The sequence below is a fragment of the Candoia aspera genome, chromosome 1, assembly GCF_035149785.1.
Source record: "Candoia aspera isolate rCanAsp1 chromosome 1, rCanAsp1.hap2, whole genome shotgun sequence".
NCBI lineage: Eukaryota > Metazoa > Chordata > Lepidosauria > Squamata > Boidae > Candoia > Candoia aspera.
Window position 1 is genome coordinate 157661530 of NC_086153.1, and position 144179 is coordinate 157805708.

A 144179-nucleotide genomic window follows, 5' to 3' on the forward strand; every position below is an offset into this window, starting at 1 on the left:
TTATTTGAAACTGATTCCCAGCCTTCTCTCCTTTTTTAATAAAACCAGAAATTTAGTTTTTTTAAAAAAATAAGAAATAAAATCACTATTCAGTTGCACTGTTCATTCAGTTGACAAAGTTTATTATGCTGAGGTTGTTTTTTGTTTTGAGATAAATTGCCAATTAGTTTGTTCAAGTACCAAGTATAACCTACTGAAATACTGTAAGAAAATGTACATGCATAGTTTGGGTTGTATGCCTACAGTACTTGCAGATAATACAAAATTGGGAGTGACAGCTAATAACCTTGAAAACAGAAATAAAATTCAGCCAATGTGATCGGTGGGAGAAATATCTGAAGAAAACAGAATGAAGTCCAGAGTCTTCACTCAGGAAAATGTACGGGCATAGGACTGTAAATCCCTAAATTTGTAACTGTGTTTGTAAAAGTGGACTGCAAAATGAATATGCATTGAGAGTATGTGTTAATAGTATGATGTAGTGATATGATATAGTGGCAAAAAGGCAAGTGCAAATCACAGGAAGTATCCCACTGGGTCTTACCTGACATCAAGTATTGTACAGTATGTAGTTCTAGGCATCACATTTTAAGAAGGATGCAGAGAAAGTGGAGCAGGTTCAGAAAAGGCCAACAAGCTTGATTACAGGACTAAAAAGAAGTCCTATGAAGAGAGACTAAAATGGTTGGGTTTGTTCAGCCTTGAGAACAACAGATTTGATAGCACTCTTCAAATATCTGAAAGGATATTATATAGAAGATGTATTCTCTCTTACCTCCAGAGTGCAGGACACTGAATAATGGATTTAAGCTACAAGAAAGCAAATTCTAATTAAACATTAGAATAAAATTCCTAACAAGAGTAATTCAACAATGGAAACAATTTCCCAGGGAAGTGTGGGAACTTCTTCAAGTAGAGATTAAACAACTATCTGTTGGGGATGTTTTAATTTGGATTCCTGTTTGGACTCAGCGGCTGAAACAGCCCATTTACTGAATGGTATTATTGGGAAAGTTGTATCTGATGGTGTTTCTCCACTGATGGAGCAATATCTACTTGTGGAAGCAATTCTACAATTTCTCCATCCCTCCTGGCTAGTTCTATTATCAGGGAATCCTCTGGAGTGATTGGGGTGGGGGCTGGCGGAGAAGAGCAGGACTCCACTAGTTTTATCTCTGGATGTTGTCCATTCAAATAGGAACTGAATTGAGAGCTTTGCAGCTTACTAGTGTCCTGATTACCAACCAGAGAGTTTATATCCTTTTTAGGATTTTACTCCATATTTCAAAATGTTAATAGACTTAAAATTAACACTTCCATTATCTTTATGCAGACTATTTGATGGTGGCTGCCCTCCCATCACTAGACAATTCTATCCTATTTTCATTTATTTATTTATTATTTAAATTTATATCACCGCCCATCTCCCCCAATGGAGGACTCTGGGTGGTTTACAATAAAAGTAACTTAGGTTTATATGTTTTTATATAAACCTAAGTTACAATCTAAAACCATAAATAAGATAATGAATATAAAATCCAAGAGAAGACGGAATCACAATCAATAGGGGGTGCTATGGCGCCAACCACCCCCAGGTGGAGCTGTTACCCTCCCCATCCCAGGCAAGGCAGCAGAACCAGGTCTTCCATTTCTTCCGGAAGGTTGGGAGCGAGGAAACCCATCTCAACTCCGGGGGCAAGATATTCCAAAGAGTGGGCGCCACCGCCAAGAAGGCCCGCCAATTCCTTTGCTGATGGGGTCCGTACCATGCCCTCTCTGCCTGACCGGGTGGAGCGGGTCGATGTTATGGGGATGAGATGGTCCCTCAGGTAGCCTGGTCCCATGCCACGTAGGGCTTTAAAGGTGATAACCAACACCTTGAATTGGACCCGGAAGCAAACTGGAACCCAGTGCAGCTTGCGCAGCAGCGGTGTCACATGTGCCGATCTTGGGGCACCAATAACTGCTCGCGCGGCTGCATTTTGGACCAGTTGAAGCTTCCGGATACTCTTCAAGAGTAGCCCCATGTAGAGTGCATTGCAATAGTCTATGTGGGAGATGACAAGGGCATGAGTGACTGTTCGGAGGGCATCTTGATCCAGCAATGGGAGGAGCTGGTGCATCACCCGAAGATGTGCAAAGGCCCTCCTGGCCGTGACTTTCACCTGCTTCCAATGATACCACATCGTTGGTTGAATATTTTTCAATCAAATGCTGTAAGACCAAACATTGATCAATGGTACCTCTACCTTCTCATCTCCAATTGTCAGTGGACCTTGATTCTTTTAAAGTTCAGACAAACAATCAAAACAGGATTTTAGTTTACTCTTTTGAACAGCAATAATTTTACATGCAAACAGGTCTCCCATTAAGTAACTTAAAATTTAAAAACCGGAAGAATAAAATGTACAGTAAATTCCAAAGGCTGTTCTGCACATGCTAAAACAAGACAAACTAGTTGACTGATTTAACAGCATTCATGATGAAAGGTGTTTCTCTTTGTCTTAACTTGCAGTTGAATATGTAAGCAAATTTCTATTGAAAGGCACTGGGATGGAGGTGCACAGATTATCCAGAAGTCTGATTTGGAATTATCTAGTGATAAACTATTTTAGGTTAGAAAAGAAGTAAGTACCAAAATGTTTCATATTTCTTGTCTCATTGAATTGGTAAACCTTGCTCCTGCTGTTACTAAAGCACACTATAAAATCTTGAAATACACATTCCACATATTTTGTTATTACTCATGTTAAACATGTTATTGTTACTTAAGTTTGAAAAGAAATTGATTTTACATTTCCCAGAATACAGCTAACATTCTTTGACTGATTCTTTAAACAAAGCTTTTTCTCTCTCCCTTTTTCTGAGCTAGCTATAGAACTTACATATATGTATCTGATCTTTCGATGCTAGGAAGCTGGGGTGGGGGGAGGGTAGTGGTGGGGGAGAGAGAATTGAGTAGCAAAAATAACCCATTCCCCAGGTGATTGCAAGAGCTCTGAAGTCAGTTACTTAAAATCAAACCCTGAGTTGTCAGTCTTCTAATGAGGAAAGGGATGTGAACACACTTCCCCCCCCCCACTGCACCTCAGTCACTTGGACTCTTGCATACAGCCTACTCTTCTTGGAGCAGGATAGGCTAGAAAATGTGTGTTACACTTGCACTCAAGAATTGTTCAGCTGTGGTTCAAAGTGCAGAACAGTACTGCTGGGCACCATCATTCCTTAGAAGCTTATGAAGTGTTGAGTAGGCCTTCTCCCATTACATTCTCCACTGACAAGTCTGAGATGATAGTGATTCATTTCCTTTCTCTACTCCATTGACTAAAGCATAAAGACACCTTTGAGTCAACTTCTGTACCTGCATCGACACATCCATACAATTTTCTTGGCAACAGTACTACAGTCACTTCTTTAGTTAAAAACTGTTTTACTTCCCAGTCTTGTCTACAGCTCTGGAATTATCAGCCATTTGAGGTAGGCAACATCAGGAAACCGGAGCATCAGGGGGTTCAGAAATACTCTTTATTGTTGTAGGGTATAATAACAGAATGTTGAAAACCTTCCGAGTTTTTCTACTACATCTTATACCAAACAAAAACAAAGGTTTCTTTTGAGTTTCTTTTTCTTGCTTTTTATATTTCCTAAGGCTGTAATCTTTTCTGAACCATCTCCTCCCTTAATAGTTTATTCATCCCTCCCCCCTTCCCAGAGCCAGGTTTACATTCCATCACAGAAATTCTGTGGTGGTTTCCCATCCAAATATTAATCAGGCCTGACCCTGTTTAGGGTCAGAAAAGGTTGGCCAGCTGCTGTCACCTTTTGCGACTAATCCCATTGGATATGATAACAGTAGCCTCCTTTGAGTCAAATTCAGGTCCTGGGGGTTTCATGAGCACATCCATGATTTTTTCTCATTAATATGTAAAAAAGAAACTTTTTTTCCCAACTTTCTAGAATAGTTTACAACCTTGGTATTTTCTGATGATCTTCCACCCAAATATCAACTATATCCAGCACTGCTTAGCTTTTTCAGATAAGCATAGACCATGGTCATCTAGGTGTTGCCATTCCCACTGAATAGTAATTTTCAAATGGTTTCTATTTTACTTGATTTGTGCTTTATTACCTAGAAATGTATTATTTGAATTTATTTTGAAAAACTAAAAGGTTTTACAACAATCAGTACACATATCAGTACACACATATAAATTATGCTTTATTTCCTAGTCCTGGAAGAACAGATAAATCAGCTTAGCTTTTACTAAGACTTTTGCTTTATTTCCCATTTGTAAGGATCAGATCAAATCAAGTCAAACATTACTATGGTTTTAAACTAGATCACAGTCAAAACCTGGTTATTAAAATTACACACACACACACAAGAGTAATATAATAAAACAAATTAACATATTTCAACTCTCACTTCAGATACCTTATTTAAACCAGTGCTATAGAATTATAGTCATATGGTAATTCCTTATTGCTAACAAAATTTAGCAATTAAAAATAGAACTTTAGCATCCCTGTCAGGTAAAAGGAACTGATCATAAAATTTCTCCAAATGTCCTGGATTTTTTAAAAATAAAGATTGAATTAACCTAAGGTAAGAATCAGAGTGAAATTGACAGAGAGGAGAATATATTCAATTGACTCAGTCTCACCTGGTACACACAGGCAGAACCTTGGGGACACTGTAACCTTACCAGTCTTCCAAAAAAGCCTATGACAGAGCATTAAATTGGGCTTTGGAGATGCCCATCAATATTTAGGATGGATGGATGAATACAGAAGAACTGCTAGGATAAATCTTTAGAAATCTGTGAGCATCAATATATAATACAGATTCAAACTAAGTCATTTTGTAATACTGTGTCCTAGCTCCTCTGTTTAATGATCTTCTTAGCCTTATCTAGTCCTTGATATTTGATACTCAAGTGAAAGGCCATATGAATGCAATTTGCTTGAAATGCTCTTCCATCATGTAGATCTAAAATTGTCGGCATTAGTGGCAGCAACCCAACTGAGGTCAGGATATGCCTTAGTGAGGTTGTCAGCATAACTAGTCAGAATGTTTGGCAGCCTGGCCCCTAGTTTTAGTAATGCATGCGGAACACATCTAGGGAACTGAAAAAGAGATCTTAAGAAACGTGGTGGAACTTTTTCAGAGGAGGCATAGTTCATATGAGGTCCTAAGTATGTCCTATATAATAACTGAGCAATGATTTCACAACAAACAATTTAACAGCTGCTGGAATATAATTCCCTCCTTGTTTATGATGGAAGACAGGTGCATATATTTGCAAATTATACACATACACACACACATAGACACACAAACAATTTTCCAAGGTAGTAGTCATAAAATAAAATATTAGTTTCCTGAGTTCATGATATCTTTTAATTAATCTCAGCTTCAGGCAAAAGGAAAAAACCTTATGTGACATTTTAACATGGGATAGCATTCCTTTTGTTTTATTAAATGCCTCTCTCTTGAATTTGGAAAAGTGCTGACTCGATTTTTAAGAAATAGGTGGTATAGTAATATAACATTTACTCAAAACATTTAAAAGAAACACAGCAACCTTTGCTAAAAATAAATCTGAGCCTGTATATTAGCAACAAAGAATTATATTGCTTGTGCACTTTAGTTTTAAAATGGCAGATATTTTAGAATAGAATTTGCAAGCACTCAAGCATTTACCTGCTTTGCTGGAAAAAGGTACTTATGGCTTTTTGATGGTCAGAGGATAAAATTAGTTTAGTTAGATGGAGTCCTGAACCATGAGTTATCATAAAAAATGATTAATGCATTGCTAAGGCAGCAAGTGACAGCCAACTCCAGAGGAGCATTGTAAAGGGCAACAAGTTAAAAATCAATATAAAATAACACATAGCAATGATATATAGATCTAGTATATTTAGCTCTTGCAGTAAAGTTTATTTCTGTGAAAGAAAGATATTCACTATATGTTGGCTTGCAAGGTCATCTGAAGTTTAGAGATCCTAGCTTACACAGAATAGCTTGAGCATGCTTGGGGTGAAATGGGTTTTGGTTGTACCTATGGCATACTGACCAAAAAATACCTTGTGGTAACTTTTGGTACAACTCAAGCTGGTAATCTAATCTTGCTAAAAACATTAGGTAAAAGCACCATTGATTTTACAATGTTGATTAGTATCTATCAGTCTAGATCTAGAGACAGTCATGGCATATGAAAAACTGTAACTTGGAATGTAAGAGCAGTGTATGGTAAAATATGAATTAATAAAGAAATGAAAGAAACATACTGTAGATATGCCTTGTATATGTGAAACTGAAAGGGGAAGGATGTAACAGATCTGAACAAAGATGATCTTGTCTGATCTTGTGAACTGAGGTAAATTAATACACGCAAGAAAGTGAAGGTGTAGTTTAATTTTGGACAAACAGACTAAATATACTGTATGCCAGAAAGTCTGAACTGGTGTCATCTAGGTTGTTGGTGAATATGAATGCAGGAATACGTAAGCTGGTGATAGTTGCATGTTACGCTCTTGTGAATGAAGACAACTGAAGAACTGGACGTGAGTTATGAGAAAAAAAATAGTCAACATTCAGAATGAATATGATCCAAGGAAAAAAGTAGGTGGGAAAGGGATGCATGAGTACAGAAAAAATGATGATATATATGTATGTCTTTACACCACCATTCCTACTCCTCAGTCTCTTGACAACCTTGATCCAATCATTGCTCCTTATAGCTGGCCAATAAGAAAGTGCAAAGTATAACATTCAGTGCCTTGTTGTGAACCGCAGATCCCATTATAACAAAAGTCACCTCACTTCCACACCACATAAAAGGGAAGGAAAACAGATCATACCATCCTCTCCCCACATCATGTCAAATGCAACTATCTGGCTACAAACACAAAATGGGAGTCTGGTGCATACAATATAATGTAGCCCTCAGTCACAGTGTTATACTCTAGAGCGGCCTTTCTCAACTGAGGTTCCAAGGCAGCCTAGAGTTCTGCATGAGGTCACTAGGGATCCTGTGATCATGACTGGAAAAAAAAATACATTTTTTAAAATTTCACATACTGTACTGTGAGCTGTAGATACAATAATTTTTATGCAGTGTTCCCTGAGACCTGAAAATTATTTCAAGGATTTCTCCAGGGTAAAAAGGTTGAGAAAGGGGAAAAGAGATACCACACTAACTTTTAACACATTTACACCATCAATACATTCTTATTTGGGATGGTACATTTTCCCCTTTCTTTCACATTTAACACATCTCATACCTTTAGATGAAAAGGCAGTCCTAAGTACTATAATGAAGCTACAATTCATCCAGAATGCATATGTCTATTTAACATCACTTCTTTGCAAACTCTCTTGGCTTCCTATTGGTCTCTGGGTGCAATTCAAGGTGCTTTTTGTCACCCACAAAGTCTTTCATGGCACAGGGCTGCATTATTTGCAGGACAGCCTTATCTCCAATTATGTCTGCCCATCTCATGAGATCTGAGTGGGCACACTTCAGGCCCCATCCATCAGTCAATGCCATCTAATGGAGTCAGGGAGTGTGCCTTCTCTGTCATTGTGCCTGCCCTTTGGAATAGCATACCCCTGGAGGCCTTCCATAAGACTTTAAAAATGTGGGTTTTCTCTCCAAGCACTGGATTAGCACATTGGATGAGCCCATCCATTAAATGGTTTAGGATTTCAAACATGTTATGTTTTTGGCCTCAGCTTGTGCTATTTTATGTTGTGTTGTTGTGGCTTTATATTATTTACTTTGCTGTTTTTTAATCCTACCTTAGCCTCCCAGAGTTACATTTTGCAAGTTGGATGTACATAGACACTGTTTAAATAAGGAAAATAAATACTTTGTAGAATGGAGACCCTGGAGGCCATTCAAGGGCAAGTGTAGTCCTCAAATTAAGTGGACCAACTGCCACTGCGATGACCACCCTTCTGAAGCCACCACTCCTGCAACACCAAAAGTTTGCTTTCCTTGCAGTTGCTCCAGGTTCCCAAAGACTGGCCAGAAAACCTTCTTATTCTCCAGGTATATTTCATCGTACCAAAATGGAGAGAGGGATAGTTATAGTAGCACCTGTCCTCCCAGGCTAGCTTGCTTCCCCCGGAGGAGTGCCGTTAGAGGCAGGAAACGGGATTTAAGACAAGGACGACTTCGGTCGAAGTGGCTTTGGGTCTGTTGTGACTGTACTGCAACAACAGATACCTCCCCCTCCCTCCCATGGGGAGCTACAGCCTCCTTTTTCTCATAATACTGTTTCTACAATGTGCTGCTTCTGAAATGGACTCCAGCGAAAGCAGTACTTCTCCATATGGCTTCCTCTTAGGCAGCCTAATTGACACCACCCACCTCAGAACAGCCACTTCCATTTTCTGAGCTCCCTTCCCCCTCCCCCGCCTTCCTTTCCTCAACCTTCTTCTCGCCCGTGTGACGTCACACGTTCGTTCCCTTTCGCCCCTTCGGCGTATGCAAATGTAGTCCCTGCTTGGAGGAGGAGTTGCCCGGATGTTGGGAGCACCTCCCCTTTGTTGTTGCTTGCTCGTTCGCGTCTCCTCTCCTTCGTCTCGTCTCCGCCTCCTTCTCTTTTTCTCCCCCCTCCCCTTCCCCCTCCCCCTTCTCCAGGTTGCGGGTCAGTGCGAGCCACTGCAGCAGTAAAACCGTCGGGAACCGCCACGAGCCGCTCCGGCCCTGCAGCAAATAACAGTCGAGCTCGAGCCCAGGCGCAGCTGGGCTGAGGTAGAGCCGCGAGGGAGGGAGGAAGGAAGGAAGGCGAGAGCGAGGCAAGCGAGGAAGGAAACCGTCGCGCGCTGCGGTAGCAGCAGCAGCAGCTGCGAGAGAAGAGCAGGCGACGGCGGCCGGCACTCGGCTGTGGATTTAGCTGCGGGCAAGCCCCTCAACACCCTCCCGCCACCATGGTAAGGGGCCGTCGGGGTTCTCCGCGTCCATCTTCTGCAGGCCTTGACGGAATATTCCAGGGCGGTTAAAAGGGATGAGGCGAAGGCGAGTTTCTCTTTTATTGAAAGGGAGGTCCTTCTTCGCCTCGTCTTTTCCGCCTGCGGAAACGGCAGGCGCTGCTCTCCTCCTCGTTTCGTGTCAGGCCTTCACAGAGCGCCAAGACCCTCCGCGTCAGGGGTTTCCCCTCCTCCTCTCCCCCCCTCCCCGGCCTAGCAGCCCCTTTTCCCATGGTTCCCCACAGGCGTGATGACGTCCTTTTCAAATGCTCCCCGCTCCCTTCGGAGGCGATCGCCTTTCCCCGCAGCACCCCTCCCTCCCCCGGGACCGCATGCATTTTCTCTCCTCGCTAAGAGTGGCCTCCCCCGCCTTTCCGGTAGTTCCCTTCACCCATTGGTGACCTCTTCCCTGCAGTGCCCCACCCCAGCAGAGCAAATATACTAAATGCTGCTTTTTCGCACATTAAATTTCTGCTTTTCCCACCTGCATTCCTGAAAGCACTCTTCTTTCTATTCTGAACTCCTCCTCATCTCCGTATGAAAAAATCCTGCGAATTCTCTCATCCCACGCAGCTTCTCTTGCGCATTCACGTTGCTTCCTACTGCACCCTCCTGCAAATTTTTCTACTTTGTACTCCTACTACCTGCTAAGAACTCTTTCTTCTGCTTCCCCATGAATTATTCTTATGCAGTGATAAACAATTCCGTATGCCTCATAACAGCCTCATACCTCTGTAGAGTAACTTCTGCTCTTAGGGTGCATGCTAAGAATTGTTGGCTGCATTTAACCCATAAGACTATTTTGAATAGATTGGAAGGGAAATTTCTTTGGTTGGGGAGTATCTTTTAAATTACCTTGACTGTAGTATGGAGGATGTTTAAAAAGTTATTCAAGAAGGCCAGTTTGTTGTATCAAAAAGGAGCCTTCTAAAACCATATGGTTTTACACATTTATTATGGCATAAGCTTTCTTCTTGAGATGGACTAAAGTCTACTTCATCAGAAAAATGGAAACTGCAATCCCATACACACTGGTGTGCAGTGAATCATACTGAATATAGACCATTTCTCTATATACGTATATGTATCTGTGTGTGTGTGTATATATATAATTTGTATATGTGGGGGAGAACTGTTTGTAAATTATAGGTATTGGTCTAGACTATATTTGTGGGCAGTTGAATCCTGCATAGATAAGTGTGCATAGCATCTTGTTCAGTAATTGTTTCACTGTTTATAGCCATCCTAGATGTCCCAGTACTGTACACCTATACCAATTGGTTTATTCTGCCTAAACTCCCACACAGTACAAGCTGTTTTGCTATTGTATCTTACTGTTCTTGTATTAATAATTGTCCTGGACATTCTCTCTCTCTCTCTGTCTCTGTCTCTCTCTCTCATTCTTTCTCTCTTGCTGTTCTCAGTATGTCCTAGTCAGATTTCTTCCTGTAGTGCCATCTCTTACTAGTGTGCTTGTTTTTTCATTTGTTTTGTTTTAATTTCCTCAGGGTACCAGCAATCAAGCCACCCTAATCTCATATAAAACTTATATTCTTCTAGAGGAAAAACAGATTTTCAGACTCAGTTATCTTTACAATATAATTTCCACAACTGATCATTTTTCAGTCCTAAATATGTCTTTGTTGTAGGTCAATCTTCAGTCTTTTTGTCAAGTTTGAATGCAGCAGTAAACAGAAACTGTTGTGGAAAACATGTTAATGTTAATGTTCTATGTATTGACTTGAATTTGAAAATACAAAGTTTGGAACAACTAATTTTGATTATAATATAGTGGATAAAAGAAATGAAGTAGAATGGGACTTCTTAGCTGTAAGTCATGGCAATTAAATTGCACTGCTTGCTGTTATAAATGAATCTGTTGGTTCTGCTCCTGTAGTATTTTATGTTAACACTAGGGGTATTTTCTGTTTTCTGCCATTACCAAGAATCAGTGCTTTTTTTGAAGAACACTTTTGTTAGCTTAAATAATTTGTTTATATACTGTATATAGTATGACTTTTCTTACTGCATCTTAGTTGTTTCATGTATTATCCTCTGTAAAGATTCCCAAATCTTTTTCAGCTGTTTTAAAATGGGGAAATTCCATTTATAAACCAACATTTTGAGAAATGATAGTGAATATGAAGGTTGCAATGGTAGATGTGTTTCTTGTTTATTAGAAGTATTATATCAAAGAGGGCAGGTAAAATGGAAAAAAAAGTTGCAAGCCTTTAAGTGGGCTGTGGTAAACAGTTGATACACTTTGGTTTTACTTGAACGTTAAATATATCATCTTAGGCATATTTGTCTATAAATGCTTCTTGAGAAAGCTCTTTATTGAGAAATACTTGAATTCTAAGATTTATCTTACATGCAGTGGCATTTCAAATGGCTTTGATTTTATTATGACAGTGTTAAGTCTACATAAGAGTTAAGAACCCAGAGATGAAGCTTTCAGTTTCCATGGATCTTTCCAGCAAACTTGGAAATAAGTTAGTTTATTTTTGTATTTATTAGACTCTTCAGAGGCATAAGCACATCCAGGTATTGTATGTACTTTAAGAATGGTATTTTGTCTTAACAGGATTCTAAAGCTGTTTACTATGTTAATAGAAAGGGATCGCTGCTGTTATTTAGAACTTAAAAGTGCTAGGTATTTGGTGGTAATGCAGAGTCACAACCATTTTCAATATACATCAGTGAATGGAGGCCTGGGATAGAACTAAAAAACGGGTTCCATATGGATTTATGAATTTGGCCCAGTACTATGAATTGCTTCAGCAAGTACAAAAAGATCAAACTGTATTTTTCTCTATTTTAGGTACGTGGGTGTTTTATATTTGCTTGTTTAGTGGCTTTCTAGACAATCCTTTTAAAAATCTTTTTTGTGTTAAGAGAATATGTTCATTTGCTGCACAATTTGTCTTTTCAAAGTTTGTTTTTGTTGCCAGGATACCATATGTTCCCATCACTCAGGCTATGGTATTTTGTATGTATCCAGATATTCTTCTCATGGAAAACACACATAATTATTAGGATTAACTTGTATGTAGTGTGGGTAGAATGTTGCCTTCTAAATGCTTTCTCTGATGTAACTAATAGTAAGGAACTGATTCATCATTCTCTGTTGCCCTTGCTTTCTAGTTTAGATAATTTGTAATTAAAATAAAATGTTTAAGATGCTGTGCACTTCTCAATATAGGAAGTACATTCAATTATAATTTAAACTATAATTGAATGTACTTCCTATATTGAGAAGTGCACAGCATCTTAAACATTTTCATTACAAATTATCTAAACTAGGCAAACTAAACATGGAGATTCTACTCCCCCCCCTTTTTTTTCCTGTACATGGTAATTCCACAACTGTTGTTTAAAAGGAATAGGGTGAACTCTAACATTTTGGCTGATTCTGGAGAAAGGCCCTAAACAATTCATCCCATTGTAAGTGTTGATTTTGTAAAATTACCTTTCTCAATTTTACTAAAAATATTATAATAATGGGATAATGATGATGGAATAAGGAGTTATTTTTATATTTCTGTAGGACCTTTCTACCAGTCATGAGTGATCTGCAGTAAAAGCATTACAATGTTTGTAGTTCCCTAAAAACTATAATCTAAATTGCACAATAATCCTTGATTTTATTAATACAGAATATTGTTTGTATATAGTAGCATATGTATACTTGCATTCTGGTCGGAGGAGATGGGCAGTGACAAATTTGATAAATTTAAATCTTTGAGACAATGTATACACGTTGATGGATTAAATTAGTTTCTTGCTGTTAAAATTAATCTATATATTTAGGCAAGAAATCTGCCCAGTCTCTAGTTTTGATATAGTTGGAAAATAGAAATACCTGTATTGCTGTATAAAATGAAAGCAGTATCTCTGATAATAATTTTAAGTTTTGTATCTCTTTGTCTGGAAGCATAGTTGTCAATCTAAAGTAAGAGTGGTTACTATATATATAGAAAACATCCTTACATTTGTACATGGAAGGGGGATTTTACAACATAGAAACAATGCAGTGAAATATAAAATATTGATGATGGTTGAGCCAAAAAAGCAGGATGGAGGGAATAGGACATATTTTATTTGATCCATCCAGATGTGCCAATCAATAGTAGCAATATATGGGGGGTGGGTGGGAGAGAACAAAGGATATTAGGGAAGAAAAGACAAATTATCTACTCAAGCATTTTAATATCTTAGGAATTTTTGATTGGAAGGAATGAAGTTAACTCCACCTCACTCCACATCTTCCATTCCTCACTCTTAAGACTTTTCTTAAGTGTATTTGCTGTATTTAAAATTCGGAGTCCAGATTAGAAGTCAGCTTCAAAGGTTTTTAAGGGAAAAGTGTGGGATATGATGAGGAGAAAGTGCTTGCTGAACGTAGAACCCTGTAGGCTTAGATGATGGTCGCAATAAGAATAGGAAATGGGTAGAAGCAATTTGCAAAACAATTCTTAGATTAGCCATATAAAAGATAGATAAATGAGTCCTCCCATCTATTTCTTATAAATTCTGCAAAAACTTACACAAATTTGAAAATACTAAACATTTTGGAAACTAGCAGCAATATCTCTTGTAGATAGTCTTAAGTAACTCAGTATGGTGAGTGACAAGCACAGTCACAGTTCGCTGTAACTATATCTAGTTTAATATTTGAAGCTCTTGGAAGTTTAGTATTATGGAGGACAAAAAGCAGGCTTAGATAACTTATTTAGTAACATCACTTTTATTAATTGAAGGATAATTTCTTTGTTTCATTATTTTTTTATAAGAATTTTACTAAGTTTCAAGCAAAGATAAAAGCTACAGAAAAACAAAAAACTACAAGAAAAGAGAAAAAACAAAGTGTAGAAACACAAGAGAAAATTTTTCAAAATTACAAAAAAAGGTGACTTCCGACTTTTAACAGCAAGGATATACAGCAATATACCATAATCCCTTACTCTATATTAAATCAAAATCACATTATTTCTATAAATCATTCCATTGGCACATTATAAAAAAAATCACTAAATACAGTTGCTCCCTCCCCTTATATTAAAAGATTATATATATATATATAGAGAGAGAGAGAGAGAGAGAGTATATATAAACCTCCTAATCAACTTCCCCCCAAAGATAACATTTAATTATTTCCTTTCTACTACTATTCTATACATTCCTGTCTACTATAATAAAGATGAAACTAAAAAGCATATTAAGTATCTGCTCTTATAATTAATGCTACAATTATAGCAATCTTAATCATATTAAACCCAAAACCAGGGATTATTTTTTATTATACCTTAATAATCTTAATCCACATCATTAAAGATAAATGAAATCAGCCAAATCCCAAAAGCAATCCAGTTAAATATTCTTAAACACTTGTCCCACTTCAAAATAAACCGGAGCATTTACATATCCCCACAATGCGCACAAAGCTTTTTTCTTTAAAAAAATCGAACAGCCCAACTGCCCCCCTCAAAAACCCTGACTTCTCTTCAGGACACCTCCCATTTATTTATTTTTTATTTATCTATCAAATTTATCACCGCCCATCTCCCAAAAGGGACTCTGGGCGGTACATACATAATAACCCCTTCTTTTCCATGGTGTTCCATCAGAAGATCAATTTCACTTATGGCTTGCAACTCGATCTCTCCCTTTAATTTCTTCAACTCGACTATCCGATCTTCAGCATTTCAACAGAAGTCCCGATCTCACTCTTAGAAGAGACATTTCTGTCGCTGTTAAATCTCTTGTTTTCATCCACGACATCCCCAACCAGATGATACGTTTTAGAACTCATATTTTCCACAGCGTCTTGAATGCCTTGTATAAAAGCTTGGCAGGAATCAGAATCTGTTTAAAATCTTGTTGGAAGTCAGAGAAAGTCTGTTTAAAATCCTCCATGTCTCAAGCAGTAGATTATGATGCCTCCTATGAGCTTAACCAGTGAAAGTTGAAGATATGAAAGGATTCCGGAATGTGTTTACATAAGCAAAAGTGAGATATGCAGACAGTTCTAGGGGAAAGTAGAAGCAGAAAACTAAAAGTTTAAAACAACCAATTCAACATGTAGGAAAATTTATTTATTTTATTTATTGTTCAAATTTCTATCACTGCCCATCTCCCCCAAAAAGGACTCTGGGTGGTTTACAATAAAATTAATTTAAAAACCATCAAACACATAAATTACAATGTGAACAACTGACATAATAAAAATAAAATAAATATAAAATCCAAGTAGTGCAGACTTCATTCGGTAAAGAGGGCTCTAAGACACCAGCCACCCCCAGGGAGACCTATTGCCTTTCTTATCCCAGGCGAGGCAGCAGAACCAGGTTTTCAAATCCTTCCAGAAGGCCGGGAGTGAAGGAGCCTGCCTCACCTCTGGGGGCAGAATGTTCCAAAGGGTGGGTACCACTGCAGAGAAGGCCCGCCTCCTGGACCCTGCCAAGTGGAATTCCCTTACCAACGGAGTCTGCAGCATGCCCTCTCTGCATGAGCGGGTGGGACGGGTCGATGTTATGGGGATGAGACAGTCCCTCAGATAGCCTGGTCCCATGCCTTCTAGGGCTTTAAAGGTTATAGCCAACACCTTGAATTGGACCCGGAAGCAAACTGGCACCCAGTGCAGCTCACGCAGCAGTGGTGTCACGTGCCGATCTTGGGGCACTCATAACTGCCTGCACAGCCACATTGTCATGAGTACTGATGGTGAGCAGGAGGGGGCCACTATCCAGGGGGGAAAACGCATGCGTAGTACTGAGGAATTAAGCAGCCATTCAAAGAGACACAGATCAGACCCTCCTTAACTTTCATGGTTTATCTGTCTGGGTTTTTCCCACACTTCTTCAGTTTGTTAGCATTGATGTCCTAACAGTCAGAAATCACGCTGAGACGAGGAGTAGGTCTCTAGTGTTTATTACTGCTACATTAAACAGAATCCTTACAAACTGAAGAAGCGTGGGAAAAACCCAGACAGATAAACCCTGAAAGTTAAAGCGGGTCTGATCTGTGTCTCTTTGAATGGCTGCTTAATTCCTCAGTACTACGCATGCGTTTTCCCCCCTGGATAGGGGCCCCCTCCTGCTCACCATCAGTACTCATGACACACATTCTGGACCAGCTGAAGTTTCTGGATACTCTTCAAGGGTAGTCCCATGTAGAGCGCATTGCAGCAGTCTGTATGGGAGATGACCAGGGCATGAGTGACTGTATGGAGAGCATCTTGGTCCAGGAAAGGGCGTAACTGGCGCACAATATGAGGTTGTGCAAAGGCCCTTCTGGCCATGACCACCACATACTCTTCAAGCAGGAGTTTTTAGTCCAGGAGGACCCCCAGATTCTGCACTATTCTGAGTGGGGCAGTGCAACCCCATCCAGAACTAAAGATGATAACTTCCTGGAAGCAGAGGAGCTGTCAACCCACAGCCACTCCACCTTATCAGGGTTCGGCTGAAGCCTGTTGTTCCCCATCCGGGCCCCCACAGCCCCCGGGCACTGAGATAGGGCAGACACGGCATCGCTTACCTCACCCGGGATAGAGAGATATAATTGACTATCATCAGCATACTAATGATACCTCATCCCGTGGTGACGGATGATCTCACCCAGCAGTTTCATGTAGATGTTAAATAGAAGATGAGAGAGAACTGAACCCTGCAGCACTCCACACAAGAGGGGTCAAGGGTCAGATCTCTCATCCTCTTATCACCATCGATTGGGACCAGCTCTAGAGGAAGGAGGTGAACCAGTGCAAAACTACGCCGCCCACCTCCAACTCTCTGAGCCGCCCCAAAAGGATACCATGGTTGATGGTATCGAAAGCCACTGAGAGGTCAAGAAGAGCCAGCCACTTCCTCCATCCCGCTCCTGCCAGAGATCAGCCATTAGTGCGACCAATGCAGTCTCTGTGCCATATGCCGGCCTGAAACCTGACTGAAAGGGGTCTAGATAATCTGTTTCATCCAGAACCCTCTGTAGTTGTAACACCACCACTTTCTCAACCACATTCCCCAAAAAAGGGAAGGTGGGAGACAGGATGAAAATTGTCCAACAGAGTAGGGTCCAGTGATGGTTTCTTGAGGAGGGAGTGCACCAGCGCCTCCTTGAAGACAGCCAAAAACAACCCCTCCCTCAAGGATGTATTAACCATCGCCTGGACCCAACCACATGTCACCTCCTGGGGTTGCCTTCACCAGCCAGGAGGAACATGGATCTAATTGGCAAGTTGTGGTATTTACAGTCTGGAGGATCCTGTCCACTTCCTCAGGTCCAACAGGATCAAACTGTTCCCAGATAACAGGGTAAGTTTGTTCACTCAGCATCTCCTCAGACTGAAAATGCTAATATCTTCAAAGTTAATACAAAAATAACAACCTGGAGACAATTATTTAATCTCAATCCTCCTTAATATTTGGATGGAAAGGAAGTCCAAAACTTAAAAAGAACTTTTTAAAAAATTGTTCCCAAAAATAATGATAAACACCAAGAGAACCTGCTTCTCCTTGCTGTAGAAAGCCTCTCTTAGGGTATGCGTACTTAAAAAATATAAATTGGGTGATTTAGAAATGGGGTGGCCAGTCTTTAAGGCTATAGCGCAGCTTGGAAATGGTGATGTCCTGGCCTCCTGGCTAGCTCTTACCAATCAAGCATGAATGTTGTTTGCGATCTTGTGGTTGCAAGCAGCCATCCGGGGGACAGATGGGGTGATTCCAGGTGTTTTCCTTTTTCCAGGAAAAACCTGCCTGAGCCCCAAAAAACTGCCATGTTGTCAGTTCTGCCCACTGAACCTGCAGGCACAGCTGTTCAGTCCGCCATGTCCCCACCGGAAGTCCAATTTCTTTATTCCATTATTGATTGATTAAAGCAGGGGAGGACAATCTCTGATGATGATGAAGTTGCAGTGGATAGAGTGAGAATTTTCTCTGATTCCTCCCTTGGGTTGTGATGCCAATACAGTAGTTTTGTGTGTGTGTGGGGGGTGTTCCTTGTTACTTTGTTAAATTTATTGTAGGCATGCTAAAATTAGCAAGAAACCATGCCACCAATTTTCAGCAACTAATCACAACTAAAATCAGGGACCTGAAAAACTGAGTGGGTGAGGCTCACTTTGTTTGTCCCTGCAGAGCAATCCATGTCTCAAGCTATTTGACAGTAAGGGGAACTTTCTCTAATTAATTTTATAGATATCTGTGATTGTTTTCTTTGGTGTTCAAATTTTTCTTTCAGAAGTATTATGCAAGTAATGAAATAATTTGCTAGAATGTATTGTTAAACAGTTCAGAGTATAATCACCACATACAGGTAACTCTTGCTTAATGGTAATAGGGACTGGAATTTCTGTCGCTAAGTGATGTGGTTGTAAAGCACAACATGTGACTGCATTGCTTAGTGATGGCAATTCTACAGTCCCCATTGTTGTTGTTAAGTGAGGATCACAGGTCATTAAGCAAAGACCTCCTTGCAAATTCCTAGTGGCTTCCAACAACCAAAGTCAGTGGGGAAGCTGGCAGGAAGTTGCAAGTCCCAGGCAGCTTGCAGGCAGGCAGGTAAGTGACTACTACCAGGTGAGAGGGGGTGGGTGGGTGCAGCGATGTACGTGAGTGATTTCAGGCCTGGGGGTGGCTGCTGTTATGTGGGGGAGACTTCTCAGAGCAACTTGTGACCTTCCCTGCCAGCTTCCCATTAACTATGTTTGTGGGAAGCTGGTGGGGAAGGTTGCAAAAGGTGATCACATGACCATGAGGCACTGCAACTGTTATAAGTGCGAGCTGGTTGCCAGGTGCCCAGATTGTGATCATATGACCACGGGGATGGTGCAGTGGCTGGAACGTGGAGGACTGGTTGTAAGTACCACTCATTCAGCACCATTGCAACTTTGAACGGTCAGTAAATGAGTGGTTGCTAAGCGAGGACTACCTGTAAACAAGTATAGCTATAAAAAATGAAATGCCAAACCAGAGCATATAAACAAATTCTTGGAAATACGCAAACAGTAAAAGCTTAAATACCTGGAAGAGTTGGGATGTGTTAGAGAAATCCATCTAAAAAGGAGAAGAGAGAAGTAAAGCAATCCTTTATTATGGTCTTTGACCAATATGTGTACATATACATATATACATACACACGTAAAATTTTATTTATTTAATTTTTATCCCCCCTTTATTATCTTTATAAATAACTCATGGCGGCGAACATACGTAGTACTCCTTCCTCCTATTTTCCCCACAACAGCAACCCTGCGAGGTGAGTTGGCTGAGAGAGAGCCTGGCCCAAGGTCCCCCAGCCAGCTTTATAAAATGTACATTAAAGATGGCAATTAAAATAAGTTATATGAGTTGAAAGAGGAAGAAGGGGAGGGGAAAGAGTTGTAAAGGTATCAAAGAAATGCAATTTGTTGGACAGTATTTGTTGCCTCACTCTTGTAGCAGCAGGGCAGTATTTGGCAACAGTATGGGTGATAGTGCTTTTATGCTCTACTAAAAGATGTACCATTGGTTGTCTCTCCCTGGGAATTCCTTTATGAGTGGCTATTAATACCTCATGTAAGTTCAGGTAGAAATTACAGTACAATAGGACATGCTGAACATGCTCTATGACATGGGAGTCACGGGACAAAGTTGTTTGTGGAAGGATTTTTTTAAAATTTACCATCAATAACTGCTGAGGGGAGTGTGTTAAATCTAGTCATGCTCTGCGATGTCTGTTGTTTATTAGGGATTGACAATAATCAGCTGGCTTGGTGGTAAAAGACAGTCTCCAAGACATGTAGCCTTGGTGCTAAACTAATGTTATGTTGTCATCCTGCATCTCTTAGGCTGCCAGCTTTTCTCTAGTGGATATCTTCCAGGTAGATTGGAAGTTGTGGAGTCCTTAGTGCTCTCTGAGCCTTGTTGTTTTCTTGCAGGTGTTTCATTGCCAAACTAGGCAACATCTTAGGTTTTAAATTTTAACCTTGTTTTATTGTAAGCTGCCCAGAGTCCTCCCGTGAGGGGGAGATGGGTGGAGAATAAATGTATAAATGTATAAATAAACAAATAAATCTATCTTCAGACTGAAAAGTGAGTGGGCCTTGCTCTCTGTTTATATACCGTGGTTTGTCCTGTTTGTGTTGGTCGAGGTGGTGTTCTCTCCTTGGGAGTTCCTTGATTGGCCTGTTGTTTGCCACTTGGTTGATTGACTGAGTTAATAGTTCCTTGATTAAGGTATAATGTAGTGTTTGATCGTTCATCTGGTGTTAATCCTGGTGTTAATCTTGATTGCTGGTGAGGAGGTGTTCTGGTCTTTTGGCTTTTCTATTGTCTCTTTTGAATGGTATGTTAATATTGTTTACCTCTATGTGTCTGTTGATGGCTGCTTTGTCTGAGTGCCAGGCTTCCAGGAATTCTCTAGTGTTTTTGAATTTGCCTTGGTTTAGGATGCTCATGGTTTCCCAGTTGAAACTATGGTTGAGTCTGTAATCTTATATTGTGAATCGTCATGGCTCTGAGTTCCCTGTGGCACTTGGTCCATTTTTCTGCTACTGCTTTATTAATCTAAGTTTTGCTTGTTTTTGAAATATAAATATTTATTTCATTTACTGTATGTTTGTACTGCTCTGCTTCATAATGTCTTCAAGGAACATTACAGCAGAAATAAAGATTAAAAACATCAACCCAAAGCAGTAACAATTAATAACTATTAACAATAGCAACAACCAGCAAAAGTAGATCATAAACAAAAACTTAATATTCCCCAAATGCTTTCTTCCAGAACCAGGTTTTCATCTCTTCTAGCAAACTTTGTAGGAAGGAGGTAGCTCTTATATGTGGGAGCAAGTTGTTTCACATTTAAATATCTCCAAATATTTGTTTCATTGAATTGTAGACAATCTTTATACAGAAGCCACTGTGGGACAACTAATACACAATCATATTTCTTACAATGAAGAGCAGTAAGTTACTTGAAATTAAAAGATAGGGCTATACAGATCATTTGAGAGGCGCTTGGCTTACAAAAGTGCAAGTGAAATACTGCTCCTTAATCTGTCAATCTGTTCACAATAAAGACTGATTTGATATGTTTTTAATTTGATAACAGCCTGCTTGTGATATCTGCTGAAATAATAATTTACTATGTTATATCAAATTGACTTCTCCCAGCATTTTCACATACACGTAGTCCTCACTTAACAACCACAATTGGGACTGGAATTTCAGTTGCTAAGTGAAATGGTCATTAAGCAAATCCTAACCAATTTTATGACCTTTTTGCAGCAGTCGTTAAGCAAATCACCATGGGTGTTAAGTGAACCATGTGGTTGTTAAGCAAATCACGTGGTTCCCCATTGATTTTGCTTGCCGGAAGCTGGCTGGGAAGGTAAAAAACAGCTATCATGTGACTACGGGATGCTGCATTGGTCATACATGTGAAGTGGTTGCCAAACGCCCAAATTATGATCATGTGACTGGGGGTTGTAAGTGTGAGAACTGATCACAAGTTGGTTTTTTTCAGCACTTTCGTAAGTCCGAACCATCACTAAACAAATGGTTGTTAAGTGAGGACTACCTGTAGATACAAAATAACATGGGGAGAGAGCTGTGCCTGTGGAACCCCACATAGGAGCAACTATGAGTTTGACCAATCTTCCCCCATGGCTACCGAGTGGAAGTGGAACTGCCTCTCTACTTCATCAAAAGATATATCTAATGATGCCTCCAATCTGTGTAGGCAGTTCAGAAAGATATTGTCAATTATGAAATACTGCTGAGCAGTCTAATAGCACCATGGAGAGATACATTTCTTACATCTTGGTTTCAGTTCGGGTCCACCAGAGTAATCAAAACAGCTTTATTCCTGTGCCCAAGTCTAGAAGAGTTCCAGATAAATCTGCTTCGTCTAGGATTTTCTGCAGCTGATGCTCCAATATCATCCCCAGAGGAAAAAAAGGTTAGATATAGGGTGCAAGTTGTCTAACACAGCTGGATTGAGAGAAGTCTTCTTCAAGAGAGGGCATAGTCCTTCAAGGAGGTGTCATTACACCTTCTACCAAAGAGACACTTGAGAGAGTAGAGGCTCTGTATAGCAGGAAGAATTTTGTTTTGGTTTTGGAACATGGTCCCTGGGCAGCATGACTGTACCAAAACTTGGTAAGTATTACTGAGTTTGCAAAGCAAGCTAGTAATTTGGGGAGGAGAAGCAACTTGTTTATGAAGTGGAGGTATGGAGAGTAGAGATTATCATAATTGGTGGTGGTTTGGATATTGTGTTGGGAGTTTAGGGAAATCAAAGGCTTAAGATGTAGGGTCCCCCCCACCCAAGCTGGGTGGCCTTGATAGTGATAAAGAAGTTGGAAATCAGAGGGTGAAGATAGGGATGTGTGGGAGGAAAGAATCACTAAGGCAGTATGGAGATGTGGAAGAAGAAAGGAAGGCTGAGGATGTAAGGAGGAGAGAAAGTCTATGGGATAAGGAGGTAGAGGAAGAGAGAAGCCAGTGGAAGAATGAGAGGTGGAGAAAGAGGCTGGAGACATACATGATAATAGATGAAGAGGAAGTCAGAAGCTGGAGAAATTGAAACACAAATGTAGCTGGTGGGAAGTGGATGAAGAAGAGAAGTGAAGGCAAGGGGATACCAAGTAAAGAATGGAAGGTTTGATGCAGGACAAGATGGAGAGGCAGCTGGCTTGGAGTGATAGTCACTGGTGGTTCAAATGACAATGGGAAACAGAGTTGTGGGTCTCTAAAGCTTCTGTTGGGAGGCCATGAAGGATGTTTCATAGTGATGAACAGAGGAGAATAGAATAGAATAGAATAGAATAGAATAACTTCATGTTCATTCCACTATACACCAAGTGCATAATAAAATGAAATTTTGTTGCAGTTGCAGTTGCAGTTTAGTGTCTGCACAATCAGACACTAAAATAAAAATACCATAATTACTATAAAATACACATTCTTTGCACATTCCTCATTCCACTTAAAAAAAAAACACTGAGTATTCAGGATTCTAATAGCTTGGGGGACAAAGCTATTACCCAATCTGGCTGTTCTTCATCGGATGCAGTAGAAACTTTTCCCAGAGGGTAGCAAAGAAAACAGGCCATGATGAGGATGGGAGGAGTCACTGACAATATTTTGAGCTCTGGATAGACAGCGTGTATGTGCTATATCCTGGATGAGAGGTTGTGAGATCCCAATTATCTTCTCTGCTGCCCTTACCACCCTCTTCACAGATTTCACATCCGAGGCACTACAGCCTCCAAGCCAGATGGAAATACAGTTGGTCAATACACTATAGTGCCTCTATAGAAAGTAAGGAGGATTGGAGATGGAAGATGTACTTTCCTCATCTGGCACAAAAAATGCAGACATTGCTGTGCTCATTTTACCAACAATGTGGTGTTAAGAGACCAAGTCAGACTATTTGTTGTCTGCACCCCCAGGAATCTAATGCTACTGACTGACTTCACAGCTATGTCATCAATAAAGAGTGGAGCGTGGCTAAGCGGGTTCTTCCTAAAGTCAATATTCATCTCCTTAGTTTTTTCCATCTTTAGAACCAAGTTGTTTATATTACACCACTCTACCAAACCCTTCATCTCCTCCCTATAAGCCCACTCATTGTCATCCTTGATAAGACCCACCACTATGGTATCATCGCATATTTCGCAATGGAATTGGTGGTAAACCTGGCACAACAGTCATGGGTCATCAGGGTGAACGGCAATGGGCTCAGGACACAGCCCTGTGGTGAGCCGATGCTCAAAGAAAGAGCTAGAGATATTATTTTCAACTTGCACCGACTGCGACCTCTCAGTAAGGAAGTCAAGTAGCCAATTGCACAAAGGAATACTGAAGCCCAGAGAACCCAGTTTGTCCACCAAATGATGGGGAACAATCGTATTGAATGCTGAGCTGAAATCGACAAAGAGCAGTCACACATAGCTGCTGTTCTTCTCTAGATGTGCCAAACTTGAATGAAGAACAGAGGAGATTGCATCCTCTACAGAGTGGTTCCGCTGATAAGCAAACTGAAGTGGATCAAACGTTGGAGAAAGTCTGGAGACAATATGGTCCTTTATCAACCTCTCAAAACATTTTCATCACAATCGGAGTGAGTGCTATAAGACGATAATCATTGAGACACATGATTGTAGATTTTTTAGGCACAGGTAGAATGGTTGCAAAGGGATGCGGTGGCGCTGCAGGTTAAACTGCTGAGCTTGCCGATTGGAAGGTCGGCGGTTCGAATCCACGTGACGGGGTGAGCTCCTGTTGCTAGTCCCAGCTCCTGCCAACCTAGCAGTTTGAAAACATGCAAATGTGAGTAGATGAACAGGTACCGCTTCGGCGGGCAGGTAACGGCATTCCGTTTAGTCGTGCCGGCCACATGACCACAGAAGTGTCTATGGACAAACACCGGCTCTTCGGCTTTGAAATGGAGATGAGCACCTCCCCCTAGAGTCGGATATGACTGGACTTAATATCAAGGGAAACCTTTACTTTTTACCTAGAATGGTTGCAGTCTTAAAGCATACCGGGACCACAGCTGTCAACCAACCCCGTATAGATGGAGTTGATTGACAGTTGCTGCCGGAATGTGTGTCTCTTGGGTTTGGGAGGCTGGATTCCTAGGTGCCTTGGTCTCAGGCTGCTATTGGGGGGGGGGGGTAGCTGTCTGTATGTAATAAAGTCACCCTCACCATGATCTTATTTTCAGTGAGCAAGTGGACTTGGCATGCATTACTGAAACATGGTAGAACAAAGGCAGTGATGTTGCTCTGTGAAAGATTCTGGGGATTCTGGGAAACTACTGGTGGAATGCTAGATATAAATAATCAAAATAAGAGAGGAGTTAGTAGCTTGTCTTAATGGCAGCTCAAGCCTGGCTGAAACAAGCCTGGGAAGAATTGATTCAAAATGTTCAAAGAAACTCTGCCTTAATGAACTCGCTAATAAATTGGAGCTGGAAGATCTATCACATTTTCCAAGGTTCTTTACCCTTCATCCTTGCATTCCAACACCTTATTGAAGACTTACTGATGTCTGTATAATTCTTGCTTCCTTAATTGTACCTTGCTGTGGGGTCTTGACACCCTGTCTGATATTTGCTCTCCAGGGTTTTGTGTGGTTGAACTGCAACTCCAAAAGGGGGTGGTGGCAGTTGATCCTGTGAGAGATATTGATGGTGACTAGGGGCCCTCCTTTCCAGGTAACTGGATATGATTGGCAAGTTCTTTGTCAAGATGTGGAGGGATGGAGGGAGTATGACATTCATTGACCATTGTATCCTAAAATGCACGCAGTGGTGATAGATAGGTGGCACTATTTTACAACGGTTCTGCTTTTTCCTAAGATTTTATTAAGAGGCTTCAGGGCTTGTCTCTGCCGTGTCTTTTAATATCTATATGAAATCACTGGGAGAGGTTATCCATCAATTTTAGTATGAGATACCATCAGTGTGAAGATAAATCTTTACCCTGGGCCAGGCTAGAGATTGGTGGAAGTCCTCAAGTGAAAATGGAATCCTAGCAAGATGAAGCAGAGATCAAGTGGCACAAAGTCTGCTCCTTCATTCACTCAGGACAGATTGCACCCCCCACCCCCCTCAAGCAGGTTTGTGACTTGGGTACTCTCCTAGACTTAAAGTTACTCCTTGGTCACCAGGCTTGGCTGGTAAACCACTTGCTACCCTTTTTGAATGCCCTTGTGTCACTAACTTATACTGTCACCATTTTGAAGACTGATTACTGCAGTGTATTTTATTTGGGACTGTCTTTCAAGGCTACACAGAAACTGCAGTTGCTGGAGATTGCGGTGGTTTGTATGTTGACAAGTAAGAGCAGGTTCAACCATTTAAATTACAAGAGCTTGTGTTGAATATGTGATACGAATCTTAGTGTCTGGATTTCATGGAATGGCTTTAGGATTTCTATGCTGATTGTGGTTTTATTAGATTTTATGTCAGTGAATCACTTAAAGTAACTTTGAAGTTGTCCATAGATAGTGAAAAGAAAGGTGAAAGGTCCCCTGTGCAAGCACCGAGTCATGTCTGACCCTTTGGGGGGACGCCGCTTTCGTGATGTTTTCTTGGCAGATTATAGTGGGCTGGTTTGCCATTGCCTTCCCCAGTCGTCACCTTCCCCAGCAAGCTGGGTGCTCATTTTACCGACCTTGGAAGGTTGGAAGGCTGAGTCGACCTGAGCCGGCTACCCAAGAATCCAGCTTCTGCTGGGATCGAACTCAGGTCGTGGGGAGAGTTTCGGTTGCAATGCTGCCGCCTACTACTCTGCGCCACACGAGGCTCTATTGTCCATAGATAAGCACTGTAATAAATTAATCCTTTTTGTTCAGTAAAAGAAACAGAGTAACAATACCTCTCCGAGGAAAAATCTGATATTAGATGGGAAATCCAGTGTTAGAATAATTACTTTCTGCTGCTGTTCTTCACACACAGACACGTGCAAACGCAGAGACTTCAGGCTGGTTTTCAAAAAATAACCTCTAACATAGGAAAATGATTAAATGAGTAGGAAAGTGATTCAGTGGGTAGAAATATATTTGGGTTGGGCAGAGATACTAACAAGAAGCAAGAATCTAAAGTACTCCCAGTTCCCTATTTCTGGAAGGGGACATCATAGCAATTGTTTATAAGTTGTAAGCAGTGTCTGCTTCTGCAGGAGGACTTTTTTTTTTTTTAAAGTGTGGGGTGTAAATGCCCTTCTGTACTTATTGCAAATCTTTCATCCATCAGCACTGGAAAATTCTGAGAAATGGGTTTAGACAACATTTTGTTTCTCAAAGTCTGGGTTGTGTGCAACCACTAAGGGAGTTTCAAGACAATGGATGGAGAACAAGCAGCCCTTATCAGTTTGATGCAAAAGTGTGCTGAATGCAAAACTGTAATGGTATCACAGTCCTGAATGAAACTGAGGTGTCCCCCCACCCCATTACACAATGCATTTGCCTTTCAAAGAATGAATAATCATATCTTGAGGGGACAAGGTTTCTATGCAAAACACACTCTACAGAGGGTATTTGGAAGGAGGGGGAGAGAGGAGGGGTGAGAATTGTGATTATCTCAGTACAGCTGTGTTGAGAGAGAGTGTGCACCAAAAACAACTTACAGCTTGCCAGTGATGATAAGGCAGTACTTTAAGGTAGCTGATTTAAGGCAAGAATATCTTCCTTTTTTTCCCCTGATCTCGGTGAATGAGAGTGACTTTCATCAAAATGAAAGCCAGATTCAGGTTATGTAAAAAAGTAAACAAGTTTATCCTTACTAGAGTCACTGTCATGAAATGGGTGGCTACATAAATAGTTCAAATAAATTACATTAATGTTGTAAATTTGGGGGATTATGTGTGCTGGGGGTTTTGTGTGCTTATTTCCAGTGAAATAGTTACAAAGTCATTTTTATTTATTCATTTATTTGTCATATTTCTATGGCTGCCCATCTCACAAGTGACTCTGGGCAAGCTAGAAACAATATACAAACAAGAATTAATATTATTATTAAAAACTTTAAAATTACAAAACGCACAAAACTAAAACCTAAAAAGTGTTAGGTGAAGAGCAGGTGTTGATTACACTCGAGCCATCTCAGTATTTCCCCTGGGGTCCCCAGGCCTGATGACACAATCAGGTCTTGAGGGACTTCTGGAAAGTTAAAAGGGATGAAGCCAGCCTCACTTTGGGGGGAAGAATGTTCCATAAAGCAGGGGCAACAGCAGAAAAGGCCCGCCAGCTAGGACTGCCAAGAGAAACTCCCTAGCCAATGGGACCTGCAGCATACCCTCTCTGCTGGATCTGGTATGACAGGCAGATGTAATTGGGGAGAGGCAATCCCTCAAATAACCCATTCCTATGCCATGGAGGGCTTTAAAGATCAAAACCAGCACCTTGAATTGGACCTAGAAGCAGACTGGTAGCCAATGCAGCTCATGGAGCAGAGGTGTGATGTGTGTTCTTCTAGAAACACACATAACTGCCCACACCACTGCATTCTGCACCAGCTGAAGCTTACGGATACTCTTCAGGGGCAGCCCCATGCAGAACACATTACAATAATCCAACTGGGAGGTGACTAGGGTGTGACTATGAATAGAGTCCTCAATCTAGCATACTGATGATACCTCACCCCATGGTGACAGATGAACTCACCCAGAGGCCTCATGTAGATGTTGAATAGGAGCAGAGAGAACACTGACCTCTGTGGCACCCCGCTCAGTAAGGGCTGGCTGAGGGCGGGATCTCTCTCCCCCCCCAATCACTACTGAGTTGGAATTGACCCTGGAGAAAGGCGAACCAGCACAGCACTCTGCCACCCACCCCCAATCTTCTGAGTCCATCCAGAAGGATACTATGGTCGATGGTATCAAAAGCTTCTGAGAGGTCAAGTAGGGCGAGGATGGATACACAACCCCCATCCCGCCCATGCCAGAGATCATCCAAAAGCGCAACCAATTCCATTTCCATCCCATACCTTGGTCTGAATCTTGACTGAAAAGGATCCAAGTCATTACTTACATACTGGTGGTGGTGGTGGTGATCGTACTTCCTCTTTTTAGGGGACCATGTTATAACAAAATGTGTGACCTCTGAATTAAGAGCTTTGTTCCAAGAAAGTAGAAAAGACTGCAGTGAAACTTGTCTTTTAAAACTTGATAGAAACACAGTGTGTCATTCCATCATAAGAATTTATAACTGGCATCAGGGCCTTTATACTTGTTGCTCAAAGCTGTGGGTCCAGCAAGTTACAATTCTTTTTCGTGGCACATGAGCAACAAATCTGTTGAGGCTTCCTTTATATATCTTTATTACCTATGTATATCAGTTTGAGCTACCTTGATTTATACAGGCTAGCTAACATATTTTAAGTGATTGATTCAAATGCACTTAAAGTGAGCCAAGCTAATTAAAATAGCAAATATCTTTCCAGTCATATAGTTTGCTAGTTACTACCCAGTCTTTAATTGAAGTATATGTTGAAAATTACACTGCCAAATCCTATGCTTAATTTTAGTTAGTGGGCTTAGATTCTTTATGGTAATTTCCACTTAAAAACAATATTGATGTGAAAATATCTGTTTAAAACAGTTAATCCTTTGGAGTATATTTTTAAGAGAAGTCTAGAATGCTTCACCAAAAAAACAACATTTGGTTGTAGTATATGTAGATTTAAGCAACTAATGTCTTTGATAAGATTCCTGTGAATTTTGCGGAATACTAAACCTACGATAATAAAGCATTTTAAGAAAACCAGTATTGGCATTAGGGAAATTCCTAAATTATAGTTGACTTAAAGTATTAGAAATTAAACAAATGGAAAGTTACTTTTTCTTTAAATTGATGCATTTCATATTGTATTATTTCTATTATATCAAATAATTAACAGAAGAAAAAGTATCTATTCAATATTAATAATCTTGGTAATATTTTAAAAATACTAAGGGCCTTGGAAAATGTTAGAAATTGAATGACTCCAAAAAAAGGAACTTTTCATTCAGAAAGTCTTCGTCCTCTCTCTTTAAATATATATATGTATAATTTTGGCAAGTGTATATAACAATTTTTTTGCTGCAAATCAGGTGTAGATTTCTCTTCCCATTGTTGTATTCTTTCCAGCCTAATACCTGAAAAGTCCACAGTTCCTGATGTTTTGATATATTCCAAATACTAAGAAGGTAACCAGGAAGAATATACACATTTGCAGATTTTCTGCACAAATCATCCCACAAAGAGAGCATTGTAATAAACCATGGAAAGCAGGTTTCTCTTGTCATGAAATGGATCCACCTAGTTTACCACGTAAAGCTGATAAGTGTGCCCTTCATTTTTGTGACCAGTATAATATAATTACAAATGTTACAGTCCATAACAAATCTTACCTTTTCAAAATTTAGTTCATTATGCAGTATTGGCTCTAAGTTTAGGAATTGAGGCTTTGACTTCATTTAAATTAAGACCTTCCATTTCTTGTGTGAATAACTAAAGAATAATTATTTCAAAATGATAGTGTGGGCTAGCCAAATATAGCTGTTTCCTTTATAAGTGTGTGCGAAAGGTCATTTTTAAAGCTCTGGAAAATTGTGGCTTATTTAACTTGTGTACATAGACAGTTACCTTGCATGATCTCTTAATTGTAAATGTCACTGGAAGATTTGATGAAGTAATATTTAGGAAAGCTCATGCCACAATAAATTATTAGGTAGTCAGCATAATTCATACAAATTACTATATAAGCACATAACATACTTTATAAAGAGGAACAAAGTGTAACATCTTTATTACATCTGCAGCAGCAACGCCAGGCAGGTCCAACACCAGTACCAGGCAGGTCCAGCAGCAGCAAGCAGCCGCGGCATTTTTCAGTGAGTTAAATAAAATCAGAAGTAGTTTATTCCTCCTATTTCAATTGCATAATCTATTGTGCTTATCTTCTAAGTTGCTTTATGAGAGGACTACTATTCCTATTTTAAAAATGGATAACTGAAGCTAATAAAATCTTCCATAGTGAGTCATCATGACAGCATTGGGACTTCGGACTAGATGTCCAAATTGAAGTACAGCTCTCTTCGCCTGAATATTAGCACAACATTTTAGGTGTATGAAACAAAGGAATAATTGCGCGGGCAATTATTGGTGCCCCAAGATTGGCACATGTGACACCACTGCTGCGCAAGCTGCACTGGGTGCCAGTTAGCTTCCAGGTCCAATTCAAGGTTATGACCTTTAAAGCCCAACATGGCATGGGTTCAGGTTACCCAAGGGACCGTCTCATCCACATCACATTGGCCTGTCCCACCCAGTCATGCAGAGAGGGCATGTTACGGACCCTGTCAGTAAGAGAATTTAGTTTGGCGAGGTCCAGGAAGTGGGCCTTTTCTGCAGTGGCTCCCGCCCTCTGGAACATGCTACCCCCAGAGGTGAGGCAGGACCCTTTGCTCCTGGCTTTCTGGAAGAACTTGAAGACCTGGCTCTGCTGCCTCGCCTGGGGTGGGAAGGGGAATAGTTCTTCCTGGGGGTGGCTCGCACCACAGATCCCTCCTCACTGAATTATATCTTATCGCCACTTGGATTTTATACTTATTTTAATCTTTTATTTGTATTTGGTAATTTGTGTTTGTGTATGTTTATGGTTTGTATGTTAATTTTATTGTAAACCGCTCAGAGTCCCTCTTTTCGAGGGAGATGGGTGGTGATAAAATTTGATAAATAAATAACAATAAATATATTTAAAATAATATTTCTCATATGAAATCAGATGTGTGTTAAAACTGAACAAGCACTTGCTATTAAACAAGCACTTCCCCTATACTGAATGTCACAGAGGTTTTCATAATTCATTAACTTTTTAAAATATACTCAGCTCTATTTTGAACCCTTATACTTTTCTAAGGTAGGATATACATTTAATAATATGCCTACAGTTAGGAAATTAGGAAGTTCTAGGTAATAGGACAAGAAAGTAAAGCTTGTTTCATTGTTTATTTAGTCGCTTCCGACTCTTCGTGACTTCATGGACCAGCCCATGCCAGGGCTTCCTGTCGGTCGTCAACACCCCCGGCTCCCCCAGGGACGAATCCATCACCTCTAGAATATCATCTATCCATCTTGCCCTTGGTCGGCCCCTCTTCCTTTTGCCCTCCACTCTCCCTAGCATCAGCATCTTCTCCAGGGTGTCCTGTCTTCTCATTATGTGGCCAAAGTACTTCAGTTTTGCCTTGAATATCATTGCCTCAAGTGAGCAGTCTGGCTTTATTTCCTGGAGTACGGACTGGTTTGATCTTCTTGCAGTCCAAGGCCCTCTCAGAATTCTCCTCCAACACCACAGTTCCAAACCATCGATCTTCCTTCTCTCAGCCTTCCATATGGTCCAGCTCTCGCAGCCATATGTTACTACAGGGAACACCATTGCTTTAACTATGCGGACCTTTGTTGTCAGTGTGATGTCTCTGCTCTTAACTATTTTATCGAGATTTGTCATTGCTCTTCTCCCAAGGATTAAGCGTCTTCTGATTTCCTGACTGCAATCAGCATCTGCAGTAATCTTTGCACCTAGGAATACAAAGTCTTTCACTGCTTCTACATTTTCTCCCTCTATTTGCCAGTTATCAATCAAGCTGGTTGTCATAATCTTGGTTTTTTTGAGGTTTAGCTGCAAGCCAGCTTTTGCACTTTCTTCTTTCACCTTCATCATAAGGCTCCTCAGTTCCTCTTCGCTTTCAGCCATCGAAGTGGTATCATCTGCATATCTGAGATTGTTAATGTTTCTTCCAGCGATTTTAACTCCAGCCTTGGATTCCTCAAGCCCAGCATGTTGCATGATGTGTTCTGCGTACAAGTTGAATAGGTTGGGTGAGAGTATACAGCCCTGCCGTACTCCTTTCCCAATCTTAAACCAGTCCGTTGTTCCGTGGTCTGTTCTTACTGTTGCTACTTGGTCGTTATACAGATTCTTCAGGAGGCATACAAGATGACTTGGTATCCCCATACCACTAAGAACTTGCCACAATTTGTTCTGGTCCACACAGTCAAAGGCTTTAGAATAGTCTATAAAACAGAAATAGATGTTTTTCTGAAACTCCCTGGCTTTTTCCATTATCCATCAGATATTGGCAATTTGGTCCCTAGTTCCTCTGCCTTTTCTAAACCCAGCGTGTACATCTGGCAATTCTCGCTCCATGAACTGCTGAAGTCTACCTTGCAGGATCTTGAGCATTACCTTACTGGCATGTGAAATGAGTGCCACTGTTCGATAGTTTGAACATTCTTTAGTGTTTCCCTTTTTTGATATGGGGATATAAGTTGATTTTTTCCAGTCTGATGGCCATTCTTGTGTTTTCCAAATTTGCTGGCATATAGCATGCATTGCCTTGACAGCATCATCTTGCAAGATTTTGAACAGTTCAGCTGGGATGCTGTCGTCTGCTGCTGCCTTGGTATTAGCAATGCTTCTTAAGGCCCATTCAACCTCACTCTTCAGGATGTCTGGCTCTAGCTCACTGACCACACCGTCAAAGCTATCCCCGATATTGTTATCCTTCCCATAGAGGTCTTCTGTATATTCTTGCCACCTCTTCTTGATCTCTTCTTCTTCTGTTAGGTCCTTGCCATCTTTGTTTTTGATCATACCCAGCTTGGCCTGGAATTTACCTCTGATGGTTCTAATTTTCTGGAAGAGGTCTCTTGTCCTTCCTATTCTATTGTCTTCTTCCACTTCCGCGCATTGCTTGTTTAAAAATAATTCCTTATCTCTTCTGGCTAACCTCTGGAATTTTGCATTTAATTGGGCATATCTCCCCCTATCACTGTTGCCTTTTGCTTTCCTTCTTTCTTGGGCTACTTCTAGTGTCTCAGCAGACAGCCATTTTGCCTTCTTGGTTTTCTCTTTCTTTGGGATGTATTTTGTTGCCGCCTCCTGAACAGTGTTGTGGACTTCTGTCCATAGTTCTTCTGGGACCCTATCTACTAAGACCAGTCCCTTAACTCTATTCTTCACCTCCACTGCATATTCCTTAGGGATATTAGTGAGCTCATATCTAGCTGATCTGTGGGTCTTCCCTAATCTCTTTAATCTGATCCTAAATTGTGCAAGAAGTAGTTCGTGATCCGAACTACAGTCAGCTCCAGGTCTTGTTTTTACCGACTGTACAGATGTCCACCACCTTTGGCTGCAAAGGATGTAATCAATCTGATTTTGGTGTTGTCCATCTGGTGAAGTCCATGTATAAAGCCACCTCTTAGGTTGTTGGAAGAGAGTGTTTGTTATGCAGAGTGAATTGTCTTGGCAAAATTCTATCAGCCTATGTCCTGCTTCGTTTTGTTCTCCCAGGCCATGCTTACCTGTAATTTCAGGTGTCGTTTGACTGCCCACCTTAGCATTCCAGTCTCCTGTGATGAAAATAACATCTCTTTTAGGCATGTTGTCCAGTAGGTGCTGCAGATCCTCATAGAACTGTTCCACTTCAGCTTCTTCAGCATCTGTGGTTGGGGCGTATATTTGGATCACTGTGATGTTAGATGGCTTGCCCTGAATTCGAATTGAGATCATCCTGTCATTTTTTGGATGGTATCCAACCACTGCTTTAGCCACTTTACTATTAATTATGAAGGCTACTCCATTTCTTCTGTGGTCCTCTTGTCCACAGTAGTAGATCTGGTGGTCATTTGATGTGAAGTGGCCCATTCCAGTCCATTTCAGTTCACTGACGCCGAAAATGTCTATCTTAAATCTTGACATCTCACCAATAACCACATCCAATTTGCCCTGGCTCATAGATCTTACATTCCAGGCTCCAATGGTGTGTTGATCCTTAGAACATCGGATTCGCCGTTCACCACCAGGACCGTCGGCCGCTAGCCGTCCTTTTGGCTTTGAGCTAGCTGCGTCATCACGTCTGGGGCTAGTTGAACTCATTCTCTGTTCCTCCCCAGTAGCATTTTGACCATCTTCCGACCTGGGGGTCTCATCTTCTGATGGTATACTGACATATCTCTGGTTGTACTGATCCATTTAGTTTTCACGGCAAGAATACTGGGGTGGGTTGCCATTACCTTCCCCAGGGATCGCATTTAGTCTGACCCGTCTGTCATGACCTTCCCGTCTTGGGTGGTCCTTCACGATTTAGCTCATGGCATCATTGAGGTGCTCAAGCTCCAGCACCACGGCAAGGCAACGATCCTTTGCTGAAGGACTCAGTTCTAAGTTATTGTAAAACAAAAAATGTTTAAATTTAAACAAAATTTAAATTTTAAATACTTTGAAATATGTGGGACAGCCTGGGAGATGACCCAGTGTCCTAACAGTCAGGAACCACACTGAGATGGGGAATAAATATCTAGTGTTTTATTACTGCTACATTAGACAGAAAATCCTAACAAACTGAAGAAGCATGAGAAAACCCAGGCAGATAAACCCCAAATGTCAAGGTGGGGCTGTTCTGTGTCTCTTTGAATGACTGCTCAACTCAATACTACGCATGGGCTTTCCCCCCTAGATAGGGGCCCCCTCCTGCTCACCATCAGTGCTCATGACATCCAGAAGCTCTAGTTAGTCCAGAATGTAGCAACCAGACTGCTGGTGAGACAACCCTGCCACTGCAGATTAATTGAATGTTGCTGCACTGGTTTCCCATGAGCTTCTGGACCTAATTTAGAGTGCTTACTATTACTTCTAATACCCTATACGGCACTGCGCCAGATTACATCAGGTATTGATTGCCTTGCCACATTTAATTCCCCCTGTCCATCTCAGACATTTTAAAAAGTCCCTTTCAAGGTTTGTGGGACTTGGATGAGGTGGCAGGCCTTCTCCATGGTGGCTCCTGTATTATGGAATATGTTACCCTTGAAGGCTGGGAAGGCACTGTCATTTGTGGTTTTTAGGCAAATTGTGAAAACCTTGAACATAACCTTTCACTTTTTCAGTAATCTTTGCTTCCAGCCAATTGCTGCGTGGCAGTACCTCTATATGTATGTATGTAGGTATGTATGTATATATGTGTGTGTGTGTGTATTTGTTGTAAATTTAATCATTGTGTTTATATATCTGGTTTGTTTGTGCTCTGTTGTACACTATCGAAAGTCATAAGATTCTGGTGGTTAAATACAGTAAATGAATAAAAATAAAGCATTAAATATTAAAATATGAATATGGAGAAGTATTTCTATGTTGGTAGGACTCTGAACATTTGGTACCATTTCCCCCCCTCTCAGATTTCACTGTATGCTTGATAAAATACTGGTCAAAGTAGAACTGATAAGGCTATAGTTGGAGTTACACTGAACGTTTTGTAATTGAAATGTAATACTGGACAATAACTGTTTTTAACTGTGGAGCACGAAGAAAGCTTTAATACTGCTGCTCCGTCTTGTGTTTGTTTAGTCCATTGTTTCTCCCAGAATGGTGGAGGTGTCTCCTGTAATCAAAGAGCCTATAAGAGAGTAAACAGGGAAAGAGGCAGAGCAGCCACTCTCCAGTTGAGGGTGCTGGGTCAAAGGGAACTGTGCACCTAGCAGGGCATTTCATGGTATATGAGTGAAGGGGAAAACTCTTATCACAGTAACAAACTATTTCAGTCCTAGCTACCTCTCCCTCATTTTCTTGATTTGGTCTTAGGGGAGGACAATCCTCCTATGACAAACACTGCTTCTGCCTCATTTTGTTCTCACTCACTGTTTTATGGTTATAGCAGCAAAAATTATTATCAACCTATTTATTTTATTGTAATTTACAAATTTAACAATGTATGCAAACATATATATGCTTTTCTCAGAAAAAGTAGGGTCTCCCCTTTCTTGGTGGGATCTGGGTTCTTTGATAGAATGGTTTAAATCATTAAAGATTGAGAACCACTGATTTAGCGCATCCTTTCTAGACATCCAGGTAATATAGTTTCATCAGTGCACATGACTCCATTCCCCATTTTATTTTTCTGACAAGAGTTCCAATAAAAAGGGTAGCAGGGGCTAATCCCTTTGCTGGTATGGAGGTACTTCAAAAGAACAACTGCTTGCTGTAGTCCTGGCTGTTAATTAGCATAGTAGCTGTAACAGGAGAATCGGTGACTAGATGTCCTGAAGTTCTTCAAGCGGCATAAAGAACCAAATATTTTAAAACATCCTGAAATGTTAGATTATTCTTTTAGTTGATTCATCAGTGTCTAGAGCAAGGGTGAGCAACATATGGCTCTCAAAATATTGATTGGACTGTACTGCCTTTTATTCTTATTTGGCATGATTAGTGCCAAGGGCTGATGAGCAATATTGACCAGTAACATCTGGAGAGCCATAAGCTGATCTTGAACCTGATTATTTACTGGCAAAGTATATCAGCATTTGTTTTAAAGTACAATTTACAGTCTCTCATTTGGACAGTATTTGGCTGGGCAAGATTCCTTTAAATCTTGACTTACCCTCAAAATAGAATTACCTTAGTTCTTACAATGTTCACTTGTACCGATAACCTTCCTTCCTTTTGGCATATAAATAGTGATTTCTAGGTTTTTGCTTTGATGTAGTTGAATAATAAATGCCAAGAAAATCAAAGAAAATTGTACCAGTGATTATACAGTATAAGAAAGATTCTGTAAATAAGGCAAGTGGTGGGAGATATATAATCTTAATGAAGTTGAAAATACCTAAAGAATGGAAGTCAAGGTTTTTGATTTAATGGAGTGAGTAGATCTTTGCAGAAGTAGCATTCAGGCATGGTGATTATGGTGTGTATCTAATGTACCTGTCTTTGATTTGCTGGAGGCTTGCACATTTGCAGGGCAGGGGTACTTTTAAGGATAGGAAAAGTATTACCCTGCCAGTTAGGATAATCTTACTCCCATAGCTATTCCACACATGTTATCATATTCATAGCATTAATAAAGTTGATTGCTTTGATTTCAGAAGTTTGTTTTGGCTACAGAATGAGACTAGTTTTAAAGGCATTCCTGTCACTCTTCTCCTATGCTGTACAGCTCCAGTACTGTAAAGGGTATGGGGAGAGCTTTTGTGGTGTTTGCCTTTGAGATAGAAGGACAGATGACCTGGATGAATGCTCTGCATTTCCCCCTAAAAAAACATACTCAGTAATTCAGGATATTATACTTTGTCTTTTAGTAGTGAATTGGCTAATGAGTCCCCAATTGGACATATTGCTGCAGTTATGTCTGGTGCTGTGATTCATTCTCTGAATTAGGGAAACTCAGATCTAAGCAGCCAGCCTTCTGGGAGAAGAGTAGATTGGAAAAATTGAGTGAAAACAGAGGAGAATGAGTTGAACATGAAATAGCTTGTGGTGGCTGTTTGTGGACTGAGATGCATTACGTGGTGATAATTCCTTTGTTTTTGACAATTATCAAAGACAGATATTTTTAGAAAAAAAATTTGAAAATAAAAAATTACATGAAAGTGGTCTGAGGGAAAAACAAGCATAATTTCAGAAAGATTTATTTTCTAGTTTATATACAAAGCATATTTTTGTATTATTTGTTGTGCTATTGTGTGTGCAGGTACATGCATATATACACATGAACATGTTAAAAAGGAGGCAGCAGAAGTGGCCTGTGCATTCTCCCTGTGTGTCTGGAGTGCGTTGCTGGAGGCATCGCCTTGAGTAGGAAAGAATGCCAGGGAAGAAATGCAGGAGGATCTTGGCTGAACTATAATGATGGTGAACCTATTTGGGGGTGGGGAGGGGTGGTATTTGCAGAAGTATGTATAATTTGTTGTCAGTTTGAAAGAGACTGCACATAAAATGTGGGGGATAAAAATTGATTAAAACAATAGAAACATCAGATTTTGTACTTAAATTGGCTTTTAACATTTTTATAGCACTGTGTAAAAAGTGAATCCAGCTCAGAGATTTCTCCATGGATGTATCTTCCATGTATATTTTACTACTGTATATACTTGTGGACAAGTCGAGAATTTCACATTCCAAAAATTTGGGTTCAACTTATCTGTAAGTAGCACATTTTTAATGGTTTTTTGGTTAAAAATTTGAGGGTCAGCTTATCCACAGTTGGGTTATCCATGAGTACATGCAGTAAGCTGTTTGTTAATGACAATATATGTACACAGCAGTTCAATCAAGCCCTTACCCTCTCTGAAACAGTAAAGAAGACATAGAGTACTTCTGCTCTAGAAAGTAGTATCTGTAGGGTAGAGTTGAGGAATAGAAACTGAAACAGAAAATAAACAGAACATGCAGTTCTGTGCCTTCCATTTATTTGTCATGGGAGGAAATTGTAAAAGCCGTATCAAGGGTTGGAGTGGAGGTCCAATCAAGAAAACACTTGACTTTAGAGAACACTGAAGTGGTAGGCTAGATTCTAACAGTAGCAGACTTTTCTGCACATCCAGATACATTTTCTTACCTTGGACTAATTTATTCTAAACTAAGAAACAATTTTTGAACTGAAAATAGGACATTAGTATTTTTCAGACTGCTATACAAACATGACAAAAATGAATAAATGCTGTTATGGCTCTATTAGCAACACAAGATTTTAAAATTCTATATTTGCAGTTGGGCAATAACTTTGTTAGGACCAAAGAAAATTGCAAAAAGAGTATGCATGTTCCTGAATTCTTCTCTGAATGAAAGGTTAAAAAGTGGGGAAGGATGAAAAAAGCTTTTAAGAAGTTGCTTTTATGTTTAGCAGTTAAAAAATGTGTCTGTTTTTGAGAATAGTATAAAAGCTTATTTGGTGGTGGTGGTGGTTCCCTAATGAGAACAATATTTTCTAGGCATCTGTGGTTAATTAGACTGGAATTGGTTTTGATCCTGATGATTTTACATGTTAACTGTTTTGATATTAAATAAAATTACAAAACCATCCAATTTGTAAATGAAAATTAATCTGAAAATAGTTCAAGAAAAATAATTGCTTCATGTACATACCTACTTATTAAACAAAAACGTATCTCCTTTTATTAAAAAAAGTTGATTCAGTAGAATCTTCCTGATAGTTTCTGAAATCATTAAACCTCAAACTCCCTCTGTAGGGATTTAAACTCAATTTGATTTTAATAAAATCTGCCCTGAGTGAAAACCATCTATTTATTTGGGGAGTGATTCTAAAATTATGGCTAATGGTAGTTGCCCTGTCTTCCATACTGTCAGTCCCAGTAGTCAGTAATCATAATTAATAAGCAGAACTTAGTATAACAGCAAATGAGTTTGCAAGTTCCATAGATTTATCTTCTGCATTGAATTGAGCTCTTACCTTACTTTCATGATGGTCAACATGAAACAGTCACAGCATGAAAAAGTGAAATGTAAATTAAATAATCATCATTGCAGGAATATTACGAAGTTATGTCTAGTGTCATTTCATTGTTATCTTTTAGGCACTAGCATCCCTTCATTTTCTCAGTTCAAGTAATGGTTCCAAGTCTCTGAGACAAGAGTTTCAAGTTAAAATCATGCTTGCTTATTACAGTTGTAGATTAAATAATTATCTCCATGCTTCTTCAAAATATGCTTTTTATGTATTTAGATTACCTTTGGCTTGTGTGCCAGTTGCACCCATTCATGGAGAGGGAGGCCCTGCTCAATGTCACTGATGCCCTCATGACTGCAGTGCGCTGTACACAGGGCTGCCCTTGAAGAGCATTTGGAAGTCTCAACTGGTGCAGAATGCATCTGCATGGGTAGTAAATGGTGCTGATTACTTGGCACTACTCCGTGAGCTGCATTGGTTGCCATTGTGCGTCTGGGTGCAATTCAAGGTGCTGGTTGTCACCTTTAAAGCCCTTCATGGCTTGGGACTATGTTACCTTAGGGACCCCACACACACCCCTTTTTTTTTGGAGCTGGAAGGATGCACCTACATAAGGAACGCTGCCTCGCTGTACAACACTGCTCCATCCTATTGCAGCGGGATCTTTCAACTTTGCAATACAATTTGATAGGATCTAGAAAGCCTTCCAACTGCATACCTATGACTCAGTGAAAAATATTTTAATTTTGTTCGTATGTTCACCAGTCCCAGGCAGCACTTGGCATGTGGGGCAAAGTGATTGTTTTTTTTAATGGAATTTGTCATCTGGCCTTAATTTCTCTTTTCACAACAGACGAAGGATTTTGCATTATTCTCAAACTGTTAAGATGTTCCTGTTAATAATTTTTTACCTAATTGTTTGGTCTCACGTTTGTTAAGTAGCCCTTAGGATACATCATTTAATAACTTGTAGGCCTCAGTTCTTAAATGAAACAAAGTAATTGTTTAATTTGAGGGATGAAAGTAATGCATTAAATTGTTCACTGTAATATGTGTCCTTAAAATGTATAAGTAGTTTAAATTCTGATTTTTCTCTTCCTTAGGTCTGCTTCTAGGTTAAATCTGTGCATCATAGCCAAGACTTAAGTTGATTCTTGCATGTGACTATAAATAGTTGGTGAGTCATAGACAGCTGCTTCACAGGTTAAGTGACTGTCAGCTGAAGACCTTCTTTCTGTCATCTGCTTTCAGTTATCTTAATAACTTTTCAATATCAGATTAGGGAAAACTTCACTGCATGAAAACATTTTCTTGTTAACCTTGCCTCAAAAAGATCTTAATTAGGAACTTCTGACATTAGAAAAACTAATCTGTTGTATACAGATTAATCTGGAAAGATGTCTATTTGATAGAAAATGAATAGTTAAGAAAATTAATTTCCCAGATGAAAAGTGAGCAGTGTTAAGATAAGGTAATGCTTAAAGTTTAAAGAGCTTTCAATATATATCAAAAAAAGCAAATGATCAAAAGAAAATATAGCTAAATGTTATTGATTATTTGTTGCTGCATTTAAAAATGTTGGGTGGGGAGAAGTTCGGTTAAAAAAATACTGGAGGTATATTGCAGATCCTGTAAATATTCCACTCCACATGTCTGAAGGTTTGAACATTCTGTTACGTCTTAAGAATAAAAAAATAATAGTGCTTTAAGTTTAAGAATTCAGAAGAGATGGTCATGTCTTATAATACTAGGCTGATTTTAATCCTATGTCAACAGTACAAATGATTAATTAGAGGATGACAAGAATAAAGAGGGAGGAGTTGAAGGGTATGAGGGAAGCTTTTGAATGAATCTGGAATTACTTTCTTCATGACCTAGTAATTGACTGCAGTAAAAGAACTGTCAGCTTCTAGAGTTGTTTTTTTTTTCTAAATAATTCAGTGATATGATTTGTGTATTCAGATTTGTCACAGTTAATATTAGTGTTCTTTTAGATGTAGACAGATCCAACAAAGAAAAAGACGTAGAGAAAAGGAAACACATACACTTACCAGAAAGTATACCTTCCTCTTTTCATTCTTTGCCTGGTTGCTGTGCTTCAGCTTGCTCAATCTGCTGCTATAATCTACCTAGCTTACCTTTTTCTATCTAACTTTTTTTAAAACTATTATTTTAAATAGTTTATTTTGAACTACATAAGAAGCTGATTTCTCTTCTGGTTATTCCACTTCATGCCTGACTATTTGGGAGGTAGCTTAAAATTTGAAAACATAGAAATGAAAGAAGAAAGAGGAGGAGACAACATTCATCACATTTTAAACTTTTTGTATTGCTCCCACTTGAGAGAACAGCTCAGCTGCACATCTTAGTATTAAAAATTACATATAGTTGAAAGAGTATTGCTCTTTCTCTTAGCCTTTTAGCTCTGGCTTTATAATCATCAAGTAAAAACAATGATAGCCAGAAAAAAAGCTATGTATATTGAAGTTACATTTGCTGAAAAGAAAAGTGATTCAAGCGTGGGTGCAGCATGTATATTTATGGATGGATTTGTTTCTTATGCAGTTATGTTTCAGAATCAAATCATAGGAATTTGAGTATTAATTTGTCTTTTTAAAACACATTAGATTGTGTTTGTTTATGGTTAAACACGAGCTGCAAATAAGTAATGCACATATCCATAGGAGATACAGAAAAAGGATTTGTAGTTATTCACAGATGTATACTGAATTAATTAAACTATTCCATGACAAAGATGAAGTACAAAGATGAAAAGGATAAAATAAAATGTTGGGGAGCTTAGTAATGACTAGTAAAAATTTATGTTTCCCCATGTGCCATCTGCTGATGTAAAATAAGTTCAATTCATTGCAAGTTAGGATTTGGACACACCATTACACCAGTACCATTTAACTGGGAAGAGAAACAGAAAAGAGAAAGATCTTGTTCTAGAAGTTTAATGAAAGAAAATGACTCTAAGTATCGGGCTGAAGGCCATCAGAATTAGAAGCAGTCATACCAGAAGTACTGTGTAATTGGGCTATTAAGCTCTGGTGCTTTGGTGTATATAAGAGTGAAGATATAACACTGGTTTCCATCTTTTTAAAGCAGCCATGTTTTTTCTTAGGATTGTGTTGTTGCTCCCTGCAGCTCCTGCCCTACTTCAGGAAGACCTACTTTTGATTTACAGAGTTGCAAACATGTTACTTTTGTACTCTAGTATGCTGTAACCCCTTTTTACATCTGAAATGCTATACAATCTTATTGTATGACAGGAAAGAAAAGAAGGAAAAAATGTAAAGTTAAGTTCATTATTTTTCAGATACACTAATGTATGCAAAGAAACCGTCCATAGTCATATTTATATCTATGTCCCACTTGCAAAATGATACAGATGTTAGAATGCTGGGTGTTTTTTTAGCATAGATTCTAGATCATACTTTGCAGTATGTCAAATGAGTAGATGTAGTAAAAATATAGTTGATATGTATGGGAAAATATATACTAGAGAGTGAATAAGGTACAGATTTATTAGAGTTTTATATCAAGACAGTCATAACTTTTGGCGTATTACATATTTCCTATTATTTTCGGTTTTGAACAGGAAAAAGGAACTTTAAATATAATTGCAAAGAAACAGGCAAAGGTGTTTTGTGGTAAGGATAAGCTACAATTAATGGTTTGCTTTATTTTGAAAGAGGGAACATCGGCCAGTATAGAGGTAGCTGGAGAAAAGGAGGTAATACGGATTTACAGGATAAAAACCAGAAGAATTAAATGGCTCCACAGTTCAGTAAAAGATTCAATTAATATTTTATATTCATTGGAAGAGGGCAGATCCTATTTCCAAAAGATAAGAATTGTAGTTGCTATTTCTAAAGAAGGATCAAAGTAGCTTGTCAGTTTAATCCCATTAATGCTAACATCTCTTCCTAAAATTCTTGAGTTAATAGTCAAGAAACATGGTTGCTTTTGAAAAGGAGTGCATGTTCAAAGTGTGTTTAGCAGATTTAAATGAAATGTTTCCAGAAATTGTTTTACCATACTTTGCAGGTTTGTCTATTCATTCTTAATAACATAAGCGCTGCCCTGCTGGATTGGACCCCTGGCCCACGTAGTCCAGCAATCTTTTCTCACAGTAGCCAACCAATTGCACAGGGAGGCCCACTAGTCTCCCAGCAGATGGCCTTCAGAGACAGTCCCACTACTCTCAAGGCTACTAACTATTGATCTCCATGACCTCCATGAATTGGTCCAACCCTTTTTTAAAGCAACCAAGCTATAGCCAGCATATCTCACAGTTTAATTACACATTGTGTAAAAAAATATTTCCTTTTGTCTGTCTTGTTTTTTCCAGGATTCAGTTTCATTTTATCATTAATGGTTTCCACTATCTTCCCTGGAACTTAAAACCAATATTTAAGGACCCTATGCACAATCCTCTGGTTTTGTTGCTAAAAGGCATTATACGCTGAAATGAATTAGCGTAATATAGAAATAACATACTTAGCATTTCTATATTTTGTTCAATAATCCATTGCTGATAGTGGGGATATAATCAGTATGCCGACAATGCTTAACTGTTAATTTAGTGTTAATTGTAACAATAAAGTTTAAAAATAAAAAAGAGTACTTTCAGGAAAATATTTGTTATATGCTGTGGCTCCTTTCTGCTAAAGGTGCCTTTTTAAACAACATGTGTTTTTCTCATTTCAGGGAAATGAAGCAAGTTACCCACTGGAAATGTGTTCGCACTGTAAGTTCAACCTTACTTATGCAGTTTGTAAAAAAGGTGCAGCTATTGTTCTGAGAGTACTCAGTGTGGGAGAGAATAGATAGTTCAAGTTTATAATAGAAAAGGAAGGACAGTTCTTTGCTAGTTTATTTCTCTCTAGAGAACAGGGATTAATTGCTTCTGCTAGCTGAGAATGAGTTGCCACTGAATAGCATCTTGCCTTTAAGATAACTGTATTAGTATTTGGTTTGTAACTTCGAGGATAAAAATCAGTGGATTAGAGGTTCTGCATGCCCCCACATTTCTGTTGGGCAAGTAAACACTGTATTTTCTTAAATTCTACAGCATATTGTCTGCTTTAAAATGAGGAAAGCCCATTTATGGTATTTTTAATTCTTGGAAGTAATTCAGCTTTAATTATAATTTAATATAACAATGTAGTATATTGGAATGCAGCTAACCTGAATTCATATATACAAAATCTGTATATGGTGTTCTGTATGCTGCGGGGGGGGTGTAAATATGATGTTCTGTTGCATTCTTTCTGTGGCATTACTTTGCAAAGCTACTCCTGAATGATGGGGCAGCCTTTGAAATACTGTCTGTGGGTTGGAAGAGAAAGGATGGGGAGGATTTGTTATGCATAAACCCTGTCATTTAACCTTTCTTCCCAAGAGGTGTGCACAAGGAGAAAGACTTAAATTAGTTTTAACAAACCATGACAATTCTCAGGTCCCTTTGAACTTCTTTGATTGATTGACTGATTGATTGATTGATTGATATCAGATGTATATAATTCACTGTAATACTACTCAGAAGACTTGGGGTAGTGTACAAAGTAACAACAATAAAACCATTCCCCTCACTATAAAGATGCCCAAAGAAAAATACTAGGCAGCAAATCTGTATTTAAAACATAGTTTCTGCTGCCTTCCTCAATGCTAAAAGTGTAAAGACCAGGCACATCAGGGGCAAAGTATTCAATAAGAAGGAGGCCATCATGGAGAAGGTCTACTCCTGATTTGTAACCCTCTTCTCATAGAAGTGTGATGCTCAGCAGGCTCTCACAGGATAGGCAGAACCGTGCTTGATAAGGTGGTCTCTTATACCCTCTGGAACCACACCAAGTAGGGCTTTATAGGCAATAACCTGTGCTTTGAATTGTGCCCAGAAGCCTACTGGCAACTAAGGCACTGAGTGCAATATAGAGTAACAAGTTTTCTCTGTTAACTTCCTGGCCATCAAATTTTGTACCCATTTAAGCTTCTAGATTGTCTTACAAGATAACTCCACAGAATATAGGTAGTCCTTGATTTGTTCAGCAACCATTCAAAATTACGATGGTGCTGAACGAGGGGGACTTATGACTGGTCCACGAAGTTCTGGGTGTTGCAGTGTACCCATGGTGACGTGATCATAATCCAGGTCTCGGGTGCCCAGCCCATGACTGTGACATTGTAGTGAGCCACGGTAACGTGATCGCCATTTGCAACCTTCCCTGCTTGCTTCCCACAAGCAAAGTCGTGTAAGCCAACAGGGAAGGTCTTAAGTCACTCCCGCCACTTTTTCTCCCGAGGACCCCCACTGCAGAGTACGAGGGCCCAGGGATCTCGTACTCTGTAGCACCCCTCTGCCTGCCTGTGCTCCGTAGCACCCGTGGCCCTCGCTGGTCTGTACGCTGCCCGCACTCTGTAGCATGCACCTGCCCGTGGCCCTCGCTGGCCTGGCTGTGCTTCCTAGCACCTGCCTGCAGCACCCCTATGCTCCTAGCCTGGGACTCTGGCCTCTTCCTGCTTAACGACCCGTGCGGCCCTGGGGTTAAGACAGCAACCAGGACTGCTTGGGTTGCTGTCGCTAAGTTATGCAGTCACTCAATGTTGCTCTTTACAACCACATTTCTTAGTGAAGGCAGTTCTGGTTCCAATTGCTGTTGAAACCCAAGGACTGCCTGTACATTATGGTAGTCCAATCATGTAATAATGGCATGAGTTACCATTGCCCAATTTTCCTGGCTGTAGAAGGGCTGGAACTGGTATACCAGTCAAAGCAGGGCAAAGATCCTTCAGCTGTGGTATCTACCTGCTGTTCCAAAAGGCGCCATGAATCCAGGAGAACCTCTCATCATAGACTCTCTCCTTCAGAGGAAGCATGAGACCATCTGAGTACCCATCAAAACCAGTATTTACAGAAAACCTAGTTGTTTAATGATGTATAGTATCACTACTTAGCTAGGATTTAATCTAAGCTTGTTCTTCCCATCTAATGTCTGATTCCAAGGACCAGTTCTGGTTTCCAGCGGTATTTCAGGTGGTAGTGATGAAACAGAACTGAGTATCATATTGATGATCACCTGTCCCGGTGGTTTTGTATAGATATTAAATAACATGGAGTAGTTGACTGAGTGCTGAGGTACTCTGCACTGGAGCACCCCTAAACTGTTAGTTGCCCCCCCCCCCGGCCTGGCTGAAACCATCTATTCATGTAGGAGTGGAACCACTGCAAAACTATGCCCCCAACCTTTGCAGGAAATCTAAAAGAATATCATGACTGGTGTGCAATTAGATTGAGAGATGGCTTCTTTAGGAGAAGGTGCAACAGAAGAGGCAGCTCTTTCAAGACAGATGGTATCGTACCTTCCCTCAGAGAGTCAGTAACCACATCAGCAAAGTTGTCTAGCTGGTCTGGATGCAGTATCCCACCCATCCATCCCTAAAAATATTACAGAGCTATTGGACTAGAATCTGCAGATACAGTAAAATGCAGAGTACAGGCACTTCACTCCATTTATCACTACTGTGAGAGCCCAAACCTTGCTTGAACCACTGCTTGATCAAAGTGACTTTCAGTCTTGTGCCATCTTTCCACTTGCTTTATCTCCCAGTACTCCTCTGTGAACTAGGAAGCTGTTAGAGATTGTTTCTGCAAGGCCTCTTTCCAGCTACCAATCTCATTCAGCCCCGTGGTTATCTTCTCCCGGTGATCAACCAGATTCATCAGGAACTTCCCTCTTGATCATTAAGAGAATCCCCAAGTTCTAAGTCCTTTGATTCTGTCCTCATTTTGCTAAAATTTATTTTCACAATATTGCACTAAAAAAAAATTCTACAGACTTTTTGTGGCATTACCAATTTTAATTGTACACTTAGCATTAAGGTTCTGTTATGTACATACTGTTCCTGAAATGACACTGGAAGAACATCATACTTTCAGGATTGGTAAGTATCTATATTTTACAGTTATTGGATGTTCCACTGAGTTAGATCTTTCAATAATGTGATTAGTTTAGATGGATTGAATCTCAGTGCATGTTATTTGAAAATGTTAATTTTAGTATGAATTTAATTTTTTTACACAAATGCTAATAGTCCTAGTATAGTTCTGGCCCCTTTTACTCCCAAATTGAAGTAACACATAGCACATTTTTTCCATCTTTCCAGAAAGCTGTTACATGGTTAGATTTTGTTGTTTATTCGTTTAGTCGCTTCCGACTCTTCGTGACTTCATGGACCAGCCCACGCCAGAGCTTCCTGTGGGTCGTCAACACCCCCAGCTCCCCCAGGGACGAGTCGGTCACCTCTAGAATATCATCCATCCATCTTGCCCTTGGTCGGCCCCTCTTCCTTTTGCCCTCCACTCTCCCTAGCATCAGCATCTTCTCCAGGGTGTCCTGTCTTCTCATTATGTGGCCAAAGTATTTCAGTTTTGCCTTTAATATCATTGCCTCAAGTGAGCAGTCTGGCTTTATTTCCTGGAGGATGGACTGGTTTGATCTTCTTGCAGTCCAAGGCACTCAGAATTTTCCTCCAACACCACAGTTCCAAAGCATCGACTTTCCTTCTCTCAGCCTTCCATATGGTCCAGCTCTCGCAGCCATATGTTACTACGGGGAACACCATTGCTTTAACTATGCGGACCTTTGTTGTAAGTGTGATGTCTCTGCTCTTAACTATTTTATCGAGATTTGTCATTGCTCTTCTCCCAAGGATTAAGCGTCTTCTGATTTCCTGACTGCAGTCAGCATCTGCAGTAATCTTTGCACCTAGGAATACAAAGTCTTTCACTGCTTCTACATTTTCTCCCTCTATTTGCCAGTTATCAATCAAGCTGGTTGCCATAATCTTGGTTTTTTTGAGGTTTAGCTGCAAACCAGCTTTTGCACTTTCTTCTTTCACCTTCATCATAAGGCTCCTCAGTTCCTCTTCGCTTTCAGCCATCGAAGTGGTATCATCTGCATATCTGAGATTGTTAATGTTTCTTCCAGAGATTTTAACTCCAGCCTTGGATTCCTCAAGGCCAGCTTGTCGCATGATGTGTTCTGCATACAAGTTGAATAGGTAGGGTGAGAGTATACAGCCCTGCCCTACTCCTTTCCCAATCATAAACCAGTCCGTTGTTCCGTGGTCTGTTCTTACTGTTGCTACTTGGTCGTTATACAGATTCTTCAGGAGGCATACAAGATGACTTGGTATCCCCATACCACTAAGAACTTGCCACAATTTGTTATGATCCACACAGTCAAAGGCTTTAGAATAGTCAATAAAACAGAAATAGATGTTTTTCTGAAACTCCCTGGCTTTTTCCATTATCCATCGGATATTGGCAATTTGGTCCCTAGTTCCTCTGCCTTTTCTAAACCCAGCTTGTACATCTGGCAATTCTCGTTCCATGAATTGCTGAAGTCTACCTTGCAGGATCTTGAGCATTACCTTACTGGCATGTGAAATGAGTGCCACTGTTTGATAGTTTGAACATTCTTTTGTGTTCCCCTTTTTTGGTATGGGGATATAAGTTGATTTTTTCCAGTCTGATGGCCATTCTTGTGTTTTCCAAATTTGCTGGCATATAGCATGCATTACCTTGACAGCATCATCTTGCAAGATTTTGAACAGTTCAGCTGGGATGCCATCGTCTCCTGCTGCCTTGTTATTAGCAATGCTTCTTAAGGCCCACTCAACCTCACTCTTCAGGATGTCTGGCTCTAGCTCACTGACCACACCATCAAAGCTATCCCCGATATTGTTATCCTTCCTATACAGGTCTTCTGTATATTCTTGCCACCTTTTCTTGATCTCTTCTTCTTCTGTTGGGTCCTTGCCATCTTTGGTTTTGATCATACCCATTTTTGCCTGGAATTTACCTCCAATGTTTCTAATTTTCTGGAAGAGGTCTCTCTTGGTTAGATAAGAACACTTATTTTTCAGAGTAATTAATATAATCATGCTCTTGACCAGACCCATATCATCCTCTTCACAGAAAATGTTTTACCTGAGTATTCTACCTTGGAGGAAAAAAAATGCACTTTGAAAGTTGCTAATATATATTTAAAACATTAAGTAAATACAGATCACCGCTACATTCGTAGCTAAACTGAGTTTTGAATAGAAATTTCTAATTTGTATCTTGTGTACATAATCACAGTGGATACTTAATAGGACATTCATGTGCAAAGATTTGATTAAGATTGCTGCAGCACAGAAAGGGATTGTTATTGTTACTTTGAATTGTCCTCCAGTTTGCTATACTTCATACCATATGCATGCCTGTCTTCTGAAAATAGTGCTTCCAATACAGTAAGAATTGATTAAAATTTACAAAGTATATTTAATTAATTCAGTAAACTATAATATATTATGTGTGGGTGCATGTGTGCGTGTGTATATACACACTCGCAAACACACAGATACACGCACACTCATTTTGTAACCAATATATGAAACTTTGTAGTATTTTTAATGATTTTTGAAGTCAATGAAAACATATTTTCAATTGATTTCTCTGACAGTTACATTACGTTGGACTTAATCTAATGTCATGCAATAGGCCATTTTCTTTTTCATGCAAAGTTGGGGTGGGATTGCGTGATGTAGGAGCAATCTAGTCTGCTAGTGGTGTTTAGTCCATTAGGAGGTGGATACAGTTCGGTATAACTCCTTCAGTTTACAAGATAATTCCTTAATATTTACAGGTCAGTTTCAAGTGTGTTCAAGGGACATGTAGAACTACATACATCATACACTTTCTGCTGTCTTATTTAGCTACCTGCAAAATAACATATGGTGTGGTTACCTTTTTTGTTGTTAGATACAAAGAAAATGATGCAACATTCCATTTTATTCTAGGGTTAATTTTTCCTCAAAGAAAAACATTATCCAGGCTTATGTTTTAAATGTATAATATCCTAGAATGAAATAATACACATTTCAGCCAAAGGAAAAATATTAAAATAGATTTTATTTTTTTAAATAAAGAATATTTTATTATCCCATAGACAATTGAAGAGAATGGCATCTAATTGTGTTTGATAATCTCTGTATAGTATTATAAATCTAATATTTGATCAGCACCTGTTCAGTTTCATAAGGAGTTAAAACTAATTAAAGATTTAAATAAACTCATTTTTATATGCATTGTAGCTGACCTCACCTCCACTCCCCCTTATTTAAAAGATATCTGACTTGGTTAGATAATTAAAAGATTTGTACCTGACAGATGCTTGTAACCACGAGGCTGAAATTAACTAAGCACTGTTAGTCCTTTGAACATTTGAGTCAGCATATAGTAGACTGTGCTGAGCTGTAAAGTAAAATGTGCAATGGCCCGTCCTGTAAAAGGTAAGCCATTTTAATTGATTATATTTAAAGCTGTTTGTGTATAACAATATGTGGGATAACTGCATATTCTTAAGTAGTCCGTATTTTTGGATCTGAAAAAGGAATTGTATTACAAGAAAGAACTATTATATAATCTGTTCGTTTGTTTTTTGTATTTCTCTTTCTTCACCTCCCCCTTTCCCAGTTGATGCAGATGAGATTAAACGATTGGGGAAGAGATTTAAAAAGCTTGATTTAGATAACTCTGGTTCTTTAAGTGTGGAAGAATTTATGTCTTTGCCTGAGTTACAACAGAATCCCTTGGTACAACGAGTAATAGATATATTTGATACTGATGGAAACGGAGAGGTAGACTTCAAAGGTAAGAAACAGCTTATTTAATTTGCTGTACATACGTATTCAAACTGTCAACTTTCACCAGATATGATTAGATGTAGGATTTTTGTTTCTCTAAATTAGTTATAGCTTCAGTTATTCATGTTCTATGTGATAAAGTAGCTTTTCAGTTGGGAAATGTTTTGTTTAATGAACTGGGAAGGATTCATAATGCTTAGCAAATAGTTTCTCTGAAATGTTGGAAAGCATTTAACAGTTTGGAAATGTATGTCTCTTTGGGGAAATGAAAAACAGTTTGTCCTGCTCATGGATGCCATTCCCTCATTGGAGGCATCTCATTTGATACTGTTTTTATAAGTTCTGATTACCATAGGCAAACCTATCTAGGAATTAGTTCCTTGGATAACTGTGCCACAGCTGAAAGCATTTACCCCTACTTATCCCTGATATCATTTCAAATGACACAAGGATCACAGAAGAGCCATTAAAAACCGTAATGCTGAGTTGGGTTAGTGTGGAAAGAGGTGGTCCTTGAGATCGTCCTAATTACTTTAGAATTTTGAAAGTTAAAACTTAGCAAAACATAAAAGTCCACAGGATATATATTTTAAAAAATTAATAGTTTAGGAGCATATTTAAATAATCTGTAATCCTAAAGAGGCTGAAATTTTAAGCATCCATATTCAGTACTTTTTATCATGTCTCTGTGATTCCCCCTCATAATTTATGTACCTGTGCAGAGCCTATCTATAGTCGATAGATTATGGAATTTCAGACTTGACTAGGTGCATCTTACCCTAGACCTCCACATAACCCCAGTGTGATGTGACAGTTAAAATGTTGTAGTAGGATCAGGGAGACCCAAATTCTACTCCATCCCTGCTGTGGAAATTCGTTGTGTAACTTTGGGATAGTTATACTCTCTCAACCCAATGCGCCTCATATGGCTGTTGTTGTGAAGAAAAATTGGACGAGGGAGTGCTATATATGCTGCCTTGAGCTCCTGAAGGAAAGGTGGTATTTGAATTATGCAGTAAATGCTTGCAGTTGTTGAACATTTCATCAATCAGCTCATCACAACAATTCATCCCATTTGCAAGGCACTGTTTGGAGGCAAGGTCTTAGAACGGCAGATTCCAAAGCTGCATAACTTCTTTGGCTTTTTCAGAAACTCATATTTTACAAGTTTCGCATGGGAACTGTTTCTTCACTTCTTGAGCATGTTTGAACCTCATGTTTCAGCAGAAAATCCCCAGATCTCAATCACATTGTTGTCGGCACTGGAGAAATTGGGGTATAAATGGTATCAGCCTTCTAAAAGAACTGCTCCACTCAGTTTTGGTCAAGGCAAAAAGAATAAAGATAAAGGCCATGTAGCCTTCCCAATACTGTTTCCAGCAACTACGGTTCTTTGTCCATACCAGTCTTTTCCCTCTCTGCTACGCTGTTTCTGCTCTTGCTGATCTAGATCATTCTCACTTTATGCCTGGAATTGCATTTTAGGTAGAATTGTGAGGGTCTTTTTTGAGACCTTGTTCTCAAGCTAGCTTGCCACACACCAAGATTGGTCAGATCAGGACCTTCCTTGCCTCTATTTCAAAATCCTTGAGGTTAAAGCTGCCACCAGTTTTAACTCTCTTCCAGGAATAACCATTGGACCTTGCAGCACTAAACTTGTTACTACAGGTAGTCTTCTTTTAGCTACCACAATTGGGACCGGTAACTAACTCATTAAGCAAAGTGATTGCTAAAAGACACGGTGACTGCTTATGATCTTACTTCAGTTTTCCTTTGCTTTACAGACCTGCGAAGGTCATAAATGTGAGGGTTGGTTGTAAAGTTACTTTTTCATCACTGTTGTAACTGAACAATCGCTAAACGAGGCAGTCGCTTAAAACAGGGACTACCTGTAGTCTGATCAATCAGCATATAATTCTTGAGCAGACTGAAGTTCTGTAGTACAGATCACTAATTGTACTGGCCTTCCATTCCATATTCTCATCTTTCTGCCTGATTATAATTATGATTTTTCAGAATGAGACTGTTTGAGTCCTAATTCAAAGATCTCCTCTGTCAGTAATAAGACTGTTATCTTATGTGTTACCTCTTACCTGTTTTGGGTTGGTTCCAGAAATTTGTCTTTGAAATGTGATAGCTAATGGCCAGTTAGTGTTTGATATGGTTAAAATGCAAGGAGACTTTTTCTGCTCATTCTGTTTCAGCTTTTACTGACTCTAGTCAGAGTCCCTTGACTCTTGAGTTCTTGAGACTAGTAGGGAGATAAAAAACAAGGAAAGCATTCTGTTGCACTGTTCTAAAACACCTTAAGGTGGCCTTTCTCAACCGTTTGACCCTGGAGGAACCCTTGAAATACTTTTCAGGCCTCAGGGAACCCCTGCACATTCATGCTCAAATGTAGGCCAGAGGGTTATAAAACGAATTATATTCATTTCTTGTTTAGGCCTGTATATATGCATTATCAGTGTTCTTAAACTGAAAATAAAGAATGAAAAGTACCTCTTTAATGTGAAGCCTGAATTTGAAATAATTTTTAAAATAAACCGTGATCTCCCAGGGAAACCCTAGTGACCTCTCACGGAACCCTAGGGTTCCACAGAAGCCTGGTTGAGAAACCCTGCCTTAAAGCTTACATAAGGAAAATGCCAGGGAGAAATAACACTACCAGTAATAACCACCACCGCCTCCATCTAGCTGTGTCCTCTTTTTCACAATTAAATAAAAACTGCATTTTCATGTATGTTCTGAGAGCCACAGGATCTTGTCAAATATGAAAATGTTTGGTTTTGTCGAGGTGCCTAACTCAGGGCCTTGACATTTATTGTTTTAATTTTTTTTTATGTACTGTGTTTTTATTCTGTTTGTTGCCCAGAGTTCCTTCTGGTAGATGGGCAGTTATATAAGTTGTTTACTAAATAAATAACTCAGAAGAACCTTAATTATTGTTTTTGAGATTGCTGTGGAAGAAAATTTAAGGTGTTTTTTTCAAAGTTTGGGATGTATAAAATATTTTATAAATTTTCTTTATGCCTGTATTCTGTAGAATTTATAGAAGGAGTCTCCCAGTTCAGTGTCAAAGGTGACAAGGAACAGAAGTTGAGGTGTAAGTATATTACGTTTTGTTGACTACCAGCTACTATGTTTTACTAGAAAGTTTTCTTTCTGTTCTTCCCTCACTTAACCCCACCTCACAGACTACTGTAAATTTTGATATAGCTTGGATTATGTAACAGTTGAAAGATTTATCAACATGATTTTCAAATTTCTTAGGTGAAGTAAACAGCCTTTGCATCAAAAATTGCTATGCTAGTACCTTTCCATCCCCCTTTTTTTCCTTTTGATATTAAGAGGAGTGAGACATTTGCTAAGAAACAGGGCATAGAATTGTTTTTTACTCTTCCTTTAGCAGTAACATATAGGAGGACATTATACAGTTACATAGATGGGAAAACATAGGCTAGACCAGGAGGTGTTATAAACAGAAAACTCATCTCCACCCAAATTTGTCAAGCCACAGGTAGCTGGCAGGGACCAAGGAAGTAAGAATAACACAGATTTCGATAAGGTATCTTTCATTCTAGTCCGGGCTAAATATGTGATCTTGAAAACGGTAAGAAGAATTTCCAAGCCTGAGTTAAACTGAATTCATTAAGGCAAAATCTCTTTGAAAAGCTTTTTCCCACATCTCTTAGTAGCTGGTCTGAATTGCCTCTTCTGAAACAAACATTCAAAGGCCTTGTCCTCAGCTTTCCCACAGTCTCTCAGAAAGTCTGTTATTCAGAACTGTGTTTTTCTTTTTCCTTGGCAGTTGCTTTTCGCATCTATGACATGGACAAAGATGGTTATATTTCCAATGGGGAGCTCTTTCAGGTTTTGAAAATGATGGTTGGGAACAATCTCAAAGACACCCAGTTACAGCAAATTGTAGACAAAACAATAATAAATGCAGATAAAGATGGTGATGGAAGAATATCCTTTGAGGAATTCTGTGCTGTAAGTGCAATTTTTTTCATCATTGCAGTCTGTATTTTCAAATACCTGACATAGTTTACTCAGCTACTAATGTTTCTGTTATTTCACCTTTATTTGGTGAAGTTGTCTTCACTTACATCATATGTCATTATAAGAATTTCAGTGTGCTCTTTATAACAATCATGTGTGTACAACTATTCTAAGGTATTCTTTAACCCCCCCAGTTCAGAATAATCAGACTGGTTAGGAAGAATTGAAAGGAGCACAGAACTACAGTTCTTTTCTTCCTGTTACATAATTGGATTCTAAGCTAATTATATCAATTTTATTGAATGTGTTACCTGTTTTACACTACTCATCACTGACTCATTTCAGGGCATGAATATTTGAAATCAGATTATTCTTGACCTATTGTTTCATGTCTTTCTAATTCTCATAATATTCTTTCATCAACATTTCAGGTTGTAGGAGGCCTAGATATTCACAAAAAAATGGTGGTAGATGTGTGACTCTTTATGATACTACCCAACACTTTTGCTTTCTTCTCCATCTCTGAAGATCTGCTCAAGACGTCCAGCAATGCTCTCTGTGTATTTAAATGGAAGTATTTTTCTCTGTGAAACCACATTTTCCAACATGAGCCTCATGAAGCCAACTAAGTGTTGTTGAACTTTCATTCTCTCAATAACGCAAGTGTAGCACTTTAAAAGTCTGAAGGACAGCAAAATGGAAAGAGCATATCAGTGTGGGGGAGAAAGGGAAGGGGTTGGCTTTTTAATTTATTTTTCTCAACTTTTATAACAAGAAAATATCTATCTATATATATATATGTGTGTGTATTTATATATAGATATATATGTTGTGCTTTCTCTTTAGTAGTTAGGCAAGCTTTAATTTAATATACTTGATTTAGATATAAAACTAGAGTACAAAAGTGCCAAGCAGAATATTATATAGTTCAATACATATAGATATACATCTTTACTTTTATGTCACACAGATACACACATGCAGGCAGACATACTTTAGGAGAACGTAATGTTTTAATGGATGCTAGGTCAACTCTTTCCTGTGACTGTTTCAGATGTTTATATATTGACTGGCTGAAATAGCATTTCCTGTTAATTTATCTTAATTACATTTTTGTATGACAGGAAGCTACGTTAGTTTGTGTATATATGTACACTGTTTAATAGTATGTGTATGTGTATATATGTACACATACTATTTATGTGTATTATAGTGGCAAGGCATGTTATAAAACTTTTAATTGCCAAGAACTAGGTTGTCTGTGTAAAAAAGATGTTTATGACCATTTCATCTTTTCACTTAATAAATGAACACAGCTGCATACAATAAACCATAGTAAACATTGGCTCTTTTCCATTAAGTACAGATGAAACAGTTGAAAGCATATCTGTTTTTCAGCACTAAGCTTAATCAAGAGTTTAGGATTCGTTGCTTAGGATACCTATTGCAGTGAGATTACAAAACCTCTCGGGCCATTAAATCACCTTCCAACCATAGAGTTTCTCTAAGCATTTAATATACTTACTTGAGTTGCATAAAGCCTGGTAATATTTTATATATGTGTATATAGGTTTATTACGGGAGAAACATTAACCTCTGCCATAGGGAAGGAGGTAAGGTTCACGTTATCTAATTTTTTTTTTAACCTCCTGATTTTCAGTTGGAGAATTCTGTTTTCTAAATTTGTTTATATCATGACTTGTAATGGATAGTAACTTTATATGTGTGATATAAAAGTAGCAAGGCATGTTATACAACTTTTTATCATTCTTTTTCTGCAATGGTACTATTGGCTAGAAGAAAATGTTAGACTTTTAGGATAGTATGCCCTTTCCTCTGTAGCAGTTTTTCTATTTAAAGTGTTTTATAATCAGCAGTGGAAAGGCAGGTTGTTCGAACTTAAACCAGTTGCCTCCCAGCCAGCCATAGCTGTTCCTTCGATTGAGTGCTGCACATCATGGGCTCCGTCTGTGAGAGAGAAATCCAGGTGCTTGGTGTCCTTGCATGACATGAAGTTTTGCATGTAGATCGATTTGAAATGTTCCTCTTGTTTACATGATTTGCATAATTTAAAAAAGATAATGTTGCCAAACTTTTGGTAAATGTTAAAACAGAGAATCTCCACTACATGTATCTTTCTTCCTCTGGATCAGTATGTGGATTATAATCCCAGCCAGTGGTTGTATCTGTTCCATTGTCAACTGCCATGTGCTCTGCTTCAGGGGGAACTCGTCTTTTGTGAATTTTTTTTGTACATAAATATTTGTTACAAATATTTTAGCAATTGCTTTCTGTTTCTTAATTGCTTGTGCAAACCTTGGCTGGCATAATAGAAAATAGTGCTAATGTTACTTTCTTACTGGGGGATGAGCTTTTTTAGTTTGTGTGTGAAAAATGGGTTATGTTGAATGTTTAGATTTTTCCTCTGCATGCTATATCATACATTGTTGGAAATACAGGAACCTTCATAATGTATGAATAAAAATAAACTATTTGAACTTTACTGCATGGTGTTAAAGATTCAGTTGAAAAAACAATAACTTTCTAAATTTCAGATCTGATTATAGTAAAATGATTTGATGCTTTTTACATATAATTAAATACCTGTAATAATACTTTCCCTTTTCTCTCAGTGACAGTTCATTTAACATCAGGTTTAACATTTATGGAGATAACCAATTCTCAAATTCGTTTTTCTTATGTAAAGTTGATGGGATATTAACCATCTGGTATTTGTGAAATAGGTTCACTAAGGACAATGGGATTAAAACATTAAACTGGAATTTCATGGAGGCTTTTGGCACACTGATGGGGAGAATTTTATTTGAACAGTTTTATTCTTACTTCCATGATGAGACCAATTTCCCTTTAGACAGAGCATTTTTTCGAAATTTGCAATCTTGACTCTTTGCACATATTAGGGAAAGTTCCATTTAAAAGTTAGAGTCTGTTGTAAACATTAGGAAATAATGGATTTAGGATTGGATGTATATGTACATTCCTATTTCAGTATAGAATCTTATACTTTTGAAAGCAATATGGTATTAGATCCAAAGAGCCTCATGTATTATTGAAAAATGTTTCCATGAATCTGAAAAGGGGATCTTTCTTGTGCTATCCCAGAAGCTAGCTACTAGAAAACATGAGAGGCTGTAACTAAGGACCAGCACCATACATCCAGTATAAGGCAGATATTCATTCTGATTTGCAAATCATTAAGGTACTGGGATTTTTTTGTTTATTCGTTTAGTCGCTTCTGACTCTTCGTGACTTCATGGACCAGCCCACGCCAGAGCTTCCTGTCGGTCAACACCCCCAGCTCCCCCAGGGACGAGTCGGTCACCTCTAGAATATCATCCATCCACCTTGCCCTTGGTCGGCCCCTCTTCCTTTTGCCTTCCACTCTCCCTAGCATCAGCATCTTCTCCAGGGTGTCCTGTCTTCTCATTATGTGGCCAAAGTATTTCAGTTTTGCCTTTAATATCATTCCCTCAAGTGAGCAGTCTGGCTTTATTTCCTGGAGGATGGATTGGTTTGATCTTCTTGCAGTCCAAGGCACTCTCAGAATTCTCCAACACCACAGTTCCAAAGCATCGATCTTCCTTCTCTCAGCCTTCCTTATGGTCCAGCTCTCGCAGCCATATGTTACTACGGGGAACACCATTGCTTTAACTGTGCGGACCTTTGTTGTCAGTGTGATGTCTCTGCTCTTAACTATTTTATCGAGATTTGTCATTGCTCTTCTCCCAAGGATTAAGTGTCTTCTGATTTCCTGACTGCAGTCAGCATCTGCAGTAATCTTCGCAACTAGAAATACAAAGTCTTTCACTGCTTCTACATTTTCTCCCTCTATTTGCCAGTTATCAATCAAGCTGGTTGCCATAATCTTGGTTTTTTTGAGGTTTAGCTGCAAGCTAGCTTTTGCACTTTCTTCTTTCACCTTCATCATAAGGCTCCTCAGTTCCTCTTTGCTTTCAGCCATCAAAGTGGTATCATCTGCTTATCTGAGATTGTTAATGTTTCTTTCAGCGATTTTAACTCCAGCCTTGGATTCCTCAAGCCCAGCATGTTGCATGATGTGTTTCGCTTACAAGTTGAATAGGTAGGGTGAGAGTATACAGCCCTACCGTACTCCTTTCCCAATCTTAAACCAGTCCGTTGTTCCATGGTCTGTTCTTACTGTTGCTACTTGGTTGTTATACAGATTCTTCAGGAGGCATACAAGATGACTTGGTATCCCCATACCACTAAGAACTTGCCACAATTTGTTATGGTCCACATAGTCAAAGGCTTTAAAATAGTCAATTAGACAGAAATAGATGTTTCTCTGAAACTCCCTGGCTTTTTCCATTATCCAGTGGATATTGGCAATTTGGTCCCTAGCTCCTCTGCCTTTTCTAAACCCAGCTTGTACATCTGGCAATTCTCGCTCCATGAATTGCTAAAGTCTACCTTGCAGGATCTTGAGCATTACCTTACTGGCATGTGAAATGAGTGCCACCGTTCGATGGTTTGAACATTCTTTAGTGTTTCCCTTTTTTGGTATGGGGATATAAGTTGATTTTTTCCAATCTGATGGCCATTCTTGTGTTTTCCAAATTTGCCTGCATATAGCATGCATTACCTTGACAGCATCATCTTGCAAGATTTTGAACAGTTCAGCTGGGATGCCGTCATCTCCTGCTGCCTTGTTTGAGCAATGCTTCTTAAGGCCCATTCAACCTCACTCTTCAGGATGCTGGCTCTAGCTCACTGACCACACTGTCAAAGCTATCCCCGATATTGTTATCCTTCCTATACAGGTCTTCTGTATATTCTTGCCACCTTTTCTTGATCTCCTCTTCTTCTGTTAGGTCCTTGCCATCTTTGTTTTTGATCACGCCCCTTTTGGCCAGGAATTTACCTCCGATGGTTCTAATTTTCTGGAAGAGGTCTCTTGTCCTTCCTATTCTATTGTCTTCTTCCACTTCCGCGCATTGCTTGTTTAAAAATAATTCCTTATCTCTTCTGGCTAACCTCTGGAATTTTGCATTTAATTGGGCATATCTCCCCCTATCACTGTTGCCTTTTGCTTTCCTTCTTTCTTGGGCTACTTCTAGTGTCTCAGCAGACAGCCATTTTGCCTTCTTGGTTTTCTCTTTCTTTGGGATGTATTTTGTTGCCGCCTCCTGAACAATGTTGCGGACTTCTGTCCATACTTCTTCTGGGACCCTATCTACTAAGTCCAGTCCCTTAAATCTATTCTTCACCTCCACTGCATATTCCTTAGGGATATTAGTGAGCTCAGATCTAGCTGATCTGTGGGTCTTCCCTAATCTCTCTAGTCTGATCCTAAATTGTGCAAGAAGTAGTTCGTGATCAGAACTACAGTCAGCTCCAGGTCTTGTTTTTACCGACTGTACAGATGTCCGCCACCTTTGGCTGCAAAGGATGTAGTCAATCTGATTTCGGTGTTGTCCATCTGGTGAAGTCCATGTATAAAGCCGTCTCTTAGGTTGTTGGAAGAGAGAGTTTGTTATGCAGAGTGAGTTGTCTTGGCAAAATTCTATCAGCCTATGTCCTGCTTCGTTTTGTTCTCCCAGGCCATGCTTACCTGTAATTCCAGGTGTCGTTTGACTGCCCACTTTAGCATTCCAGTCTCCTGTGATGAAAATAACATCTCTTTTAGGCGTGTTGTCCAGTAGGTGCTGCAGATCCTCATAGAACCGCTCTGCTTCAGCTTCTTCAGCATCTGTGGTTGGGGCGTATATTTGGATCACTGTGATGTTAGATCCCTTGCCTTGAATTCGAATTGAGGTCATTCTGTCGTTTTTTTGGATGGTATCCAAGCACTGCTTTAGCCACTTGACTATTAATTATGAAGGCTACTCCATTTCTTCTGTGGTCCTCTTGTCCACAGTAGTAGATCTGGTGGTCATTTGATGTGAAGTGGCCCATTCCAGTCCATTTCAGTTCACTGATACCCAAAATGTCTATCTTAAATCTTGACATCTCACCAATAACCACATCCAATTTGCCCTGGCTCATAGATCTTACATTCCAGGCTCCAATGGTGTGTTGATCCTTAGAACATCGGATTCGCTGTTCACCACCAGCACCGTCGGCCGCTAGCCGTCCTTTTGGCTTTGAGCTAGCTGCGTCATCACATCTGGGGCTAGTTGAACTCATTCTCTGTTCCTCCCCAGTAGCGTTTTGACCATCTTCCGACCTGGGGGTCTCATCTTCCGATGGTATACCGACATATCTCTGGTTGTACTGATCCATTTAGTTTTCACGGCAAGAATACTGGGGTGGGTTGCCATTACCTTCCTCAGGGATTGCATTTAGTCTGACCTCCCTGTCATGACCTTCCCGTCTTGGGTGGCCCTTCACGGTTTAGCTCATGGCATCATTGAGGTGCTCAATCTCCAGCACCATGACAAGGTAACGATCCTTTGCTGAAGACTGGGAATTTACACTGGTACTAAAATTACAGGCTATTTGCAGGCCCTTGTGAGTATCTTCATAAATGAGCCAGGAGGTTTATTGTTAGCTTTTTGCAGTCTTGTAGAAGTTCAAAGAACAAAAATCAGTTATTCTAAAAGCTGCTGTAAATAGAGCTTGTGTGGTGCAGAGTGGTAGGTGGCAGTATTGCAACTGAAACTCTCCCCACCTGAGTTTAATCCCAGTGGAAGTTGGTTTCTCAGGTAGCTGGCTCAGGTCAACTCAGCCTTCCATCCTTCCGAGGTCGGTAAAATGAGTACCCAGCTTGCTGGGGGGAAGGTAATTATCACCAGGGAAGGCAATGGCAAACCACCCTGCTCCATAGTCTGCCAAGAAAACATCGCAAAAGTGGCGTCCCGCCAAAGGGTCAGACATGACTCAGTGCTTGCACAGGGGACCTTTCACTTTCACAAAAGGCGCTGTAAATTGTCTACACATTTGGACCATGAAATAATACGAAATGGGCTGTAATCTATAAAAGCATTAAGATGTCACATTACTAAAAATACAAAGGGAAGGAGAGCTGTGTAAGATTCTTTTATAATGGAGGGATGTTCATGTTCTGGGAGCCAGTTTGGTATAGTGGCTAAAGGCATCAGGCTGGAAACTGGGAGATTGTGTTCTAGCTTTACTTTAGGCACAAAGGCAGCTGGGTGACTTTGGTTCAGTTCCCCACACAACCCTAGGAAGGAAATGTCAAGCCATTTCCCAAAACGTTGCCAAGAAAACGGGGGCTTGTCCAGGCAATTTCCAGGAGTCAATGCTGACTTGAAGGTGCATGGTTCCCCCCTCCCCCAATGTTCTAGTATTTTGCTTTAGAGTTCTGTGATGCTCTCTCAAGTCTAGTTTGCATTCTTTCCATGCTGTAGAAGTAGAAAGGCAGGTGGCCCTAATCCAATCATCTCAAAGCTATTTTCCTCTAGCTTTCTGAATGCTGTAGATGCCACAACTCAACCTCTGTCTTGAGAAACTAAGGCTTTAAATGTTTTTCCCTCCACATTATTTAAGAATACGTGCAAAAAGTTTCAAGCAGGAACCACTTGGATATTGAAAGACTGAGCAATAGCTGCCCATAACTCAAACAGGATGCTTCAAAATTTCATTTGTCTGTTGTATCAGGTGCTTGTTTCTGGAAAAAATACATATAGTGGACTAAAAATCCTCAGGATCCATATAGAAATAATGCAAAAGCAGCTAACTCTAGGTTCTGCTTGTGCTGCATTATGTATCCCCCTCTGTAAACTGAACCTATCCTATTCTTTGCCACAACATGGGAAAAAACTATCTTCCCCCAGGAAGAAGGATGGTTGGTAGCTTCCCCCCATCTGGAAAATTCTTCAATAAGAGGGAGAACACGTGGTTGGATTTTGCTTTGTTATGTGATCAACTCAACTGAACACTTCAAAATCCAAATAGTTAGATCCTTGTATTTTGCTAGCCTAGTACAGACTTCCTTTAACCGTAGATGTATTTCTCTGCTGTATCAAACCAGCAAATACAACAGGCAGCCCCATTCTGTTTTTAACAAAGCAGCCCCTTCTGCAGCAACTTTTGTTACGTTTTCAAATATCTTTATTTTTAAAAAGAGTTGGGAATTTTTGGTAAATGCAGTGCATCCAACAGTGACTCTCAGTATGCTATCCAAAGTGCTGTTTTGAAGGTTCTGTTCACAGCTGCTATATTAAATAACCTTGTTTGCATTCAATTCAAAACACTGATGTATTGGTCATATTAGCTAGAAGGAAATCCAAGTACCAGTTTTTATTGAACATAACTTCATTTAGCATGCCTGATGATAGATCCTTGTCTGAGAACATTGCTGCAGCACCAGTCATGTTGGAACTGAAAGTCGCTATCAGTTTATTAGGGATGTGCAAAATGTTCTATGCATGGAACTGCTAGTTTGAGTGGCCCAGGCATGAACTGAGTCATGCATCTTTCAGGCAGAAGTGTTTTGGGGCGTGGGGGAAAGTGGGAAACCCCACTTGACATTGGTGGCAACTAAGTGGAGACAAGGAAAGTGCAGATGTTGCAAAGATCGGAGGGATGGGCAGGCCAGTTAGATATTTCCACTAGAAGCCAAGGACAGCAAGTAGGGCACAGGAGGCATTGGGAAGATAGGTAGGTAGTCTGCCACAGGCCATGCAGAGGAGGGAAGAGAGAGGCAAGGCACACTAGACTTGCCCTGCTCACCCCTTAAAATCCTGGATTTTGTTTTAGCCCAAACTCAGGACAAACAAAATATTCCAAGTTTTGGTTTGGCCAAACTGTCACCCACATGAGATGGTTCAGCCGAACTTTGGAAACACGATGTGTTTGTTTTGGGTTCTAAAGAAAGCTCATTTCCTTGTAATTTGTATTCTGACATTGCTTCTTTCTTCAAGTTATTTCCTGTATCTTGTGCAGAATCTTGTGACTTCAAATCAAAAGGCTTGGTCTTAAAATCTTTCTGCTGCTCTACTAGCTACTGCTCTAATATTGCCGTAAACCTTAGATGGAGGACTTCCTGTAGAAGAAAACGATGCATTAATACAACTGAAAGTTGAAATTTAATTTAAAATACAGTGGGTTTGATATTACAATATATTTTTAAAAATACAGCAAAAGTTCTACATTGCTAATGGTTCTTAAAACTATTGCTTTAAGAATGGAAATTAGCTATAGGACAATGCATGGGCAGTTAAGCAAAACTCTTATAAGGCTGCTGCATCATACATCTATTAAAAAGGAAGAGATTAGGCTTTTTCCTAACTAGTATAAGTATGCTAGTTTATATCACAACATTTTATATATTTAGGTTAAAATTTAGGATATATTACTTCCTGTAGATGGTAGATGTAGAATCAGAGGAATAATGTGGCCCACTGATGAGCCATCAGTTTGATGATATGAAAAAACGTTAACTCTTCAATTTCTTGCTCCCAAAAGGCCTTGCAGTTTAACATGTATGGAAGGCAGCAGTTTTTCCCTGATGGGATAAGAGACGGTCCATCCTCTATCTCAGCAGAGATTTTGTGCCATCTCAGCCTTTTTTGTTTGATTACAGGAGAAATTAAAAACTACCCATCCTTGAATACTCAGTTGTATAGGAAAACAGCCTGGGGTATGAACAAGCATATGAGTAGTTATGGCTCCTGATCTACTGCTGTCACTGTTTATAGCCCTTGGATTATCCCTTGCCTTCACAGAAATGTCAAGTTACATTTCTCTAACCAACAGCACTTCCTGCTTGCAAATCTTTGCTCATTAACCGGGAGATTCAAAATATAGTAAGATTAACAAAAGGAATATAGGTTTTACCTAAGATGAGATTGCAAATTGCTGTCCGTGCCAGTTTAATGTTCTGGAAAGATCCTAAAATATGAACTTTCCTGTAATTAAAATTAAGAGCTCTCTTCACATTTAAAGTTTATGATTTTGAACATTTGAAAGAATTCTACTTTCATTGATTATGCAACCTTATATAGCACTTTATATTTTGAAAGAGAAGCAGCTCTAAGCTAAATTTTACTCTCGTAAGGACAAATTTCAGCAACTGGATACACTTTGCCTTTACAAACCTTTAGAAATTGTCATGACATAATGGCCAGCCCCATTTATTTCATTTCAGATCCACTTTTCTGAATCATCTGTTGGAACACACTGAATCTGTTACTTGAGGCTCATCACCTCTTCAATTTTTGCTTCTCCTACTGCTTTATAATACAGTACCATTCTAATTTAAATAGAATATAGCTGCTATACATGTACAAACCTGTTTGTTTGTTTGTTTATCCAATTTATATAGCCACCCACCTCACAAGTGACTCTGGGTGGCGTACAACAAAGAGAAAACAATATCTAAAACTATTATTAAAAACATTATAAACTATAAAAAAGCAAAGCTAAGACAAACAGGCGAAGGGATGTTAATAATAACAGAGCCACCTCACTAGTTCACCATGCCTGCTGGCATGACCAGATCTTGAGGGACCTTTGGAAGCTCAGATGTGATGGAGCCAGCCTCACCTCAGGGGGGAGAATATTTCACAACATGGATACCACAGCAGAAAAGGCCCACCACCTAGGGCCTGCCAAATGTAGCTCCCTAGACAACGGAACCCACAACATGCCCTCTCTGCTGGATCTGGTGTGACAGACAGATGTAATCTGGGAGAGGCGGTCCCTCAGATAACCCAGCCCCATGCCTTGAAGGGCTTTAAAGGTCAACACCAGCACCTTGAATTGGACCCAGAAACAAACTGGTAACCAATGCAGCTCACGAAGCAGAGGTGTACAGTGCATTCTACCAGTAACACACACAACTGCTCACGCCCCTGCATTTTGCATCAGCTGAAGTTTCTAGATACTCTTAAAGGGCAGCCCCATGTAGAGCACATTACAGTAGTCCAACCAGGTGGTGCAAAGGCCCTCCTAGCCACAACTGCCACTTGCTCATCAATTGTGATACTAAACAATTTGGAATAATACCCATAAAGCTCCTCTATTGCTACTTGTTTTTTTGTGACCTGTTGCCTGAAGAAGGTTAGAAATCTTGACAACTTCAATGTTTTTGGAACTTCTGAGCCAATCAAATCAAGGCATTGTCATAATATGAATAATAGCAATACAATACACCTAGAGGCTTCATCTGTTGCCACAAATGATGCATTCGTACAAACATTATCGACTTCTGCATATACTACCTTTAGTCAGAAGCTACGCAGCAGTCATAATATTCTACTCAAAATATATTTAGCTGGAATACACTTAAAGGCAGTGCTCCATTCTTTTTGGTCAATGAAGCCATTTCTGTGTTCTGTGCTTTCAAGGCAGGATTTAAAAGATCACCATAGTAGTGTCTCAATAAGGACACATTTCCTGGTAATTTATCACTAGGACCCAATAAATTGAAAATCCAGTTCCAATACATCCAGCACATATAATAGGCATGGCAAAATTCTACATGGGATTCTGGAATTGCTTAAAAAACACATAGGTACAAACCCAGAGGGTTTTACACTAAAACCTGGAAGTTTATTACTCAACATCCAAAATTAAAAGAGCAATGTGGGGATTGTATAATACTTACGAGTCTGCGAGAACTATTCGTGTCCTTGTTACATTTTCAATAGTAAATTTGGTTTTTCCTCCTTTCCCAGCAATTCTCCCTATTGCTCTTGAAAGATGATCTCCTTTTAAAGGCTTGACTAAAGAGAAGACTCAGTTTTAATTATTTATTTACCACCTCTCTGGGCTCCAGGGTATTTATGATGGAACCCAATGAATCATGATTGCTAAATCTGAGTTAGTGTGACCTAGTTCACTTAAAAGTCAAGTGTGAATCAGGTATGTTTTTTAAAATACGTATTTCAAAAAGAATCACAAAGTTCTAGAACCCCCCCCACACACACATTTTAATGGGTTGTGATAAGTAAAAATACTAGAGCTGGGAGGACAGAATTCTACCATTTGCTTTTTCTCAACACTTGTCTCAGGTAAACTGATGAAACAAGGCAGTCATTTGTCCACAGAAATTACACCCAAGTCTGTTGGTATAGAAAGTCTGCTAAACAAATAAAATTTAGAAATATATATATATGCATATAAAGAAACAATAATCACATTAACATGTTTTCAAGAGACTTTGATGGAACTAATATAAGAGTTCCGCAACTCTAATCAGAAACCATAATCATTTTTTGGTAACATACCAGAATATATGTCATGAGTACTGATGGTGAGCAGGAGGGGGCCCCTATCCAGGGGGGAAAACGCATGCGTAGTACTGAGGAATTAAGCAGCCATTCAAAGAGACACAGATCAGACCCGCCTTGACTAGAGACCTATTCCTTGTCTCAGCATGGTTTTATTACTGCTACATTAGACAGAAAATCCTAACAAACTGAAGAAGCGTGGGAAAAACCCAGACAGATAAATCCCCAAAGTTAAGGCGTTTTCCCCCCTGGATAGGGGCCCACTCCTGCTCACCATCAGTACTCATGACGATATACATCTAACAGCGCTTTGGCTGTTCAATCTGCGTTAAAGATTCTCATGATAACTCCACAGAAGGCCTGACAATGATACACAATAGTTGATCTATTATCCTTTAGAAAGTTTAACATATCTTTTGAAATCCGCAAGACAAGTTAACATTTAAAAATAAAGGCTGGCAGTTTAACTGAGAAATGGTTTAACTAAAAAATTAAACAGTGGGCACTGTTATTTCAGACCAAACAATGTGAATACTTGTTTTGGAATTATTTTCTTTACGGGCTATTGCACTAGGAGACAAAGACTTAGATTTATTCCTAACAATGAACAACAGTTCTTAATTATATGTATCTCACATCCCCCAATACCTGTTTCTGTTCTGAACTTTTGATATAATATTATGCTGATTGACATACTTACCATCTGTTACTTCAAAAGATTCTAGAAAAAGTTCATCTAATCTGATCAATGCAAGTGCATCCTGAAAGAGAAAACATAGCAAACGCAGACAAATTTTAAAAAGTGATAACTCTATGACTTTTAAAAATACAGGTTCAAGAACAATAATAAGTTATCATGGCACAAGGATTCTCAAGCTTTACATTACAACTCTGCATTACCAAAACACCCTAAAGTGATAAATAGGCTAGAAATCTGAAATAATGGATAAAAATACTAAAGTTCACCAACATGCACACTTATACAAATACTTCAAAGAACACATACCACATACCACTACCTGCAAGTCACCAATTGGCAGGAAATCACCTGCCAATTAAAATGTACTAAACCCATGGGTTTCGCCATCTCAAAACTCATTCCAGGCTGTGCTCCCCATTTTATCTGCATATGCTCATTGTACACTTGTCTAGGCAAAGTGGAAGCCAGCTCTGACAGTGCATCTGTGTTGCGTATGTAAGCCTCATCCACCGAGACATTTATTTATTTAGATAATTTATATAACTGCCCATGTCACCAAGGGAACTCTAGGCAGTGTACAGAAGGGTAAAAACCAGAAAAGCAACACAATTTACACAAATATAAACAAAGCCTGCTCAAATGCAATAACTGGGATCACAAAGTATTAAATCACTCAGCCAATTATACAAAAACAATGAAATAAAATTCTCCTCCCACCCGTACCAAGACACTTCTTAGATCTTTTCATATAATTAAGTGAACAAAATGAGAACTTACCTCAACTTGAAATCCTAATATAAAAGCTTTTACAAAATCAGCTGCTTTTGTCAAAGCACCTATGTCTTTTGTTTCTTTACAAGTCTAGAAAATAGAATAAGTCTTAAGATTTAGATAGTGATCCTTGGGAAGATTCACAAAATACTATATGAAGCACCACATACAGTATCTACTCTCCTAAATACTTGCTCCAGTTAGTTCTAAATATTAATTTATATGATTCTATTATCACAGCATTCTATTGCTTCTACCACAGAAGACTAATTTAGCACTGCTAATGAATGCATTAAAAAAAATCCAAATCTGTATTGGAAGAATTATTATAAACACATTCTACACACTGTGGTTGCCTAAAATGATAAATTAATTTCAGACCATTTAGAATTGACATTTCCAAGATTAGTAACTCAGATCTAAATTGCTATTTCAACAAACCAAGTTATGTCCACTTTCTGAGATTAATGACACCAACTAACTATTAAAGCATTCTTTACAGGTTTATATATAGCTGTCAAGTATCACTGTGCCACAATATCTAGTCAAGATGTGAATCAGGGTATTAATAGATCTACTCTCTCTGGTTTACAGAGGACAAAAACAGAAGGGGAAATGGCTGTTTTGCCTATGGCAGTGGCATCAGAGTATAATTGGAATATACTCTGCTACCATCAATTCTGCAGAACATGTTCTGGGTGGCAAACTACCAGATAAATAGTTCCCTTTGTGAAAGATTTGCAGGCAGGTATATGCTGTTATTTAAACAATGCACATCTGCCTTATATATTCAGATTTGTTGGAATATTTATTTCACTGGAATGCACTCTCACATAATGTAACATTGAATTATTTGAGGTTTCAATTGACCAAAATAATAAGACTTATTAATCCGAACTGCCAAAATATTAGTTTTAAACTAGATAGATTATTTGTAATTGATGAAGAGGAAGAGCTGATAACTTTCAACAGAGTATTATTTCTAATGCCAAAAAGAAATTTAGGAAAGATTTTCTCCAACTGCAGACACAGATACAAGACAATGCTAACTTTTAAGAAACAGTAGATTTATGATTTACCTTTATCTCTACATTCCTTGTTTTTAAGTTAAATCTAATTTGAAGCTGCAAATGTTCTACAATTGGTGTAAAAATTTTCATCCAGTTCTCTTTCAAGGGAGTGTATCTGTTTGCTGGTACAGGAATTTTTCTCAATTCATCTTTTCCACCCTAGGGGGAAACATATAAATATAAATATATATATAATTTACCATCACATAATAAAATGTTCAGCAAATAAAATTATTCCATGTATTCAGTTGAATTATTAGTTCAGTTTACAAATAATAAACTACAGAAAACATTAGAGAAATAATAGTCTTTTTTCTAATGTTACGTATTTCAAAGAGTTTCTTGCCTTTTAAGATGGAAGTTCTACCTATTCAAAACTAAAGAATAGAATAATTTTCTATTGTCATTTCACTAATGTACACCAGTGTACATGAAAATGAAATTTTGTTGCAATTGGCTCAAACAATAAGAACACCATAATTACTACAGTATGTAATATTCATTCTTTACCCATTCCACTCCTCTAATCTTTATTTATTTATTTATTATTCACATTTCTATCACCTATCCCTAATAAATATTAGTCCTACGCCCAGCATGTGTACCCATGGAGTGAGAAGAGATTATTAGGAGTTCAGGAGTCTAATAGCCCAGGGGACAAAACTATTACCTAATCCGGTTGTTCTACATCGGATGCAGCGGAACCTTTTCCCAGAAGATAACAAGGAGAACAACCCATAATGGAGGTGGAAGGGGTCACTAACAAAATTTCAGGCTCTGGACAGACAGCGTATATGTGCTACATCCTAAATGAGAGGCCGCGAGATCCCAATCATCTTCTCTGCTGCCCTCACCACCCTCTGCACAGACTTCATATCCAAGGCACTGCAGCCTCCAAGCCAGATGGAAATACAATTGGTCAATACACTCTCTATAGTGCCTCTATAGAAAGTAAGAAGGATGGGAGGTGTAAGATGTGCTTTCATCCGGTGCAAAAAATACAAACACTGCTGTGTTTGTTTTACTAACTCCACAGCTATGTCATTAATAAAGAGTGGTGTGTGGCTGGGCCGGTTCTTTCTAAAATCGATGATAATCTCCTTGTTTTTTTCAACATTTAGAACCAGGCTATTTATATTACACCGATCCACCAAACCCTTCGCCTCCTCCCTATAAGCCCACTCGTTGCCATCCCTGGTAAGACCCACCACCGCTGTATCATCCGCACACTTCACAACGGGGTTGGTGGTAAGCCTGGCACAACAGTCATGGGTCACCAGGGCGAACAGCAGTGGGCTCAGGACACAGCCCTGAGGAGAACCGATGTTCAAGGAAATAGAGCTGGAGATATTGTTTCCAACTCGCACCGACTGGGACCTATCAGCCAGTTACACAAAGGAGTACTAAAACCCAGAGAGCCCAGTTTGTCAACCAAATGCTGAGGAACAATCGTACTGAATGCTGAGTTGAAATCAATAAACAGCAATCGCACATAGCTGTTCTTCTTCTCTAGATGTGCCAAACTCAAATGAAGAACAGAGGAGACTGCATCCTCTATGGAGCGGTTCTGCCGGTAAGCAAACTGAAGTGGATCAAACGATGGGGAAAGTCTGGAGACAGTATGGTTCTTTATCAGCCTTTCAAAACATTTCATCATAATGGGAGTGAATGCTATCGGACGATAATCATTGAGACACATGATCATAGATTTTTTAGGCACAGGTAGAATGGTTGCAGTCTTAAAGCATACCAGGACCACAGCCTGATGCAATGAAATTTCAAAGATGTCCGTGAGAACACCGGTCAACAGATCAGCACAGTCCCTAAGTTCCTGCCCTGGAATATTATCTGGGCCTGCTGCTTTCCGCATATTAATTCTTCTCAGGGGAGAGGAGCTGTGTTAGTTTATGTTAGTGTTAGTCTATATTGATCTGATTGTGTCAGATTCCTTCTGATATTTTGTTACTCAGAACTGAAGTCCATGCTTATAGAGACCTAATAAAAAACCTGTTTTCTATATACAATGTGTATGATGAACTCAGTTACCCTATAACAGTATACTAAGGGTCAAATAGAAACGTTATAGAAGATGAAGCAGCATAAAATGGCAAAATCTGCTTGCTTCCAAACCACACTGAATGCTGAGAAACAAAGTCCTTCATTCAATAATAACAATACTTATTAATGTTAATTAATAACATTATTATACTATTAGTATAATTATTATAAAATTATTAATACAATAAAAATAAAACAACAACAACTTACTAAACTTGTATGCCACCTGACCCCCAGTGACTCTGGGTAGCTCACATCATCAAAGAAATTACAATAAAATCAATAAAACATAAAAGATAAGAGATAACAAGCATGACAGACCAGACAGAATGAAGGGCATACTGAGGCAGGCCCATCACTATTCCTGCAGCTGCATTCTGGACCAGTTGAAGCTTCCAGATGGTCTTCAAGGGCAGCCACATATAAAGTGCATTGCAATAGTCAAGCCATAAGGTGACTAGGGCATGAGTGACTGTCTGAAGTCCACCTTCCCCGATCTAGGAAAGGAAGCAACTGGCATACCAGATGAAGTTGTGCAAAGGCCTTCCTGGTCACAGCTGACACCTGCTCTTCAAGCAGGAGCTGTGAGTCCAGGAAGACCTCAAAACTGCACGCCAACCTTGAAGGGGGAAGTGCTACTCCATCCAAGGTCAAAGATGGAATATCCCCAAATCTGGATGGTCCAAACACCTACAGCCACTCAGTCTTGGTAAAATTGAGTTGGAGACAGTTCCTCCCCATCCAAACTGGCACTGGGATAGAACCCTGAGAGCCTCACTTGGCTGTCCCAGGGTCAAAAGATATAATTGGGTATCATCAGTATACTGACGATGCCAAACCCCAAACCAGTGTATGATCTCAGCCAGCAGTTTCATGAACATGTTCAAAAGGAGGAGAGAGAGAATACCCTGCTGCAGTCCACAAAGGAAATGCGTAGGGAGTGATCCCCCCCGCCCCAATTCCAATCGGGACAGGCCTGGGAGAAAGGAAGAGAACCACCATAAAACAATGCCCCCAATCCCCAGCCGGTCAGAAGGATACCATGTTGATGGCATAAAAAGCCACTGAGAGATCAAGGAGCACAATTTGCGCTTAAAACCAGAGTAAGCCACATTCGGGTTAGTATAGGAATGTAGAATTAATATGGTATTAACACGCGTGCTTGCCGTTTACATTTCAAAACGCAACACGTATCATCCAGAAACGCCAGACCGAGACGGGAAAACGTAACCACCGCCTAGGCATTAAGAAACGCTCCCTGGGCGACCTTCTTCTACTTCGGCCAGCCCAACGAAGCCACGCCAGGAGCAGCTGGAGTCACTTACGGCGAGGGCTTCCCCCCTAAGAGGGGGGAAATCGGGCCGCTTCCTAGGCACAGGGCTCTCGTTCGTGTCCATCTGAGGCTCCCGGCGCTTCTTCCGCTTGAGGACCCTCGTGAAGCCTTCACTGTGAGTCTGTGTTTCCATCGCCGCCGGAGGCTGCGGCAGTCGCTCGTCCCCAGCACCTTCCATTGCCACGCTTTGCCTGGCTTAGTCCAGCAGGATATCGACAGGAAGAGGCGGGGCTACATTGCGGGCCACGCAGGACGGCCGACAGCGGCCTTGCCGTTCTCCCGTCTCGCACTCTATGGTTGGGCTTCGCGCTCTCTCTTCCCGCCCTTTTCTCGTTCCACAGAGAGAGCGAAGGCCTAACCTTCCTCCTCATGCGCCCTGCCAGTGAGTTTCAGAAGGAAAGGGGTTGCTGCGCAGCCCAGAAAGGAGTACGGACAACAACCCTCTCTATGATCTAGTATCCCGGATGTGTGGCCTCCGCTGCCTCCGTATGCGTGGAGTCGCTAAGGGGAGGGTAGCGGCGAGGGTGCGGGCAGCGGTGGGTGCCGTTGGGCTCAGGGGAGGGTCTTTGCCGTCATGTCGTCGGCAGGAGGCTTGCTGGAGAAGCCGCAGATCATCGCGCATACGCAACACAGCCTGAACTACACTGTCTTCGACTGCAAATGGGTGCCCTGCAGTGCTCGCCTTCTTTGCCTGGGCAGCTTCCCGCGCGGCACCGGCGTCATTCAGCTCTACGAGCTGCAAGGCGGCCGCCTCAATCTCCTCCGCGAAGTAAGGAAGGGAAGGCGCCGGGCTGCAGCCCCGGTTCTCCCGCAACAGCAGCAAGGAGCCCGAGAATACCACCCTCACTCCCAGGACTACACACTTCCCAGCCACGGTGCTCATTCTGCTCCCTTGCCTGGGCCGCTTGGTAGCTTCCTGGGCTTTAGTGGAAGCTCAGCCGTGGATTCCCAAGGCTTTTTCCGGCTGAGATCTAATTACTGGCTCGAGGGCTGATACAGTAGTTGCAATAAAAGAGAATATCTGTAGCTCAGGGTTGAACTGTGGAGTCCTTGGTGCTGTCTGAGCTTGGAGCCTTGCTTGCAGACGTTTCATTACCTGGCTAGGTAACATCATCAGTGCTATTGAGTGTGGGGTTTGCTCCCTGTTTATATACAGTAGCTTGCCCTGCCAGTGTTGGTGGGGGTGTGGTTTTCTGCTTGGTAGTTCCTTCATTAGGATATTGCTTTCTGCTTGATTGTTTGCCTGATGTTAATCCCTGCTCATCTGGGTGTTGGCTGCTGGAGAGGATGTGTTCTGATCTTTTTGTTTCCTTGTTTTTTTTTTGGTCTCTTTTGAAAAGTGTGTAAATGTGGTTTATCACTACACGTTTGATATCGGTAAGTAGTCGTTTAACAGAGGTTTTTCCAGTCTGGGAGGATTGAGGTCTTTTAATGTATGAATTCCATTATCAGGAATTGATATCAGGAATTGTCCTCTGTCACTCACCTTTTGTGTATGTAGGGTGAAGAGACTGCTCTATGTTGGGTGCACCTGCATTCATTTTCTTAAAACTGGAATGCCTGGAGTTTGCCTCCACTGGCATTAATTGCAGTGTAGCATTCGTACAGAGTCAGAAGCATGGTTCAAATGCATGAATAGGAAAACAGCTTAAGGTTGTTGGTCATTTCAGTATTAAACTTTTAATTACAAAGCTTGAGTTCCAGTTAACAGAATACATACAAGTGTATCTCAGAACAAATAATGAGGAAATATATATCGGCATTAGTATCTTCTAGTCATGTTGGCACCACATATTTGGCAAGGCAGTATATTAAGAGTCAAACATGTTAAGAAATGAATAATAAGAACGCCACAGTACTCACCATGGAGATAGGCATTAACTGTTCTTGTATAGCGCTCCGTTAAACACAGAGCAGTTATTCCTGTAGCCATAGCAGTGGGAGAGATGCACAACCCATTGGTCTTAAAAAGCTTTAAAGAGAAACAAAATCCTTTTCTATAGTACAGATTTGCAGACCCCAAAATACAATAATTAAATCCTCACAATGGGCAAGCACTTCATTCTTTTCTACTTGAAGGAAATTAGGTTTTATTTTAGTATTACTTTCTAAAGAGGAGGATGTTAGTCTACAAATAATTTTTTAAAAGATGCATGGGTCACCATGAATGGCATCGATGAATTGTTGGCAGAGGGTTGAAGCAGGGCATATCTACTCTGAAGCGACATTCTTTAGAAGATCTATGTATTCCTGCCCCAAACTAGCTGGATTAGTTAAATTAGTATTTTAATGCAAAGTTCTGTTTGCAACTGAAGTGTATGCAAAATATATGGATTGTGAAAAGTACATACAGTAGAAAAGCACAGTATATAGTATATAGTAAAGGTAAAGGTAAAGGTTTCCCTTGACATTAAGTCCAGTTGTGTCTGACTCTAGGGGGCGGTGCTCATCTCCGTTTCAAAGCCGAAGAGCCAGTGTTTGTCCGTAGACGCTTCCGTGGTCATGTGGCCAGCATGACTAAGCGGAACGCCATTACCTGCCCACCGAAGCGGTACCTATTCATCTACTCACATTTGCATGTTTTCGAACTGCTAGGTAGGCAGGAGCTGGGACTAGCAATGGGAGCTCATCCCATCACGCGGATTTGAACCGCTGACCTTCTGATCGACAAGCTCAGCAGCTCAGCAGTTTAACCCGCAGCATGTATTAGGGAAACTGTTTACCTATTTTTTGTGGACTTTTTAAAAAAACTAAACTTCTACAAAAACAACAAATTTAAGGTTGGAAAAAAAATAAGAAATAGCTGAATTTCTCAAATTGAACTTCAGAAAGTTGCCCATATGAAGTGGGAGATGGTGAAGATGAGGCAAAATGCAACAGAATAGCATAATTACATGTTTGTGTCAGAACCTGCTAATTTAGTTGATTAACAACTTATATCTTGCCCAAAAGGTTGTGGGAATAAATTGTATGTTGATTTGATTCCCTATCTATCTACCTACCTACCTACCTACCTACCTACTTTGCTATTTAATTAATAACAAAGAAAAAGAGCAAAACACAAAGATAAGAATGATGGAGATACATACATTGTCAAACAGAAAAGGAAAAAACACACATGAAAAGTGCTTTAGCAAAAAAGTGAAAGAAATATAACAAAGGAAAAAAAAACATAGTATGATACATCATTATAACAGTAAACAGTTACAATACAGTTCTAATACATTTATATGATAATCATTTTTTTAACCTACTGTATTTTGTACAAATGAGTCCCATATTTCCTTAAACTTGTCCATACAAAGTCTACTCATAACTGGTAAGTGCAATCAGGTCTTCAATCCAGTAAATAAATGGAGCCATACATTTATCTTTCCAATGCTGCAATATCAATCTTTTGGCCATAGTAAGGGCACAGAGAATCCACTTAGGTTATCTGATTGTCAAATTCCATGTACAAGGTATATAGTTCAAAAGAATATTATCCTCTGAAAACTAGCTTTTGTTGCGCAATCATATTTATATAATCCACTACTTTTATCCCCAAACTTGGTAAGTATAGGACATTGGAGAAACAAATGTTTTAAAGAAGCATTATCCTGACAGTCCTTTTCTATACAAATGTAATGGAGTCCAATAAATTCTAAATATTGTTTTTGTTGTATAAGTCATAGTTTGAGGTCCGTTGACGCTCTTGCTATGGACGTTAAGACATTCTCCCATTGTCTAGACAATATAGGAACCTCTAATTCCTTATTCCATTCATTTTTTAACATCTGCATATCAAATTTATGTATTGATAAGAAATACCTATAAAAACTAATGGTAGGCTTTTTAGTTTTAAATAATTTAACAAGTTCTAGTATCTCAGGTGTCTCAGGAGCTGAAAATACTGCTGGTCCAAACAATGTTGTTAACCAGCGTAACTGTAAATACTGCTGTTGCATTATATCTGATAGATGATATTTATCTCTTAACACAGAGTATGTTAAAAATTCATCTTCATCACCTATCAGTTGGTCCAAAGTCAATATCCCTGCTTCCATCTGATTTTTCCATATCACCATCTTTTCCCCAATTTTTAAAGTTGGGTTTCTCCATAAAGTCAATTTGGCTTCGGAAAAAAGGTCAAATCTTTTTTTTATTAGACATTCCATTCCATAACTAACTGACAGAATTGTTTATACAGATACTAGAGTTTTAGTATATTTAGACCCTAATACTGTCCATCCAACCAAAGGTGCTATATATGTATATTCCAAAGTTGCCCAAATCAGGAAATTAACACCAATTGTTGGCTTCCAGTATTTAATACTTGACAATAGGTAGGCATGGTGATATAGCTCCAGATTCAGAAAACTGAATCCTCCCTCATTAATTGATAATTGCATTTTCTGTGAAGATACTGGAATTGAAGAACCCCATAGAAATTTTCTAAAGAATTTATTTCCTGAAAATATTTTCCAGATATATGGACTGCAATTCCTCTCAGAATATAAATTAATCTGAGAATATATATATATATATTTAATTTCCTTTAAAGAAATTGGATTCTAAGGATCTGGCAAACTTGAATGTTGGTCATTCTGAATGTAATGGTATACATTGGTATATAGATTTATATAGACTAGTCCTGTTAAATACAGCTATGATTTGTAAAGGATGCATTTAGGAGCTTGACATATGAACTGCAGTTAAGAAATGACATCACACTAAAAGGTTGCTGCATTCACAAATTAAACCTGAGTATCTCTAAAAACAAGCAGTGCATACTCTTTGTTTCTCAAGAAATGAAATGTGAAATATATCCAGTTTTTTCTTCCAACTATGGGAACTTGAATGGCAGCTTCTAATTTTTCTGTTTCATGTCTGTCATCATCATCTAGATTATGCACCTAGAGAGAACTAGGCTAATAATTTGTAGATATATTCAGAGTAAATTGGAGAGAACAAAGGAGAACGATTGTGCATAAGAGAGGCAGTCTTTATGCCTTTGGAATGATAACCTTTGAATTATTTGGAATTCTTCCCAAAAACGTATGTATAGAATTGCAAACATTATATCCCAACATCTAATTATTGAAATCTATTTAACATTCATTTCAAGCCTAGTGAAACTCAAAGATTATGTTTAGTCAGTGTTTGATTCTAATAGGACCTAACAGAACAAGACATAAATTGAAAAACCTAATCGCTCACTCTAAAAGGTTATTTCTCCTTCCAGACTGAAAAATCACGACCTATTAAATGTGGAACCTTTGGGGCTGCTTCTCTGCAACAAAGATACTTAGCTACAGGGGATTTTGGTGGAAATTTAAATATATGGTAAGAAATGTTCTTTTTGCAAATTTTAATTATTTAGAAGTTTGCTGTTTTTTTTTATTTCTTGGACAATTTAACATCATTGCAAAACCACTATTGTTAACTGTCTTAAATATTCTTAGTTTAGAAGTGTTAGGGTTTTAAGCAGCAATTGTCATGAGTAAGGATGGCGAGCAGGGGGCTCCCATCCAGACTGTCAAGCGCATGCGTAGCACTGAGGAATTGGTCAGCCATTCAAAGAGAGACAGATCGGGACCGCCTTAACCTGCGGGGTTTATATGGCTGGGTTTTCCCACGCTTCTTCAGTTTGTTAGGATTCCTGTTAAATACTAGCAATAAACATTAGAGACCAGCTCCTTGTCTCAGTGTGTTTCCTGGCTGTTAGGACAGCAATAAAGCAAATGTTTGGTTCTGAAGAAGATTTATAAAATTTACAAGAAAGCTTATTTATTATAAAATTAATTCAAATTTTATAATCATTTATGGTTTTCTTTTTCTGAATCTCCCACCCTCAATTATAAAGTAAATCTATTTTAAAGCTCAGGTTAATTTTCAGACCAATCTGTGATGCAGTATAATGAATTAATCTTCACAAAAACAAGACTTTTTGTTTTATCAAAAAAAGTTCTTTAAAGACTTTATGCAAATTCATAATCAGAAATTTAATCTGAAGGTATGTGTCTGAAAAGTAGAATAGCCCTGGAAAGCTGGAAGTTATATCAAAATAAAATAGGGAAAAGGAAAGAATGTATAAATAATAAATGTACATTTTAATACCAGCCTCATTTCTATATTCCAATAGGCCTTTTTATGCAGTCTTCCAATTCTTATGGCCTTTTCTGAATTTACAAGAATTTGTAATAAAAGTACGACTTTTTTGATGTCCATTGTTACAGGGCTTCATTTGCTTAACAATTGTAAGGCAACTTCCTTCACTGCCACTTAAAATCCCTTAAATTAAAAAATCATATTAACTTTGCATTATAACTAAATCGTAATTTTGTATCTTTCCATTTTGCATCATGAGGGTATTAACTGATTTCTTCTTTTGTATTTCTGTCATGTTTTAAAGAAAACAAAAAAACCCTTATGTTAGTATTCATTTTTCTTTGTAGTAAGGATAAATGTGAATTCATATTCTGCAACTGATACTATCTTGTCATTGGTTCTCTCATCAGAAAATTTATAAATGGCACTGGGTATCAAGTTGATGATTGGTGTGCTATCTGTGAGTAGATGGGCCTAGTTTTTAGATTTACACATGCTTCAGAAATAATTCAGAAGTATTTTGGATCTTTTGCAAATGCAACATCTTTCTGCTACTCAATAAAAGCAGTCTGTCATTTTGAAGGTTTCTGTATGATCCTGAAAAAAAAAATTGGCTACTTTAAGAATATTAACTTTAATGAATTGATTCCTTAAAGGAGCTGCATCTTTTTTCTGAGCTCATGTGAAACTCTGAAAAAAGACAGACCATTTTAATGAATAAGAGAGAGGTATGTGGCCTCAGGAGGACAGAGACACTTCTCGAGAATTATGTTCTAATGCATAGCTGTACTAGTTTTGTTTTGAGCATTGTATGCTGTATCTCTAAGTAGATTTACTGAGAAATATGAATAAATGTGTCTGATCTTGTGTTGGGTATTATTAGATTTTGTGGGAGACTACCAGGAAGTATCCCAGGCAATAAACTGGATTAGGAAGTTGCAAAACATTCCATAAGGTGGCAGTGGCAAACTACTTGCATACTGTCACCAAGAAAACTGTGGTGTCCAAGTAGGCATCAAGAGATGAGCTCTAGATGAAGGTGATGTTTATGAATGAACACAAAGTAACTGTTCCATTTCTATTGTTTAGGAATTTGGAAGCTCCAGAAATACCAGTATACTCTGTGAAGGGGCATAAAGAAATCATAAATAGCATCGATGGTGTTGGTGGTTTGGGAATTGGTGAAGGAGCCCCAGAAATTGTGACAGGAAGTCGTGATGGTGAGTTAGTCCTCTTGCTGTGCCCTTGAAGGGGAGAACAAGGGAAGTAGGTTAGAATTAATCCAGATAATAGAGTCTTCTATTTTTGATCAAGTAATGTAGATTGCAATATTATGAATCAACTTTGATAGGTTTTTACATTTATTCTTAAGATCATCCTAGCTTTGAATTGAATGGAAAATATATGGTGATGAGCTCCATATGTTTTTTCCATCAGTCTATCAAATTTGACAGCTTGCTTTGGAAATCTGCAGCCATATGCTATAAACAGGCAGTTTCAATGGGTAATATATTTGATTTGCATTCAGTATCGAACATCAGGATTTCTCATAGAAATGATACAGCTCTTTGGCTGAACAATATAATTTTCAAGGAACAACCCCTGTGAACATAGTGGAATTTGTTTGTAAGTTAATGTATACTTTATGAGGTTCACCGCCCACTTAAGAAGTGATTATTGCTTATGAATCAAGCCTTGAAACATTAGATGTTATAGAAGTATTCAGCCCTTCTAACAAGCTGCTGTACAGTTCTGTCCCTAAAAGACTGCCCATTTTCACTGGCAAAAATAATATATGTAAGTCCATCTTATGAACTCAGAAGTAGGTTGCATATAATTCAGTGCTTAATGTATTCAGTGCTTTCAATTTTTAGACAAATGTTTACTGAAAAGTTGCCTTAATTTGTTCTTTTTGCATGACCCCTCATATCTTTCTCAGTTTGAGAAAAATAGGTATTAAGATCTAAGAAATCCTAAGATATCTATATATCTGTTTCAGAATTAGGGTTTTCCAGATGTTGATAGTGAGAAAGTGAAAGAATTACACATTTCAAGTGGCATCTCATTGCTGAAAGACAGCATGAGATAAAAATATCCTTCACCTCTATATCCTGCCCAACCCCCATGGCCAGGGGTTGAACGGAGTTTACAAGGGCACTTCCCTTAAACATCTGGGGTATAACCCAGGCACTTACAATATTAACTCCATGCAGTGAGGAGTAGGCAATTGTCCTGGCTTAATTAGCCTGAGCTCTGCCTTCAGCTCTTTTCTGGGCTAAGATTGGTGGATTGATTGATTCTGACCTCAAGAGCAATGGTATGGTTCTGGCTTTTCCTGTTCAATAGCTTAACAGCTGCTAGCAAGAGACCAACCATCTCAGAAGAGGGAGAATGAGATTGATATATGGTTATACTACGAAGAGAGATTCTCCACCTTGGCAAACTATCTTGAGTTCTTGGAGGAAAGATGGGATATAAATCTATCAAATAAATATAGATGGGAAAGAACATGTAAAAGGAGGACTGAAGAATGAGAATCTGTGTTCATGTGTTGACCATCACCTCCCTGGCAATTTCTCTGTGTTCTTTACTAAATAGCAGAAGGTGATCTTTTGTTCCCAGCCTATCTAGTTGCTTGATCCTGTGAATCAGCACAGTCACATGTATAATCAAGCAGTAGTGCAACTGCATGCCTGAGGCTTGAGCAAGCTACCTTAACTGCTGCAGAAATTTGTCCTTTATGGAGCAAGAAGTGGGTGGCAGCAGCCACAAGCCTTATTCAGAACTCTGCAGGCTATTTTGGGGAGGTTTTTGGACCTTAGTTTATTTTTTCATATTTTGTAAAAGGCTACTGTGTGGCTATATCTCACTTGGTAAAATGATACACAGCTTTGAAATAAATCAACGTAGTATTGCTATAACCAGAAGGTCACTGAAGTTCAACGTTCATGTCTTCTTTAAGGTATTAATACATATTTTCACATGTCAGCTAATGAATAAATTAGTTACATATACTTTAAAGAAAAGTTAGCTTTTTCTGAACAGTTCATATTTCACTGAAACTATGACATAATAGATTTGGATTGCATCCAAACATTAGAGCAAAACAAGTTAATTGGTCAGCTTTCCCAAACCTTGGACTCTCCAAATATAATGGGCTACACTTCCCACCGTTCCCAGTCACAACCAAGTTAGCTGGGAATGTTGGGAATTATAGTGTTGCTTGTCTGGAGGCCATCAGATTTTGCCAAATAGATTTGAGAATTTTAAAAGTTTGTCTTGATCCTATCTTGTGCCTTCAAAGTTGATCAGTATGACCTTACCTTATAAAGTTTTTTTTCCTGTGAAATCGAGTTCTCACTATTATCACATTTATTGTTAAATGAGCAAAAAATTTTGTGGAACATCGGTGATAAAAAGCTAAGAATTTCTTTTTAATCCAGCAGATTCTGAAGCATTGAAAGAGAACAATTTTATAAGTCCAGCTAATCAGATTAATTTACTGATCATTCCAGTTTATGTCTGACATTCCATAGACCTTTTTCCACTAGCATAAACTTGGTAGCAGCATTATAGGCCAGCCTTTTTCCATTTGAGGGTCCTCAGCTGCCATATGATATGGTTATAAGATACTGCAATAAGATCTACATATGCTGTATGTTCTATTTTGAGTCCCCATCAAACAGGATTTTCACATAAGTCATTAAGAGAGCTGGAACAAATTGATAGCTACATGTATGAAATGTAAAAAGAGAAACACAAAACAAGACAGTTGCAAAATAGCTAATGTATACAATTATAATAGTATAATTAAAATAACAGCTTCATCTGCCAAATAATTATATTTATTATACCATTCCTTGGATTAAACTGAAAGCCTATCCATCAAATTTTGAAAACATAGGAAAAGAATCTTTTTTGAACTATACAAAATATGATTTACAAAGTGTTTCAACAGGTAGTAGAGACTTCAGTGGAGAAGTATTACATTTGTGTGCATCCTGTTTGGGGATGAAAACTAAATTATAATCAGATCTGGTTAGTCCTTGAATGAGAAAACTCTGGGAAATACATGAGCTATAGGCTAGTCTGCAAAGCTGAAAAAACATGCCCAGAGAAGGCAATGGCATATATTACCAAGATCATATGGGTGATGGGGAGTGTTGTCTCAGAGGTGTGCCCAGCTGGATTTCAGGTATGACTGCAAGGTAAAGGAATTCCTTATATTTTTGGCACCAATTTACCCTTCCTGGGGAGGGAAGATGGGGTTCAAGGCCACCAGGATAACCATGAGCTTGTCCTAGGTGATCATAGGCCCAACTCATGTAGGTGCCGTACATTAGATCTGGTTTGTGTCTTGGACCAGCTAAAATGTAATCTGAGGACAGTGGACATTCCATCAGTCGTTTGTCATAGTCAGATCACTCTCTGATTTCCATGGTGGCATGGACCTCTGCAGGAAAGAAGGGATCTCTGACCTCTCTTCAGTCAGAAGGAATCGTAGAAACATGGCTCTTCAGAAAGGCATTTGGAGATGAGTAAGATCATGCTAACCCAAATGTTGGCACATCAGGCTGTTTGATTAAAATTTAATCTTCTGTTATTAATATTGTAAGCCACTGATAATTTTTGGAAATGAAGAGAATACATTGTAGAAAGTAAAATGGTAAACTGCTTTTATGCTGTTGTCAAGAAAACTACATGGATTTATTTGTGGAGTCACCAGGGGCTGAACTAAACTGAAGAGACCTTTACACTCATACAGACAAACAGATAACTGTATATATGTGTATATGTACAATGTTTTCTCAAAAGCAAGTTGAAAGTGGGCTATAGAAGAATAAATACCGATTTCAATTGATGACTGCAGGGACAGTGAAAGTCTGGGACCCGAGACAAAAAGACATTCCAGTTGCCAGTATGGAACCAGCACAAGGAGAGAGTACAAGAGACTGCTGGACAGTTGCATTTGGTAGGTCCTCTGAATTTCTAAATTGTTAATGCTATATAAAAATTTATTATGGGATTTACCTTGCTTCCCATCACTTTATTCTCTGAATAGCTGTTTGCTCTTTAAAAAATATTTGGAAGAAATGTTTGGGCTCTAACACAAATACGTCTCTCTAATATTCATTAAAAGAGCCTCTTTTCAGGCTTCCAAACGTGAAAACATTGTGGAGAAGTATTACATTTGTGCTATATTTAAGGAAGAGTAGAGAGATGTTGAATTTGTGCATGGTCCAAAGCATTTATTCTGAATAATTTTCAAAACATCTACAGTACTACTGAATATCACAATATTCCTTTTTGCAGATGCTCTGACACAGAAAGCAAATGGGAATTATTAAGGAAAATTGAAAATTCTGTTTGAAATGCAGCCCATTAGTCCTCTAGAAATCAGGCTTCAACTCATTGCCTTTGATCTTCTCCAATGTCAAAGTACCTTTGACAGAAATACTCCAAATCATGTTATTCAGTGGCAGAAAGTATGTGCATTAATGTCTTGTTTAAAATAACACATATAGTCTGCAGTTTGCCACTTCTTTTTTTGTTTTAATTCATTATTCTGTTTTTGAGCCTGAAATAAAGTTATTTGTCTATTTGTTTATCTCACTGAAGAAATGTTTTACTTCAAATGCATTTCCTTAAAATAGAATTGGTGTAGAAATACAAGATTGTTATAATAATGTTTGATTATTGGTGAGTCTTTATCTGAACACTGTCATCTTATTTTAACTAGGCAACACTTATAATCAAGAAGAACGGGTCGTATGTGCTGGCTATGACAATGGGGACATCAAATTGTTTGACCTTAGGAATATGACATTACGCTGGGAGACCAACATTAAGAATGGGGTTAGATTTTTTTTTCTTCACAAATTGGAAGATACAGATATTTGCAATCAAGAAACATTGGCCAATTATGCAGTGTGTTGTTTTGTCATTGGGCTAAATTAAAATAGTTAAATTTTGGATTGGCTCACAGTCCCTGTAAACAAAAGCTTCAGCCCAGTTTCTTCTTTAAACTTAGAACGATAATCTATATGGCAAAAACTGGTAATTTGCTGCTGAGTTTCAGCATGTTCTTTGTAGTTCTGTGTGGATGGGTAACATTTTAGGGTTTTTGTTCACTTGTTTGCTTGTTTGTTTTACCAGATCGTTGGACTAGCAGTGGGTCAGTCTATGACAGAACATTATGCCAGACCAAATACTCTTTAAAATAAATATGAAATATTTGAAAATTAAAAGAAACTGTAGTCTCTTACTTTCAGGAAGTGACACTATTAAACAGGAAATCCAGAAACTTTGTTAAAGAGTGTAAAACTTTGTAAAATCTTGTTGCATAACACAGGGTATGTAGGTGGCCCATGTGTTCCTACCCAAAAGAGATCTTTGATTCCATTAGGGCTAAGCAGAGAACTAGAAAGAGGCAAAAGATGGAGCTTTTAAACAAACTGCATTACAGTTCTTTCTTGTAATGTGTTATTATTCAGCTGAAATTTAATGCATGCTTGTTCTAAATCTCTAGGTTTGTAGTGTTGAATTCGACAGGAAAGATATAAATATGAATAAATTGGTAGCTACATCGCTTGAAGGAAAATTTCATGTTTTTGATATGAGAACTCAGCATCCAACTAAAGGTTTTGCTTCTGTTTCAGAGAAGGTAATATTTCTTTTAAAGAGAGATCGCTAATTTACTGTGGGAGACATTCTGTTACAATATGCCATTGGAGGAGGAGAAGGAGGTGGTGGTGGTTCAAAAGCACTCATGCCCTAATCCCTGGAATATTTGTCTCACACAAAGCTAAGTTCAGAGTTAGGATGGTTTGGAATATTATTCCTTCTTTTAGCTAATAAGGTTAGAAGCCCTTTGAGATTTGGAGAATCATTCGTCTAAAGGTGCACATCCAACCAGGAAAAAAGGAGACTATGTTTGTATTTGTATCTGGCCTTCTCTCTGGAAAATGTACATTGAATAAGATAAATCTCTCCCAGAATGAATGCCACATCACAAATGAATGAGCCAGCTAGAAGAGTCAAATATGATCTGCATGTTGAGCTGAGTAGCCTTGCTATCCAGCAATTATTTGTGGTTGTGATGAATCCTGGGTTCTCTTGTATTTCTGGAAGAACTGTAGAGAGAAAAATGCTCTCACTTCACCCTGGGCTTTGTGCATTGAGAGAGGGAAGGTCTTGATGCTTCCAAGTTTCTTCTCAGCTTGCCCAAGCAGGAAATAAGCCCCTTGTTTGCACGCTCTGGCTGCCTCTTTACAACTGTCCCTCTCCTTTTTCTGTATTAGATGATGTGAGAGGTATAAAAAGTCTGTCTCCCTGGCCAAGCATGAAATGAAACTCCCCTAACTTCCATCTTCTCTGTAACAAGCAGAAAATTTAAGGGAAAGTCTCTTACGCTTTGCAGAATTAACTACGGGCATGAGACTGTCAGAATTACAGTCACTACTGCTTTCAAGGGCTCATACTGCTTAGTGATTAGATGAATGGGTGTTCATTCTTCATTGCACATTACAGGCTAAATGTGGGGCAAGAACACAACAACTTTTTAGGCACTTCTAATCACTCACTTTACTGATTTTTGAGTCTTGATTCCAGCCTGTTACAGAAAATTGCAAAAGAAGAAAATCCTCTTTCTTAGATTGTTTTCTGTCTCATTTTGTTACACAATTTTGCTGTCAGGCTCACAAATCCACTGTGTGGCAAGTACGGCACTTACCACAGAACAGAGATATCTTTGTGACAAGTGGAGGAGCTGGAAACCTTCATCTCTGGAAATAGTAAGTATTTCTCTTTCCATCAAAACCATGTTTTTGAGTGATCCAAATGCTGTACCTCTCTGCCTTGCTACAGGTGGCCTACAGCAGATTAAAATATGCAAAATGGTAGAAGTACACAATAAAACACAGCAATTAAAAGATAAAACAAAAATCCAGCAGCTTGCATGAGATGTTTCTAACAGCAACAAGTTAAATATCAGTGTGTTGATTAAAATGATACAAATTTCTCAAGAGAATAAAAATAGTACAAGGTAGTCTGGTGCCACCCCCCCCCCAAAAAAAAAGGCAAGAAAAAGCAGGTGGACCTTAATGAGATGCAAGTTACCATTGAGAGACCTGTTCCAGGCCTTTTATTCTTGGTAATATCAGTAATTCTTCCCACGCTAGGAAATGTTGCTGTTAGGGACTGAAATTATACTCTGTTAGATTTCACTCCTCTTGCATCTTCAATATATATTTTATTTGGCTATGGAGATGCAGATTCTAAGTGCATCTCCATACTGCAATGATCTTGCTATCACTATTTTACATGTTTAGGATGGATACGGGTTGTTACACGGTATGTTCCCTCTGGTGAAGATAGTGTTAAGATTCATTAACTGTTTAGCATGTTACTAGTTTGTCTTACAGTGACTCTCCTCCCTATTTTATATTAATATTGATAGATCCCTTAAATAATACTTAATAAAGTAATTTCTAATTGGCAAATAAGTCAGAGAGGTTATAATGAAGACTTGATTTCAAGGACTGCCATATACAGGTTTTTTTTTTTTAGATTTTTATCCTGCCTTTATTATTTTTATAAATAACTCAAGGTGGGGAACATACCTAATACTCCTTCCTCCCCGTTTTCCCCACAACTACCCTGCGAGGTTTGCTGGGACTGGCCCAAGGTCACCCAGCCAGCTTTCATGCCTGAGGCGGGACTAGAACTCTCAGTCTCCTGGCTTCTAGCCTGGAACCTTAAGCACTAGACCAAACTGGCTCTAACTCCAGTTTCTGCCCCACCCCCGTTTCAGGCTGGCTGTCATAGCTAGGGATAGTATTTGAGAAAAAACCTTACAGAATTATAAAACCTTTAGAAGTGATCTAAATGCATATTTGAGTCTTCTTGCTCTATCACCCTTGAGGCATTCTCAAGTCTCTTTCTGATCTTAGGATTGGCTCAAGAGCAGAGGTGATGGCCCTATAAAATGGCTACTAAGATTCTAAGAGTATTTTTTCCAAACAGCCTTGAGCTAGAGAGCATAATATTGCAATCTATAGCTTCATTCTTAGTTTTGCTGTTCTTAATGTTTTGAAATATTTTGCACACTCATAGACATTCCCCACTGCTTTTTTGAGAAGAGAGAAACTATGGTATCATTTCTAGAGCATTGGACTTAAAAGCCAGGATGAAAAATATTGAGTGGCATTGAGCACATCTCTTGTCTTTTGATCTAACCCACTTCATAAAGTTATTCAGAAGATAAAATGCAATGTCTCTTGGAAGGCATCCTGAGGTTTTTGGAGAAAAGGTAGGGAGATAGAATAAAACAATTCGTATTGTACATTCATAAAATGGTTTTGCTTATTTTATTTTCCCTATGTTAGTGAGTATCCTGCACAGCGCTCTAAGAAGGATTCAGAAGGAACAGAAATGGGAATAGCAGGTTCGGTTAGCCTTTTACAGAATGTGACATTGTCAACACAACCTATTTCTAGTCTTGACTGGAGTCCTGACAAACGTGGTCTCTGTGTCTGTAGCTCCTTTGACCAGACTGTGAGAGTACTCATAGTCACAAAATTGAACAAAATTTGACAGGGTTTCCAACAAAGAAACTTTCATGTGTGTTCCTGAACAAACTTAGAAATTTAATGAGATGACAAAAAAATGTGAAAATGTTTTTTTTCATTGGGTGTGGATTTTACAGTTCTATAAAATGTGCCTGTAGTTTTAACATATTAAGACCTGTTCACTGTTTTAGATGCCTTTAACTCCAAACTACCTTATATTTATGGCACAATTAGTGCAGTATAACCAATTTTGTTTAAATGAATTATTTTAATATATATTTTGAATTGGTAAGTACTCTAAATACCGTTTGTTACTATATCTTGGATTATACTATTTAAAGTTTGAATAGCTGTTTTAATAGATTAAATTTGTTCTTTTGTTATTGACTAACTGTTTAAAACATTAGTATGTATGTTCAAATCAGTAAATATTTTACCTTAAAGAAGAAATGTGCTTAAAATGTGTGGTTGTGGTATTTTAAATATTAATAGATTGATTCCATTTAAATACAAAGATGTAATTTACTTGATACATTTATATAATTCTTAAAATAAGTTGTATTTTTTGATTACTTAGATATAATGATTTCAGATTGTGTGAAGCAGCAAGAGTATAGTCATCCTGTCCTCTAGTGGGAGAGTGGGTATATTACAGAAAATGAAACAATATAAAACAGGGTTTGAATGACAAGCATTGGAACAAAATGAATATGTCAGAGAAGGTACCAATATGATTTCTAAGGATTCCCAAGAGTTTTAGTTAAGAAATTGATATCATAGTGGCTTGTATAATGGCTTTATGGCTGTATGACATAACGGTTTGCATGACAAATTGAACCATAAGTTAATCACAGTCCTAGTCGTCTGCATATTTAGCCCCTATAGATAAATGGTCAGCACATTATGTGAAATGTACTTAACTGGGTTAATTGAACTATGGTTATATTAATCATGGGTATTACGTTAATATTAACCATGCATTACATGAATGTAGTGACACTGAACCACAACTAGCCAACCACATTTTAATCAAATGTACCAGCAAACTCAATTTGGTTAGCTTATGACTCAGTGTATCTTGTAAACCCAGCAAGAACAATAACAACAATAATTTATTAAATGTATATGCCGCCCAACTCCCAGTGACTCATTAGATTGATTGAATGCAACCTCTTATATAATGGGTTCTGCAACAAACAGCAGATCCCTCTTATACAAAAGGGTTGCATTTGTCTGCTTAGGTACAAAATACAAAATATACATCTTAAATTAACTTAGAATTCAGTTCCTTTCCATTTTATACAAATAGCCACCATTTTGGGGTGGGGTAGGAGAATATGATTGTATTGAAGGGCTACAAAAGAGTTGAGATGTTTTTGTTAATGAACAAAACTTAACTGCATTTAATTGTATTTAACTAAAGTTTTATGGCAATGAAGTCTCTTCCTTTCCAGTATTTCTCGTATTATGAGATAGAAAGATGAGGGTGGAAAAGTGGGATCTAGAATGCTTCCATGTACATTCATCACAATGTGATTTGATTCCTTATTGGCAATCTAACAGAAATGACTCTGTTACGAATTATGAATTATTTTCCTTTCAGTTCATACATCGAGACAGTGTAGCGGGAATTAATGAGGAATAGAGCTCTTGGGTAGTCTTTAGAATCAGGATGAATTTGTTCCTAATCCAGATTAGGAATCAAATGCAGTGAGTTCTTTTTTTAAAAAAAAGATAGTTGTATAAAATTGGAATATATTGCCAGTAGCAGGCAGAAGAGCAGCAATTAATAAGTTGCACATATCTACACATGCTACAGATAGTTCTCCCAACATCACAGTGCCTAAATGTAAGTTTTGTATTAAACTGGCATAAGAAATAAAGTCCAGATTTTGAGTTCTAATTTTTTAAACTATTGTCAGTTTAATTTAAAATACTAAGTACAAAAGAGCAGTATTAACTCTTGTGTTTAGTATCTTAAAGCCATGGTCAACAATTTGTTTTTTTAAATGTTTTCCTTTGAACGTAAATTATTAAGGGGATCGGTCAGACCTCTGCCTACTTCCCCAAGAGCCAAAATCTATTGCCACAAGATATTGGTAAGACTATCCTGAGTCCCTTTTGTTCATGCCTACTGGCCAGACTAAACAAGTCAAAAGTTAACATCCTAAAACATACATCTGTATGTAAAGGGACACAGGATAAGGAATGCTACTCCAGTTGCAGCCAGGGAGACTTCCATTAAAGAGGATGAGCTAGTCAGACATAGGATGGTTGGGGTGAAAGACAAGGACCCAGTGGAGGGAGAAGTCTGTGGTACAGTTTAATGAAGTGGTTGTAACAGTGTAAGTACGCAGAAATAACAGATCAGACCCAATACATAGCAGCATCCCCATCAGATTGTTTATAAGTGACGGCTGGCAAACCAATCCTCACTTTGGGGGCCTGGGCTTGGATCTCCCTAGAAGGGAGAGGCAGGCCACATTAAATATCCAAATGAAACCAGAGGATTCAGGTGAGCAGCAATCAGGACCATGGATGGCTTCTACTTTGTTCAGGTAATGAATGTGAGGAAAAATGTGTCAGCAAACTGCTGCTGTCTTAGACTGAAAGTTTAGAAAAGCTGATGTTTCAGTGGCTGCACTTCTATTTGATTAAGACTATTTCTGTGGACTCAGATGCCTTTATAACTGGGATAAGAGAAGCTGTGGGAAACAGTAAAAAATACAGATTCCAAATGAATATTAGAAGTAATTTTTAAAAAATCCTAGCTGTAACAGCAATAGAACCAAATATTCAGGGAAGCAGTGTCTCTTTTGCTGGATTTATTCTCTGTTTGGGACACTTTAATTTGGATTCCTGCACTGAGCAGGGAAATGAATCTGATTGGCCCCGTCCACCTCAGTGATCTATGAGAGATGTATTTGGAGATGTTAATAGAAGAGGGTGTAGATAAGGGTGCCAGGACTCCTTCTGAAATGAGTAATATGTGAATCTTAGTCCTCCTCAGGGTAATGCTGAATAAGACTGAATAAATAGGATGCCAGTGTCAGGATCCAGTTTAAGATGCCTCCACTGTAAAAAATAAATGGGCAGCAATACACATTTCTTATAAAATGAGTCAAAAAGATTTCCTGGGGAGAAGAGCTGGTATTCTTTGATACTCTGCTTAAGACCAATTTAATGACAAAAAGTGGATGTGCGACACAATAAACCTATCTTTTGCACTGCAAGAAATCAGTTATATTGACTTTTATTGTATAATCATTTCTAATTTATTTCTAATTTCTAATTTAGTATTTTCTTTTTAAAAAAATCATTTATTTACCAAACATGCTTTTTGCCAAAATAGATGTGGGTGCTTTGAGTTATGGCCTTATCCTGCCATTTAATCTAGCTGATGTCCAGGAGACTTCTTTTAATACATACAAACTAGCTTTATCTCAGCATGTATCTCCCTTCTATCTGTTTTTCAAAGAAAGAAATGCTTTAATCATATAGTATAGTATATACTTAGAAAAATAACCCCAAAGCTAAATAATGTTTGTTCATTTGTCCTGTTTACTTCTACATTTAAAGTTTGATGAGAAACACTCTTTTGTAAAAGGAGGGGAACATTGGTAGACAAGGCATCTTTCTAATACAATTAAAGTAAGAGGAAATGTAGTTATTTAGCTCACGGGTTAATGCAAGGTCATACACGCAGTTTTCTTCACTTGAATTATGTATGCCTCAGTGTTATACGTCTACTTATCTACAAAATATGATTGAAAGGTGTAGCGCACTGTTCTTTCATTGCTTAGCTCTTCACAAGTTCATCTGCAGTTATCTTTTTTTCATCCTTCTCAATTTCCTGTTTACTCAGCTTCATCTATTACTTCTGATCTCACCTATGATAGCCCATACTTACGTAGTTTGTCATTTTGTAGTTTGGTTGATAGCACATTTGTACCTTGTGCTACTTCATGAAATATGTCTTTGTTCTGGGAAAGGCTTTGTGAGAAAGAACCCATGCGCAGCTAGAAGTTAAGGGATCCTGATAATATATAAGCTGCTTTCCTTTATTGTAATTGAAATCTGATTTACATTTCTTTTTCTATGATTAACTTAAACAGAATTGTCTTCCTGCATAGCATGGAACTCCAGATGAAGGCTAATATCCCCCATATATTCCAAGTTTCCACCTTAGTCAAGTGACCCAGGAGACTAATGTAAATTGGCTATTCCAAGCAATTGTCAGGAAATACTTTATTTATTCATTCAATTTATATGGACACCCATCTCAAGTGACTCTGGGCAGCTAACAATAATAATAATGCATATGTTTTTAAAAACAGCACCCCTCCCATAAAAAATAGACAATTGGCAACCAAGATAAAAACAACAAAAACATAACCCATTACAAAAATTCAATGAAACTAATTCACAGGCTCCAACAGACATTCCAGTTGCAAGCCTAGGAACACAGCCATGTCATTGGGGCCTTGCAAAAGGCCAGCAGAGTTGGGGCCAATCTGACCTCTGGTGGGTATGATGTTCCACAGGGTGCTGCAACAGAAAAGGCTTTCTTCCTGGGTCCCACCCAGGTCAAAACTTTTTTTTGTTTTGCTTGCATGACCTTGCTGCTTTTTTTAAATGTAAGCATTCATTGATTACAAAACACAGGATCATACTGTATATAACATTTGTAATCTTTTTTGTTGTTTATTCGTTTAGTCGCTTCCGACTCTTCGTGACTTCATGGACCAGCCCACGCCAGAGCTTCCTGTCGGTCGTCAACACCCCCAGCTCCCCCAGGGACGAGTCCGTCACCTCTAGAATATCATCCATCCATCTTGCCCTTGGATGGCCCCTCTTCCTTTTGCCCTCCACTCTCCCTAGCATCAGCATCTTCTCCAGGGTGTCCTGTCTTCTCATTATGTGGCCAAAGTATTTCAGTTTTGCCTTTAATATCATTCCCTCAAGTGAGCAGTCTGGCTTTATTTCCTGGAGGATGGACTGGTTGGATCTTCTTGCAGTCCAGGGCACTCTCAGAATTTTCCTCCAACACCACAGTTCAAAAGCATCGATCTTCCTTCTCTCAGCCTTCCTTATGGTCCAGCTCTCACAGCCATATGTTACTACAGGGAACACCATTGCTTTAACTATGCGGGCCTTTGTTGTCAGTGTGATGTCTCTGCTCTTAACTATCGAGATTTGTCATTGCTCTTCTCCCAAGGATTAAGCGTCTTCTGATTTCCTGACTGCAATCAGCATCTGCAGTAATCTTTGCACCTAGGAATACAAAGTCTTTCACTGCTTCTACATTTTCTCCCTCTATTTGCCAGTTATCAATCCAGCTGGTTGCCATAATCTTGGTTTTTTTTGAGGTTTAGCTGCAAGCCAGCTTTTGCACTTTCTTCTTTCACCTTCATCATAAGGCTCCTCAGTTCCTCTTCGCTTTCAGCCATCAAAGTGGTATCATCTGCATATCTGAGATTGTTAATGTTTCTTCCAGAGATTTTAACTCCAGCCTTGGATTCCTCAAGCCCAGCTTGTCGCATGATGTGTTCTGCATACAAGTTGAATAGGTAGGGTGAGAGTATACAGCCCTGCCGTACTCCTTTCCCAATCTTAAACCAGTCCGTTGTTCCGTGGTCTGTTCTTACTGTTGCTACTTGGTCGTTATACAGATTCTTCAGGAGGCAGACAAGATGACTTGGTATCCCCATACCGCTAAGAACTTGCCACAATTTGTTATGGTCCACACAGTCAAAGGCTTTAGAATAGTCAATAAAACAGAAATAGATGTTTTTCTGAAACTCCCTGGCTTTTTCCATTATCCAGCGGATATTGGCAATATGGTCTCTAGTTCCTCTGCCTTTTCTAAACCCAGCTTGTACATCTGGCAATTCTCGCTCCATGAATTGCTGAAGTCTACCTTGCAGGATCTTGAGCATTACCTTACTGGCATGTGAAATGAGTGCCACTGTTCGATAGTTTGAACATTCTTTAGTGTTTCCCTTTTTTGGTATGGGGATATAAGTTGATTTTTTCCAATCTGATGGCCATTCTTGTTTTCCAAATTTGCTGGCATATAGCATGCATTACCTTGACAGCATCATCTTGCAAGATTTTGAACAGTTCAGCTGGGATGCCGTCGTCTCCTGCTGCCTTGTTATTAGCAATGCTTCTTAAGGCCCACTCAACCTCACTCTTCAGGATGTCTGGCTCTAGCTCACTGACCACACCGTCAAAGCTATCCCCGATATTGTTATCCTTCCTATACAGGTCTTCTGTATATTCTTGCCACCTTTTCTTGATCTCTTCTTCTTCTGTTAGGTCCTTGCCATCTTTGTTTTTGATCATACCCATTTTTGCCTGGAATTTACCTCCAATGTTTCTAATTTTCTGGAAGAGGTCTCTTGTCCTTCCTATTCTATTGTCATCTTCCACTTCCGCGCATTGCTTGTTTAAAAATAATTCCTTATCTCTTCTGGCTAACCTCTGGAATTTTGCATTTAATTGGGCATATCTCCCCCTATCACTGTTGCCTTTTGCTTTCCTTCTTTCTTGGGCTACTTCTAGTGTCTCAGCAGACAGCCATTTTGCCTTCTTGGTTTTCTCTTTCTTTGGGATGTATTTTGTTGCCGCCTCCTGAACAATGCTGCCAACTTCTGTCCATAATTCTTCCGGGACCCTATCTACTAAGTCCAGTCCCTTAAATCGATTCCTCACCTCCACTGCATATTCCTTAGGAATATTAGTGAGCTCAAATCTAGCTGATCTGTGGGTCTTCCGTAATCTCTTGAGTCTGATCCTAAATTGTGCAAGAAGTAGTTCGTGATCTGAACTACAGTCAGCTCCAGGCCTTGTTTTTACCGACTGTACAGATGTCCGCCACCTTTGGCTGCAAAGGATGTAATCAATCTGATTTCGGTGTTGTCCATCTGGTGAAGTCCATGTATAAAGCCGTCTCTTAGGTTGTTGGAAGAGAGTGTTTGTTATGCAGAGCGAATTGTCTTGGCAAAATTCTATCAGCCTATGTCCTGCTTCATTTTGTTCTCCCAGGCCATACTTACCTGTAATTCGAGGTGTCATTTGACTGCCTACCTTAGCATTCCAGTCTCCCGTGATGAAAATAACATCTCTTTTAGGCGTGTTGTCCAGTAGGTGCTGCAGATCCTCATAGAACTGCTCTACTTCAGCTTCTTCAGCATTTGTGGTTGGGGCGTATATTTGGATCACTGTGATGTTAGATGGCTTGCCCTGAATTCGAATTGAGATCATTCTGTTGTTTTTTGGGTTGTATCCAAGCACTGCTTTAGCCACTTTACTATTAATTATGAAGGCTACTCCATTTCTTCTGTGGTCCTCTTGTCCACAGTAGTAGATCTGGTGGTCATTTGATGTGAAGTGGCCCATTCCAGTCCATTTCAGTTCACTGACGCCCAGGATGTCTATCTTTAATCTTGACATCTCACTAATAACCACATCCAATTTGCCCTGGCTCATAGATCTTACATTCCAGGTTCCAATGGTGTGTTGATCCTTAGAACATCGGATTCGCCGTTCACCACCAGCACCGTCGGCCGCTAGCCGTCCTTTCGGCTTTGAGCTAGCTGCGTCATCACGTCTGGGGCTAGTTGAGCTCATCCTCTGTTCCTCCCCAGTAGCATTTTGACCATCTTCCGACCTGGGGGTCTCATCTTCCGATGGTATACCGACATATCTCTGGTTGTACTGATCCATTTAGTTTTCACGGCAAGAATACTGGGGTGGGTTGCCATTACCTTCCCCAGGGATCGCATTTAGTCTGACCTCTCTGTCATGACCTTCCCGTCTTGGGTGGCCCTTCACGGTTTAGCTCATGGCATCATTGAGGTGCTCAAGCTCCAGCACCACGACAAGGTAACGATCCTTTGCTGAAGTTGTAATCTTAAGGATGTAAAGTTTTAGGCATCTATTTATGGCAACAATGCTTGCTTCCTTGTATCCAGCAAATTACTTTGCTATTTTGCAAGTAAATCAAATCAAGACCAAGCAGAGGTTCTGTTTCATAGCACCCCAGCTCAAACATTTTATTTTTAAGCTGCATCCCGTCTTTGTCCACTATTTCCTTTGTAGTAAGAATGGCATATACTGTGAACCTTATCCCATCTAGAAGTAGGCCAAATTTTATATCCAAAGGTTACTAAAGGCCAAGATTGCCTATATGTATTTTCAGGTTCCAGATGACAACTAACTTACGAAGTGAAGTCTGTTCCCCTTCCCTGAATTGTTAATGCTCATTCTGTCTGAAACAAATACATCTGCTCTGAAATTATATCTTTCTCCTGATAAAACTAAACCCAAGTTCAATATTACATTAATCCATGGGTGGTTTGCTCTTGATTTAATAAAGAAATCATAGTGACAAGGTTCATAGAAAGTGGTAAGTCACAAGGACAGGGTTTTCACAAAGCTCAAAGCAAAGAAGCCACATTGTGATCTAATGCAATCTGAGAACTCAGTCTACATCAGACTTCCCCAGCTAGGAGGAGGACAGACTGGGTATTGTGCAAGTGTGGGGGAACACTTCAGCCCTGTTCCTACAACACCCGTAACTCACTCAGCCATTAATGTAGTAACATCTCCCTTAGTGGCTCTCGCTGCAGTCATTTAAGTCGTCGTTTTGTGAACAGAAGCTCCCCATCTACTTTCTCAAAGTGTCCAGTATGTCATGAGCTCTAGTACCAAGCGTGTATTGACAAGGCTTCACGATATCTGTAGCACCCACTCTGCTGGTCAGGCATCACTTGTAGCCAATCAAGGTTTGAGAAGTGTGTCTTGTACTGCTCAGGTTCAGCACTGAGTCCTGTAATGGAAAAAGGTGGTTTATCAGCTCCTATTTCTCCAGCTCTTTGTGTTGGAGAACTGGTATGTAACATGGGTCACTTGACTGGTTTTAGGTCTTCCCAGGACAAAACTGACTATATGGAGTTGAGTCCGTTTCCTTCTCTGAAACATCTTACCTCTCCTGTCTGTCTCTCATCTGAAGCAAGTTAATGCCACGTTTGCCATGAAATAAAACTTGCATTGGTGACACACCAGTGTAGTTTTCTAGGCAGTAATATGGAAGCAGGTGCCACTGCCTTCCTCCACGACTTTTTTCAATTTCCCACAACAGCCTGCACCCCCAAGAATCCCTGGTGATCCCCCATCCAGGAACTAACCAGGCCATCCTGCTTCGGCGCTCAGGTAACTTCAGCCGAACGTTACTACCTGCTGAAAAATATACTAAGGATTGAACCATGCGATTCCATGCGCTTTTGCATGGCAGAACGACCCTTGAAATACATCAGGATAGCTGGGGAAGATCTTTAATCTGTACGGAAAAGACCACACAAGCTCCAACAAATCGGGAGCAGCAGTGCTGGGGCAGCCTCCTCCGACCTAGCGCCCTCTTCCGAGGGCTTGGCCTTCAACTCCCGGGGGGGGCGGGCGCTAGGTCGCAGAAGGCCTCTTTAACGCATCCTTTCGAACTTTGTTCCTTCCCCTCCGACATCGCCTTCCCGAAAGGCCTTCCGCGGAAGCCCAGCGGGAAAAGGGATCGCGTTCCCGAGCTTGGCTCTAAAGATCGCTATGCAAAGCAAGCCGACTGGCTATCCCCTTGCCAGGCTTCTTCGAACGGGGACACTGTTTTCCGAAGGCCACTCGATCCCATTCGTTGGATCGCGGCTGGCCAAGGCGGCGCGGGGGGGGGGGGGGAGGAAGGGATCGGATTGGACCGGCTTCTACCTATGGGGGCGTCTTCCATTGCCACCGCGGGATTAGCCCGAGCAAATAGCTCCGCCTGCTGACGTCCAATCTCGCTCACGCGCCTCCGTCACGTGGGTGCCGAGGGGCGGGGAGGCGAGGCTGGTGCGGGGACGTTGCGCCCTTCTTTCCGCGCCACAGGTCGGAAGCGTGGCAGAAGGCTGGGTAGGTTGAGGGCGGGCGGCGCTTGCCTTGTCTTCCGACTGGGGTGCGCGGCCCTGTTGGTTTGGAGCAGCCCTGCCCGGACAGCCTTTTCCAGCTGCGCGAGGGATGGGCGAGCCGAGCTGGCCTTTGAGGGCCAAGTTAAACCCTGCGGGGTTAGCGCCAGCGTCTGCTCCAGCATCCTGTTTTTAGCAGATGCCTCTGCTGGATAGACTAAAGAAGAGGCTTGCCTCTCTAAGGCTGTGCCTTAGCTGGACGTTCTGCTTAGCTGCCCTGGCTGTGGGACCTTTGGGTTATATCCTTGCCCAAGGCAGGACGCCTGATATTAGTCACTTTCTAGCACCCCGTCCTACCCCCTGTGTCACTTGGAAAAGCTGCTGCTAAGGACTTGGGGGACCTTGGAGCAATTTAGAATAGGCCAGCTTAAAGCGTAGTGTCATGGGGTCTCTTTGAGAGACAAAATGGGTAAAATGTAAGCACCCCATCCTACATCAGAACTGTTTTCCACTAGAGCTCTCCAACATGGTGCTTTATCCTGCACAGTTGAACTGAAAATAGATGCCAAGGCTGAACCCTGTTCTTCAGTATTGTCCAATAAGGAGAGATCAGGTCATGTTTCCAAAATAAAACTATGGCTGGGTTCAAGTGGCATTCCACATGATAAGGTGGTTTGCCTGGTTTTGGCACAGCAGATTTTGTGAATCTAGTCAGTTGGGTTCGTTCATTAAACCATGCTACCACATTTGGGTTGCACAAATCTGGATGAGCACTAAATGGCAACAAAATGTTAAGAGTTGTCTGCATCTCTTCTCATCTAGTGATCATCTTGATTTTTGCAGCTCAGATTGGTAGCCCTAGCTTAAACCATGATTTAGTGTAATGTATGAACCTAGTCTGTTAAGGTTTTTTTTTGCAGATTTCAAAAAGTGAAAGTTACCAGATCGCAGAATCTATTCGTAAAGAATTTCTTGCAAAGCCAAATTTTTACGCTATTAGTCCTGCTTCATGATTGTACAGAGCCCATGAATTGGTATTTAAAGCTAAATTAGTTGGCAGTTTCCTGAGCAACAGGCTGGATGACCATATACCATGCTCTCAGTGGTTATTATATACAAGTTTCCTGTAACATTTGACATGATTCAGGGCATTTTAATGGAACGTGACATTCTCTTATCTCAAAATTGTGTTTTTCTATAACTGGGCTCTACATGTTACATGAGCCTAGTTACACAACCTAACCTTTGTAGTTTGTAAACCATGAGTTAGGATATTTGCTCATCCGGCCTGTTGTGGCTTATTCAACAAACAGTGGTTAAGCATCATGACTTAACATGAGGTTTGAACCTAGCCTGTATATTAAATATTTAAGTGAAAGGAAAACAGTACTGGAGGGGTCTTCAAAGTACATTCTTCATGTAGTAACTCTCAGGAGTTAATGTTTTGTGAATAGCAATTTGCAAGGGAAAACATTCTTAAGTGTATTTTAAATGTTGGCATTACTCAGATCCCTAAAAAGCAATAGGTAGGAAATCAGCTAACTCAGAAAAAAAAAAGTATTTTAAAATGTTTGCTCTGTCTCTTGAAAACTAAGAGATTATTCTAGTGCCCTTGCTGTATTCTAGTTAAAGGCATGACTTTGAACTACGCTTGGTGGTTGTACTACTTCATTTTCCTTTAATAGTTCATGCCATATCTTTTATGAACTAACAGTAATATAAGTTTTCCATTTCTTACCATGGAGTGCACCACACTCACGGCAGTTTGCCTTATTATATGACATCCGTTCAATCGGTGTCACAGCTGTGACTATTTAGATGGTCAGCCTCCTGCTGCAGCATAGAGCAATTGCCGTCCTGGATCCAGCCTCCATCGTAGTTGGATGTTTTGTTTCTCACAGTGGACAAGCAGATGCCTCTGGATTGCAAGCAGTAGGGGGAAAGTATCCATCTTCCTCCACTGCTCCCCTCCAATCGGGATTTGGAGGCATAGTGCCCCTAGTCCAGACATAAAATTGAATCATCAAGAGCAGTAACCATTGAGAGACCTGTCCTTCATAATTTTGTCTAATTCCCATTTAAAGTCATCCATGTTGGTAGCCATCCTCATGTCTTGTGTAATGAATTCCATAAGTTAATAACGCATTGTATAAATACTTTTTTTCTTTTGTCTGTTCTGTATCTCCTTCCAATCAGCTTCAGCAAAGTACCACTAGGACTAGAATTCTGAGAGAAGAATACTTCTCTCTGCCCATGTACAATTTTATACATCTCAGTCATATCCTCCCAAGTCACCTTTTTCCAGGCGAAAGAATCCCAAACATTTTAGCCTTTTTTGAAGTAGAGGTTTCAAACCAGGGTTTGGTCTAGTCCAGCCTTCCCTCACTTTGTGTTGGAGTACAGTTTTTCTCATTCCTGGCCAGCATGGTCATCTGAGCCTTGGTCGTAAAGCATGGCTTAGTTTCCATGTGTGTAAGAAATGTGTGTGAGGTGGTGCACAATGGGTAGATTAATTGTTTGTGTATGAAGGCTGAGCTTTGTCGTAGGAACAGAATTTTCCTATGTTAGGAATTCCTATATATGTCATGGAGCTCACATTTACCAAATTTCTGTTTACCATCTTGAGAGACAGTCCCTGGTAATATTGCCGTGTGACCTGCTGTGGCTCTATGGCTTCCTTACCCATTCTTTTAAGTAGAAACAAAAGGTTCATCCTGTTAAGTTATTCCTGCAATACCTTTCATTCCTTTTACTTGGCAGGATTATTTCCCTCTTGTTTGGATTAGTCAGTAAATAGTGTCTGATTCAGCTTACTTTCCCCATTCCATATTGTTTCCCTAATGACTCTCCTTAATTGTCTGTCTGTCTTTTCAGTCCTCATAACTGGGAATGTTTAGAAACACGTTTTTGTTCAGTAGGATAGTCTTTCAGTTGGTTTGTTGTTTATTTATTACCAATGCTTCTAAGCCACTTCAATTATATAATGCTAAGCAGCTTACACCATAACACAGAATCCATTTACATTAAGTAAATCAAAATTTATCAATATTATATAACAACAGTAATAATAAATGCATTCAGTAAATTAAGATTCAGTGAAGCCAAATGGTAAAAGAAAGTCCAGGAAGAAATCAAGTATCTACATATAGCAAAGGATCGTTACCTTGTCGTGGTGCTGGAGCTTGAGCACCTCAATGATGCCATGAGCTAAACCGTGAAGGGCCACCCAAGATGGGAAGGTCATGACAGAGAGGTCAGACTAAATGCGATCCCAGGGGAAGGTAATGGCAACCCACACCAGTGTTCTTCCCGTGAAAACTCAGTGGATCAGTACAACCAGAGATATGTCGGTATACCATCGGAAGATGAGACCCCCAGGTCGGAAGATGGTCAAAATGCTACTGGGGAGGAACAGAGGATGAGTTCAACTAGCCCCAGACGTGATGACGCAGCTAGCTCAAAGCCAAAAGGACGGCTAGCGGCCGACGGTGCTGGTGGTGAACGGCGAATCCGATGTTCTAAGGATCAACACACCACTGGAACCTGGAATGTAAGATCTATGAGCCAGGGCAAATTGGATGTGGTTATTGGTGAGATGTCAAGATTAAAGATAGACATCCTGGGCGTCAGTGAACTGAAATGGACTGGAATGGGCCACTTCACATCAAATGACTACCAGATCTACTACTGTGGACAAGAGGACCACAGAAGAACTGGAGTAGCCTTCATAATTAATAGTAAAGTGGCTAAAGCAGTGCTCGGATACAATCCAAAAAATGATAGAATGATCTCAATTTGAATTCAGGGCAAGCCATCTAACATCACAGTGATCCAAATATACGCCCCAACCACAGATGCAGAAGAAGCTGAAGTAGAGCAGTTCTGTGAGGATCTGCAGCACCTACTGGACAACATGCCTAAAAGAGATGTTATTTTCATCACAGGAGACTGGAATGCTAAGGTAGGCAGTCAATTGACACCTGGAATTACAGGTAAGCATGGCCTGGGAGAACAAAACGAAGCAGGACATAGGCTGATAGAATTTTGCCAAGACAACTCACTCTGCATAACAAACACTCTCTTCCAACAACCTAAGAGACAGCTTTATACATGGACTTCACCAGATGGACAACACTGAAATCAGATTGACTACACACTTTGCAGCCAAAGGTGGCGGACATCTATACAGTCGGTAAAAACAAGACCTGGAGCTGACTGTAGTTCCGATCACGAACTTCTTATTGCACAATTTAGGATCAGACTAAAGAGATTAGGGAAGACCCACAGATCAGCTAGATATGAGCTCACTAATATTCCTAAGGAATATGCAGTGGAGGTGAAGAATAGATTTAAGGGACTGGACTTAGTAGATAGGGTCCCGGAAGAACTATGGACAGAAGTTCGCAACATTGTTCAGGAGGCGGCAACAAAATACATCCTAAAGAAAGAAAACGAAGAAGGCAAAATGGCTGTCTGCTGAGACACTAGAAGTAGCCCAAGAAAGAAGGAAAGCAAAAGGATAGGGGGAGATATGCCCAATTAAATGCAAAATTCCAGAGGTTAGCCAGAAGAGATAAGGAATTATTTTTAAACAAGCAATGTGCGGAAGTGGAAGTGGAAGTGGAAGAAGACAATAGAATAGGAAGGACAAGAGACCTCTTCCAGAAAATTAGAAACATCGGAGGTAAATTCCAGGCCAAAACGGGTATGATCAAAAACAAAGATGGCAAGGACCTAACAGAAGAAGAAGAGATCAAGAAGAGGTGGCAAGAATATACAGAAGACCTGTATAGGAAGGATAACAATATCGGGGATAGCTTTGATGGTGTGGTCAGTGAGCTAGAGCCAGACATCCTGAAGAGTGAGGTTGAATGGGCCTTAAGCATTGCTAATAACAAGGCAGCAGGAGACGACGGCATCCCAGCTGAACTGTTCAAAATCTTGCGAGATGATGCTGTCAAGGTAATGCATGCTATATGCCAGCAAATTTGGAAAACACAAGAATGGCCATCAGACTGGAAAAAATCAACTTATATCCCCATACCAAAAAAGGGGAACACAAAAGAATGTTCAAACTATCGAACAGTGGCACTCATTTCACATGCCAGTAAGGTAATGCTCAAGATCCTGCAAGGTAGACTTCAGCAATTCATGGAGCGAGAATTGCCAGATGTACAAGCTGGGTTTAGAAAAGGCAGAGGAACTAGGGACCAAATTGCCAATATCCGCTGGATAGTGGAAAAAGACAGGGGGTTTCAGAAAAAAACATCTATTCCTGTTTTATTGACTATTCTAAAGCCTTTGACTTTGTGGACCATAACAAATTGTGGCAAGTTCTTAGTGGTATGGGGATACCAAGTCATCTTGTGTGCCTCCTGAAGAATCTGTATAACGACCAAGTAGCAACAGTAAGAACAGACCACGGAACAACGGACTGGTTTAAGATTGGGAAAGGAGTACGGCAGGGCTGTATACTCTCACCCTACCTATTCAACTTGTACGCAGTACACATCATGCGACATGCTGGGCTTGAGGAATCCAAGGCTGGAGTTAAGATCGCTGGAAGAAACATTAACAATTTCAGATATGCAGATGATACCACTTTGATGGCTGAAAGCGAAGAGGAACTGAGGAGCCTTATGATGAAGGTGAAAGAAGAAAGTGCAAAAGCTGGCTTGTAGCTAAACCTCAAAAAAACCAAGATTATGGCAACCAGCTTGATTGATAACTGGCAAATAGAGGGAGAAAATGTAGAAGCAGTGAAAGACCTTGTATTCCTAGGTGCAAAGATTACTGCAGATGCTGACTGCAGTCAGGAAATCAGAAGACGCTTAATCCTTGGGAGAAGAGCAATGACAAATCTCAATAAAATTGTTAAGAGCAGAGACATCACACTGACAACAAAGGTCTGCATAGTTAAAGCAATGGTATTCCCTGTAGTAACATATGGCTGCGAGAGCTGGACCATAAGGAAGGCTGAGCGAAGGAAGATCGATGCTTTGAAACTGTGGTGTTGGAGGAAAATTCTGAGTGCCTTGGACTGCAAGAAGATCAAACCAGTCCGTACTCCAGGAAATAAAGCCAGACTGCTCACTTGAGGAAATGAAATACAAAACTGAAATACTTTGGCCACATAATGAGAAGACAGGACACCCTGGAGAAGATGCTGATGCTAGGGAGAGTGGAAGGCAAAAGGAAGAGGGGTCGACCAAGGGCAAGGTGGATGGATGATATTCTAGACGTGACGGACTCATCCCTGGGGGTGTTGACGACTGACAGGAAGCTCTGGTGTGGGCTGGTCCATGAAGTCACGAAGAGTCGGAAGCGACTAAACGAATAAACAACAACAACAACCTATAGGTAGAAAGGCCTTTTTGTATAGGTGGAAGTTAATTCTCACTAGCCATAAGGACTCATGATGCTGAGAGGCTGCTATTTTGGGAGAAATCAGCATGAGCTTTCTGATTAACTAGGGATATTTTTATAGCTCTGAAGATATTGTAAAACTGCTTTAAACAATTAATTGACAGAATAATTTATCAGGTTTTTTTAAAAAGTCCCTTTGTATGACTGCAACAACATGCTGGGTTTACATACTGCCTTAAGTCATGATTTTTTTTTTTTATTATAAGTCACATCACATTAGATCATGGTTTACCATTCACAATTCATACATTGTGCAGAGCTTTTATTTGAAGTGTTGAACCCAGCATTTGGTTTACTCTGTTATGTGAACTCAGCTAAATTACTGTGATTCTCAAAGTATGAAATGATCTCTTGATCTGGACAAACTTCATTTTTGAATATTAAAGGTAGGAAAGAGGAATACTGATCACCCAGGCTACTGTTGTGAATGACTATGGTTGAGCAGATGGAGATGGGGCAGAGCAGATAGCCTTTATTTTAAATAAGGTGTTTTTTGTTAGGATTTCAACATGATGGGCCTGTGTAGTCCCGAGTGTTGTCTTTATGAAACATTGATGGTACTTTTTCAGTATGTTGCTATTCTGGCATCATATTAGTACTACCAGATTATGTATTAAAGGAGTATTTCCTATGTCAGAACTGGTGTTCTGCTCTATAGGGAGTTGTGCCTTGTGTGGTGTGTAGCCATGTAACTGAGTCCTCCATCTGATGTTAATCTCAATGTTACCAGACCGACTGCATTTAAGAGGCATGACCACGCTGCTTAGATTGTGTTTGAACCTGGCAATAGAATAAGTTTGTTATGAAAGTTGTTGATACTACTACCCTTCTTTGAAGGGTCAAAAACTTCTCTTATGTATCTTTGATTTACATCCTACAAGTTAAGGGCAGTGATAGCCTTAATACCTTGTAAACCTGCTTTGCTACTTCATGAACAGTACAGCTGGCATTTTACATTGTGCTAAGCCATACTGTTTCCATGTTTATGGTTTAGCGTGCATGAATCCAGACAGTGGTGACTTATTCAGTATGTAAATCATGGTTTTGCGCCATTGGTGAACTGTCTTTGTTTTCATATTTATTTCTTGGTACCTATTCACGTGTGTAGTGAGTATCATACTGGAAATGGATCTTGCTGAAGAAGACTACCCCACAGAGATTCATGATTACCTATTAGCCTTTAAAACGTCTGTTGGGTCAGTAGATGCAGTGTTGAAGACGATGATGTCTATATCCAGAAGCGAGCTCCTCCAGAAGGTAAGAGAAGATGAGAGCAAGAAACCTCTTGCTGCTGTTTAATTTTTGCTTGCTCCCTTGGTGGGGCTTGGTCTGGAGAATAAGGTTATAGATCAGCCTTCTCCAGTTTGACACTTCCCACATACGGATATTTGTTTGATTATGATTCTTATAATTCTTCATTATCCATGCTGACCAGGAATTACGGGAGCTGTAGAACAATGTATCTGGATGGTACCAGTTTAGAATGGCAGATGTTTAATAACATATAAGAAAAATAAAAGAAAATACAGGACTCCGTGCTTTTCAACCCTGAGTGGGTTGTGCATAGTGACTAAAAAGTAAAGTAGGCTGCATGCTTTCCTTGCCTCTGGAAGTGAGTTCTAATGCGGACAGTCCAAAAATATTTAATCTAGATGGATATGTGCTATGTATCAGGGAAAGTTTCTTTTAAGATGTAAAGGAATATATAATGCATCCTTTGTTCCCTCTTTTAACCTGCAGCAATAGCACAAGATGCTGCCTGAGCTCTTTGTGCGAGTACCTGTGTACATCCAATTTGTAGTTTCTTTGGGGCAAATAAGAGCTCATATATCAGGAAATTTCACCCCTGAAGTCTTCAGCCTTTCAGTCAAAAATAAATTATGAGCACAACAACTTTACAATACAGCCCTTTGACAGGATCCCTGTTCAAACTTGTAGGCTGTGTTTTTGGAAGTCCTAGAGGAACAGAATGATAGATTGGCATTGGCAGCCAAAACTGTTTCTACCTTTTAATATGCAGCCATGATATTTTAGAGTCATGAATTGTGCAAAAAATGACAAGTGGCAGGTGTCTAGAGCAGGCTTCTCCAACTGGTGCCCATCAGAGGTTCTTGACTTCATTCCCATAATCCCTTAACTGGCTGGTGGGCTATTGGAGCTCATGTCCAGCACAGCTGGAAGGCATTGGTGGAGAGAAAGCAGCTCTAAAGGTCAAACAGGCAGTGGTACTCCCATTTTTCCAGAAGGAGCACATACTCTGTTTTAGCTGAGAATTAGGGCAGTATAATGGATAAAAGACTAAGCTACAGATTGGGAATCCCTGCCTGAATATTTTTTTAAAGATTTGTGAACTCATTAGTTGGGTATAGCTGATATACCCAACTAATGTTCTGCAATATGGAAGATAGTAATGTCTTCCTTGTGAATGGTGAAAGGTCCCCTGTGCATGCACCGAGTCATGTCTGACCCTTTGGGGGGACACCACTTTCGCAACGCTTTCTTGGCAGACTATGGCGGGGTGGTTTGCCATACCTTAGCCAGGTATTATAAACATTACTGCAAGACATGCAAAATGTATTTCACATTGCAAACTTTCAGAACTGCTCTATGGAGTCTAAGTGGATTCCAGTGAGTATACTTATTTCCATTTAATTTCAGAGGTGATATTTCTTAAGCTTTTTCATATACTGAGGATTTTTTGAATTTTGAATAACAGTGTTTATGTTTGCATAGGATATATAGGATACAGACTATTTTAATAGGCATCTCAAAGTCAAGTCACCTAGCTAGATGTTAAATCCTGTTCATGCCTAATTTTCTTAGAGTTAACTGTTTGAGAGTATGATGTCAGAAATAAGGTGAAATTAAAAGTGGTATATTTAACTTTTCCCTGCAAAGTGTTGTTGTCCACCTAGCTTCAGGCTGTGGGAGGAATGGCATTGACTGTGATTTTCATCAGTGCCAAGGCTATGATCTAATCTGATGACTCATGTATAATAAAATGTTATGAAGATTATTTTATCTTTCTGGTTTTAGCTAGATCCTCTTGAACAAGCAAAATTAGATTTGGTCTCAGCTTACACATTGAATTCAATGTTTTGGGGTAAGTATGCAGAGTAAGTAATGTATAATGGCATACAGATGAATCTGCATCTAATAGCATATTTAAACGTGAATGGTCTTTAATCTTCATATGTGTTTTAGTTCCGCCTCCCTTTTTCTTACGTTTATATTGTTCTTGTGATATTTATGTTACGATTATTTTATGAGTTTTATTGGAATGTGGAGTCCTTGGTGCTCTCTGAGCTTGGAGGCTTGCTTGCAGACCTTTCATTACCTGACTAGGTAACATCATCAGTGTGAGTGAGAGTGGGCTTTGCTCCCTGTTTACAGACAGTAGGAAACCACCAAGCTCAGAGAGCACCAAGGACTCTGCAGTTCATCCCTGAGCTACGCATATTCTCTTCCGTTTTATTGGAATGTCAGTTGCCTGGAGCTGAATGAGATGTTAGCAAGCAAACAAACAAACAATTTCTTGTGTAGCTCCCTGCACTTATACCTGCACTTAGTTTTGTGATACCAAAGGATATTCTTTTCTGAAGTTTTAAGCATTTTACGTTTTGATTGTTATGGATCTGGCAAAGGACTTTTCCAATCAGGCAACTGATACGTGTTCCTGAATCTTAAATGCATAGTGAAGAATCTGTTGCTATATCTTTTTTATTAATTCTGATAATAATAAATTCATTTTGCAGTGTATCTCGCTACACAAGGAATAAATCCAAAGGAGCATCCAGTAAAACAGGAATTGGTAAGTTTCTTATGCTCACTACCATGCAAAATTCCCTCCATGTTGAGAAAATGGTTTGCACAAATTTTGTGAACTCCAAACCAAAAAATATAACTGAGTTGAATATTGATTGTCGCACACTATAAATGCAGTTTTCGGTCTGCTTTTTCCATGAAGCATGTAATCATCAGTGTAAGAAAACACTGCAGTACAGTTCTGTCATATTGTTTCATAAAGGGGCAGTTACTGTAAACAGTTCTGTTTTGGTTTAACTGTCAGTCAGTCAGTGTTTTGACAGAAGGAATGTGAAGATGGCAGAGCAGCGTTGGAGGGCAGCAAACCTGGGTCTCAGCTAGTGTGACCCTTCCATATAGATGGTGGAGAACAGAGGTGGTGCTATGAATTGCTTCACTTCTACTGCAAGCAGGGAATCACATTTTTTGTTGTTTATCTGAGGAATCACTTTGTTGCAAATGTTCCTGTATGAAACAACAAACTCATCCTTCGGCAATAAGTAAAGAGGCTTTTTGCTGATGTATTAAGCTTTATTTGTAGGATATTGTTTCTTTGTTTTTAATGTGGGGAGAGCTACTTGCTGTTCCTCCAGTATCTTGAATTGGTACCATCTGTCTTCCCTGGATTTTTGCATTCAGAACTCATCTGTATGTGTAGGGCTGACTTCAGAGAGCCTCTTCGCTTCTTCTGTCACAGATTTGATCATAAAAGTGTTTAGTGATGTGAGCATCAGTCAGCACTAATTGCTAACAGTTCTATTGTAGAAGTGTTGGAATGCCTTGTAAGAAATCGATGGAATTCTGCTAAGTGCCTACGTTGATTCAGTGGTTAAATATGAACATCTGCACTCAAGGACCAAACGTGAAAAGTTGTAAGAAACATTTATCCTACCACCTCTGCACCTTCAGGGGTTTAGGAGTTGACCAGTGCAGAACTTTAGTTGTTAACTTTGGGAGTTTGGTAAATTTTGCAATGGTTTCTGGGCAGAAGTTGGAGCTAATGGCCACCAGTATTTTTTACTGGTAGGTTTTAGGTGGCTGATGTAGGATACAAGTATCACTATCTGATCAGACCATGTCTTAGAATAAAATGCTTTTACTTTCAGCTATCATTTTGAGCAGGTCCCACACCATTACCATGCAGGGATTTATTGGAAAGTAAGTGCTTTGCATTGAATCTAGTAGATATCTCAGTAGAAAGTCCTTGTGCAAACTGGGGTGTTTGTTTTTTTGCTGAATGCCAAGTTCAACAATATTTCTCTCTGTTATACACTTAATTTTTTTCTTGGAGGGCTTCTTCACTTACGTCCATTTCTGGAGCTGCTTTTTAGGGAGGGTAAGTTGGGGAGAGAACTTAAATAAGAATGGGAGATCAATGCAATTTGAAATAGAAATATTTTCTATTGAAACTGACTACTATATCTGGGCTGTAAAAACCTTGATGACCTCTAGATGGCAGCAAAACATAGAGGTTTCAGTATTTCTTTGTTGCCCTCTAGGGGTTGTCCACAGTTTTGCAGATCAGATATGGTAGCCATGAGACAAAGCTGCCATTGGATCTAACCTGTTCTTCATCTCATTTGCTTGCCTTGCGAAATATCGAGGAATACCAAGGCATAGTTTTTGCTCAAAATAAATTGTTTCAAAGTAGAAGTTTTGATCTCACTTATATTCTCAAATAAGATGATCCTTTCCTTCTTTTTCCTTTTTAATAGTTTGAATTTTGTGCCAACCGGCTCTTTCCTTACGGAATGGAAAAATGTTACGTGTCTAATAATTATTTATAACTTCCAGTACAGTATGTTTTCCTATAAATACTTGGACTTGTGTTAATCTCTAAGGCTACCTTTTCTTACTCCTGCCTGACTTTAAAAGTATCATGTGTTTGATTTACTAGCAAAGACGGGAAAGATTCCCCCTCCCCTTTTCCAATCCCTCCATTAATTCATTTTCTCAGCAGTAAAGAATCCAGTTCAGCAACAAAGCTAAAAGCCTTTTTGGCACCAGTTATATGTGTTCTGTCCAGTAATTCTGCATTAGTGACATATTTACTGCCTATAATAAATCTTTTAGGTTTGTCTTATAATCCATTTAGAAGCATGAGCAGAGTATATAAGACTGGATATCTTAGAAATTCTGCTGACTTGAAGAAACAGATCAAATGATTTAGCTTGGCAGATAGAAAAACTACAGATCAAATCTACAGTTGGCTACCAGAATTGTTGTGTTCTATATATTACAGATATACAGATTTGCAGTATTGTTAATACAATAAAACTGTAACTACAAATGCAAGTAATAAATAAAGCTAATTACAAAATAAAATTCATAGGGAAATGTAGGTATATACATATATACATATTGGTTCATGGCAGTATGTTGCATTTTTAAAGCAAAATTGTTTTTCTTCAAGATTGGCTGGAACCAAATTGCCACTCAGTTTTTTAACTCCTTCCCAGACCACATCAGTATGAAAAGTATGTCATGCGTGTAAATATACAGTACAGTAAATATACTGAATGTCAAAAAGCTCAATCAGTATTATATTCTTTTTGCTGATATCTTGAATTTCCCAAGAGAAAAGCAGTTATTCTTCCGCTTTTCTAATTTCTTATAGATTTTGTAAAATGTGCAGTGTGAAATGGGTCTTATTTTCTTCTGATGGTCAGTTTGATGTCTTTTTCTTGCATCTAGAAGGCCAATCAGCTGCTATTTTTCTTTCACCATTAGTTTGATACTGAGAAGTTCTCATCTGCCTGGAGAGAAAGTATGTTTTCAGTGAAATATTTATTTCAGACTGCCTGAGAATTCATTCTGCATATCATTTCTTACCGGTTCTTTTTATGCATATTGACCTGGTTGGTACATAATGCTAAGGCATGATTTAGGGCCATGTGTACAAGTCTGCAAGCCTGAGAAAAGCCTTGATTTGTACTCTCCCTTGCAACAAGAAAGAAGACATATCCAGGTCTGTTATTTACATATGAACTGGGAATCATGCTATAAAGCAAACTCTGATTTGTTCAGCTTGTTCAGTCAAGCATTTTCTGATATATTTAGTGCCTAAATTGGGATCTAATGACAATACAGAAATCCTAGAAACTTAGTCCTGGTTAATTATACTTCTGGCTAGATGAAGGGTAGAGAGGGAATGGGTAGGGTAGAAGGCCCAGGGGTTTGGCCAGGCTCATAGAGACTTATCCACATAATAGTAAATTGTGATTTAGGATTAAGTGTGAATGCAGTCACTAACATATGGGCTCGGTTTGCATGTTGTACTAGGCCACAGTTTGTTGAATAAGACACAATCGCTGGATTCACACAGTGCTTGTCCTAACAACCAGGAAACACACTGAGACAAGGAACTGGTCTCTAATGTTTTATTGCTTGTACTTAACAGGAATCCTAACAAACTGAAGAAGCGTGGGAAAAACCCAGACATATAACCCCCAAGGGTTAAGGCGGTCCCGATCTGTGTCTCTTTGAATGGCTGAACAATTCCTCAGTACTACGCATGCGCTTAACAGCCTGGATGGGAGCCCCCTGCTCGCCATCCTTACTCATGACAGTGCTTCACCTAATCCAAAATAAATCATATTATGCCTTAGTGAGAAAAATGAAGCCAGCCTTAGACTTGCCATTTTGTCTGATTAATAGCTTCCACAATCTTGGAGGGCATTACACAGTGTAGACTTCCAACCTCTTTTCTGAAGTCTGACAGATCAAATCATTAATATAATATAGTGCCTATGTATATCCCTAATTTGAGGTAACTTATCTGAAAGATCAGTATTCTTTTGCTGCCCAAAATGGAGTGCAAATTGCTTTTCTTGCTGTTCCTTCCTGAACCAGGATCTATCCTTTAAACAGTGTTACAGGTAGTCCTTGTTTAGCAACCACAATTGGGACTGGCAACTTGGTTGTTAAGCGAAGTGGTCACTGAGTGAAACCATGGCCGTGCTTATAATCTTACTTCAGCTTTCCTTTGCTTTACAGACTTGGTGAAAATGCAAGGATTGATCCCAAAGTTACTTCATCACAATCATAACTTCGAATGGTTACTAAACCAGGCAGTCACTAAATAAAGACTACCTGTATTGCATGACTGACAAACATTCCTGCCTTATTCTATTCCTCACTTGCAGTGCTGCCTTGAAATAACTAAGGCTGTAGTCTGAATACGACTATATACGTAATATGCATCAAAATTAAAAACAACAGCAACAAATCTTTGTCTCAAATACTGTTTTGCATGGATTCAAGGTTGTTTTCAGCACTATATAATGTGCAATCTGTATCAGTAGATACTTTGGTTGGAAGGTACAAACGTAAGATTTTTCATTAATGTGTTATTAAAATGACAATTGAAATAGAGTTCAAATAGATTTGGTTGAGTTTTGAAATCTTTATTTAGGTGTTCTTAATGTAAAAGGTAGTATTAAAAAAGTGTACTTTTATAAGTAATTTTGTCAAAATTAATTTGCACATTTTCTACAAAAGTCAGTAGTACTAAGGTTTTGGTAACAGGCACATTTCAAATAATAAAGCAGTTGGCTCGGTTGAGTGCCTTAACTTTAGTGTCTGATTGAATGGAAATCACTTAATTTTCCAAGGAGAGTTGCAACAATTTGGAAATTACATTTAGCAATCTTTGAATGCCCTAAAAAGGCAACCGTAATTAATCATGCAATTTACCTTTTACCGTGTGTGTGTGTGTGTGTGGTGAGGGTGGTGGGGAGGTTAGTAGAAGCAGCAGCTTTTAATCTGCTATTAAAACTTCTTAAAAGATTTACAAAAACGGGGAATTCCTCTGTTATGGGAATGAATGCTGGTGACTTGGATCAAAGACTTAAGATTATGGGTTAATTTTTACTTCATTCCTTTGCCAGAAAGGCTCCCAGACTAGCTTACTGATGACACAAAAGAGTCCCTGCCCTAAATCTAAAAAGGGATGAAACAAAAGGAAGAACTGATAGGGAAGGGAATGGAATGGAAAACAAGACTATTCATGTAGCATTTTTAAATTTTATATCCATTTTGTAATAACCAAGAATAATGCAACTGGAAATTGTTGGTCATCTTTTCAAAGGTAGCTGGAAAGGAAGAAAAGGAGCCAAAAATTCTTTTTTTTTAGCTGAGCTAGTAGGGCAGTTCTACTCTCCTGACAGAATGATTGAGATAACAGAGAGTAGAAAGATGTGGTATGAATTAAATAAAATGTTGGTCCTGCTGTTCTTACGGAAGGAAAATCTCCCATTTCCTTCCCAACTCCAAAAATATCCTTTTCAGAGATGCTTAGGGCTACCTCAGAAGTCTGGCCTTGGGCAGAAGTGATGCTGAGAGCATGGGGAAATTAACGGAGGCCAAAATGGAGGTAAAGCTGTTTTCCTATTCTGTAGATGGCTGCTTAGACTAGACATACAATTGCCAAAAGCAGCGGAGTTCTCTTGGACTTACTAAGGCTTTATCTGGGCCATACAGCTTCATACTGCGCACAGCAGCTTACCTAAGTGACTGCTTCTCCCGGTACCTCCATCTCAAGACCCTTAGCAACACTTCAGCCATGCTAGCATGTCATAAGAAGAGCCATGTTGGCTCGCCAAAGGCACATTCTGATTCCAGAGTGGCCATTCAAATGCTAAAAGGAGGCTCGCAGGCAGGACAGGAATGCAAGAACACTTCCTACACATGTTGTCCAGCAATTATTCAGAGTTATATCAGAACATTATGTAGTTATTGCCATGGCAAGGAGCCATTGATCAGCTAATTGATTGATTAGTTTTTTCAGTTTCATTCTTAGCAACCATGTTGATAGACCTGCTCCAGGATGGTCTGTCCTCAACCTGATCCTTCAGAGCTCCCAGCGGTATATCCATCACCATTGTAATTGAACCCATCCACCTTGCTGTTTTTGTCCTCTTTCCTTCCATCTTTCCTTTTCAGTGCTGTTATTATCTTCACTACATCTTTTGCAGATTCTACATGTGAAGAAAACACCGTGTATAGTCCTTTCTTTTATCTGACATGAATTTCCCATTATTTATTAAATGGTCTTATTTATAGTGTTAAGATGAGAGGAAGAACAAAAGAAAAATAAACCTCCTTAATGATTTGCTCCAGGTATAATTTTGACCCTCTACTCTTACTTTTCTTCTAAGCTAAGAAGCCCTACTGTAACCTTTTATCTTAGTTGCTCCAGTCCTTTGATCATGGTGGCTTTGTATATCCTTTCCAGCAATACAATATCTTTTTTCAATATACTGATGCTAAGTGTAATTACACAATAGATTTGGAGCAAGGCACTTTTAGCAATGTTACTTCCTTCATATTTGCAACATCGTTTGCTTTTTAATAGGTGCTCAGTAGATTGATATTTTCCTCAAGTGCTCTGTGACCCCCAAATCCATTCCTTTCTCATCATCTGGGTACATACAATTAGGACTATTCAGCCCAATGTATATCACTTTACACCATCTTGCAGTGAAGTGATTTAGCTTTTAATTTGTGTGTGTGCATATGTCTGCGTATTCCAGTTTGGAGATAACATTTTAGTGTTCAATACTGTCTCGCCTTTTAAGCAGCCTAAGTGATTCGGGGTCAGCATTCTCTTGGAATCTTGCAGAAGAGCTTAAGATATGTAACTTTGACTCTAGTCCGTAGTAAAATATATGAGAACTTTATACAAACTATACCTTATTAGGATTAAAATTAAGCCTCTTCTTTGGGATTGGGAATAACTGATATTTGCACATGGGATGTCATATTTGCTTAGGTTACAACAATTTGTTTTAGCTGGTAGTTCTTTGTTCATAAAACCCACCCCACCTGTTCTTTTGTTCATTTTTGCCAACTCCAGTTGGAGAAAACACCTAAACACTGTCAAATGGTGTTCTTATGCTTTAATATTAGCAACAACTTTTGAGATTTGGGTGATCTGAAAGAAAGAGTAGCTCAATAATGTGAAGACTTCTCAGGTAGCACTGCCTAGGAGATTGCTATATGGGCTGTGGATATGGGACCACCCAGAGAGTTGCTCTCTTGTGCAACCAATGACTCTTTCAAGAAAAGGGCATCTTACATGGATTTGGTATTTATCCCTGATATTACTTGCTCAATATCTGAAAGTCTTCACTGTATTTTGAAATATTGCATGGATGTCTCAATAACTTCACTGGTGGCCTTTTTTTCATCTGATTTGAGTTTGAAAATACTTCCACTCTTTTTGGTATGATAGGAAATGTGCTTTTTATATTTTCATATGTTTCAGGAGAGAATAAGAACATACATGAACAGGGTGAAAGAGATTGAAGAGAAGAAAAAAGCTGCCAGGCTGGATAAAGGTGCAGCATCAAGATTTCTACGAAATGCACTGTATGAACCAAAAGCTCAAAGCAAATCTGCAAAGAAAAGTCCTGTTCCAGCCAAAAAGAAAAAAACCCACTAGAATCTTGCTGATTTATAGGAATTAGTATAGGATTATTTTAACAGTTTTATATATAATAAAAATGCATTTGATATTACATTTCTATTTTTTCCTCCAGAACTTTAAAAAAAAAAAATCTTGATGCATATTTTGATTTCCAGTAGAAATGATGGATCTCCAGAAAAAGATATTTGGAAAATGACTGTGTCCTGGTAAAATAGCATTTTTTTAATTTAAAATCTTAGTTATTTCACAGACAGAAATTTCCCCAAGCACTGTCTTCCAATCCACCCATATCTGTGCTTTGGGCATTTTACAAAGTAAAATCAACCCAGTGTTCTCTAAATATTCCACATGGTTAATTTTTCCACCTTGGATCTGAAAAAAGCATGATGCACACACAATGCAAGCCAGTGTGGTGTAGTTCTTCGAGTGTTAGTCTAGCACAGGGAGGACTGAAAATCCATCTTCAACTGTGGAAGCTCACTGAGTGACTTTGGATTGATCATGATGCCAACTCATTCATTTATTCACTCATTCGATTTAAGGCTGCCCAACTCCAGAAGCAACTCTAACTCATAGAGTGGAAAATTAGATGAGGGCGTGATAGGTATGCCACCTTGCTTGAAGAAAGTCAAGGTATAAATCTGATGAATTAAGGGAATTAAGGAGGTATGTTAAGAGGAAATGCATCAGTGCATGCAGGCTGCTTGTCTGTTTAAACACATCACTCACTTGGCCGGAGATGTTGGATAGATGTTCTGTAGGAGAAACTAACTTATTGTAATGTATAAACAGCTGTATTTACCAAGTTCACTCAATCTATTGGGAGGAAGGTTTTATTAATTCAGTTTCCCTGCTGCTCTAGATGAATTGGGTGGATGTTTTATCAGTATTGTTACTGGATTCTGCCCCTCCTTCTTTGCTCAGATGTCAGTTAAATCATACCCCCCACCATCAAATAAACCAGGTTGTCAGGGATCCTTCCTTCCTTCCTTCCTTCCTTCCGATTGTAAAATACAACCAACATCTGATACTTTTTTATCTCAATTCATTGGGAGCAATTGCTCCTGTGGCTGTTCTGCAAATTTACTCCATAAAGTTGCTACATCTTCTCTAAACACTTTGGTTAGAAGGAGACTTGGTCACTAGTGAGTGCTTGTAACTGAATAGTCAAGTCCTACTTGCTCTCTTTTGCAAAAGCCTTTTCCTAATCAGATGTTGGGTGCAGATTGAGGATGGTTTCAAAAAAAAGGAAAATCAGGTGTGTATTTAATATTTACTCTTTAAATACAAACTTACATTTTTAGTCTTTTTTAAAAAAATAGACAAGTAAAAAATTAATACAAAGATATAATACCAGTAAGTGGACAGAGAAAAAACAAATATTACTTGGAGAGAAGTAAGAGTAATAACAAGGAAAATATTTGGACAGTTTTATGTATATACTGCTTCAATCTGCATATTCTGCTAGTATTTTCTTCTCACAGGCTCTCCATACTTTCCTACACTTTTCTCTCCTTAAACCTTTGTTTGTTTGTTTAAAAAGATGTTTCCCCACAGCAAACTGTATCCAACACAATGCAAAAGAAACATCAGTTATCCAAACGTATAAACCTCCCCTCCCAAAAGCATTTGCAAAACATCAATTCAAGGGATTCAGAATCCATCACTGAATGAACAGGGGATCAATTCACAACTAAAATACAGGTTCTCAACTTAGCACAGGACGCAGGTAACAGTAAGTCTTCTGGGCTCAGTTCAGAACATTGAGCAAACTCCATGGCTGCATTAACATCATGTAGTAAGGGTCCTCTTCACATTCGGGTAATGTCCTGTCCTTCCCTGAGTGGGTGAATAGGGTACTGCTTTTTCAGGGGTACCATAGTAAGTGTAGTCTGAAAGAGATTTATTTTTTTTTAAAGTTTCTTTTTTTAATAAACATGAATCAGGATTAGCTTACCTTATGCAAAACTGATGGGCCTTTTTCTTTTCAGTTAAGAGATTACTGAATCTCTTCTGGTTGGGAAAAAGGTATCTCCCAGTTTCTAGGCTGGTTCCTTTACTACACCAAACTGGCTCTAATCTAAAGGAACTCTAAAAGATAGAGCTCTAGCCAACCTAGAGAGCAGTGAAAGGAAAAAAAAAGATGGGTTCATGCTGTGGGGAGCAAGCATTGGCGTATGATGTGCAACGCAGTACTGTATCTGTGCATAAGTGACATTTTTGGTCACATTGGAGAATCAAGATTATGCCTGCTCTGTGATCTCCCATGTCCTGTTGGCACAGTGATCTACACATGTGATTTTATGCCTTTCCCAAAGGAAAATACAGATGGTAGTCAACAGCTTGCTGTGTTGGGTGATAATATGTAACATGTGGAGGTTAAGGCAAGGGGTGTGACCAGGGGGAAGTCCGATGCCACATCCTCCCTTTGCAGATAGTAAATGCCATCTGTGTAGAGTTAGTGCCATTCGCTGCAATCTGAACACGTACAACATAACGTTTGCCACTGTGTTGAATTTTTGGCAGACCGTTAGAGGCATGTAATCAAAACGTTAGATACAGTGAGCACACTGATAAATTTAGACAGGAAGCAGCAAAAGTAGTTTTAACTTCCAGCTGCTAAGCTTAATGCAGGTAGCTGGTTGTCCAGGTGGATTTTGCAACATAAATCAACCTGTTGATATGTTCCTGCCAGCCATGTGTGTGCGCCAGGATAACTTACGTGGCTTTATTTTTGCATGCATAATAAGTTGTACTTCATGTAGTCAGGCAGTATTCCCCCTCAAGGGTTAGAGGATTGTTTCTGTGTTTCCTCCACTGTATGCTCCAAAAAAAAATTTTTTTTTTGCAGACACTTCTCTTTTCTTCAGGCTCCTGAAGCTAAGAAGGAACATATATGGTGCTAAAGGAAAATTAGCAATTTGAAATAGCACTTCCTTTTGACAAAGAAGATGATAAATTACAGCACCAACCTTGCTGAAAAGGATGTGGGCAGGGATTCTGGAAATCTAGGTGGTTCAAGGGTAAAATATGGAATCTAATCTTGAATTGGGCAGGACTGTAAAAACTCAGCGGCTAGGAAATAGCTGATAAGACACGAAGAACAATTGGAACAAGAAGGCCAAGGAAAGGCCACAAATATGCCCAAGTTTATTAAATCCAGTATGTTTTGGCTTTGTGATTCTTCTTACATTTTTTAACTGTCCCGGTTTGACTCTGAGGGAGGAAAGGTAAATCAACTTTCCTCAGCCTGCTGCCTTCCAGGTATGGTGCAGTACAATTCCCAATGGCCATGCTGGCTGGAGATGATGACAATTATAGGCCAGCATACCTGGAAGGCACCAGGTTAGGGAGGTTGATGTGGAATGACAAGTCTAGTCTTCTAAATTTCCCCCGAGGAAGGAAAAATGGCTTTTTCCAAATGCCTGGGCCTTAATAACATAGATGCACTTTGAGCATCCATCTGGCTTTCTTAATCCCCACAGTTGCATAATAACACTTGTATGGTGTTTTGCTCAAAAGGAAAAAGAAGGGTTGAATGTAATGTCACAAGCACTTGCTTTGCACTGTGATTTCAGGACAGATGGTAGAGGAGAATCACAAGGAAGATTGGAGCTATTGCCTGAGTAATGGGCAATCACTCCCAGTCTACCCTCACAGATTTGTTTAAGAAGCGGCTGGACCCTAAGTCTTGAGCTCCATGAGTAAAGAACTACATATAAAAGTGGTAAATGAATTAACATGACCAGGTCCAACAATAATTTTTAGAAGGCAGTGCTCGTGAGGAAATATATTAAAAAGAGGTGACTATTGCTTATAAAGATCTCTGTTTTCACACACTTGTTTCATAATGGCACCTATATACATAATTCTAGGATCATTATTTACTGGTTTGCTCTCATGAGCTTTGAAACTTTCATAGCCAGCTTGATTTATATTTTTTCCAAACCCATCAGAAAGCTGAGCTGTAGGCCCTGTATGTCTTATTCACATCCATAATTCTTGCTCTAAAGAAAACCTCAAAGAATGTGCCTTATCAGAAAAGGAGCACAATGCTTACGTGAAGATGGTTGCTTGGGGACTGCAGTCCAACATATCTGAAGGAGACAAGGTCTGGGGAAGCCAACTTAAGGGCTGGACATTGCCCTTGCTCATTTTGTTTGTTTGATCTAGTCAAGCTTTCCCCTATAACTATTATTTCATTTGGGAAGGAAAGCTGAAATCCTCTAACCCTGATTGCACTGAATGACTGCAAATATTTCTAAAACTAAAGATGCCTTTCAGTCAAGTTTATACGATCTGAAGAGAAACCAGAGGATAAGTAAGTTTGATTTCTAGCAACTTCATCCATGCAAATGTATTGCAAGTATTATGGAAAAGCAGAAGCATCCATGGTGTCTTTGTGTGTGCACATGTGCGTATGTCAAGGAAGGCAAATTATGAAAACAACGTCATGCTGATGCAACTCAAGCTCTGTCCCTTTTGTAGATGCGTAATGATGTATGTGTGTATGAAAGGAGACAAGCTATGATGGTGTGACACCAATTTTGTCATTTTAAGGAAAGCACTGGATCCTGAGGAGACCTCTGGTTTGCTATTACGCTATTTTGGAGGGTAAAGGGGCTGATTGTTTTACTTCCCAGTCTAGCATGTAGATGACCCTGTTTAGAATCACGCTGGTCCTGATTGCTACAGGAACTAGGAATCTCACAGGCAATGATTCAAGGACACCGCTCTTGGATAAACTATGCTGATCACAAGATCTAAAAAGCCATTGGAGAAGAAATCTAATGGCTTCAGAGTGTAAAAGGCAAGCCATCTCTCTCTCTCTCTCTCTCTCTCTCAGCTATCTAGCTATCATCTATCTATCATCTCAGATTTGAAGTTCTAATTTTATGTCTTTCTCCTCATGTGGTATAACAGGCTAAAAGTTTCTCACTTTGTGGGCGTGTTACTGGATTGTGACCATCAGTCTGACCTCAAGCTTTTTGTTTCTAGCCTTCACCCCTAATTTCCAAGAGGTTCCAAGATGTACCTAACCATGTTTGGCTAGGGACTGCCACCTCCTGAGATAGGTGGGTGCCTAGAAAAAGCCGTGGCTAACCAGTTTTAATCCAGCCTGGCTGAGATACTGAAGCTGTGCTGGAAGACTTTGTGACCACGTCACTGAAGGGCAACTTCCCATTTTGCAATGTATACAACACCCTTCTCCCCATCAGAAGCCACCTGAACTGATACAGCGGCCCACGCGGAAACTCCAGATTCCCCCAAGCACGTGGATGACTGTTGTGTTAGGGCTGGGAGTTCTAAATTCAGGTTTCGTTCTTGCAGAGGATTCAGTGAGTGCCATTTGGGCTGTGCATCAGCCCTCCTACCCAGCCCTCTCCTGGCTAACTTGTCAAATCATGAAATGGCTCTTGGGCATAGAAAGAATATTGGTGGAATTAGCTAATTAAAAAAATATATTGAGAAATAAATAAATAAGAAAGAAAGAAAAAGAGAAAGAGAAAGAGAAAGAAAGAAAGAAAGAAAGAAAGAAAGAAAGAAAGAAAGAAAGAAAGAAAGAAAAAGAAAGAAAGAAAGAAAGCTGGATTCACAGATTTACACTAAACCAGAATGTAGTTTGCCTTTGGCTTAATGCAGCGAGTGAACTCGGCCACTGGGTCATGTTGCATGACCTCAGGCATTTGGGATAATTTCACAAAGCATGGTTAAACAACTCATGTCTTGGCATGAAATTTAAGCCAGTCCTTTACCCTCCCAGATTCCTAGAGTCTTGGAGGGTAAAATTCAGGCACCTTTCTGCCTGAATTTTTTGAACCCCTTTCTGATGCTTCACCATCTGTTTAATCATTATGTAAAAGCAAAACTTCATAGTACATGGGCTTGAAGGCTTTTCCACTGGCAGTTTTGAGCACTGAAGGAACTGCCGAATGGACTGTGCACCACGTTACACGTGGCAGTGTCCCAACACGAGTGTACATGTCTGGGAAGATTATGAACGGTCATCTAAAATTTGTGTCTACTTTTGTCACAGGGAAAGATACTTCGAATGTCTTGCTTGAGTTCTCAGTGCGTGCAGGAAAACGTCTTTGTAGTTCAGGCACTGTTGAACATGTGTTCTATTGTTTTCAGATGTGTTCCTGCAATGTGTTCCTGCATTATACATCGGAGGATTCTGCTTCATGAAATGAAAGGCCGAATGGCAACAATGAGTTGTAAAAATCCAGACCTAATGAGATAAAAGCAAATGTGCTCTCTTTTCCCAGATCCCTGCTCCACCCTTGTGTACCCCTTCTTGTGTACAAATGTCTCCCTTTGTGTCTTGACCACAGGGATCTCCAGAATGTCTCAGTACACAAGTAGTCTTATTTGAAAAACAAAAGAAAACTAAACTAGAGGGATGAGACTCACGTAATCAAACCCATGCGCCCAGTAGCAGTATGCATCCACATTATTGCAGCTGCTTGGGAAGTGGCCATGTGTTGAGTGTTTGGGGTGGATGAAAAAGGCCCAGTTGGCATCAGGTGCAGTTGTGCAGATTTAGATTGTTGGGTAACAGCTGTAATCACATTACTTCTTTAATTCTGTAGAGTTTCCAACTGCTTTAATGTTCTGTATGTGTGGGCTTGCTGTATTTAGCACCTTTGGTGCAAAATACAGCAAGAAGGCTGCTGCATAGGTTTCTTGCCAGCCACTGTCATATAACATCACTGCAGAAGGAAGTGCATTGAATGGAACAGGTTTTAAGGTCTAGGTGAACTAACCTATAAAGCCCCAAACTACTTAGAACTAAGAAACTTAAGATCTCTGTGATCCTCATGGCAAATTAGAGGCCTTTCTGGTTGGACCTCAATTCATCTGGCATAAATCAGGAAGAGGGCTTTTTTAAAAAAAAAATTTTTTGCTAAGGCAACCATTTCCCCCCAATATTCTCCTTTTAGAAATAAAGATCACAACAACATTAATATAATCCAGACACGCACTGACATGTATTTATTTAGGCATTTGATGCCCCATAACAGCACTGTTTTATAATTCAAGGCCACTGAAATTATGGTAGTATATGAACTGGATGTTACTCTGTTTCTGTTCCATAATGGAAAGAAAGTGTGTCTGTGTTTGTGTGTGTGTGTGTGTGTGTGTGAGAGAGAGAGACAGAGAGAGAGAGAGAGAGAGAGATTATAGCCTTGGTATTGAGTGACAGCTAGGCCTTCCTTTACTGTTATTTCTGGACCTTTAGACAAATTAAAGGACTGCCAGTCTCTTGAATTCAATTTTCTAATTTTTGCTTCTCTGATTATACATTTGATTGTAATAGTGCGGCCACTTAAAACAGGACTGGTAAAAAATGAGACTTCTGTGGAATCCAGATTCCACCAATGAATGTTTGCTGGGGTGGAGTGTTAATAATAAACGAAGCAGGGCTTGTTTGATCTGCCTTTTATTAGTTGCATTCAGGATGAAGAATGACTGGTTTTTAAATCTGAAGGAAAGCAAATAGCACATGAAAAGCTTAAAGGAGTCACTTTTTGCTATGGCAAGTCCTGGTGGAAATCAAGGGGCATATCTGGCTGTTGATTAAACATCCTGCGTGCTGGGAATCACTGAAAACTAAAAGTGAACTGTCTACATTCATCGAATGTTATTACTTTTTTTTTTTAATCCGTTCAATTGTGTCCAATTCTTGGAAACTGCCTGCGTAAGTCCCTGTAGTTTTCTTGGCAAGATTTCAGAAGTGTCTTGCCATTGCCTTCTTCCTAGGGCTGAGAGAGAGTGATGGGCCCAAGGTCACCAGCTGGCGTTGTGCCTGAGGCAGGACTAGAACTCACAGGCTCCTGGTTTCTAACCTGATGCTTTAACCACTGCACCAGACTGGCTCGTTATTACATTAAAATGTTTTAAAAGGCAATTTCTCTAACATGATTGCACATAATATTGTGTATATAGACAGAATCTGTAGTTGCAGATTGATTGATTGACTGATTGATTATGTGCCATCAAGTCATTTTCAACTCCTAGCAGCCACATAGATAGATTTGTAGCTGGAGGTGCACAACACTATTTTGTATAAAGGGAATGTGAACTGTCTTGAATAGATCACATCCAAATAGGATCATAATCAAAATAAGCATATGCATGTGTGCCTGCATCCAGTCTGCCCAAGGTGATCTCAGTCCTGTGATGGAACATGACAAAACTCTGGAGGACAAGATCAAGACCATAAACCTCAAGATAAACACAAGAGGATTTCTCTGATCCAGGTATAGCATTTCTATTATTCCATCCCAAAGCATATACATATTATTTTTGTCAGCATGAAGTGTTATTTTCCTTCCATATAACATAATTTCACGGTAGAAGTCAAAAAATTTAATACTGTATACAAATGACTCCAGATCTAAGAACTTAAACTTTCTTCAACCATGGTTCCTTGAATCAGGTTCACACCTAGGTTCACACAATAAAATCCATAATGCTATGTATATGGTTTTGGCTTAGCATGTTGAATGACCCCAGACACTGTGGTTTAGTCAGGAAACCACTGTCAAAACAACACACAGTTTAACATAACGTGTGAACTCATTCTTTATGTCAGATCACAGGTCCACCTTGCCCAAAATTGTCTGACAGAGGCTCTACAGGTTTCAGGCAGGAATGTTTCCAGCTGTATATGGGATCTTCGGCAGCAAAATGTATACTTGGCCACTGAGCTATAATCCCTCACCTTTGCTCAGTTTTGATTCCTAATCTGTATGACAGGAAGAACGATCGCTTTTCTTAGAATAGTTGTATATTTGAGCAATCCAAAAGCATATTTTCCATTAAGGTAGATAGATCAGTGATGAAGGGAAAATATTGATGTCAGTTTATAGAGAATAATCTGTCATTGTAGAAAAGCTCCTTTCATTTTGGCTTGAACATATAAATCAAACTATAAATCTCCAATGATGCATTAATTTATGAGATATATTTATGGAGTATAAATCTCATGGATTTCTGAATCAGGTTTTTTCCAGACTCAGAGCAAGATCTTTTAAACAATAGGAGCAGACTAGATTAGCAACCATGTATTCCAATCACACTGATCTTTTATACTTAGATATGTGATGTAAATACCTGTGTGACTTTTATAATTACAAGTTATAGATTTTGAAAGGAGGCTGTAACTGTAGAAAGAAAATAATGAAACCAGCAACAATATGATTGGGACTAGCAGAAAATAGCAGAAAAGGAAACTTTCTAATAGTTTTCGTTTGAGTCACTGTCTACAAATTCACCTGTTGCTTTGTTAGATTAATGTGGTCTAGAAATGTGAATTTAGATTATGCCGAGTATCTTGCTTCTACCATCCTGTGTAACCCTGATTATAAAAGTTGGTTCACGAATGAAAAATATAGCCCAGAAAAGGGAAAACTTTGGGGATGATTATTATAGGACTTACCATTTTGCCACATGTGACCATCCTCCTTGAATACCTGTTTCAGTTACCCACACATACATTTCTTTTCCAGGGAGGAAGAATTAGTTGCTCTTCAAATTCCCGTAGCTGTCTTATTTATAAGATGAAAGATCCAGGCATCTTGCTGGTGAACCTTGTTTGGTAGGACATAAACAGCCTTTTTAATTTGCTGCCTTAGGCTGATGAAACCTCCTTCATAAAGAGAGAGGGAATGAACATGTGGTGTTTCCGTGGAGAGCTGTTTTCATCAAACATGTTCACATCCCAGCCTGTTGTTTGACTCTCACACTGAACGCCCTAACTCTGGGTTGAACGCTGAGTTCCTATTTATGACCTAGTTTCAGCAGTACCTCTATGTGTCTGCACACAAGGCATGATTTATTTTTATTCCTTTTCATGAAGGTGCCTTCCTTTAACATTTTAGGAGATCAGAAACATTAGCATGGCAGGGGATGTTCTTGGAGCGAGTGAATAACACGGTGGACGCACAAAATATAAAGGCCACCCCAGTTGCCCAATATACTGTAGGTGTCTGCTTGCTTTAGCTGGGCAGCTGGGGATGACCAGCTACATGGAAAGATGATAGAGGCAAATGATCATTTTAGTGACAAAGGCAAAGGCATCAATTTGTACTGCACAGGAGAAGGCAATGGTAAACCACTCCTGTGTTTTACCAAGAAAACCACATGGATAGACAAGATAAAGTGACTGATGATTTAGTGCCAGATGATGGACCCCTCATGCTGGATGACACTCAACCTGCTACTGCGGAAGAACTGATGTACTAATGGTGTTTATGATATAGCTAGGTTAAAGGCTTCCAGACATCTAGTTGCTGATGCGGCCATGTAGCAAAAGAAAATCTGGAGCTGCAAAGACAGAATTACAGTTGAAATATGGAATGTAAGAAGTATGAACATGTGAAAGCTTAACACAGTGAAGGACGAAATGAATTAACTACACATTGGCATCTTAGGGATCATTGAATTGAAATGGACTGGAATTGGACACTTCTGTCAGAAGGTCATATTGTTTATATTCAGGACATGAAAAACAAACAAGGAATTGCATTGCTTTCATAGTTAGGAAAGATATGGCAAAGACAGTACCTGGCACAATACAGTCAATGGCCAAATAATATCAATTAGGCTTCATGAACAACCCTTAAGGATGATGGTTATCCTAACTTATGCATGGATGCAGAAGAGGGTTGATGGGTTTTATGATCAAGTTGAATCTGAAATCAGCAGAACATGTAAGCAAGACATGCTGCCTGCGATCGGAAATTGGAATGCCAAAATTGGAAATAGTAAGGAGGAGAATGTAGGTGGATTGAATGGCCTACAAAACAGAAAGGTAGCAAGAGAACAACTTATCAGTTTCTGCCAATTCAATTATTTCTTCATTCCTAACACATTCTTCAAACAATGAAGATTATGCCTATATACATGGACATCACCAAACAGAGCACACAGCAATCAAATTCACAGTATTATTGGTACAAGGAGGTGGAAGAGCTCAGGTATAATAGCAAAGATGTGACCAGGGGCTGACTGTAGAATAGAGAATAGAGAATAGTTCATGTACAAGTTATGAGTAATGCTGAAGTGGAAGAACAAAGCTAACTAGTTTCTCTGACATGATCTTATGTAAATTCCTACTACTTTCAAGGAGAACATCAGAAATCACTTTGAACCTCATTGACAGAGATCCAGATAGGGAACCTATGTTATGAACTTAAGTACGTTGTTAGGAATTTTATTTATTTATTTATTGCTCACATTTATAGGGCCACCCATCTCACACGAGGTGACTCTCGGGAGCATACAACGATGAGGTAAAACAGTAAATAAATACAAATAATCATTATAAAAAGATAAAATGATTATTTAAAATATTATCACAAAATTATAAAATATACCAACCCCATGGAGACAGCAAGAATGTCAGTCCTAGTGGAGAGATCTAACAATGTCTCCCATTCCCAAAGACCCCCAGGCCTGACAACATAACCAGGTCTTAAGGGACTTCCTAAAAGATAGAAGGGAAGGAGCTAGCCTAATTTCAGGGGGGAGAATGTTCCACAAGGAGGGAGCCACAGCTAAGAAGGCCCACCTCCTGGGACCCACTAAATGCAAGCCCCTGGTGGATGGAACCCATAACATGCCTTCCCTGCTTGATCTAATGGGACAGGCTGATGTAATTGGGGAGAGTCGGTCCCTCAGATATCCTGGCCCCATGCCATGTGAATGAATGTGAAAAGAGACTGTTGAAGACCAAGAAAGAGAAAAAAGCAAACTGGATATCAGAACTGACTTAACTGGAAATTGCCAAGAAGAGAAGAGAAGCCAAAGTCAAGAAGGAAAAAGAACTCAGGTAGGAACATAATAATTTCAGAGAGCTGGCCCCAACATGGCAGAAACTGGATAAATAACGGTACTTGGGAACCAACAAATTACTTACAAAATCTTACTTTCCCCAAACTGAGGATCTCATTTTTCAAAGCCAGGCTCACTAGCCTGCAGATTGGAAGAGGTCAGTCTTCATACAATACCAAAGATAGTACAATTTAACAAATTACATTAGGACTTGTGGGCTTCCTGTCTCTTGCTTAGCAGTACCTGGGCAAAAAATTAAGAAAACTTTTGCACAAAGAATCCTTCATATACTGTAGAAGCTCAAAAATATACTGTATAGCTACTTCATTATGGCTGGTATGTTGAAATGGATGAGTCACTATAAATATAATTTTCAAATTTATCAAAAAGTCCAAGTATCTTAGGAGTGTGTTTACCCATGTGAGATTTGAGCAGCTAGACATAACTGTAAAACATGGAAGGTTTAATCAAGCTCCTTATCGGGAACATGCATGCCTCCGTGGTGCACCAGAGACTGAGGATATAGGACATATATTATTTGAGTGCCAGTTGTATAGCACAGAAAGTGATCATTATCTTGAACCATATACTGTTTAAGACAACTCCAGAGTCATTTTCAAGATGAGTGATGTAAAAAAAAAAAGATAAACAAACAAACAAACTCCCTGGGATCCACATATCAGAATGATATTTTGTGTGGCCAGAACTCAAATATTACATATAAAAGGCCACCTTTTTGACTAAAACAATGCAGTTGAGAGCTGCACATGTACAGGTAGTCCTAGGTTAACAACCATTTGTTCAGCGACTGTTTGAAGTTACAACAGCACTGAATTAGGAGACTTACGACCAGTCCTCGAAGTTGTGGCTGTCACAGCATCCCCAAGGTCACATGATAGCCATTTGGGTGCTCGGCAACTGGCTCGCAATTACGGTAGTCAGAGCACCCCACAGTCATGTGTTTGCCATTTGCAACCTTCACTGCTGGCTTCCAACAAGCAAAGTCAATGGGGAAGCCAGCAGGAGGTTGCAAATGGCAATCTTATGACATCACACTTAACAACCATGTGGGATTCACTTAATGACTGAAATTCCTGGAAGTATCATAAGTTGGCACAGTCATGTGACATCGTGCTTTACAACCACGTCACTTAGCAACAGAGTTCCCGATCCCAATTACTGTCATTAATTGAGGACTGCCATAGATCTGATTGGGTGAATAGTAATGGTGATAAGGATATATGAGATTAGACTTTGTTTTACTTATACTGTTATGGATGTTTTCATTTAATCTTTTGTATTTTGATATGGCCTTATGATTAATCAATAAAATTGCTATTGCTATTGCAATACCTAAACTATGCTGATGACACTTCTCTGATAGCTGAAAATGCAAATGATCTGCAAGCTCTTGTAATGAAAGTCAAGGAACACAGTGAAACAATGGGGCCCCAATTAAATATAAAGAGGACCAAACAATGACAACAGGTACATCAACCAGCTTTAGAACTGACACTGAAGACACTGAAGAGGTGAATAGCTTCTGCCTTTTAGGATCAACAATAAAGGAACCAGTAGTCAGGAAATATGCTACAGATTATCACTTGGTAGGGTAGTAACAAAGGCCTTGGAAAAGATATTCAGATGCCAGGATGTGTCTGAATTGTGCAGGCAATGGCTTTCCGTGGAAATGAACGTTGGTCTTTGAAGATGCAGGATAGAAGAGTACTGACATTTTTTAACTTTACTGGTTAGTGCTTATTTAATATTCAGTTTGGAAAATAAATAACATGGAGAATATCTTCATGTAATAAGGATTCTTGACTACTTTTCTCAATAACATCTTTTCTATTATTTGTGTACTAGTCAGGTAGCTGAAAATGACAGCTAACTGGTACAAGATACAGGGATCTTTTGAATCCTGATGGAAAGAACTGCAATGGCTGCCAATTGCTTGCTGAGGACAAATTAAGATGTTGTTGGTCTTTAAAACCCCAAATGGCCTATTTGAGGGATTGCTTCTCCTGCTGTGATCCTGCTCAGTTACTTAGATTAGCAGGAGAGGCCCTTCTGAAGTTCTCCCCGGGGCCAGAAGCTTGTCTATCTGGCACATGGAAAGAGGTGCATTTCACCACCAATCTCCCAGAATTCAGGAAAATGGCAAAACCAAGCTTTCAGTTGTTAACTGAAATGAATTTTAAGGACATCGATTTTAATTTTGCCTCTCATTTTAACTGTATTTTTATTTTTACAATTGGTCATTTGTATTCTTAATTATTGTAATAAGCCTTTAGCTTTGTATGGATAGAATGGTGAGCTATAAAGCTAATAAACAAATGAATAGCTGAACCTCCATTAGAGAGAGAGACTAGATGCACTAGTGACAACTAGCCCTACATATCTGATTTATCAGCATGATGCCTATCTCAGTCCAAAAGAATCAACTGTTAATGTAATGAGCAAGATAGCAGATTACATAAAGCGTAATGACATATCTGAGAAAGAACAGTTTTCTCTTCTCAGAGTGTTTGAGAAGATTGCATATGCATTATGCAGCCAAGTGAGTCTAATAGTGATTAACTCTATTAGTACTATTAAACATTATTGGAGAATAAAGGCTGGGGAAATAGATAGCTAGAACTATGATTTCTGAAATATTTTATGGAAAAAAACACATGGCAATGTAACTTAATGTTGACTGTATACTGTTAACAATACAATTTAACTCGTGTTTATTTAATTTAAATCTAATTTGCTGTTTCCAAATAAATATCCCTAGGTTGCAGCCTGAAAGGTCTAAGATACTTCATTCCAGCAATAATTTGGATACTGGAGAATACTGTTGGTCAAGTGCCAATGGGTTTAGAGTCAACATGGAATTGTTAAGGGAGACATTTGTATACCTGGGAGTGGAAGTACCATGAGATTTATGGAGAGAGGGAGGGAGGAAAGAAGGGAAACTTTTCAGGGTTTTCTCCCATATGGTGAGTAGAAATTGGTCTTTTACAACAACAAGACCCTTTTCTCTTTGTCTTTATAAAGATATTACTGACATTCTGATGCAGTTAACTGCATCCAGGATAGCTGTGTCCTGGGCCACTCACGTGCACATTTATTTTATTTTATTTATTTATTTATTTTCTATCCCGCCTTTATTATTTATATAAATAACTCAAGGCGGTGAACATACCTAATACTCCTTCCTCCTCCTATTTTCCTCACAACAACTACCCTGTGAGGTGGGTTGGGCTGAGAGAGAGAGGGACTGGCCCAAGGTCACCCAGCCGGCTTTCATGCCTAAGGCAGGACTAGAACTCTCGGTCTCCTGGTTTCTAGCCCAGCACCTTCACCACTAGACCAAACTGGCATGCCTTATAGTGGAAAGCTACTTGCTTTTCTTCCATAAGTTCCTGGCCTCGCGCTCTTGTCACTCTTTGTTTCCATTATTTGTGACTCTTGACTCTAGCTCAAAGCTCCAGAGACCATCCAAAACCTTTTCCCAAACTATAATTTTAATGTGACAGAAGGGGAAAGTTCTTAAATACTTTGTAAGTAATCATATTAACTGAATTTAATTAACTTAATTTAATTTTCTTATATTTAAACTAAATTAAATTAAACTGCTTCCTGGCCCTCTTATTCATGTTTTTTTTTAAATGGAATCCCAAGATGATATATGGACTCAGCCCAAAACAGATTGCGCATATTTGCTGTAGCCCAACTAGCTGCAGTTTCTGTGCTTCATCTCTATTCTTGTTTTGGGAACACAGATCCATTATGTTTTACTTCTTCCAACAATGTCATTTTCTCCTTCCTTCTCTCCTTAAGATTTTTTTTCCCCACCCCATGCTGCTGCTCTTGAAAACACACCCATATGGCTCGTAGCTCCTGCTCAAAGAGCAGGTGGAAGCTTTGGCCAAGAGGGCCTTCGCACAGGTACAGCTAATGTGTCAGCTGCAACCTTTCCTGGATTGGGAGGCCCTTTAGACAGTCACTCATGTCCTGGTTACCTCACAGTTGGACTATTGTAATCTGCTGTCTATGGGGCTGTCTTTAAACACCATCCAGAAGCTACATCAGGTCCAGAAGGTGGTGGTAGAGGCAGTGATGGGGGTGTCACATTATGGGGGTGTCACATTATGACCCCACCGCTTTCTGAGCTGCACTGGTTACCGGTTGACTTCTGGGTGCAATTCAAGGTGCAGGTTATCACCTATAAAGCATTCATGGCATGCTTCTGGGTGGCCTTTTCTTATTTTCTTGTTTTTCAAAATGAAAGCAAAATCCCATTAACGCTGGGAGCATTCTAAAGGGATCTATTTGTCTTGCTGCTACCACTAAACCTTTTTCTGGTTTAGATTTTTTTTTCTTTTCTCCCTCTATTCCTTGTGTCTTTGAAGTAATGTGGTTAGGTGGAATGTGGAAGATATAAGACAGCACAATCTCTTTCTTAATATTTACATGAAGCAAATTCACCTTTACTAACTAACTTAAAATAGGCTCTCAACAGCTTCAGTTAATGTTATAGTTTGTCAGTGCTTGCCTTCCCTGGCACTAACTACTGTACATTCATAAGCTTGTCTCCCTAACAGATGGAGGTTTTCCTAGGCAATAACTCTGATCTGTCCTTCCACCCACACTTCCCAAAGGTCTTTCTCCTCAGTTGCTTCTCCCTCTGGAACAGACACTGGAAAGAGATGTCCTACATCATCATGCTTTTGATTGGCAGTTCCACCATTCAATCATCCCCCTAGGAGATTCCGTCCAGTGGAGCCCGCACTGGTAACACTCCCACAACGCCTTGCCATGGCAATGCTGGCTGGACCAAACCATCTGAAAGACATCAGTTGGCCCAGATTTGTTTTAGTGGGTAAGCGTAGAACTCGCATATGTTCATTTTAATGGGACCACAGATGCACATTTCATGGTCTGTAGTGGAGAACTTTTGTCCTTTCCTTTTGAAGACAGGAGGCTTCTGAGCAAACATGTGTTCAATTTCTACCCCTTGTTTGCAAATGTTATGGGGAGTGGGAGGTGGCTGACATGAGCTTTCACTTGTAACACTCTTCTCTTTCCCTTCCATTTCTTCAGCTTTCCCCCCTCCTCCTTTGTCAGAAAATTCATGGAGGAAAAGTTGTTACAGCTCCATCTGGTATCACAAGAGGCCTCTGCTTGGAAACTCGCCCACCCTTCCCAGCAAATGCAAATGTTATCCCAGTGTTTACTTCTGGGTACACTTAAGAAATCTGGATCCTTTGCAGCCAATATTTCTACTTTCCCTCATAACTATTGGTAATTCAAATAGGAATGGTAAATAATTTTGAGACATAGGTGCCTTTTTAAAAAGCAGGCGACTCATTTAAAAAAATGCCTTTCTAGACAAAAAAAATTAATATGAAAATCAAACCCTATGAAAATACGTGATAACTTAGTTGGGGAGTTTCTATACATCTGTCTTGCACTGGGTGGCAGCAAAGGAACACTAAATATTGAGGCCACGACTGCAGCTTCACAAGTTGCTGGAAGACTCTCTTATGGTTATGGAGGCAGGGGAAGAGAACAAGGACAGAATACTTACTAAAAAAAGAAAAATTGTGCATAATTAGAACAGGTGAGATACCTGCAGTCATTTTCCATTCCTATCAGGTCATTATAGTTACAAATCTAGCAATCTCCTCCCCTACCCCCATAATATTTTTATGAGATCATAATTGAAATTAAAGTTTCTGAACTCTTTTATTCAGTATGTTTAAAACAGCTTTTTTAAGCTCTGTCTTTTCTCTACAAAGGCAGAATTGGGGTTTCAAATGTAATAGTAATAATAATAATAATAATAATTCAATTACAATTTTTAAACCACCCACTAGCTGAACCTCTCTGGGAGTTTATAATAAAATTGGGCAGTATTATTATCAGATTTGTCATTTGCAAATGAATGGATTTGTATGTTTTCAGAAATATCAAACAGTGCATCAATGTATGCATCTTTTACAGAAATCTTCCCTCATGCAATGTCCTGCATTTGGGCCAGTCAGTCTCTCTCAGCCCAACCCACCTCACAGGGTTGTAGTTGTGGGGAAAATAGGAGGTAGGAGTATTAGGGTAGCATATTTTTTGCCACCTTATCTATCTATCTATCTATCTATCTATCTATCTATCTATCTATCTATCTATCTATCTATCTATCTTTCAAATTTCATCACCGCCCATCTTGCACGAAGCAACTCTTTGAGTTATGCATAAAAAGGTGGGATAAAAAACAATAATGAAAAGAGCTAGTTACAATGGTCTGGAGTCCAGCAGATTAGGGATACCCCTAGAAATTTACAGGGTAAAGTTTGATTATGAGGAGAGGGACATTATATCCAGGAGGGGCAAGGAAGGAAGCTTATTACTTTTTTGAAGCATTTCAGAACATTTTCTCCATTGGAGAGGAGACTAGTGAAGGAAATGCATTGCTCAGTTTAAATACTTGTAGAGTAGCATATTTTTTTTATTTACTCACAGGCATATTGTGTAGTCATATTTCTTCTGATACCACTAACACATAGCCCTAGGTTGCTGTTGCTGTTGTTGTTGTTGTTGTTGTTATTATATCATCCTGTCTTTGTAAAAAAGGAATAGTTGATAATACTTCACCTTTTTCAGGAACTAAAATATAGCCTTATTACCATCTGGCAACTGCAGTTGTATTGGTAGAGGCCTGGACTCTCTCCCTACCTCCAAGTTAACATTTTCAGAATGTTTTAGAGAAGACTGTGACAGTTAGTGTGTTATAAAGGCAACACAAGTTCATGGTTTAGACATACCTGGTGTGAATATATTTATTCACCCATCTCTATCCAGAGAGTTTGTGAGTCAGCCAGTATTTTAACTGTTCAGCGCCACACAATAAACAAAAATTAGATATTCTCTGCAATAACAGCAGCAATGCTCATGATCAAATACTTTTTACAATATAGGCTAAAATGAATTGTCTACATGGTGTATATAGCCTAAAAAATTGTTTACTGCACTGCTTTCTGAAAATTACCTGTTACTATTGTAACAGTAGCTACATTCCTGGTGGTTACTATCTTGTGTAGCGACACTAAAGAACCTCACTGTGTAAGGAGTATATTGCAACATATAATGAGGAATGAGAAAGAGCCTGCAATCTTCTCAAAACTGCAGATATAAAATCTCCTCTCCCAATTTTTATGAGCTCTCTCTTCAGCAACCTCTGTGATTGTAAGACTGAAATTACAGCATTACAAAAACTCTTATGTGGAACTCTTCAAAATCAGTGGAAACCTGGATGATCTTATTATCATTAAGAATGAACTGTCTCTACCATTACAAAGCATGAGTGGGTCCCCTCCGATGGCAAATGCTAGGAGTAGCAGTGAGGCGTTGATAGCCACAGCTGTGTGTGCCACATGCCTTGCTCTGGGTCCTTTAAGTAACATCCTGTCCATTGAACATAGTTGAGGACACAGTCCCATGTGTTGTTGTTTATTCATTTAGTCGCTTCTGACTCTTCGTGACTTCATGGACCAGCCCACGCCAGAGCTTCCTGTTGGTCGTCAACACCCCCAGCTCACCCAGGGATGAGTCCGTCACCTCAAGAATATCATCCATCCATCTTGCCCTTGGTCAGCCCCTCTTCCTTTTGCTCTCCACTCTCCCTAGCATCAGCATCTTCTCCAGGGTGTCCTGTCTTCTCATTATGTGGCCAAAGTATTTCAGTTTTGCCTTTAGTATCATTCCCTCAAGTGAGCAGTCTGGCTTTATTTCCTGGAGGATGGACTGGTTTGATCTTCTTGCAGTCCAAGGCACTCTCAGAATTTTCCTCCAACACCACAGTTCAAAAGCATCGATCTTCCTTTGCTCAGCCTTCCTTATGGTCCAGCTCTCGCAGCCATATGTTACTACAGGGAACACCATTGCTTTCCTGACTGCAGTCAGCATCTGCAGTAATCTTCGCACCTAGAAGTACAAAGTGTTTCACTGCTTCTATATTTTCTCCCTCTATTTGCCAGTTATCAATCAAGCTGGTTGCCATAATCTTGGTTTTTTTGAGGTTTAGCTGCAAGCCAGCTTTTGCACTTTCTTCTTTCACCTTCATCATAAGGCTCCTCAGTTCCTCTTCGCTTTCAGCCATCAAAGTGGTATCATCTGCATATCTGAGATTGTTAATGTTTCTTCCAGAGATTTTAACTCCAGCCTTGGATTCCTCAAGCCCAGCATGTTGCATGATGTGTTCTGCATACAAGTTGAATAGGTAGGGTGAGAGTATACAGCCCTGCCATACTCCTTTACCAATCTTAAACCAGTCTGTTGTTCCATGGTCTGTTCTTACTGTTGCTACTTGGTCGTTATACAGATTCTTCAGGAGGCAGACAAGATGACTTGGTATTCCCGTACCACTAAGAACTTGCCACAATTTGTTATGGTCCACAAAGTCAAAGGCTTTAGAATAGTCAATAAAACAGAAATAGATGTTTTTCTGAAACTCCCTGGCTTTTTCCATTATCCATCGGATATTGGCAATTTGGTCCCTAGTTCCTCTGCCTTTTCTAAACCCAGCTTGTACATCTGGCAATTCTCGCTCCATGAATTGCTGAAGTCTACCTTGCAGGATCTTGAGCATTACCTTACTGGCATGTGAAATGAGTGCCACTGTTTGATAGTTTGAACATTCTTTAGTGTTTCCCTTTTTTGGTATGGGGATATAAGTTGATTTTTTCCAGTCTGATGGCCATTCTTGTGTTTTCCAAATTTGCTGGCATATAGCATGCATTACCTTGACAGCATCATCTCGCAAGATTTTGAACAGTTCAGCTGGGATGCCGTCGTCTCCTGCTGCCTTGTTATTAGCAATGCTTCTTAAGGCCCATTCAACCTCACTCTTCAGGATGTCTGGCTCTAGCTCACTGACCACACCGTCAAAGCTATCCCCGATATTGTTATCCTTCCTATAGAGGTCTTCCGTATATTCTTGCCACCTTTTCTTGATCTCTTCTTCTTCTGTTAGGTCCTTGCCATCTTTTTTTTTGATCATACCCATTTTTGCCTGGAATTTACCTCCGATGTTTCTAATTTTCTGGAAGAGGTCTCTTGTCCTTCCTATTCTATTGTCTTCTTCCACTTCCGCGCATTGCTTGTTTAAAAATAATTCCTTATCTCTTCTGGCTAACCTCTGGAATTTTGCATTTAATTGGGCATATCTCCACCTATCACTGTTGCCTTTTGCTTTCCTTCTTTCTTGGGCTACTTCTAGTGTCTCAGCAGACAGCCATTTTGCCTTCTTGGTTTTCTCTTTCTTTGGGATGTATTTTGTTGTCGCCTCCTGAACAATGTTGCGGACTTCTGTCCATAGTTCTTCGGGGACCCTATCTACTAAGTCCAGTCCCTTAAATCTATTCTTCACCTCCACTACATATTCCTTAGGAATATTAGTGAGCTCATATCTAGCTGATCTGTGGGTCTTCCCTAATCTCTTTAGTCTGATCCTAAATTTTGGATTGTATCCAAGCACTGCTTTAGCCACTTTACTATTAATTATGGAGGCTACTCCATTTCTTCTGTGGTCCTCTTGTCCACAGTAGTAGATCTGGTGGTCATTTGATGTGAAGTGGCCCATTCCAGTCCATTTCAGTTCACTGACGCCCAGAATGTCTAACTTTAATCTTGACATCTCACCAATAACCACATCCAATTTGCCCTGGCTCATAGATCTGACATTCCAGGTTCCAATGGTGTGTTGATCCTTAGAACATCAGATTCGCCATTCACCACCAGCACCGTCGGCCGCTAGCCATCCTTTCGGCTTTGAGCTATCTGCGTCATCATGTCTGGGGCTAGTTGAGCTCATCCTCTGTTCCTCCCCAGTAGCGTTTTGACCGTCTTCCGACCTGGGGGTCTCATCTTCCGGTGGTATACCGATATATCTCTGGTTGTACTGATCCATTTAGTTTTCACGGGAAGAATACTGGGGTGGGTTGCCATTACCTTCCCCAGGGATCACATTTAGTCCGACCTCTCTGTCATGACCTTCCCATCTTGGGTGGCCCTTCACGGTTTAGCTCATGGCATCATTGAGGTGCTCAAGCTCCAGCACATAGCAAGGTAACGATCCTTTGCTGAAGAGCGGCCTCATACAGATGTTAAATAGAAACAGGGAGAGTGTTGAGCTCTGAGGAACCCCAAATAAAAGGGAATGTGGGCTGCCTCTGTCCCTGTTGCCACTCCCTGTAGCAAACAGCATTTTGATGGAAAACCTCGAAAGTTGATGCCAATCAGAATGTAGAGCTCTGAGTGGGTGAGAGAGATAAATAAGGCAATTATCTGCATCACAAATACAGTATTTGACAATTCTGAAATGTAGTGCTATATTTTAGTTTTGATAATGTAATGTCATTTTATTCTGTGGACATTTGGGTCAGGAAAGCTCCATGTGGGGTTTGCATCCTACTGAAATAAGCAGAAATTTTATTCTGGCTCTTCAGAGCCTGTTAGATTGTTCCCATTGTAAGAACAATAAATGGAAATAAGGATACAGATTAAACCAAGGCAATAGTAAGGGGGAGATGTAGTTCAGATTGTTTTGAACTTTGCAAAGTGAGGCATAGCAAAGGTATCTGCAAGTTATGAGGACTGGAACGATCAACGAGAAACACAGGAAATATCCCTCCAGGGCTTTGTGTTTGCAGCCAAAAGCATACATTTGAAAACAATAAAGTCCTAACCTTTAGTGATATGATTCATGGGCTGCGTTTTCTTTTGTTTGTTTTGTTTTTGCATCTTTTTTGTGGCACCTGAAAGAAGAATAAAACTGCTCAGACACAGATCAAAAATTTTGCTGTATCAGGACAAAGACCTAATCTGGATCATCCACAGACCAGCCAGATGCATCCAGGAAATTCATGAGCAGGAAATGCAGGTGATAATTTTCTTCCACCAGTACTATAGCAGCTGGCATTTAAAGCATTCTGGTTTTGATTTGGAAGCTAGGGTGCAAATATCAAGAACAGTAGTCATGATAGCTTGTGCGAAAGGTAAAAGGTCCCCTGTACAAGCACTGAGTCATGTCTGACCCTTTTTGGGGGGGGGGGGGATGCTGCTTTCACGACATTTTCTTGGCAGACTATAGTGGGGTGGTTTGCCATTGCCTTCCCAGTTTCACCTTCCCCAGAGAGCTGGGTACTCATTTTACCGACCTCAGAAGGATGGAAGGCTGAGTCGACCTGAGCCGGCTACCCGAGAATCCAGCTTCCGCTGGGATGGAACTCAGGTCGTGGGGAGAATTTTGCTTGCAATACTGCCACCTACCACTCTGTGCAACACAAGGCTCATAATAGCTTACTCTCCCAAAAACGGTCTAGATCTGTTTTAAAAACTGCTAAATTGGTGGTTGTCAATATGTATGTAGGTTGCAATGAGCATGCCCAAGATTTTAATGCACCTTTCAGGATTGTGTCTCAGACCTGAACATTGTAGCTTCAATTAAACAAAATCTTGTTTTTATCATTGCAAAGTTATGAAAGGACCGGAAGGTGGAAGTAAACCAGTTTCCTAAAGTGTCGTATCTTGCAAAGGTTTTCACATTCTTGAACTCTAAACTTAGAGTAAATCTATCATTTGCCGTAAGTATAACATTGGAAAGGTTGCTCTTGATTAAATGAGATTTCAAATGCTAAACTCTCCCCAGTCATCCTAACAATGAATTCTCCTTTATATGCACAACTTGTTTGTGCCTGAAAGCTCACAGTGATCTGTCCTCAATCTTATATTCACTGATGGGTTTTTCTTCAAGAGGAAAGAACAGCAATACTTTTTTAAAGTATTGAGTTAGCTGGAGGATTATTAGTATTTTGTCAGCCTTCAAGTCAAAGTGGACTATTAATTAAACAACAACTACTACTGCAACAAATCAAAACTTTGCAGTAGCAACTGTGTGAGGAATTCTTTCTTGAATTTGCAGTATCCCTATTTGAACAAGGACTCTTTCCTGCTGCTTCTCATGGCAGTGAGTTCCCTGGGTGAGTTTGTGGTTACTATCATCAGGCATGAGATATGTGCATGTAGACATTTCCACGCCCACTAAAATAAGGTGGGGAGATTTCAATCTATTGTCAGAAGCTTGCCACCCATAGTTCAAGTTATATAATTTTGATTAGAAGTTAATTAAATCTCAATGATGGATGAGTTCAGGAAATTTACAAATACAGTCCAATGACACAAGGTGAGCTTGCTGGTTGTGGCTAAATATAATTTTCTAGCTGTCTTTAATGATTAGGGAGATAAGTCCTTAAAGCTGTAGTATCTGATCCTCATCAGATGTAAATCAACAACATAATTCCCTGAAAGCTAATGGCTTTATGCTGATTTATGGCAGCTGAGGATCTGGCCTTTATTGTACTTTGTCGCAGATGTAATTATTTTTTATGGTTGTTTTATCTTTATTAGCAGTAAAGAAAGGGGATGCTTAGAATATTCTTGTGGGGGTAGGGGGAGAATCTTGCATCTATTGCCTTGGAGAAAATAAAACATATTTCTTTCTTGCTACATATAGCATATTTTAAAAAAAAATTGCTTGACCATCTCAGGTACTTTTATAAGATATGTGTAGTATGAAAAATAAAATGGTTGAGGCAAAAAAAGGAGATGAAGCATATATTTTATTTATTTGTAGTGACAAAATATATTGGATCATGAAAGGATGGCAAATCCCTTTGTGGGAGAGCCTACAATTGACCTGTTTTGGGGCTAGGATTGTTTCCAAGCCATTCCATGAAAAAAATGTCAGCCATTTTGTTTACAACCAAGCTTTCCCATGTCAGCCATTTTCATAAAATCTTAGAATCACAGAGTTGCAAGGAGCCATCTATGCCAATGAGTCCAACCTCCAGCTCAGTGCAGGAATCCAAATTTAATCATCCATGACAGATGACTCTCTAGCCTTCACTTGAATATATCTAGCAAAGGGGAGCCCATCATTTCTGTTGGTTTCACTGCTGAACTGCTCTTGATGTTAGGAATATTTTCTTAACATTTGATTTTATATTTTGGGTAGAGGACAGTGTAAGAACTGGTATTTTGGATCCAAATAATGACCTGACTCATGCACAATTGAAATATGCAGAATTCAGATTTATTGAGAATGTGTACACATCAAGAAAAAAGCTGTGATTGAAGATTCCTGTCTAAACTACCTAATTAAAAGTTACCAAACACCCTTACAACTTTTCCCACCTAATTCCAACGGTCAGTCGTACCAAGCACAGATGTCTCTGACGGTACGACCTTGAATTCCCCCCATTAACCCAAATGGCATAGTTTCACACTCCTTGGTGTTCCCCCTCCCATCTGGTTCTTGACATGCATTGGTTCAACATGGCAGATGAACACGATCAGATGATTCATCAAGCATTTAATTGTGGAGTCTGACAGCCAGCTTCCCTGTGTTAGTCATTTTGTTTGCATGCTATCTCCGTTCTATAGTATTCACCACTTCAAGAAAGCTTGATTCCATCTGAGGTAGTTTTATAAAGAAGCATTTCTGCTTGCCTCAGAAATGGATCACTTTGAACATTAATTAAAATTAATAGCAGTGAAAGATAGAGCTGTGGCCTGTGACAAACACAAGGGTATCATTTGGCAGCAGAAGGAGATGTGAGAAAGGGAGGCAAATGGTGGGCTGTCTCCTGATAGGATTTTCATTTGTCTTTATTTCATGGAACTGGAAGACTTTGTATTGAAGACTGGAAGACTTTGCATTGAAGCAGACCATGGCAGAATGGGATCCTTAATAATTATTCAGACAAAAGTATTTCCAGACAAAATACTTATCCACAAGCTGCTTTTGTTCCCATAGCAGAAAAAAATAAAATAAAATTAGTGGAAAAGGCATCAGTTGTAATGGATAAAAAAAAATGCATGTTTTTATTTGTAAAAACAAAACCTTTGTAACAGCTAGGTCTTAGGAGAGCAAGGATTTCTTTCACTGTCCACTTTTGGCAAATTTTGTTCTGATTTTTATTAAAAATATAGAAAAAAATCTTGTCAGTGAAAGACAGCAGACAGAAATTACACTTTAAAATTACATATTATAAACTTTATAAAATGGCCTCTACATTTTTCGTGTGCTTTCCTATCTCAGTTTGTTTACAGCAGTGTGGATCTCTATGGAACATAGAAGCTTTTTCACTAGCAATTTGCCCCTGACCATGTTATCATACCATCTTTCATGCTCACATGGGCAAATCTGAAAAGCAGGGAAGACTCTTGGCCACCTTCTAAAGTTTGTGAGTGCCACCCATAGCAGTGAACCAGTCAAGGTGTTGGACTTGGACTGGGAATATCACATTCCTGGCTTCATGTGACAATGGGGGTTCTTCTTTCAGCCTAATATGCTTGACAGATTTGTTGTTGTGGAGAGCCTGGGTCTCTCAGAAGAAAGGGAGGAGGTACCTCCAATAATCATTAAATAAATGCACATCCACTGAGCACTTCACAGACTTTTCTGATGGGGTCTTCTGCCTTCCAGTTGGGACTCAATTTCTCATAGATCCAGTTTTATTATGAATTCTATAGCTGTATATGATAACTGCAGCGAGATTATTGCATGCACAAAGATGGAAAGATTTGGCAACACCTACAATGAAGGAATGGTTGGTGAAGATGATAGAACTTGCTGAGATGGCCAGATCGATTTGTTTGATCAGAGAAAAGACAATACCTACGTTTATTGCTGACTGGCAACCCCTTATGGACTTTTTGCATAAAACAGAAAAAAATGAACTTATGATTTATGGTTTTGATTATTAGAGAGGATAGATTATAGAAAGAAGGAGAGCCAGTTTGGTGTAGTGGTTCAGGCACCAGGCTAAAAACTGTGAGACCGTGAGTTCTAGTCCCGCCTTAGGCACAAAGCCAGCTGGGTGACCTTGGGCCAGTCACTTTCTCTCAGCCCTAGGAAGGAGGCAATGGCAAACCACTTCTGAAAAACCTGCCAAGAAAACTGCAAGGACTTGTCCAGGCAGCCTCTGAGAATTGGACATGATTGAATGGATAAAAAAAATAAATAAATAAAAAGAAGAGAGTCATGATAACACTGATGTAACTAAGAGAAAGAGGTAAATTTATAATTGTACTTATAAGTGCTGTAAAGAAGATTGGAAGCCACTTCTTTGTATCTTTTTTCTTTCTTTTCTATTTTTCTCTTACTTTTTCCTCCTTTCTTAAACTTTTAGCTCTCTTTTTGATTTGACACTGTATCTCCTTTAAAAGTGAGTGGGCTGCCTTCCCAGATAAATGTTCACCTTCTTTCTAGTATGCTGATTCCAGTAAATACTATGGACATTTTCTACAAAATGATCAAAGCAAAATAATTACCCAATAGGTGAAAGTTCAGAATTCAGTAATAAAACGTGGACAGGGATAATGCATAAGCGACTCTTCCTCTGCTTCTAACCTGTATAGTCCCTTTGACCAGTTCTTTTCTGCCCCAGAGTCCTCCTTAATGTCAAGGCTGTTTACTCCCTGAGTAAACATCTGATGTCATTTCAATACATTCAAACAGATATGAAATCTG

General features: G+C 39.4%; 4 protein-coding genes across 5 annotated transcripts; 3 read left to right on the forward strand and 1 right to left on the reverse strand.

Annotated features, from left to right (window-relative positions):
- Nucleotides 1-8558: 8558 nt before the first annotated feature.
- PPP3R1 (protein phosphatase 3 regulatory subunit B, alpha) lies at nt 8559-57900 on the forward strand. Of its 2 annotated transcripts, XM_063316581.1 has the most exons (6): nt 8559-8944; nt 44412-44451; nt 51226-51402; nt 54439-54498; nt 55204-55388; nt 55829-57900. In XM_063316581.1, exons 1-6 carry the CDS (start codon nt 8942-8944, stop codon nt 55874-55876), a joined length of 513 nt encoding a protein of 170 aa, XP_063172651.1. In that variant the 5' UTR covers nt 8559-8941; the 3' UTR covers nt 55877-57900. The 2 variants fall into 2 exon arrangements, with proteins under 2 accessions (XP_063172651.1, XP_063172660.1); XM_063316590.1 differs by lacking the exons at nt 8559-8944; nt 44412-44451 and adding an exon at nt 50720-51041.
- Nucleotides 57901-63626: 5726 nt separating this feature from the next.
- On the reverse strand, nt 63627-73815 carry PNO1 (partner of NOB1 homolog). Its single transcript, XM_063316569.1, has 7 exons — nt 73501-73815; nt 70127-70276; nt 69054-69137; nt 68277-68337; nt 66952-67069; nt 65181-65251; nt 63627-64386 (listed from the first exon to the last, which is right to left on the reverse strand). The coding sequence occupies exons 1-7, from the start codon at nt 73684-73686 to the stop codon at nt 64319-64321; spliced, it is 738 nt and encodes a 245-aa protein (XP_063172639.1). The 5' UTR covers nt 73687-73815; the 3' UTR covers nt 63627-64318.
- A 191-nt stretch (nt 73816-74006) lies between these two features.
- On the forward strand, nt 74007-92418 carry DNAAF10 (dynein axonemal assembly factor 10). The gene is made up of 8 exons (XM_063316558.1): nt 74007-74277; nt 78733-78833; nt 80688-80818; nt 84469-84570; nt 85339-85454; nt 86128-86262; nt 87294-87391; nt 88985-92418. Exons 1-8 carry the CDS (start codon nt 74083-74085, stop codon nt 89190-89192), a joined length of 1086 nt encoding a protein of 361 aa, XP_063172628.1. The 5' UTR covers nt 74007-74082; the 3' UTR covers nt 89193-92418.
- A 6596-nt stretch (nt 92419-99014) lies between these two features.
- Nucleotides 99015-116839, forward strand: C1D (C1D nuclear receptor corepressor). The gene is made up of 5 exons (XM_063316553.1): nt 99015-99109; nt 106637-106785; nt 108565-108631; nt 109284-109339; nt 116600-116839. The coding sequence occupies exons 2-5, from the start codon at nt 106654-106656 to the stop codon at nt 116774-116776; spliced, it is 432 nt and encodes a 143-aa protein (XP_063172623.1). The 5' UTR covers nt 99015-99109; nt 106637-106653; the 3' UTR covers nt 116777-116839.
- Nucleotides 116840-144179: the final 27340 nt, after the last annotated feature.

Excerpts from the sequence above, each read along its gene's own strand:
- C1D (XM_063316553.1), top strand. The coding sequence starts at position 106,654 with ATGGATCTTGCTGAAGAAGACTACCCCACAGAGATTCATGATTACCTA. Across the intron at positions 106,786-108,564 it reads GAAGCGAGCTCCTCCAGAAG|CTAGATCCTCTTGAACAAGC; the intron begins GTAAGAGAAGAT and ends TTCTGGTTTTAG. Across the intron at positions 109,340-116,599 it reads ATCCAGTAAAACAGGAATTG|GAGAGAATAAGAACATACAT; the intron begins GTAAGTTTCTTA and ends CATATGTTTCAG.
- PNO1 (XM_063316569.1), bottom strand. The coding sequence starts at position 73,686 with ATGGAAGGTGCTGGGGACGAGCGACTGCCGCAGCCTCCGGCGGCGATG. Across the intron at positions 69,138-70,126 it reads CAAGGAATGTAGAGATAAAG|ACTTGTAAAGAAACAAAAGA; the intron begins GTAAATCATAAA and ends TCTATTTTCTAG. Across the intron at positions 65,252-66,951 it reads CGAATAGTTCTCGCAGACTC|GAAAGTTCATATTTTAGGAT; the intron begins GTAAGTATTATA and ends TTTTAATTACAG.
- PPP3R1 (XM_063316581.1), top strand. Across the intron at positions 44,452-51,225 it reads ACTGGAAATGTGTTCGCACT|TTGATGCAGATGAGATTAAA; the intron begins GTAAGTTCAACC and ends CCCCTTTCCCAG. Across the intron at positions 51,403-54,438 it reads CGGAGAGGTAGACTTCAAAG|AATTTATAGAAGGAGTCTCC; the intron begins GTAAGAAACAGC and ends TGTATTCTGTAG.
- DNAAF10 (XM_063316558.1), top strand. The coding sequence starts at position 74,083 with ATGTCGTCGGCAGGAGGCTTGCTGGAGAAGCCGCAGATCATCGCGCAT. Across the intron at positions 78,834-80,687 it reads GGTGGAAATTTAAATATATG|GAATTTGGAAGCTCCAGAAA; the intron begins GTAAGAAATGTT and ends TCTATTGTTTAG. Across the intron at positions 80,819-84,468 it reads TGTGACAGGAAGTCGTGATG|GGACAGTGAAAGTCTGGGAC; the intron begins GTGAGTTAGTCC and ends TGATGACTGCAG.